Source organism: Aquarana catesbeiana, linkage group LG11 (genome assembly GCF_042186555.1).
Source record: "Aquarana catesbeiana isolate 2022-GZ linkage group LG11, ASM4218655v1, whole genome shotgun sequence".
Classification (NCBI taxonomy): Eukaryota; Metazoa; Chordata; class Amphibia; order Anura; family Ranidae; genus Aquarana; species Aquarana catesbeiana.
Window position 1 is genome coordinate 253,706,768 of NC_133334.1, and position 144,179 is coordinate 253,850,946.

General features: G+C 45.5%; 4 protein-coding genes across 5 annotated transcripts in view; 2 read left to right on the plus strand and 2 right to left on the minus strand.

The window, feature by feature from the left end:
* Window positions 1–9,034: 9,034 nt before the first annotated feature.
* SF3B3 (splicing factor 3b subunit 3) lies at window positions 9,035–42,658 on the minus strand. Its single transcript, XM_073605656.1, has 26 exons — window positions 42,523–42,658; window positions 40,941–41,064; window positions 40,278–40,604; window positions 37,791–37,963; window positions 37,383–37,524; window positions 37,188–37,300; window positions 35,071–35,208; window positions 34,873–34,976; window positions 32,747–32,912; window positions 32,563–32,658; window positions 32,367–32,439; window positions 28,193–28,344; window positions 26,435–26,590; window positions 26,073–26,228; window positions 25,813–25,956; window positions 22,364–22,486; window positions 21,049–21,203; window positions 17,546–17,720; window positions 17,174–17,379; window positions 16,926–17,082; window positions 16,720–16,845; window positions 16,413–16,625; window positions 15,349–15,447; window positions 15,122–15,265; window positions 13,977–14,081; window positions 9,035–9,534 (listed from the first exon to the last, which is right to left on the minus strand). The coding sequence occupies exons 2-26, from the start codon at window positions 41,008–41,010 to the stop codon at window positions 9,394–9,396; spliced, it is 3,654 nt and encodes a 1,217-aa protein (XP_073461757.1). The 5' UTR covers window positions 41,011–41,064; window positions 42,523–42,658; the 3' UTR covers window positions 9,035–9,393.
* A 181-nt stretch (window positions 42,659–42,839) lies between these two features.
* Window positions 42,840–70,514, plus strand: COG4 (component of oligomeric golgi complex 4). The gene is made up of 19 exons (XM_073605658.1): window positions 42,840–43,076; window positions 43,607–43,689; window positions 43,972–44,086; window positions 45,245–45,419; window positions 50,703–50,896; window positions 56,462–56,567; window positions 56,675–56,832; window positions 57,694–57,752; window positions 59,204–59,337; window positions 59,524–59,642; window positions 61,846–62,012; window positions 62,292–62,457; window positions 62,542–62,604; window positions 63,099–63,215; window positions 63,303–63,395; window positions 63,473–63,556; window positions 66,167–66,268; window positions 68,153–68,281; window positions 70,091–70,514. Exons 1-19 carry the CDS (start codon window positions 42,957–42,959, stop codon window positions 70,223–70,225), a joined length of 2,319 nt encoding a protein of 772 aa, XP_073461759.1. The 5' UTR covers window positions 42,840–42,956; the 3' UTR covers window positions 70,226–70,514.
* Window positions 70,364–91,432, minus strand: FCSK (fucose kinase). The gene is made up of 24 exons (XM_073605657.1): window positions 91,359–91,432; window positions 89,605–89,693; window positions 89,049–89,200; window positions 88,467–88,517; window positions 88,267–88,392; window positions 85,459–85,531; window positions 84,793–84,890; window positions 84,642–84,722; window positions 83,971–84,090; window positions 82,769–82,916; window positions 81,294–81,415; window positions 80,761–80,862; window positions 80,477–80,647; window positions 79,912–79,985; window positions 79,444–79,823; window positions 79,155–79,365; window positions 77,627–77,793; window positions 77,272–77,499; window positions 77,050–77,193; window positions 75,980–76,099; window positions 75,715–75,902; window positions 75,299–75,398; window positions 74,392–74,615; window positions 70,364–70,849 (listed from the first exon to the last, which is right to left on the minus strand). Exons 2-24 carry the CDS (start codon window positions 89,678–89,680, stop codon window positions 70,760–70,762), a joined length of 3,246 nt encoding a protein of 1,081 aa, XP_073461758.1. The 5' UTR covers window positions 89,681–89,693; window positions 91,359–91,432; the 3' UTR covers window positions 70,364–70,759.
* Window positions 91,433–103,880: 12,448 nt separating this feature from the next.
* ST3GAL2 (ST3 beta-galactoside alpha-2,3-sialyltransferase 2) overlaps window positions 103,881–144,179 on the plus strand; it is a 64,272-nt gene continuing 23,973 nt past the window's right edge. Inside the window, exons 1-3 of one of the 2 annotated variants that reach the window (XM_073605660.1) lie at window positions 103,881–103,999; window positions 131,271–131,918; window positions 137,615–137,808. In XM_073605660.1, coding sequence (XP_073461761.1) covers window positions 131,577–131,918; window positions 137,615–137,808 — 536 coding nt within the window. In that variant the 5' untranslated portion in view covers window positions 103,881–103,999; window positions 131,271–131,576. Of the gene's footprint in view, window positions 104,000–131,038; window positions 131,183–131,270; window positions 131,919–137,614; window positions 137,809–144,179 lie in introns of those variants that run through there. The other variant, XM_073605659.1, reaches the window with a different exon arrangement.

Consider the following 144,179-nt stretch of genomic DNA (forward strand, 5'->3'; position numbering starts at 1 on the left):
CTTAATGTGATCATTTTCCTGGCTTGGAACAGGCATCTCAGAATTGCTACTGTGGTGCTCTTCCTCTCCCCCCGTTCCCGCCTATACCCCAGTGTACATACTATGGCCTCCCTCTACAATGTGATTCCAAATATATCTCTCGTGGTATTAATCACCCCCTCCCAATATCGGAACAGCTTGGGGCATCTCCACACCATGTGTATGAGATCCCCAGTCCCCTGACATCTGGGGCATCTATCATCAGCTTTTCTACCAAACTTGAATAACCACTTGGGGGTATAGTAGGCTCTATTTAACAGCATCAGGTGAGATATCTTCTGTGGGGGGGGGGGAGACCCATCTCTAAGATTCTCTTCCCCTGCTCTTGTGTTATTGCCCCTATGTCCTCTTCCTATCTTACTTTTTCAGAGCAGAATTTCCTTATTTGCCCATATATTTTAGATATTAGACCCTTAGTGGGGCCCACCTGAAATATACTTTGGAAGAGGGATGTTTCTTTCCATTCTAAGGGATGACTTCTGAATAGGGCTTGAAGGGCGTGTCCTAGCTGTAGATAGGTGTAAAATGTACTCTGCGATATATTGAATTCTCGTTTCAACTCAGAGAATTTTTTAAGTGTATTACCCACATAAAGTTGTCTCAGCCTTTTAATACCTTGTTTTTCCCACTCTCTGGCTTTTCCTATCCGAAGGATTTCCTGCAGATTACTGTTGTTCCAAATGGGGGTATATTCAATGAACCCATTTTATCTCATCTGTTTTTTAACTGATTTCCACATTTTAATTTATCATTTTAATTGTTGGGCACTTATAGCGAAAAGAATCCGCCTCTAGCGCTTCAGTTATTGTGTTATGTAATGCGCCTGTTAATATTATTCTTCCATTGGGAGTACCTCCATTCGGAACAGCGCATCTCATTAACTGCTGCAGCTGTGATGATAAATAGTAGCGCTCAGGGTGGGGCAACGCAAAACCACCTTCCCCCACCGGGAGCTGAAATGTACGGAGTCGAATCCTGGCTTGCCCCCCTTTCCATATTAGCTCCCTGAAAATGCTCTTGATTTTATTGAACCAATTCTTGCATATCCACACTGGGGAATTGTGCAAAATATACAGCAATTGTGGCATCCAGATCATTTTTAATAAACTGCATCTTCATGCCACCGATAATGGAAACAGTTTCCAGATGCCGATTTTTTTGTTTAAATTTGGTCAAAAGCGCTATAAGATTTTTACTTATGAATTGGTTAGGGTCTTTCGTCATGGCAACCCCCAGATATTTCAATGTATCCACTACTGCCAACGGAGGCATTCCTGGTATTGTTAAATGAAATGGGGTCTATTGGTAAAAGCTCAGATTTCTCCCAGTTTATCTCCAACCCTGTAAAGCTACCAAATTGCTCCACTATGCACATTGCTTTTGTCAATGATTGACCCATATCTCCCAGGAAGAGCAAAATATCGTCCGCGTACAAGGCGATTCTTTCTTCTCCCGTCTTCCTCTGAAAGCCTGTTATCTCAGAGATCATTCTTATAGAGATAGCCAGAGGCTCCATTGCTAAAGCAAAGAGCAAGGGAGACAAAGGACACCCCTGTCTTGTCCCCCTCTCCAGTTCTATCCTATCCGAAAATTCATTATTAATTTTAAGTCTTGCATTGGGCCTGTCAAAGATGGACCAAATCCAAATTTCCCCAGCACCCGCCAAATATAACCCAATTCCACGCTATCAAAAGCTTTGGTCACATCTAATGACAATACGGCTCTTGATCCCTCGTTCTCCGTTGGGGCCTGTAAGTTTAAAAATGCCCTTCTGATATTCATACTTGTGGATTTATTAGCTATGAAACCCACCTGATCTGAATGGATCAGTTTGGGGATAAGTCTATTTAACCTAGCTGCCAGAACCTTGGCCAGGATTTTGGCGTCGGTGCATAGGAGAGAGATTGGCCTATATGCAGCTACGTCTAAAGGATCCTTCCCTTCTTTCTGTAGAACTATGATAGTTGCTTCTAACATTGAAGCAGGTAGGTGTCCCTCCCTGGCTGCCCCCTCCAATGCTTTTAGCAACTCCGGGATTAATATACCACCGTAATATTTGTACACCTCAGTTGGAAGCCCATCTGGGTCGGTGGATTTTTGGTTTGCCATACTAGCTACTGCCTGTTGGAGTTCTGCAAGGGTTATTGGAGTTTCTGGATCATCTCTTTCCAGGTTCCCCAGGAAATCTTCCATCATGCCCTTCCACTCCCCTTTTCTGAGCATTATAAAAGGCTTTTATAATAAGTCCTAAATATTTGCACTATCTTTGTAGTATTTGATATTATCTCTCCTCCTGTGGACCTAATGGCAAGGGTAGTAGACGGTGGGGAGTTGGACTGCACCAGCTTCGCCAGCTTCTTTCCTACGTTTTCGCCTTCTGCAAAGGAGGACTCATCTAGTCTCAACCTTCTGCATAATTGCTATCTTATACTCTAGTTGTTTATCTAACCATATTGTTTCCCTCCCGGATGTTGGATCTATTATATAATTATTTTCGGCCTCAAGCACGCCCCTTCAGATTTTTTCCTCCCAGACTCTAGCATCTTTATTATATTTGGCCACCTGTTGTATTAGGACACCTCTAAGAAATGCCTTTAGAGTGTCAAATAAAATCCCAGCCGACACCGTACCTTCATTAAATTCTACAAATTCTCTCAATTTAGGAAGGACTCTGTCCGTTTTTTTTAATTAATTCAAACCAGTGTTGGTTTATTTTCCACTCCTTCTGTGTTTTTTTCCCCCCTAGTTTCACTGTAATCACTATTGGGGAGTGGTCTGATATCCCTCTTGGTCAATCAATATACAATTTTTTTCCATAATCTGTAGCGCTCTATCATTTTCCAAGGCCATATCTATCCTGGAGAGCGTGGAGTATGAGGCTGAGTAGCAAGAATATTGCTGGACTCCCTCCACAAATCTATTAACCCCACTTCGTCCAGAAATTGGCTCAAGCAGCACTTCTCCTTGGGGTCTGAAAAAATCCATACGGGAAACCTATCCAACTTTCTGTCTAGGATCTCGTTAAAGTCTCCCACTACTATGATCGGCACTTCTTTGTCTAACAAGAATTAATTTAGTCTAAGCATAACATCTATTTTAAATGGTGGGGGAATATAAATATTTGCCACAATGTACATACTATTATTAATAGAAAAGTACAGAAAAATATATCAGCCTGTCTCATCTATACTGGACTGTCTGCAGGAAAAATTTACCCCGGTTCTCACCATAACACTTACCCCCCTGCTATAGGAAGAGTATACCGAGGTGGTACTGACATTGATATTTCTTAATCTGTAATTGCTGGCCTGTGTGTTTAGTTAGGTGTGTTTCCTGCAGGCAGACAAGCTCTACTCCATATCTCTACAGCATGGAGAATACAGCCACTTTTTTGGCCGATGTCCCCAGCCCCCTAATATTCCAGGATCCTAGATTAAGTGTTTTAGCTTGCATCTAAATTCGGGAGATATATACAGAGCTGTAGGGAGTATCTATTTAAAACTAAATTAATATCCAATTCATACTTTAACTCCAGTCTAATACCCATTATTTTGGGTTGTGATCCCTGTAACCCAGACTCTTTTCTGTTACCTTTAGTGATTTTTAAACAACATAACCAACATAACCAACTTAAGTAAATATACTCTCCAAAATAATTTCATGTGAATTTCAAACACCATTTTCCTGTTCCTATAATTATTACTTTGTGCGTTATCTTGCATCCAACAAATGCAATTTCCTATAATATTCCTTTGTGTTGTGACCTCATTTAATCCACACTTCCCCAGTGTTAATTCTTAAACAATTCCTGTCTCACCTCCCCCCACCACCTAACTAGGTGACCCCCAAGGGGCTTTTGAATGACCGTTCCCCACACCACCTGTACCTCATATTTACTCCCATATTCATTCCCATCCATCACTCCCCCATACAACTGTGTGTATCTACCCCCCCCCCCCCCCCCGAAAAATACTTCAAAGGAAAAAACAAAAAAAACAAAAAAAAAAAACAAAAACACATCAAACAATACATCCTGTACGTTTTTCACCCCTCTTCAGGGTATCTGAAGTTTCTCCTTATTTTCTTCCAACCACTTCTCCACCCCGGCCGGAGATTTAAAAAATCTGGGTTCCCCCCAGTGCAGTTACACATAGCCTTGCTGGGTAAAGAAGAGCATAAGACAACTTAAATTTTTGTAAAGTACGCTTGGACTGTATAAACTCTGCTCTACGTCTCTGAAGATCCGGCGAAAAGTCAGAGTAAAATGATATTTTGGTACCATTAAAAAAAATGTTTCCCGCCTCCCTTGTTTTCCGCAGCAACGACACTTTGTCCTTATAATTAAGAAACTTTATCAATAGTGGCCTAGGGAATCCTCCTGCTGGGGGGGCCCTAAAGGGCACTCTATGTGCTCTTTCAATAGAGAACATTGTTGAAAATTACTCTTTTCCAAAAAGTTCAACCAACCACCTTTCTAGGAACTCTATAGGGTTGGAGCCTCACTCTTTTCGGGCAGGCCCACCAGCCTCACATTATCCCTTCAGAGCCTATTCTCCATCTCCTCCATTTTGGACGCATGCCTGGATATCTGTTCCTTCATACTTGTCACCTCTTTTATTAGTGGGGATATATCATCTTCTAACTGGCTGACCTTCCAAGGCTGTTGTTCTCTCCACTGTATTTGTAAGTCCTGTCTGACCAGTATCTGATCCTCTTTTACTCCCTTCATTTGGTCACAAAGATCTTTAAGTGATCCATTACATGCGCTTACTGCCATAAATACATCCGTCAAAGTTGGTTCTTTCTCTAAGGGTAAGCAAGACACGGCTATCACATCTGTATTTATATTTTGTTCACTCGACCCCGAGCTTTTATTACTCTGTGTTTTTGTTGACTGAGCCGGCGGTGCTGTGGCAGTTAACTGACTCTGACCCTGTCTTTTTCTATCTATCTGACAAACCCCCCTGTTGTGTTTTGGGTTGTGACCCCTTCTTTGGTGGGGTCTGAACGGGGGTATGAGCATATTGTTCCAATTTCGCTGCTGCTGCAACTGCTGCCATTTGCTGAGAGCTTTTCTCCTTGGAGGAGTGTAGGTGCTGCATTCTGTATTTAATTAGCACAGTGGTTCTCAACTCCTGTCTTTAGGACCCACTAACAGGCCAGGTTTGCAGGATAACTGAAATACATCACAGGTGATATCATTTGCTGCTCAGTGATTGCAGTATTCTAGTCTGCATCTTCCCAAAGTAATACTTAAAATCTGGGCTGTTAGTGGGTCCTGAGGACGGGAGGTGAGAACCACTGAAGTAGCAGGCGACCGCCTGGGCCCTAAGCCAATATTCCAGTATAAAACAAAAATACAACTGCAATTTTTCCCAGCCATAGGATGCACACAATCACCGTGCCACTCGCTTGACTTCGCACTATACACAGTCTCTGGGTCAATAATTAGCATCCTATAGCTGTGTGCACAGCCTCTGGGTCAGCCTTTAGCAGTATTTAACCATATATACCTTTACTGATACATCTATTAGCAGTACTTGTCCACAGTATGTCTCTGTATACAGATTCTGGGTGAGTGTTTAGTAATATGACCTTATCCATACACAGATACTGGAATAGCATTTAACAGCGTATGACACATTACATCTCTCCTTTACTCACGTGTCCTTTTTATCTGTTAGAGCAGTGGTCATCAACCCTGTCCTCAGGACCCACTAACAGGCCAGGTTTTATGTATTACCTTGGGGAGATGCAGACTAGAATACTGCAATCAGTGAGCAGCAAATGATATCACCTGTATTGTATTTCAGTTATCTTGCAAACCTGGCCTGTTAGTGGGCCCTGAGGACAGAGCTGATGACCACTGTGTTAGGCTGGATTCACACCTATGCAGTTTTAGTGCTTTTTGCATTTTGCACTACAGAACGTGTTCCAGCCTTACAGGATATTAGAAAATTCAGTAGCCAGGGCTCTTGAAGACTTTCTCTGGTCCTTTCACAAGGAGGATTCCGCTGGTCTACTCACTCCCCCAGTAGCTCAGTGCTCACACCATGTGATGAAGACAGCACCCGCACTCACTGCCCCTTTGGGAGACCTCCGCTGCCTTCCCTTGTAACGAACGGGCCGCACATGAGATTCCTCTCCGCTCAGAATGGCTCGGGATAGTTCGGGATCTCTCGCGTGTCTCCGGGATGAGACCGGTGCAAGCGCCCGTCACTTTCCCTCTGCTCTGCTCAGAAGGATAGCTTGTTCAGCATCCGGATCCTCAGCTCTCTCTGCCACAGAAAGTAGCGCCAGACATGGTCATGCCTTTCAGGGGAGGCAGAGGGAGATCACACAGCGTCCTCTCACTCCATACCGCTGCACATCACACTCCTCACTCCTCACATGCGGTCACACCCGAGCTTCACAGTACAAAACCAGGAACAGACTTTTATAATAGATTAAAATATTCTTCAGGGATTTCAGCTTTAAAAGTATGAAAATCGCAAAAAAAAAAAAAAAAAAAATTTCATACCTAGATGGCTGCAGCACATATCCCAGCTACCGCTGTCCTCTGTTGGCTCTACCCTGAGAACTGAGTGATCAAACACAGATGATCGCTCAGTTCTCCCCCTCCACTCCAAGCAGACTGTCAGTTGCCGGCTCTCTGCTCTGCCCCTCTAGCATACACTGGAGCGTTGGGCTGTGGCGGGGGGCGGGAAAGGCAGGCTCAGGCATCTGAGTGGATGCGGACTGTAAAGTTGGGATCTTTCCAGAGCCTACAACAGCTGAGTGAAATCACAGGAGTGCAAAACTAACTGCACTCTGGTGATCCATAGAAATATTGCCAAAATGGCTTTGGCTATACTTCTTGAAATCCAGTATTGATCTGGACTGTCAGGTGACAGCTCTCCCTCCCCACTTTGTAGCACTGTACTGAGTGCCCAGGCCAACATGACAACATGAGACCCCGAGTCCACAGGAAGCAAGTTGAATGATACTGGCAGTTACTCAAGTGTAACTGGAGAACAACTTTAAATCTTCGATTGTTCAGATCTGCGTGGAATAAAAAGGCACCAATTCAGAACAACCATACTCCTGCTAAAAATGTACTATAATGAGACCCGGCTCCGACAAAAGAGTATCGCCACTTAACAGCAATAGAAATTTCAAAAGCACCACCATTAAAAACACAGATTTTTGCTCCACTATAATGGGGATTGAGAGTAAAGAAACATACAAGACAGAATTTTTTTTTTTTTACTTACCTTTTTATGCCCGTTGCTATGTGGTTCCTCGAAATCTGCCTGCTTCAGCGCCTGGGCTTCTGACGTCACTTCCCTCGGCGCAGGAAGGGAAATCACCTCTCCCAGCTCCCTCTAGGCAATCATCTGGGACACGCAACAGGTCCCAGATGATTGCGCGGCCAATCATGGCTCGCGCATGCGCAGTGGGTGCCTGGCTGTGAAGCCACAGCGGGTGACCAGTTAAAATACCAGCGCCGCCCAGCAGAGGGGGAGACAAGAGGGACTTCGATCCCCCGCATCGCAGGCACCTGGGACAGGCAAGTGTCTGATTATTAAAAGTCAGCAGCTGCAGTATTTGTAGCTTCTGACTTTTAATTTTTTTTTTTTTTTAAGCGGAACTCCGCTTTAAAGTAGAATTCCAGGATAAACCCAAGTAGTCTTAAAAATGCTACCTCCCCCCTTTCCAACACCTATGCTGGCTAAGCTGTATAAGAAAGATGCATATACTTATCTATATTCAGCCCACTCTAGTCACATGATCCAGACCCCTGTGTCAGCCAGCAGCAGATATGGGGGAGAGGAGGGAGCAATGACTACATATGTGCCATAGGAGTTTAACATCAGCGCTCCAGGATTACTAACCATTGTCATGTGCCCTCTCCCCTGCAGCTGCTGCCGACTGACACAGAGGAGATTACGTCATGGACTGGAGCGAGTTGAGTATATATACACATCTTTCTTACACAGGACCTAGTATAAAACTTGTGGCACTCCCATCTTTCATACAGGCATACCCCACTTTTAAAGTGATACTAAAAGGTTAATTTTTTTATTTGTTTAAAATAACAAAAACATGTCATACTTGCCTCCACTGTGCAGCTCATTTTGCACAGAGTGGCCCCGAACATCCTCTTCTGAGGTCCCCCGGTGGCTCTCACGGCTCTTCCCCACATCAGCTAACCCCCTAGGAGAGGGGGGGGGGGGGCCTTACCTTGTGGGCGCGCTCCCGAGTCCAGCATTTGCGTCCATAGACACTAATGCCGGACTCAGCCCTGCCCCCCCGCGTCATTGGATTTGATTGACAGCAGCGGGAGCCAATGGCTGCGCTGCCATCAATCCATTAAATCAGGACCTGAGACAGCGGCTTTTGCTGGTGTGCTCGTCCCCGGGCCAAGATAGAGGGGGTACAGGCAAGTAAAACGGGGGCTCGGGGGGGGGGGGCTGCAGAATTCAAAATAGAATGCATTGGGGTGAAAAACCTTCAAGTTTTACAACCCCTTTAAGTACACAATGGGACCAGAGCCTCTACGTAAAACTAAATTGTACTTAAAGTGAAGCAATACCTTTTTTCCACTTCTCAATGCATGTAAATACACTAGCTCAGCTCTATGGTAAATCTTGGTCAAATTGACATGGCACTGCTCCTGAACCATAAGTGACAGGGACACCAAACTTGGGGACCCAGGACTACATGGTAGATTACCTGGGCAAGCTGGCCGACCCCAAAATCAGATATGCAGTAGTCCTGGGTCCCCTCTTGGTGCTCCCCAAGCTTGGTGTCCCTGTCGGTTCAGGAGCAGTGCCATGTCAAGCTGACCAAGATTTCCCATAAACACCAATGTGTCAGTACTCGCAAGTGTACGTAAAGTGAGGGTACGTAAAGCGGGGTAATGCCTGTATACGGTTTCATCATCAAGTGGTGGTTGTGACCATTTGTTATTTAACAAAGCTGTTTCATTCCTGCCAATAAAATACAAAAGGGGTAGAAAAACATCTTTTATTTGCTTTCAGTCGGACAAGATAGCCAGAAGGTGCCATTCCAAAGTGTTCTGCAAATCGACTGAACATCAAATTAAAAAAAAAAAAAAAAAAACAAAAAACAAAATATAATTTTACAAAAAACGCTATTTACAAGATGCACCCGATGGGAAGGATAGATGGCTCCACTACACACTGTACACATATCGTAATCCCGACCCAGCAGCGCCATTACATGCTGACAGAATTCAGCCCACAAGTCCCTGCATGGCAGTTGTCCACACATTGAGATCGGCGGACCCATCGTTGAAAAATAAAAATTAACAGGGGGGAGGTGAAGAGCCCTGCTAACGTTAGTCTCACATTAAAAAGCGTAACGGGTTCGAATATCTTCAAGTTTCTTGGAGACTTCAGGAGGCGTCCTGTCCAGTTCTTCTGCTACACTCTTCTGTTTAATCGGCTCCATGGAGTTGAACTGTTCACACAGATCTCCATCAATCACATTCTGAGGGAAAAAAAAAAAAATTGTACAATGTAAAGGGAAAGAAAATCCACTCCATTCCATTTATAACCTACATTACCCACTTGCCGCCAGTATAACAGTTATATCGTGGCAAGGTGGCACTGCTGCTTCAGATCACGTACTAGGTACATGATCTGACACTTCCAGGGCGCACAGGAGGGGGTCACATTTGGTGGCGAAACCTGCTGCTGAAACAGTGATGCTGTGTAATTTTTGGGACGCTCTGAAGCAAAGCCGCCACGGCTGCATTCCCTAGTTTAGGTGGGTGCTAAAACTCTGGCTCAAGTGCCTGCTTTTACCATCCACCCAAATGAATGAGCCCTTGCTGCAGCATTTCTCAACTCTGGCCCTCTTGTACCCTAAAAAGTGTATGACATTCTGACTCAAAAACAGACATCTTCTTAAAGTGTTTGTTACCCCAAAAACGTAATATTCCTGATATGTGCCTACTGCACCATGCACTTGTATGAGGAAGTATCCTGTTCTCTTTGTATTGCTTCCCTTGTGTGAAATCCTTGGTGCTCCTGTCAGTCCCTCTGCTTTCCTATTAAAAAATGACCACACTAAGCAGGAGAACACACCATGGCCAGAGAAACACAGACACAAGATGACAGGCAGGAAGGAGGGGGGGCCCTGATTTTCATGGTCTGTTTAGAGAAGCCATACAGGAAGTGGCAGATTCAGGTTTTTTTTTTTTACAGTTGAGAGGGGGGCAGATTACACGGCACAAGTGCTGTGTAATCTGCTTTAACCACTTGGCGTCCACGCTATAGCCGAATGACGGCCACAGCGTGGACCTTAATTTCCTAAAGGGCGTCATAAGATGGCCTCCCCTTTGCGCGCGCCCTACTGGGCGCACGCTGTGATCACCGAGTCACTGAGACTTGGGTGATCACAGATCCTGGTAAGGGGCCGGTCCCGGCCCTTACCACGTGATCAGCTGTCAGCCAATGACAGCTGATCACATGATGTAAACAAAAGCTCGGTAATTGTTGTGCAAGGGACATCGGTCCCAAAGAGGAAGAGGCAATTCTGCCTCATCTGTGCCCACCTGTACCCCCTGCCAGTGCCACCTATCAATGCCCACGAGTGGTGCCAACTAGCAGTGCTGCCTATCAGTGCCCATTATTGCCACCTATCAGCGTACATCAATGAAGGAGAAAAATTACCTGTTTGCAAAATTTTATAACAAAATAAATAATATATATATATATATATATATATATATATATATATATATATATATATATTATATATATATATATTATATATATATATCACATTTTTTTTTTTTAATTCAGTCTTAAATTTTTTTTAACAAAAAATAAAAACTGCAGAGGTGATCAAATACCACCAAAAGAAAGCTCTATTTGTGGGGAAAAAAAATGATAAAATTTTCGTTTGGGTACAGTGTTGTATGACCGCACAATTGTCATTCAAAGTGCATCAGCGCTGAAAGCAGAAAATTGGTCTGAACAGGAAGGGGGGGGGGGGGGGTTTAAGTGCCCAGTATGCAAGTGGTTAACGAACCAGGAAATCAATTTTTTCTTTTTATGGGTTAACAAACACTTCAAGCCTGTGTTGGCTTTGGTTTGTGTGACTGGATGCCACTATTATCTTCCCATACAGAGAACGCTCCCAGTCCTGTTTCCTGCTCTCTGTAGTATAGAGAGGATAGCAATGACTTTTCCTTCTGGAAGCTGGCATATGATCTGCCCAGCACTCCATCATAACCCGCCTACATTAACTGGCAGCTGTGCTCTCAGTTGCACAACTTTGTTTGCTCGGAAGCAAGAAACACCCATCAGCACTGCCCATAATGACGATGAAGTCCCACCGATTCCTGAGAAATGTAGTTAAAAAGAAGAGCTCAGCAAGAAGATGGATACACTGAGCAGGTGTGAGGGGTCATAACCTCAAGGGGCATGCTTTCCGATGCCTTTGTGCCTAGTGTCCATTTCTCCTGTAGGGAGCAATATACCCTGGAGGTTGCCTAACCATTAAAAAAGGAGAAGTGCAGCCAAAGCTAGTTTGGCTGGGACTTCTATGGATCACAGGAGTGCAATTTGTTTTGCACTTCTGTGACTCGTTTTCAGCAGAGAGTGAGCTGAAGTCAGCTCTCTGCTGACGTCACAGAAATCAGTCCAGGCACTGCTTCATCCCGACAATGGGAGTATGGATCCACCAGGTGCCTGGACTGACACCCATCTCAGCAAGGAGATGAGAGCCTGAGACAACCGCTCCCTGCCCCTCCACAGCTCAGCGCTCCAGTGAGCGTGGAGGAGCAGAGCAGAGAGCTGCTGATTGACAGTCAGCAGCTCTTTGCTCAGGGAGCTGTGAGAAGCGAGCCATCGGCGATGTCTGTTGGTTCGGTTCTCAGTCTAGAGGTGACGTGGGACAGATGCAGCACCCACCAAGGTAAGTATGAAACTAGGATGTCCCTAAATGGAAAATAGAGAAAAAAATAATTGGCTTTAAATGCACTTTAACTGCTTGCTGACCGCCGGCCATCAATTGACGGGCCAGGCGGCGCAGCTCTCGTGGCGGGTGTCATATGACGGCCTCGCTTTCCCAGCCCACCAGGGGGCGCGCGCCCGCCGTGTCACTGGGCACCCGGTGCACGTGCCCGGCGGACGCGATGTCCGCCGGGCACCCGCGATTACCGGTAACACAGCAGGACCGTGGATCTGTGTGTAAACACACAGATCCACGGTCCTGTCAGAGGAGAGAAGACCGATGGTGTGTTCCCAGTACAGAGGAACACCGATCGGTCTCCTCCCCTAGTGAGTCCCCACCCCCTACAGTTAGAATCACTCCCTAGCAACACAGTGAACCCCTCGATCACCACTTAGTGTTAACCCCTTCCCTGCCTGTCACATTTATACAGTAATCAATGCATTTTTATAGCACGGATCGCTGTATAAATGTGAATGGTCCCAAATATGTGTCAAAAGTGTCCGATATGTCCGCCGCAATATCGCAGTCACAATAAAAATCGCAGATCGCCGCCATTACTAGTAAAAAAAATATAAAAAAATTAAAAGGTTATAAATCTATCCCCTATTTTGTAGATGCTATAACTTTTGCGCAAACCAATCTATATACGCTTATTGCGATTTTTTTTACCAAACATATGTACAAGAATACATATCGGCCTAAACTGAGAAAAAATTTGTTTTAAAGAAAAAAAAAAAAAAAAATGGATATTTATTATCGCAAAAGGTAAAAATTGTGTTTTTTGTAAACTTGTCACTCTTCTTTTGTTTATAGCGCAAAAAATAAAAACCGCAGAGGTGATCAAATACCACTAAAAGAAAGCTCTATTTGTGGGGAAAAAATGGTAACAATTTTATTTGGGTACAGTGTTGTATGACCGCGCAATTGTCATTCAAAATGTGACAGCGCTGAAAGCTGAAAAATGGCCTGGGCAGGAAGGGGGCGAAAATGCACTGTATTGAGGTGGTTAACCACTTGACCTCCGGAAGATTTGCCCCCTCCTTCATGACCAGGTAACTTTTTACAATAAAGGCTGTTACTGTAACTGGCAATTGTGCAGTCATGCAAAACTGTACCCAAATAAAAAGTATGTAATTTTCCCCCCAATAGAGCTTTCTTTTGGTGCCATTTGATCACCTCTGCGTTTATTGTGCTACAAACAAAAAAAGACAATTTTGAAAAAAAAAAAAAAAATATTTTTTGACTTTAAACATATCCAATAACAAAAAAAAAAAAAAAAAAAAAAACAAACAAACAAAATCTCTTCATAAATTTAGGCCAATATGCATTCTGCTTCAGGTTTTTGGTAAAAAAAAAAAAAAAAAAAAAAAAAAAAAAAATCAATAAGCGTATATTGATTGGTTTAAGTGAACGTTATAGCGTCTACAAACTATGGGATATATTTACCGAATTATTTTTTTTTTTTTTCATACTAGTAAACGGTGGCAATCAGCAACTGCGACGGACTATTGGACACTAATTGACAATTTCCGGGAACGTGCTAAAAATATGCAGTCACTGTACTAATGACACTGGCTAAGGAGGGGTTAAACGTCTAGGGCAATCAAAGGGTTAACTGTGCACCCAGCCAGTATTTTTGTGAGGTGCTTTCACTAGGGGAAGAGACTGATTCTAATCTCTGCTTTGCAGAGAAATAGGATTGTCCCTTCCCCCCTATCAGAACCGAGATATGCCTTGTTTAACCTATCTCAGTTCTCCATGTTTTACCAACGATCGGCGAGTGCAAGAGGACATCAAGTTCCCAGGACTCGCAGATCAGCTTCTGCTGTAAATTAAAATCACAGCAGAAGCGGCGTACCCCCTGCAGGCGGAGTTTCAGAATCACCCCACAGCTGCCGCCCTGTAGCAGTAAAAGTGCTATGGGGCAGAAGGAAAGCATTTAATCCCCAGATACACAAAAGTCTCACCTTGACAGGGAAGTAATAAGAGCGATAGCTGAGGTGATCACGGCCACAGATTGGGGGGTGCTCCGAACGCAGGTGCATCTCTACATGCTGGAAGAAGTCATGATCCTGTTGATGAGACACAAGAGATGAAAACAAATCTCAGATTATGCCATTAAAGTTCACCTGTATTAACACTTGGGCTGCCATTGCTCACAGAGCTGTATGAAAATGCTTTCTGGATGTTCAAGGTTTCAATACTTTGGGTCACTGAAATGGAACAAGCATGCCTCAAGTCATGTCAAAGCAAATGCAGACTCTGGATCTACATACTTGTTCTGTGCTATTGACACAGGAAAAAGCCAGGCAGCTATTTTTTTTTTTTAGGTAAAATTTGCAAATGATTCCAAATGTTATTTCAGTACAGATTTCCTAAAGTAGAAATACAGGCAAAACTTTTTTTCAAATTCTGGACAGAGCAAGGTATTCTTTACTGTCAGAGCAGTAAAGATGTAGAACGCTCTTCCATAAGCAGTGGTACCAGTGGGGGGGGGGCTGCTGCATTACAGGTTTTTCACCTCAATGCATGGAATGCATTGAGGTGAAAAACTGGGGGTTTACAACCACTTTAATGATCACAACATACAGGGATACGGGAATATTGACACACACACACACCACAGGTTGAACTGGATAGACTGGTGTCTTTTTTCAGCCTTACCTTCTATGCAACTATATAAAAAGGAGGGTTATAATCCATCAGGTTTTTTTTTTGCCATCTATGTCCAATTGGGGAGATTTCCCTTCACTTCCTGTTCCATAGCCAAACAGGAAGGGAGAAGAAATTCCTGCAGATGAAGAGAATATCCTCCCCCCCCTGGACAGCAGAACTAGTATCTCCAATGGAAAATTTCTCCTCTATTACTTTTCTGGGGACAACCCAAAATTTGGGATTTTCTTTTACTTTTCACGGCAGAAGATAAACAGGACAGGTAGAGAGGGTGAATCTCCCTAACGGGGGCACAGACCGCAATAAAAACTGACAGGTGTTCTAATCCCTCTTCACTCTATCCAAAACTAAAATAAGACAAAGTTTTACCTTTATTTATACTTTAAGCTAAAGAGAAAATTAAAAAGATATGTGCCCATGAAAACTAGGCCATCTGTACCTCATGAGATGTAAACGGGACAAGGATTCCAATTCCTCCTGACAGAGTAGTGTAGACCAGGGACTCGGATCCTCCAGGAATCAGGGTGGTCTTTTGCAGCGATAGCACAGTCTCTCCTACATGATAGTTCATGATCACCTCGGCCTGAAAAGACAGGAACAGTCAGGGCACGGTTCTGACAAATAAAACAATCCCCAGCTAGTGAACCATAGAACAGAAAAAATTACCTTCTGAGAAGCTCCATTAAGAAGTCCCCTGTCCCACAGTGCCTTGTTACCAGTAGGATCTTCATCCACATCGTCATTTGTGTTGGTAGGTAGACGAACCTTTGAAGAACCATAAGGGGCATCATCAGATAATTTAACTCACAACTTAAAACACTCAAAAGACGCAAAGCTCCTTTATTAGTTACAGAAGAGATAGATTCCCCCCCCCCCCTCCCAGATTTCCTGCTACAGGGAACTGGCTAATGTGATCATATATGAAAGATTCAGGTCTTTTGACCAGGATCTCCAGTATATGGGGCTCCTGCATACATTACAGCATCAAAGCTCTTCAAGCTGCTTCTACTGTGTAGAAAAGTTTTTTTTTTTTTTTTTTTGTTTAAGACCAGCACCTAGGTGTCTGCAATCTGTACATTGACATTCCATAGGACAGTTTACCGTGCCAATAAAACATTGGCTTACATTAAAAAGTTTGTTGCCCAAACATTTCATATCCCTGATATGTGCCTGCTGTATCATGTACTCGTAGGGAAAGAGTATCCTGTTCTCTTTGTACTACTTCCTTTGTGTGAAATCCCTGTGTTCCTGCCAGTCCCTCAGCTTTCCTGTTAAAAACTGACCACACTAAGCAGAACAGTGTGGTCATTTCTCTATCTGTGCTGACAACTCCATAAGCTCTCCTCCAATTATCAGGCTTGTCCTATCACAGTTCCCCTGCTCAGCCTTTCACTGGGAAGCTCAGAGTGATTCTTTTTTTTTTTTTTTTTTTAATATCTATACACAAATGTTTAGCCTTTCACTTCTATTTTAAAAACTTAATGGAATGCTTTAAAAGCTGATTGTTTACAATCAGTTTAACTTTTTGAACTAGGAGCAGCACAGCTGTAGTTGGCAAATTAGTCCTTGGCCCAGACCAAGCTTAGCACTGTCAGCATGTGTTTGGCCATGAGCTTTGGTCAAGAAAGTGTTAGGATGGCATTGTATTTGTGCCATCTCAAAGCTCCACCCTATCCCTCCAAAGCCCACCACTTTTCCATGTTGGGATGACACTGGCAGCTTTAACTCACCACGCAGATATTCCCAAACTTGTCTGCCCCAGCAACCGTTTCGTAGTCCAGCAGAGAAGAGGTGGTCACCCAGCGGGGGTGTGTGTCATCAGCAAATATGATCAGTTGGTTCTCATTTCGCTTATACCGCACCCAGAACAAGCTCTCTTGGACATCTGACACGATCACCCTGTGTCCAATAGTTTGGATCCCCACAATGAAGTTTGGAACATGCTTAAAAAATAAAAAAAATTTGTAAAAAGTTAAATTAGATATAGTCTTTGAGCACAGCTGGAAAGTTGATCATGGTGGGAGCGCTCACACTCACCTTGTTTTCGCACTTCCTCAGAAGCTTCTTCTTTCCCAGGTCATAGATCCTCAGCAATTTGCCCACCCCTATCAGGACTCGCCCCTGGTAGGGTGCAATAGCAGCTGGAACTTCCTCTACTGGGGTCTGAATGGAGAAGAGAAAGTTCAGTCAGATGACCCTCCCACAAGGCAGATGCTCCCCCGCTCATATTCATCTGTACATACCTTGTGTACGAATTCCAGTTTCTCCCCATTATTTATCAACTTGTAGGTATACACCAATCCTCCAGCAACCGAACGCGGGTTCAGTATAAGATCTTTCGCCACGCCTACCAAGACATACCAATCATCCCCGGAGTTACTGAACCGACACACAGTCACGCTGCAGATGAGAAGACCGATTTTTAAAAAGCTACCAGCCAGAACAGACAGTTCGCAAATGAACGACAACACACTGAACTGATCAACCCCACCTGAATGCCGCCTCATTCTGCTCCAGCTGTACCAGGTCCAGTGTGTTTCCCTGGATGGGATTCAAAACCCTGATGACCGACGCCCACTGCCCATTGCCTGCTTTGGGAGCTCCAAAGATCGATTCGGGCAAGTTCTCGTTAAGGAATGCTGCCGCCATTTCTGCTGCCAGTTCTCGTTCATCCTCTCCTGCAGCTTCGACCATTTCCTACAAAACAAAAATAAAGCCAAAAAAAAAAAATCTATTTTATCAAAGCATAGTGAAAAGTGCCTTGGGGAGCATCTCAGATGGCGAAAGCACAATGGTCCGGGGTCCTTATTACACAGATTTGTAGCAGTAGGAAATCTTTCATGCATCCCTCCCACACACTCACCTCTGCCATCTGCTGCTTGCGCTGAGCCTTGGTGGCTTCCGTGTAAGCATTGTGATCAGTTTCTATAATGATCAAATTGCTACTTTCGGGGTGGATGACAAACTTGCGTGGGGTGTACTGAAGAGGGAAGGCCACCTGATTAAACACTGCACCCAACTTCTCCAACGCCAAAATTCTGCACAGAGAAAGAAACATAGTTCAACAAAAAGCACTGACCTCAAAACAAGAAGAGCTGCCTCAGGTTTTTCCTCACAGCTGCTAGGGTATTCCTAGACACTGGAAACTAGGAAAGCAAAGATATCAGTGGAGATATTGCGTATTCATACTTGTGAAAATGCTTCCCATACTTTGAGGTGCAATTTGTTTCCATACAAAATAAATGGGCGCAAATCGCACCGCAAAGAATTGCAAGCGATTTGAACTGCAATGCAGTGCGATTTCTGTCCAAATCACATGCGGTTTCTCACACTACTCCTGTGTGAACCCAGGCTGAAATCACTATGACAAGCCTTGGTTCAACACAGGCGCAGTGGGGAAACGGCATGCGATTCTGAAACGAATAGCATTGCTGTTCAAATTGCATGTAATCCTTTTCAGTGCGATTTGCGCCCATTCACTTATGGACGCAAAGCGTCCTGCAAAGTATCGGCGAGTACTTGACTGAAAGTATCGGTACTCGTACTTCCGGATAAAAACCTGGTGTCTGAGCATCTCTACTGGGAATCCACCACCCCTGTCACTAAGAAAATGGGTGAAAGATGCACAACGGCAACTCTATATGAATGCTACATACGAGTCCTTAATAGAATTGGCCTGCCTATGTTACGCCCCTTGTTATCATAAAAGTACAATTGCAATATTAATGTGATACCCAAGTAATCATGTGTATAAAAAAACAAAAAAAAAACAAAAAACTATTTAAATTGCGTTAAATAAACAGACCAGTTATTTGGCAAGAATCTGAGTATTTTGTGTGTCTTTTCCCTACTGCAGTAGTTATTTTTTAATTTGGAATCAATAAAGATAGGAGTTGCCCATCTATAAAATCCCAGAACAGTTGGTGAGCCAGCCAGTAGGGGGATTTACAGGAGACCCTGAGAATCCAAAACGAGGAGCTTGAGACAGACAGTCTGGGAGTTTCTGATAATCAGCTGGTGGAGGTAAAACCTTTGCTTACATTTGAGTTATCAGACTTCCTTGATCATTAAGGCATTTCGCGGGACAAAGGAACTGTATTGATTGGTGGTTATATATGTTATGTCGTCACTGTCTACAGTAGAAGTGTTATAGATAAGGGAAGGATAGTGTTGTTAACATGTTATATGAAGCACACATCCGCTGTAATAGTAGATTAGAAGCAGGGAGGGTATAGGCACAAGTAGAAAGAGAAAAAGGACTGGTCAGTCATGATAGGCATTAAATTAACCACTTCAAGATCAAGCCTATTTCTGACACTTGTTTACAAATTCAGTATTTCTTGATAGAAAATTATTTGGAACCCCCAAACATTATATACAATTTTTTAGCAGAGACCCTAGACGGACGGACGGCTGGTCGCTCGGGTCTCCCAGTGGGACAGGCTTGTGATAACGGTTGAGTGGCTAATTAGGATTACAATACATGAGATGCAAGGTATATCAGAGAACAAAATAAGGAGAGCAGAATTAAGAGATGTAAAATGAATTTAAAGGAGAAGTATGGGTTTGGGGTTTTTTCCCTAATCATACTTACCTAGGTGGATGCAGTATTGGTCCGATGCTACATCTGTCCCCCAGCATCTCTTCACCGAGAACCAAACCATCGAACACCGCTGATGGCTCGGTTCTCAGTGCTCCCCGAGAGGAGAGCTGCTGACTATCAATCAGCAGCTCTGCTCCTCCACACATTGGCGCGCTGAGCTGTGGAGGGGTGGGGAGCGGCTGTCTCAGAGGCTCGCTGAGAGGCTGAGACTGCCAACAGTCCAGGCACCTGAAGACTTACGAAGTTGGGATGACTCGGTGCCTGGACTGAACTTGACGCCAGCAGAGAGCGGATTTTAGACCGCTCTCTGCTGAAAACGGGTCACAGGAGTGCAAAACGGATTGCACTCCTGTGACCTTTAAGAGAAGCCCAGCCAAAACAAGCTCAGGCTGGACTTCTGCTTTAAGCAGGGAAATTTTGAAGAGAGCTAAAAGAAAGTGAATGATATGCATGAGTTGTGTAAAAATGGGAAAAATGTAAGCGATTTTAGAGAGATACTCGTGTTTGTGTGAGAATGGTTGTGCTGGCACTTCGTTCCACTTCTTTTGTGTGTCCCGTTAGCTCTGTGGAGACATGACCCCCCTCCCTTTCTCATGAAAAAGAATGTGCTGGATGAGACAAGGTCATAATAGGACTACAAATAACAAAATGTGCCAGGTTAATTAATCTGATAGACAATATGATCACAGTCATTTTGAATCTCTTCTTCAAACATGGCAATATGAAGGATGAGGACTCGTTCACACCATACCTGCATGAAAACCGAGCAGATTTCCCTTGCAGACATCAGTTTGCTTACACGTTGCAGATTCCTGCACAGAAAAAAATCCGCACATTGTGATGTGATCAGGGCACAGAGAACCAATTGATTTTTTTTTTTAACGCGTGCAGAAAAACTGATGTCTCTGCACCATGGTGTGAACGAGGCCTAAATCTACAAGAACACAAAATTAAAACATCCTTTGATAGTGTAAACAGTGCATAAAAAAAATAGGGAAATTAGTTTAAATGTCTTCCCACTTGCTGATCAGGCCTTTTCTGGAAGGTGCACCCTCCTCGATGTCCGCCAGCCACCCGCGATCGCTCCACAAAGAGGCAGAATGGGGATCTGCCTATGTAAACAAGGTGGATCCCCGCTCTGATGGGACAACACTGAGACCAGCTGTTCCTAGTGATCAGGAACAGCGATCTGTGTTGTCCCAGTGAGCCCATCCCCCACACCGTTAAAAAACACACTGAGGGAACACAGTTAACCATTTGATCGCCCATAGTGTTAACCCCTTCCCTGCCAGTGTCATTTATACAGTGTATTTCAAGTAAAAATTTGCACTGGATTGCAAACTGCAGCCAGACATGTGTGAACCTAGCCTTAAAACTGTGCAGCGTTGACTAAAGTTGAATGCCCTTGCTGGGGTGGTGGTGGTGGGGGGGTTGGGTGTGTGTGTGTGCCTCCTGAAGCCTGAATTGAGAGACTCCCATAGATGGAACCGGACCCTTTTCAGAAACGGACCACGGCCGCCCCAGACATGTGTGAACTTGTTCTATTGAAAGCCAGTCCGATTCACATATATGCGAACCGAGCCTTAATAAAACAGGTGGCCCTTACTTGCGCAGGCAGTTTTGTTTTTTGGTAAAAGGTGAACCAACCCTTTACCTGTACACTACATCAAAAATGTAAATAAATATAATCTTTAAAAAGGCAAAATCACAAGTAATGTTCTGCTATGTAAATAAATATGAATTTATTTTGTAAGCTCCCTTACCTTAGTGTGTTAGTTGAGATTGCTACAATACCCTCCGGACATTGTTCAGACGCAAAGCCAGACGCATATTCCAGAGTCTCGTAGGACAGCGGTGTCAGGTGAAAGCGGGACTGGTAAGAATAGCTGAGCCAGGAGCGACTGGACATAGCAAGCACCTGCCATAAAAAGAGAGGAACTGGGGTAAAGATTCAACCCTGAAAATGAAAGACCTGTAAAAGGAGGAGGAGATGACCAACGGCCAGCTAGGAGCGAGAAGGAACAGCTTGATTCAAGCCAGTGGGGAGAAAAACTGAAGAGGATGTTGCCAGTTTACATTGGCAGGCAGTGATGTGGGGTGCACAATACAGAGATTTGTATGTCTGTAGCACTTTTCTTCCTGGGGACTCAAAGCGCTTAAAGTGATTGTAAAGTTTTTTTTTTTTTTTTTTTTTTTTAGTTAAAAATACCAAAACTTGTCATACTTACCTGCTCTGTTGCAATGGATTTGCACAGAGCAGCCTGGATTCTGCTATCCGGGTCCCTCTTTTGGGTGCTCCTGGCCCCTCCCTCCTGTTGAGTGCCCCTACAGCAAGCTTGCTATGGGGGCACCCCAGCAGAGTCACCGCTCACTGTGTCTATTCAGACACGGAGCCACGGCCCGGCCCCCTTTCTATTCTCATTGGCTGACTGACAAACAGGAGCCATTGGCTCTGGCCAATGAGGGGAGTCTTGGACAGCCGAATCACTGCTGCAACATCGCTGGATCTAGGGGGCTCAGGTAAGTTTTAGGAGGGGGGGGGGGGGGGGGGGCAGGCACGCTGCTGCACACAGAAGGATTTTTATCTTAATGCATAGATAAAAAAAAAAAACTTCTGCCCTTACAACCACTTTAAGGAGGCAAGGCAGCCATCTTAGGTGTGCTCAGCTGAGCCAATTAACCCTTTGGCCCTTTAAAGGGTTTCAGATGCTAGGAGGCGGGGCCGGGTTTATGGTCATGTGACCGCCGTGACTGGCTTTCACAGCAGCCACATGATTGGAAAGCTCCCGATCGCAAGAAGAAACTGGGAGCTTTCCGTTAGCTGACAGTAACTGTGCCGGGAGCGTAGGGTGTGCGCTCTCGGCACAGCTGTGTCTGCAAACATGCGTCCGCTCTGCGCCAAGGCCCAGCCTGCCAAGAGGTCGCATATTTGTGTACCATCAGCGTCCAGGGGTTAAATTACAAACATGAGTGTGGAAGGAAACCGGAGGAAACTAATGCCAATACAGGGAGAGCATGCAAACATAATGCACAGGAAACCTGCATAAAAAATAGAGACCCAAGTGCTCAGATACTCACCGCCTCCTGACCTTGCATCCGGACTCGGAAAAGTTTGACAGGCCGTGAACCCAAGTACCGGGTTCTGGTATCAGACAAGTCTCCTGTTACCGGGTCTAACACGGTTCTTAGCAGTACTCCGTTCTACGGAGAGAGGAAGCAATTTTCCATTATTTTGTAAACATAACACTAATAACATAAGGGATGTGATGAGCATATGGTTTGGGTGCACAGCTATTGCATAGTGCATAATGCATAGTAAAAAGTGATAAAGCTAAATTCACACAACATTTTCTCAAGGTAATAGTATATTTTCACCTTAAAAGGAGAAGTGTACTTTAAAAAGTGTTACTAAACCCAGGACCCTGCATTCACTATATCTGGTCTCCCACAGTACATGGAAATGCAATTCTTTTAGTAAACATACTGCTTAAAATCTTTTCTCATCAGCATTATATAGCAATCTTGTGACTTATATCTGTTCCTGGTGAAGCTTGTAGGAGGAATTTTTATACTGCACTGAGCTGTCCTATGAGGCTGCAGGGCTCAAGACCCTGTCTGACATGTCTGGAAAGTGCAGATTGGCCCTGTGCTGATTACATGCACTCTCCCAAGAAAAAAAAAAACTAGCAATACACAACTGAGCATGTGCAGCCCGACTCCAAAGGCTCTGTCCCATCAGGACATGTTTTGGAGTCAGTGAAAGAAGGGGAGGATCAGGAGACAGGATCAAACAGCCTTTTTACACAATGCAGAGGATTAACCCCTTAGGTTCCACAGTGAGTACAACAACCATGCGTTACTGTATATGCAGACGGATTTTACGGTTGTGCGTTTTGTAACACTTTAAAGGTGCATTTTCCCTTCCCCAAATCATCCGCTTTCCTCTACAAATACACACTTACATAAAAACAGCCAGTCTTTTTTTTTTTTTTTTTTTTAAATCCAGCAGCGCAAATCTTCAGCTGGCCATGCCTGTGCATTACAACCCCATAAACTTCTGTAACGCACAGGCACAGCCAAGACCGTGAAGATTTGCACTGCTGAATGTAAACAAACAGGAAAAACAGCATCAGATGGAGGCAAGTATGCATCTGTGAAAGTAGAAAGGTGGGTTACGGAACAAAAAAAAAAAAAAAAAAAATAATAATATTAGAGCTAGATTCAGGTTAACCTTAAAGGGATTGTAAACCCTCATGTTTTTTCACCTTAATGCATCCTATGAGCCCTTCGATCCCGTGGCGGAGAAACGCTCTTCCTCTCTGCCCGGGGTTCTCGGCTCTTGATTGAATAGATTGACAGCAGTGAGAGCCAATGGCTGCACTGCAATCAATCAAATCCAATGACGCGGGCCACAGGGCCGAGTCCAGCATTCTGTGTCTATAGTCGCAAATGCTGGACTCAGGAGTGGGCCTGCAAGATAACCACCCCCGGGACAGCGCTTCTCCTAGGGGGTTTACCGTTGTGAGGAGGAGCCGCGAGCGCCACTGGGGGACCCCAGAAGACGATGATCGGGGCCACACTGTGCAAAACGAACTGCACAGGAGGCAAGTATGAAATGTTATATATATATATATATATATATATATATATATATATATATATATATATATATATATATATATATATATATATATATATATATATATATATATATATAAAAAAAAAAAAAAAAAAAAAGACAAAAGGTTTAGCGTCACTTTAAGGTTACAGCTCTATTTGAGGTTAAAGTTTACTTTCAGCACTTATCTGAGATTCTCGCTCATTTCTGAATTGCTAGGGAGAATGGCTTTGCTGATGAAAACTAAAATATCCGACCTTTACAGTCAGATAGCTGTTTACATCTCATGTGAAGGGAAGGCTAGAGACAGACTTTATCCAGATCAATGAGCTTTTTGACTCTGGTTGTCCATTGGGCTCCCTCTAGTGGAGGCCAGGAGGAGCTACTGCTCCACAGATCCACAGTAAACCGCCAATACTGCAGTTCCAGTGCTTGAAGTTTCAGTTTAAAAAGCAAAGCGTTTTCCCTTTGCAAAATGACATTTATGAGCAGGGACAAGCAGCAGTATAAATATATAAAAAAACAAACATGAAACCTGTGAAAAGTAAAAAAAGACACTCTGAAAAGCGAGCTCAACAGTGAATAACTAATATTCCTCTTTAATAATAGCCTCCCTTTAACCACTTGCCGCCTGCCCACCGTCAAATGACGGTGGGGAGTTGTGGCTTATTCTGGGTGGATGTCATATGATGTCTTGACAGAATGGGCACACAGCGCGGCGACTGTGCCGCTAGGACAGTGCGACCCCGGCTCTATAACCCTGTGATTGGCTGTGTTCAATCACAGCCGATCACATTGTAAACAGGGAAGTGTCTGTAATCGGCTCTCATCGCCTCACAATGACAGAGTGTGAAGGAGAAAAATTACTTATTTACAAGAAAACAAAAACTTTAGAAAAAAAAAAAAAAAGCAGCGATTAAATACCACCAAAAGAGAGCTCTATTTGTGTGAAGAAAATGATAAAAACGTCATATGGGTACACAGTGTAGCACGACCACGCAATTGTCATAGAAAATTGTGACAGCGCTGAAAAATGGCATGGGGCAGGAAGGGGGTGAAAGTGCCCGGTATTGAGGTGGTTAAACAAGCTTACCTTTGAACTGCGGAAGAAACCTACTTTTTTTGATAAGCTTTGGGGTAAATCGGTGTCTAGTTCACTTACAATGATATCACTTGATTCAGGATATTAGTATCCACTTTAAGAGGTTTGGTGTATCTTGTAATGCTATTTCTTAGCCGTATTGTTACTTGCTTCTCTATTATGTACCTGCTGTATTGGTGAGACTTGGGAGGCATTTGGTGTTGTTGAGGGTTTATTTTTTGATTGTATTGTAAAATTGTACAAATTCAAATTAGAGTGTCATTTCACTTTTGGTTTTTTTTTTCGCGTTTTATAATTTTTATTGAATATTGCATTTGTATTCACAATGGTTAGCGCCAAGTGTTGGGTCACCCTTCCGAGTACGAGTCATATTTACCATTGAGCTTGCTCTTCTAAGTGCCATTTCACTTTTTAGAGTTTTTTTTCCCCACTTTAGTTTTGGTATATAAATCCTGTATAATACTAATAGTGCACTTAATAAAAAAATGGTGAATTGTAAATCCTATACTTTAGTGCTGGCTGCTTTAATGAATTTAGTTATATTTTTTGCACAGCAGATTACACTTTCTTCATTAAAAGTACACAACCGAAGAATGAGAAAGTTACTGTGAGGCATATAAAAACATAAAAAAAAATAAAATAATGTTATGTTATTAGAGTGGAAACCTTTGGCACCTGAATTCTTATTACAAAATTAACAATTAGAAAGGCTAAAACCAAGGTATCCGCGCTGGACGGTAATTCCATCTGTTCTGATCTTTTCATTTGCACCACCACATGCAGTTTGTGATCCTGCCCACCTCTCACCTGAAGTCCTATGTTAAGGTAGAGAAAGCCAATGGAGCCTCGTTCTCCCAGCTCATCTTGTCTTTCTGCCCCTCCCATCTCCACTATACAGAGGGCCTCGGGCTGAGCAGGGAGGGCCTGCATACTGAGAGGCTGTAGACAGTCCTAGAGGAAAAGAAGGACAAAGCACTCAGGAGGAGGGACAAGAGCATGGCAGCTGCCTACCGCGGCAAGAAGTCCACATAACAGCCGCAATACATCAAACAGCAACCAGGACTCACCGAAGGGTCCAGAGAAATTATCCTGACTGTGTTATCTATAAGACCAACAGCCAAGAAGCGTGATCGCTGCTCCCCTTGTGGTACATTGGCCAGACTCATACACACTACGTCGGCAGACATTTCCTTCCTCTCTGTGTACTCATTTAGCTGCCCTGACTGGAGGAAGAAAAAATAAATAAAATAAAAGTGAGGAGGGAAATCTGGAGTCTCAAAACATGCAATACAGTTAAAAGCGAGGTGCAGGATGGGGGTTTCAGAAGCAGGTAATACAGTGCATGTGTGGTGGAGGTAAGAGAAGCAGGTAATATGGGTGGAGTAAGGTGAAGCAGATAACACGGTTTATATAAGATGGGTGTACATACAGGGTCCATCTCAAAGTAGACGAGTTCCCCTCCAGTCAGAGCAATCACCACCTGACGCTGGTTGACCGCACACTTCACAATGATCTTTTTCCCCGGAGTCTTCCACTCATTGACTCTCTTGTCTGCACGAATGTGACGGATTCCATCAGGATACACCTAAGATAAAAACACACAGTTGCTGCAGATCACCTTTACCAAGAGCTATTGACATTAGGGACAGGAAACAAAAAGCACCATCATGTCCCAAACCCCCCCCCAAAAAAAAATAAACAAACAAACACGACCCATTCCCCGAAATAAATCAAAAACATTTTATGCAGTTCCTTTGACTCAACAGTCAGGCCCGTGTAGAAGAATTATGAGCTGTGTGGCCACTTCTCAGCTGGAACGGTGGTGGAAATTTACTGTATGTCTCCCAGCAGTGATCTGCATTAGTATTGGTTTGGTACAAGTTGTTTTTAAAAAGGCATGTCCCAAGTCAGGCCAATACTTCCCTCTGTCCCTGTATAGAGCCGCACAGCATTTCTTCTAAAAGCATCACCACAGGTGTCCCCTTCATCCTGCACCATAAAAAAATTCCATTCTTATGGAGGGAGCTGTGCATCACAAGACTGTTGAAGGTCACCAAGAGTACGGCTTCCTACAAAAATTAATGGGACTATGGCGCTCATGTGTAGGATGAAGAGGATCCCAAGGGGCCACTTTCAAAAGGAAGACTATACAGCTTTAAGCAGGGACCCACTGTAAAGGAATGTAATGTACATAGGGCTGGACGATTTTCTCAAAAATCTGCGATAAAAAAAAAAAAAAATTAAAAGTAAATAAAATCGATTTGACCTCTCAACTCGATTCAAGATTTAAATTGATTTTTCCCCCAGCCCTAAATGTACATAATGATAATCATAAAAATGCCAATTTTCTTATGCGTATACATGTTTCTATGCAACTCCTTGACCATTATATAGTATACAGATTAGCCTTGCTTTGGAACCAAGAAAGATGGTGCCTATCCCCTACTACCCCCACATTGAAAGTATGAGGAAGTGACGATAGAGCCAGCAACAACCAAACCTCAGCATAAAGATTCTGCATTCTTCCTGTATTTTAGCCAATAAGATGCTCCTTTTAGACTGACCACATATACATAGCAATGACGTATAATCTTTGTGTATAAAACATTAGCACCGCCCTGCAATAAACAGTGATAAGGAAGTGATCGTACTGAACAGACGTGTCAGTGTTCGCTTCCAGCGTCCATGCACATTCACACTTTCTAATTAGGAACAGCAGCAGATAACCATTACACCACTACTTAACCAGAAGAACTGCACTCGGGGGTGGGGGGATCAAAAAGGAAAGATGTGCTTTAGGTAGGGCACACACAATCTTTAACTAATCCCAGGTGTTTGGACAAGCAGTCACGCAATTGTCCTTCTCCCCCCCCCCCCCTTTGTTTTATCTGGTGTATTTCTTATGTTTTCTTTGTAAAGCACTTTAAAAAGGTAGCTTCTCAAAGGCACTATAGAAAATAACCTATTATTATTTAGGGCACCAGCTGCATTGTGTATGAAAGGCTTCTACAGTTTCAGAAAAGTAAATTCAGCCTAAAATTAGATCTCTAAACAGGCCAGCAAACAAACTGAAGAAGTCCTACTTAGGCTGGCACCCTTTAGCAAAGTAAACATAGATAACCCCCCCCAGCCAAGAAACAGGATCATATGTTAACCGGCCAATCCTTCATCACCTCTAGGATCTCACCTGCACTAGGGCATCTTCTCCTAGCAGAGAGCAAGACAGAGTTGGGGTTGTCCCAAGAAATCCAGAGTCTGTCACTTCCTCTACAGTCTCACCAATAGAGAGTACCAGGGTGGCGTTCACGAAGGATACTATGATGTATGCATCGTACTCATCTGTAAAGAGGAGTACAAGAATAACCCAAATTAGACTGACCTTAGAAGAGCCATACACTGGTCACATGCATTGCAGTATCAGTTACTATGCATTATACAACATATCCGGGTCAAACAGAAAAACTGCACCTTGACTGGCAAAGGTTTAATTTTTAATCAGTACTTTGAAAATAAAGAAGACCAGTCAGTTTTTTGATTAAAAGGCATTGCCTGTGTTACTTGGAATGCCCCATAATGCAACACCCAGAGATCTTGCCGAACAAGTATATGGTACATGATGATATATGTATATAATATGGAATAAATATGCAACCTGGCAGGACCTCCAAAGTATCAAAAAGGTGCCACGTTATAAGTATCAATCATCAGAGAACACAGTGTGGGCTGTACAAAATTTTCTCTGATGAAATTGGCAATGGCTGAAAGGCCTCTGTACTCTCTTCACATTTATAAACTTTGGCTGTTCATTTCAATGTATTGTGTGGTATGTGAAGTATGGAGCCATTTATGAATTTGTCAGCAGACTGAAGCATCAGGATGTATCATTTTACAAACCCAGCCTCTATTCAGAGCTTCAGCAGCCAATACACTGGGCTTCCAAAAACATGGCAAAGCCTGGTAACAAGCAACATGAGAAGAGATCTATACACACCTGTATGTGTGGAGGGGGGTTATACCATCACCTCCTCCACCAGCACACACCTGTGGAAGAAACAGAAAGGCTTGGTATTGGGAGGGTGTCATCACCAAGTACCAGCCAGAGTTAGTATGTGCTGAAGAAGATGGAGGACAACAAATCACAAGATGTAACATCTTTCTGCTCCAGACACAACACAGAGCTTAGGAAGTAACCAGCAACTTCACCCAACATTGTTATGTGGTCAGCGAGTCCTGATCTGTGAACTGGGAAGGAAAGCGTGCAATGTCAATGCCCTTTGTACCGCCAATATACACGTGTGCCCCTGATGCATGCAGGTATACATATTCCCCACAATGCACACACATCCGCTCCTCTGTACCTTCAATACACGCACATCTCCCCCTCTGTATCCCCAACACACACACGTCTGAAGGATGAAGAGGCAGGCCTGTTCGGGCAGCATTTAAGGCCCCCCATTCTCCCCTCTCTCCAATCACAGATCAGATCTTGCTGGAAATCTTCCTTAAAAGAAACCTGATCTAGGAGAAATATGAATGATGCCAATGTGGATGTATTTCTAGGAATGCCAATTGGCTGCCTCTAGCTCCAGCACCTTTACAAACAGGCATGCAGAACTGATGTGAATACTCGTTTTAGGGCAGTGCCTGAAAAAAGTACAAAAACCTCTGGATTAGCATAAAGTTCAGGGAACCTGACATTTTAATTAAGATTGGTAATCAATGGCAGCTTTTATATTCACTCAATACATATTTTCTTTACAGTGTCTAGCCAAACATTTTAGTTCTGGATGGAGTGGGAATGACTGAGGCTTTGTTCACGCCATGGTGCAGAGACATACGTTTTTCTGCATGCATTCTGCAAGGGCTGAAAGAAAATGGTTCTCAGAGTGCCCTGTTCACACCACGACGTGCGTTTTTTTTTCCACGCAGGAATCTGCAACGTGAATGCAGTTTTCTGCATGGACAAAAACTGACACGAAATAATCACTGGTAATAATCATTGGTATATACAGAGCACATTACTAACGCACATGAAAACTGATGTCAATGTGCATAAAAATTAACTAAAATGTGCATGAAAACTGATGTAAACTCATGTCTCTAAGTGAAATCTGCGGTTTTCCCACCAGTTTTCACGCACATATGGTGTGAACGAGCCCTAAAACCCGTCAGATATTTACTGCTATCCGAGTCTCTGTTAAGAGATTTCCCCTCATTTCCTCTCCCAGTAACAACGAATCTGCCAGACAGAAAGTGAGGGGAAATATTCAACAGAAATACAGGATATTTATTCCCGTCTGTGTGTCTGCTTCAGATTTCCCTTCACTTCCTGTCTGGTGTAATTGTTGTCACCAGGAGGGTAAGTGAGGCGAAATCTAACAGAGCTCCAAATAACAGTAGGAACCCGACATTGATTTTCATTTTCCATAGTCAATCTCAAACGAGTAAATGTTTTGGATGGACATACACTTTAAAAGGACAAACTGATATGCTGACCACTGACAGACCTCTCAAAAAAATAAAAGGCCAAATACACAGGGAACTCTAACCAAAATGTAATCTCACTAGGTGTACAACACATTTATTTTATCAGGTAAAAAAAGTGAAATGGCTCGAAGATTGAACTACAAACTCCGCAGACAGCATCCAATCGCTTCGCTGCAACATGGGATTATACTTATTGTTGTGGGAATTTTATTTCTGAAAACATGTCTCATTTATCATTGCTAGCATGAAGTGTCATCCACATAAAGGAGCAATTACTGAGCCCATCAAATGACTGGTGTCATAACTGATCACATGTGCAGCGCTATGACAACTGTAGATCAAACAGAGGCCAAGCTGCCATCTCAAGGTGCTGCACATGTGATCAGTCATGACACCAGTCGTCATTTGATGGCTTGACAATTTAGTTGAGAGCACAAAGCAGCCGTGACAGGTATAACTCACAGCATGCCTTCAAAGCAACCGTTTTGGGAAACTTAATTTAAAAGAGTTTAGTTCTGCTTTAAAGCTGAACTTTAGTATATTTTTTTTAGTGGTGTGCAATGCAAGGGTTAAAGTGGAGTTCCACCCAAAAGTGGAACTTCCACTCATTAGATTCCTCCCCCCCTCCGGTGACACAGTTGGCACCTTTCAGGGGGGTACAGATACCTGTATATTACAGGTATCTGTACCCACTTCCGGCGTAGATAGCCGCAGAATCTGCGGGTATTTACGCCACATCCTGTTCCCCCCCCCCGCTGCCTGCTGGGAAACACACGGGTCCCAGAGGCAGCAGGGACCATTCGTATTGCGCTGCGCGACTCGCGCATGCGCAGTAGGGAACCGGGAAGTGAAGCCGCACGGCTTCACTTCCTGATTCTCTTACCGAAGATGGAGGCGGCAGCACCCGAGGACGGAGAGACGCTTCGGCCTCGGGTGCCGACATCGCGGGCGCCCTGGACAGGTAAGTGTCCATGTTTTAAAAGTCAGCAGCTGCAGTATTTGTAGCTGCTGACTTTTAAAATTTTTTTTTCGGTGCCGCTCCGCTTTAAATGCTTGTTAAGTCTAGGGTTAGAGAAATAAGCTATAACACTTTAGGTTCCAATCACACTTGTGTGACTTGTCATTCAACTTCGGCACATCAAAGTTGCATGACAAGTCATTACCCTTGTTTTCCAATGATAACCATTCATACATGTGCAACTTCAAAGCACTACTTTAGTTTGACTTTCATGCAACTTGAGGGCCATAGAAATGTTAACCCTAAAAAGATGCATGAAAGTCGTACCTGAATGTTATACAGTGCAACAGTTGTCCATTATCCCTGGTCAAAGTCGTATCCAAGTCGCACCCAGTGTGACTCAGTCACAAGTGTAAATGTGGCCTTATTCCTCCATCTGTGCATTAGCTCCCCCTCAGCCTCTTCTCTTTGGTGCTCCAGCCAGCAGTAACACTCTAATGTCATCACATACAATGCAGGAACAACAGTCCTACAATGTAGGGAAGGATGGAGAGGGACTTCCTACAACCCGGAGCACAGAGAAGAGAGGAGCACCAACTGCTGGGGAGAGTGGAAGACCAGGCAATTACAGTTAATTTCTCTATCAATAGCAGACATATGTGTACTGAAGAGCACCCGTCCGTCACACAACATTAAAAGGTGACACTGCACAGAAACCAAAAGCAATATAATATGTGACAGGTGTAATTCAATCTCACATAGAATTAGTATAAACCAAATTAATTGAACAGGACCGATAAAGATTATAAATGCTTAGATTTGTTCATGACTAGCTACTGGTTTATTTGAAAATGGTAATTCTTATGAAGGCCCCCTCCTTCCCCCTCTTTGACCCATCAAGCTTCACCCTACATACCTTCAATGTGTCGTCTAACTGTCCACACAGCATTGGGGTTACCGGGCAGCTCAGAGACGGCCATTTCAGACACCTAAAAAGAAAATTGTTATTAGAGAGAAGCATGATCCCTCCCCTAAAAGGACAATAACATAGATCGGAGTGCAATTTCCTCTTCAGGGACACTCATGGCATCACACAGCTACCCAATGCTCACCTCAAGACCGTGTCTCAAGACCCTGAGAGAGGAGCGGGGACCTCGGCCACAGGCCACGTACAGCTGGGGAGTGTCTTCGTTGGCCAAGTCAGCAATCTATAAATTAAAGACATGATATCCAAGTCAATGGGAAGCTCAGTTGTGTCATTACTGCCCGGTGTATGTCACCTCTACAGCCAAATACCTGGCATGTCATGATGGGGGAGAGACTGTCCTGCTCATCTACCAGCACCAGGTTCTTCAGTGGGCGGGGCTGGAAGAAAAAGGTGTCTCCCTCTTCTAAAGGCATCGCTGAGGAGAACTCCGGTTCCTCGTCATCGTCACCCAGATGGGCAATCTGGTAGAGATAACTAAGAAGGAGATGTACTATCAAAACACAATATCTGTCTGCATGCACATTATCTTATTTAATACAGCCATGCAAATCTGCAAATGTCATATTTTTCCCCCTCTCTCCCTGTCACTTTCTTCCAGTTTGTTTCCTGATTAACCTATTGTATGGATCCAGGACTCTGTATAAAGCAATACATGAACTATGGTATCATTATTGTCCTCTTACATATATATATTTATGCTTCTAGTTGTCCCCAACGCTGGAAAACACGCTTCCTATCCCTCTTCCTTTTAGTACTTTTACTTAGTATTTATTTCCAGACATTTAACTTAAGGCAATGCACTTCCCACACACTTAAGGCAATGCACGGAAATTAGGATAGGGGCTACATGAGGAGCAACATAAAGCAGAACTTTATCCATCACAACTTGATAAAAAAAAAAAAAAAATTATTTACTTTAGCAAGGAACATACATTCCACATTAAAGTGGAGTTCCACCCACTTTTACAACTCTTCAGCATCCCTCACTAAACTGTGCACTGTAAACAAATTGGATATTTTTTTTCTCAGCACCTACTGTATATCTGCTCTATTCATTTTTCACTTCCTCCTCCCTGGCCGCGGCCCATCGCATCATTTCCTGTTTGCAATGCCTTCTGGGAAGGGGCGGCAACTTCCTCTAAAACTGCCGTTGCTATGGAAACCTGACCTGAAACCTATTACACTGCTTGTGCTGCACTGAGCATGTGTGAGATCTGCAAGGATGAGATCAAGGAAGAAATACAGTCTGGCTTCAGATGCCCAGACTTAAGATGGCCACGGCCTGCTATAAGTTTATAAAATAACAAACTACTGCTATAAACTAACAAAACAGACCTTAGTTTACAGACTAACTTTACTAGATTACATTAAGCTTGTGAACTATAGGGGTATTTTTATTTAAAAAGTATAATTTCGGCCGGAACACCACTTTAAGAATTATGCTACCAAAATTGCCTCCAGCATTGTTAGTTTCTTCTTGCTGGAGGCTGCCATTTTGCTGAAGCCCAGAGCAGCAGTAAATCAAAGTGGAACTAAACCCATCGATTTATTGGTTTAAAAAAAAAAAAACAGTTAGATTCCTGGCATTCCAGAAATCTAACTGTCACATTTGCTTGTGTCCTCAACCAAAAAACTGTCAACTGGCTGGTGTCCTAACTGATCACATGTGCAGCACTGTGGCAGTTTTAGATCAAATAGAAGCAGCTTCCGTGGCTGTAAAGGATAGGAGAGTTACATTCCACTTAAGGCTGTCAGCAGATTGGCTCTACAAAATTCTTCAGTGCCTAAAAATGGAGGGTAACTGAGCATGTGCAGAGCAGTGCGAGACAGTGTATTAGGGGATTTGAAACTGTATAGACACTTTTTTTATGTTTTACATAGCTAGACCTGCAAAAGGAGCCAGCATGAAGTGATCTAGCAGGACTTCAATTTCTGACTAAAGTGCCAGTTGCCTTAAAGTGGAAGTAAACCCATCGACAGTTACGATAACTGTTAAAAAAACATTACATTAACAGCATTTGCCGGGAATGTAACTGTCACATTGGTTGTGCTCTCAACCAAACTGCGGCTTCACCCCCACTAGATTAGCACTGGATTGGGTACATCAAGCTGTGGAAGCTGAAAGAGGGGCAAAAGGACTAAGCGGCTGATCGCTTCATCCCTCTGCCACATTCAGCATTCCATTGGGAGTTTGAGATTGCTTTTATGTGCCTGCCGATCTTTTAGTCTAAGTGAGTAACCAACCAGCCACAGTACTTGTACGGAGGTTGGGTGGCACCTTACAGGCAAAAATCACTATACCTCAGACTGCCTACTTTCCAAAAAGGGGTCTTTGGGGATAGAAACTGTCTGAAAATACGACACACAGAGTAACTTTTATATCATTTTGAAACTTCCCATCCCATTCATAAATGGTAAGGTGCCAATCACTTACTGGTTCCCAAATTCTGAAGCTACAAAGAGAAAACCGGTCTTCAAGACACACATTGCCGAAGCCACTGGAACGGTATCAAAGTATTTCAGACGGATTTCTGTGACCTGAAGAAGCACAACAGACAGGACAATGAGAAAGAGAACAAAAACGAAAAAACACCAGTACAAATACCAATCCTCCTAGCGTGCAACTCCTTACCATGTCTTCATCAGTCTCAAGTGTGATTTTAAAGATGTCCCCCTGTTCTGTCTGAGCCAGGAAGAAAAACATGGATTTGGTTTTGTGTGTAGCCGAGCAGACAAAGATCATTCCCCGCTCTGGATCGTCAAGATCATTCTTTTAAAAAGAGAACAAACAGTCAATCTGGATTCACATTAAAGTCTATGAATACAATAAACACATTCTGTACATCTCTGGATGACATGCACCTTTCCCTATGCTTTATCTCTGTAACCACTTGCCCTCTGGAAGATTTACCTCATTTCATGACCAGGCCATTTTTTTGCAATACAGCACTGCAGTACTTTAACTGACAATTGCGCCGTGATGCCAAATTAAATTTTTAATTTTTCCCCACAAATAAAAACTTTTTGGTGGCATTTGATTGCCACTGGGTTTATTTTTTGCACTATAAAGAAAAAAAAATTATATAATAGAATATATATATTTTTAAGAAATTCAATTTTTTGAAATTTAGGCCAATATGTATTTTGATACAAATTTTTTGGTAAAAAAATCCCAATAAGCGCATATTGATTGATTTGCGCAAAAGTTATAGCATCTACAAAGTAGACATATACTGGAATTTTTATTTATATTAGTAATGGCAGCGATCAGCGGCTTATAGCAGGACTGCGATATTGCAGCAGACAAGCTGACACTTTGTGGGAACAAGTGACAATACAGTGCTAAAAATATGCACGGTCACTGTACTAATGGCACTGACTGGGAAGGGGTCAATCATCTAGGGTGATCAAAGGGTTAAATGTGTGCCTGACCAGTGTTTGTGTACAGTGTGCTGTTTTTACTAAAAGATGGGATGGATTTTCATTCACTGCAATGCAGGGAAATAAAATCTATCACATCCCGGCTGACAGATTAGAGCTCTCCCTTTTTTACATAGGCAGAGCTATGTTCTGTGTCTCTCCTCGCTGATGAGCGGCTTGCCGATCGATTTCCCGGCACCCGCTGATCAGCTTGTGCAGTGTCTAACCCAAGCACAACTGCTGCACAAGCGTCTCCTACTCGAAAGTGCTGAATCACATACTAGGTACGTGATCTGGTGCAGGAGAGCCGCTCTGCCACTGTATAACTAAGTTATGCGGTCGGCAAGCGGTTAAAGTAGTATTAAATCCTTATTTTCTAAACTAGCTAATGAAAGTGTATTATTGTCAATAATTACATTACATTATTATTATGTACCCATCCAAAGTTTGTCCCCTTAATCTCCTTTTGCAACACTTATGCTTTATTTTCCCGTCAGGGAGCATACACAAAATCCCTGACAGGAGCACTACATGCCCCATGAGTACTTGTGTTCAAAATCTGTGATTTGCATGCTTCCATGTTCCAACTGTCAAAGTCAGATAGTAGGACTGGTGGAAAAGATTACACTGTTCCGCCTGTGCAGATCTGCGCACAGGAGGGACTTGACATTTATTTGTAGTCCCAGGCGAAGGAGGGCCTACCTACATGGTGTGGTGGATATGATGGAGTTCCATAGTGGTCCTACTGGTGAATGAGCCACCACAGTTTAATCATGATGCAAGGACAGAAAAATACCTGCTGATCAGTCAAAACTCCAGCCAGCTGCCAACTTCCTGTAGTGAGAAAAAAAAAAACCCACACCCTCTGCTGTATTAAAATCCCACGCAACGCTGACAGCACAGATTGAGGTTTCCCCTGCTGGACTACAGAACACGTACTCCCTCTTTGGTTACCAAAGTGAAAAGTTTCCATAGTCCAGCACGGAATAACTGGGCAGGGCTGCCAACACTTCTTGGGATTTCAGTGCAGCAGAGGCAGGGTTGTCCACCCACCACAGGTAGTTAGGAGCTCACTGGATTTGCGGTATTTTTCCCACACTTGCACATTTCCCAATGTTTCGTGTCCTTAAACATTACGTGTATTGCAGAGATGTACTGCATCTGACGTACATTAATTCTGGGTTAGTGCATGACCTTGGATGCGTCCTGGCTACAGCTCATCAGAATCTTTACATCCTCTTCATTAGTTTCAGAGAAGAGACATGAAAAATCATCACAAAAGCTGCACCATCTAATTCAATCTAAAATGCAATGTATAGGGCGACTCACCCGCCTTCTTGGGATGGGACAGCGAATATCTGGCTGGTCTCCAAAGTTCTTGTAGGTAATGTAGTTTTCAGAGCAGATGAGCACTCCACTGGGACCATCTGAGCCTCCAGGAACTGTACAAAAAAATTGTATAAGACAAATGGAACTCCAATAGTGATATCAAATAATGCAGGAGAGAGCCGACTATCTACTCACCTGTGATCAAGAAGTTGCCATGCTCCTCCAAAGGCTCACTGTATTTGCGCACTACGTGGTTCAGGCCCAGATCCAGCTCATAGAAGGTTAGCGTCTGCTGAGTGTTAGCAGCTGCCTCTCCAGTTGGGTCATTATCCGCTTCCTAGAAACAAAAAACGGACTGCATCGAGGCCATACGAATACAAAACAGGTCATACTGCAGCTTAGCGTCACCCTGCTGTACACGGCTCATAAGAACATACAGCAGCAAGGCTTAACCCTGTTATACATGGCTCATCAGTGTAACAATGTCTCCAGTAGAATAGTCAGAGAAGAGACATGAGAATTCATCATGCTGAGCGCCAACATTCAGTCTTACTGTGTCTAACGGGGGGGGGGGGGGGGGGGGGGGGATGGGGTCAGTCTTACCTCATAGTCCATCTCCAGACAGGCAAACATGGGATTTTCAAAGCCCACATCTACTCCCACCACATGGTACACCAGAGTGTTCGCCTTATGAGCCTCGAGTGGGGAGGAGATGGTCAGACGGGCAGCTGCGTCTCTGTTCAGGATGTAGACCAGTTTCTGCTTCTCAATGGCACCTGTGAGCAACCAGAAGACATATTTAACACCCGGGATACAAAGTACTGTGAGCATGGTTTATTATCAAAAACTTATTTCATCAGAGAACCATAACAATCTAATCTTCTTTCTCAAAAGCAACAATATGTGAGAATAACAAGTCTTCTGTGCTACAGTATTGTCTGCTCACACAGGACTGGTTTTAGAGATCTACAGTCCTCTTGATCTACAGTCCCCTTAATCAGGCTTACCTTTATGTAAAAATGAACATCTCCCAAATGTGCACCGTTTAGGAGAGGTTACTGGCTGCATGTAGGGTGAATATCACTGGTGCATGTGCCAGGATACCTTCAGAGCTTTGTGCTGGAACTGAGGGCTCCCAGCGAGTGACGTCATCGTGGCTCCAGCCAATCACATAGCCGGAGCACACAAACCGGGACCAACCGGGGGACCAACCGGAGACCAACCGGGGGGACGACAACATGTCAGCCCTCTCAGCGGTGACTTTACAGCGCTGGAGGGCTTCGTTCCAAGGTCATTATTTTATAATAAGCTAGTATGTGATGCATACTAGCACATTATGCCATGGATGGCGAAGCTGATGCTGGTGGCCCTCTGCAGCGTTATATTGTTTAAGAACATGGCGGTGGAGAACCAACATCAGCAACTGGTGGAATCACGTGAGGAGCGCGATACCTGAAATAGATAAATCAGATTATTCCCATACATTCCGCTATATGGCGGAGGGAGGGGGGCAGGGGAGGTGGAGCTCTTCTCAGAGGTAGGATGTCTCCAGTGATTGTCAGAGAAGAGACATGAAAACTCATCATTGAGAGCAGAAAGAGTGAAATACCGGGAAGAACCGGGACTACCAGCTGTGACAGAGGTAATCTAACTGCTACACACACATGGCAAAGTACAACATAGCATACAGCCCAGACCCCCCCCCCCCCCCCCCCCCCCAGAGATAGAGTACCCCCCAGACACAGGGGAACCCCAGAGATCAATCTGGCACAGGGGCCCCCCACATATGACTTCCAGGTACAGTCCCCCCCCCCCCCCCCCGGCCCCCAAAAATCACTGCCAGGCATAGGGTACCCCTGAAGTAATTGCCAGAAACAGGGGACCCCCAGGATGCCTCTGAGATTCTGAGATCACTGCCAGGCACCTCCAGAGATGACTCCCAGAAACAGGGGATACCCTACAGACCCCAAATATATGACTCCCACACACAGGGGACCCCCAGAACCACTAGGCACCCCTAGAGGCCTCAGATCGCTGCCACACACGGGGGGGGACAGCCCCCCCTGGACTATGGAGCAGATCCGATCCCTGATCAACCTTCAGGAGCTGGAGGAGGCCTACAAGCGGCCGTGTTCGCTTCTGCACGCGAGCTCGGCGGGACGGGGCATTTTTTTTTTTTTTTTTTTTTTATTAATTTTACCTTTTATTTTTACACTTTAAAATAAAATTGTGTCACTTTTATTCCTATTACAAGGAATGTAAACATCCCTTGTAATAGAAAAAAAGCATGACAGGACCTCTTAAATTTGAGATCTGGGGTCAAAAAGACCTCGAGATTAAAATAGGAGTGTACCCTCTTGAGCATTTTGGTTTATACCAAATTAGTACTGAAATTGTTAGAAGGTTTTACTAGAAATAAGTTACCGCAATGCACAATGTTTATCCTCTTATGTCACTCTGTACTAAACATGTTATTAATGTGATGATGTGTACTTTGTGGGTCCATTTGGACCGGATTCTACTTATAAATAAACAAACAATTAAAAAAAAAAAAAAAAAAGACCTCAGATCTATCATATTTACACTAAAGTGCAAAAAATAAATAAAATGAAAAATTTGTAAAATGCCCCTTTAAGACCTATAGGTGGAAGTGACATTTTGACGTCACTTCCACCCTGCAATGTCATGGAGACAGGTGGGGGCCATCTTCCCCTCACTCGTCTCCATGTCTAGCCAGGACAAGGATCGGCCAACAAAAGTGATTTTGCGGCGAATCCGCCTCAGAGACCACTTTTATCTTGTAGCTGATCACGAAGGTACCGGGGTTATGGCAGCTAGCTGCTGCCATAACAACGATAACCGTCCTCAAAGTAAGGACGTATATCGGCGTTCGGCGAATGGTTAAGAGGACTTCTGCTACTTTGGTCTGTAGGATACATCATCTACCTTTACAAAAGCTGTACTACACTGGCCCAGGGGTGCACACCAGGCTCCCTTCCTGTATTGCTGGGAAGTCACAACACAGGAGATGAAGACGTGTACAGCTGGCCTTCTCACTCCCAATATATGCCAGCGCCTCCCCACACTCACTGATCATGACAGCTCGGCCCTTGGGGTCCACAGCCAGGAACTGCCCGGGGACGATCCTACGACAGCCGCTCTTCCCGAAGGTTTCTTGGTGGATCTTCTCGAACATGTTCTTGGAGGGGTGATACTCCAGAATGATGATACGACCCGAGTCACTGCCCACCACAATGTAATCCTTCGTGCCTCCGGTCAGGCGGAAGGCCATGAGAGAGCGAATCACCCCGAACACTTCCACCGTCAGCAAGGTGTGGACTTTTCCTGTGTTGGCATCGGGTCGGAGTAACTCCACAATCTTCCCCCGGGAAACCACAATCTCTTGTAGTTTGGTTCCTAATCAGCAAAGAAAATAGAGGGTAAAAAAAAAAATTTATACGTTTAGAATGGAAGCCCAGGGAGGAAGGCAAAAATGTAAAGTTCAACTTTAAAAAAGGACCTGTCAGTAAATTCACAAGTCTACATGAATACAGTCCTGGCATGTCACAATATACAGCAATAGTATCAGTCCACAGCTAACAAGACTCTGCATCCTGGCATGTGGGGATTTATCTCCGGGCTCCTCTATTAGTAGTCCACAACCAACACATCACCGGTAATGGAGAGGAGTAGTGAGGGGGGGGGGGGGGAGAGAAACGAAGTATCAGAGGTGAGCAGCCTGATGTTGGATACCTGAGAAATTCCCATGGATGGCGAAGCTGATGCCGGTGGCCCTCTGCAGCGTAATATTGTACAGGAACATGGCGGCGGAGATCCAATATCAGCAGCTGGTGGAATCAGGTGAGGAGCGCAATACCTGAAATATATAAATCTGATTATTCCCGTACATTCCGCTATATGGGGGGGGGGGTCAGGGGAGGCGGAGCTCTTCTCAGAAGTAGGATGTCTCCAGTGATTGTCAGAGAAGAGACATGAAAACTCATCATTGAGAGCAGAAAGAGTGAAAATACCGGGAAGAACCGAGACTACCGACTGTAACAGAGGTCATTAAACTGCTACATCCCCCTCCCCTCCACACCACAGCATACAGACCCCCCCCCTCCCCCCCACCAGAGACAGAGTACCCCCCAGACATAGGGGAACCCCAGAGATCAGTCTGGTACAGGGGACCCCCACATATGACTCCCAGACAGAGGCCCCAAAAATCACCACCAGGCATCCCTGAAGTCACCGCCACACACAGGGGGACCCCCCCAGGAGGTCACCGCCACACACAGGGGGACCCCCCCCCAGAGGTCACCGCCACACACAGGGGGACCCCCCCCCCAGAGGTCACCGCCACACACAGGGGGACCCCCCCCCCCAGAGGTCACCGCCACACACAGGGGGACCCCCCCCCCCAGAGGTCACCGCCACACACAGGGGGACCCCCCCCCCAGAGGTCACCGCCACACACAGGGGGACCCCCCCCAGAGGTCACCGCCACACACAGGGGGACCCCCCCCCAGAGGTCACCGCCACACACAGGGGGACCCCCCCCCCAGAGGTCACCGCCACACACAGGGGGACCCCCCCCCAGAGGTCACCGCCACACACAGGGGGACCCCCCCCCCAGAGGTCACCGCCACACACAGGGGGACCCCCCCCCCAGAGGTCACCGCCACACACAGGGGGACCCCCCCCCCCCAGAGGTCACCGCCACACACAGGGGGACCCCCCCCCCCCAGAGGTCACCGCCACACACAGGGGGACCCCCCCCAAGAGGTCACCGCCACACACAGGGGGACCCCCCCCCCCCAGAGGTCACCGCCACACACAGGGGGACCCCCCCCCAGGAGGTCACCGCCACACACAGGGGGGGGACCCCCCCAGGAGGTCACCGCCACACACAGGGGGACCCCCCCCAGAGGTCACCGCCACACACAGGGGGACCCCCCCCCCCCAGGAGGTCACCGCCACACACAGGGGGACCCCCAGGAGGCCTCTGAGATCACAGGCAGACACAGAGCCCCTCCAGAGATGACTCCCAGAAACAGGGGATGACCCAAATATGACTCCCACACACAGGGGACCCCCCAGAGATCTGAGATTTTCCAGGCAAAAATCACAGGAGAACCCCCCTAATATAATGGGCTGCTCCCCTTTCTCCTCATTATCGGTGGAAAGCGCTCCCCCTCCCCCCATTATCACGCACAGCCCCCCCTTATCCCCAGTCAGGGTCCCCCACCTCCTGCTGGTGCGGCCTCCATAAAGGAAATAAATGTGGTCCGCAAACAAGGCCTGACCCGGGACATACACCCCGGTCCCTCCTCACCTTCCCCCGGTACACACACGGCGTGGCTCCTGTGGCGGATGGCGGGGATTCACACCGGATTCTTCTCCGGGTCACTCGGCCGCCATTTCGCGCTTCTCCTGCCACAAAGCCGTGCGGGGTCCTCAGAGAGCTGCCCAACTTCCGCCTGCCCTCATACACCCTACTATGACCTGATCCCCGGAATAATACCACCGCCCCACCTCGAGCCTGTGCCTCACCCCGACACACTCCGGAGACACCGAGCGCCGCTCCTCTTCCCTCACCGGCACAGTATGGACAGCCCTCGCCACACTGAAGGACCCCGGAAGTGAGGAGAATACGTAGCGTAAGTCCTCTAGAACCGGAAGTGACGAGTTGTAGGGTACCTGAGGCAGGATGTGACGAAGAATGAAGGGTCCTGACTCCTGGGGGCGGAAGTGACGCGGCCTGTCAACATGGCCAGCTCAGCTAGTTACCAGGGAGACCGGAGCCCCTCGCTGACTATGGAGCAGATCCGATCCCTGACCGACCTGCAGGAGCTGGAGGAGGCCTACGAGCGGCTGTGTGCTGAGGAGGTGGGGGGAACTACCGGGAGGACCTGTGCTGTACCAATCATTGGGGGAGGGGGTACTGGGAGGACCTGTCATATATAAATTATTGGGGGAGGGGGTACTGGGAGGACCTGTCATGTACCATTTAATGGGGGAGGGGGCACTGGGAGGACCTGTCATATATAAATTATTGGGGTGGGGGGGGGTACTGGGAGGACCTCTCGTATATAAATTATTGGGGGAGGGGGTACTGGGAGGACCTGTCATATATAAATTATTGGGGGAGGGGGTACTGGGAGGACCTGTCATACATAAATTATTGGGGGAGGGGGTACTGGGAGGACCTGCCATATATAAATTATGGGGGGAGGGGGTACTGGGAGGACCTGTTATATATCAATTATTGGGGTGGGGGGGTACTGGGAGGACCTGTCATATATAAATTATTGGGGGGGGGTTACTGGGAGGACCTGTCATGTACCAATCATTGGGGGAGGGGGTACTGGGAGGACCGGTCATGTGTCTCTACTGACTTGTACATGTGTCTCTTGCAGAAAGAGGTGGAAGCAGAGCTGCAGGCTTTGCTCGGACAGCAGGGGGCGGTGGAGAACAAGATGCTGGCTCTGCAGAGGATGGGGTAAGTACCAATGGGTGTGGCCAATGTGAAGAAAGACACCATAAAAGGGGCCCTATGCTATATCCCACTCTCCTTATATTGCAGAAAGCTGTAATCTGATTGGCTATCATAGGTGACACTGCAGCCTTTTTTCCATGCTGGTGTCTCTCTAATGGAAATCAGATCCAGCCACCTGCAGGGTGTCATGTGGTTTATCACATGGGTGACCACAGGGATATACAGAGCATTGGGGACATCCCCGTGTATGACGGATGATATGATAATCACTGTGTCTCCTGCCAGGCCCAACCTGCAGCTCATAGAGGGAGATGCCCAGCAGGTGTCCGGGATGATCACATTTACTTGTAATCTGGCCGAAAATGTCAGCAGCAAAGTCAGACAGCTGGACCTTGCCAAGGTACGTCCGGGGGGAAGGATATCCACATCAGGGGATGAGTGGGTGTGGAGCACTGGAAGTATTGGCAAATCTTCATAGTAACACCATGGAGTTCACTGATAACAAGAAGAAATAGAAGCAATGCTTTTCAGGGGTTTGTAGCACCCCCTTCCTCAGGGATTTATAATGCTTGTATGCTTATTTTTAGTGCACACAAACATAAGATTTTGATAAAATAAAAAAGATGATGCTGCATCGAGTAAATGGATACTAAACCTGTCAAGATTTAAAATTGTTCATGTCTGTTAAATTGCAACAAAGGATGGTACCTAAAATTGTCAATAGTCAATGTTTTAAAAGCCTTTACAGGTTATGAGTTTAGAGTTAAACATGATCTATGGCCCTAGAATTATTGCTCTTACTCAGACATTCACGGTGATGCCTCGCATGTGTGGTTCAATTACTCTTTACATATGTGTGCTGGACCTATGTGCATGTTTGCTTTTGAACATAAGAAAAGAGGGACAGAGATGCTTACATTTTTATTTTATTTTTTTTCAATTTATATTTATTTTATTTGAGTTTATTTTCTAATAATTATTATTATTATTATTATTATTATTATTATTATTAAATTTAATTTAAGTTTGTTATTACAAGGGGTGAACAATACTCTTTTTGTGATAGTTTTGGGCAATGACAGGTACTTTTTTTTTAATGGCGACATCAGGGTTTCTTAGACCCCCAATGTCTCCACTGCCTTCCAAGGCATCTGATCAAACAGAAATCTGTTTGGTAAGCTGCTTCCGTGGCTCGATAGGCCAGGTATAGACAGCTCATGAAACAGGAAGTGACAAAATCCTCATTGCTTGTGGCAGCAAGAGGATCAGGTGGCTGTAATTAATTTTACATGAAAGATGATCGCCGGCTCTTCAGATGCAGTCATGATCCTGATAATAATCACTATATGTACGCTGGACAGCAGGTGGTTACCTTCGTTTTTGGCATGACTGAGGTTCTGTTTGTGACTTGGGTGATCTTCTAATGATAAAATAGTAGCTGTGATGCAGTATATTCCTGTTAGAGGAGTAGCAGGCTGGCCAATAATCTGGGTGCATCCTTGGAGTGAATTATACGGGTCACTATATAAATGATCTCCCCATGTGTCCTCCTCTACAGAGTCGCCTCTATCAAGCCATACAGCGAGCAGATGACATCCTGGACCTGAAGTTCTGCATGGATGGGGTGCAGACTGCTCTGAAGAATGAGGACTATGAGCAGGCCGCGGCACACATACACCGATACCTGTGCCTGGATAAATCTGTTATTGAGCTGAGCCGGCAGGGAAATGAAGGTGATGGCCATGCTTCTTGTTCCTCTGTAGTCCTAGCACAGTACTGCCTCTTCTATGTGTCACACCATGAGAGTGTATGAAACCTGATGCAGTGTAATTGCTGAGCCAGCTGTGTGTGGATGGATCTTGTAAGGTTTTTCATTAGTGATTAGACAATTTTTATAGGATGATACATTTTTGGAATGTGCATTCTCATCCCTTCCCACAGTGTGCAGTCAGTGAGCACTCACTCCACCTATCGCTGTGCAGTGATCGTTGACTCCACCTATCGCTGCGCGGCGATCGCTGACTCTGCCTGTGGCTGCGCGGCGATCGCTGACTCTGCCTGTGGCTGCGCGGCGATCGCTGACTCTGCCTGTGGCTGCGCGGCGATCGCTGACTCTGCCTGTGGCTGCGCGGCGATCGCTGACTCTGCCTGTGGCTGCGCGGCGATCGCTGACTCATCCTATTTTTAGCTTTTATCAAACTGAAAACTATACCAATTCTAATGCAGAAATAACATTTTAAGCCCAACTCCAGGATTAAGTTACTTGCTCATAAAATAATACCCCTTACTATTCGCACTGAACTGGCAAATACTGTATAATTTCCCAAATCTTTGCGTCTGCTTTAAAAAAAATCATCATAAATTACCTGTGATGTGATCAGCTGGCTAGCAATAGTCTGGCTATCAAAGGGCACCAGGAGGAAGCCCAGGTCTGCAGCTGCATATCATTACTTGAAACTGCATGTCCCATGATTCCATGGAAAAATAGTCTAATTTGTGGGAGGTGGCTAAGCGTAGTTTTGTTATTTGGTCACCGTCCATAGCTGCAGGAGTATACACGTGTGTATACTTATTCGGTATTGCCCAGCTGCATGGCTAACATAATGTCAGCTCTGTGGGCTCGGGAACCACAGAGGGAGTACAAATTACAAGAAGGGCAGGAAGTAGCTGTGGGATGCTGACTGTTGCACAGCTAAGAATAAGGATTACATGAGTATCCCTGTTCAGAAGGAAGTTGGAGTTCCACTTTTTATACTGGCATCACCCATAGATAGTGCAGCCCTCTCCCTGTTTCCTATAGGAATTTGTATATGCAAAAGAAACTGTTCACATTATGAGTGTAGTTCAAAAGCTAGTGCATTGAGACTCTCAATCGGAGTGTCTGCAAGATAACATGCTTGTAGTGCCAGCTTCAACCAGACAAGACTGCACACAGTGTTCTTCTAGTTTCCCTGATTCTCTCAGACACTTTGACAAATGGGGCCTTGTGTATGCAGCATACAATAAGGGTAGATTGTTAAATTTCTCTTTCCTTCGAAGCCCAATCTGCGTTCGAATTGTGCTTCAGAAGCTACCGACAGGAGGTGAGGAAGCGATATGATGCCTCATCACTGCCTGTTTTTTAAAGTGATATTAAAGTCTTGTTTTTTTTTGGTTTAAAAATAACAAACATGTTATACTTACCTGCTCTGTGCAGTGATTTTGCACAGAGCATCCCAGATCCTCCTCTTCTCGGGTCCCTCGCCGATGCTCCTGGCCACTCCCTCCCGCCGAGTGCCCTCAGAGTAAGCAGATTGCTTTGAGGGAACCCGAGCCGAATCACTGCTGTGTGTGTCCATTCAGACATGGAGCCACGGCTTTGGCCCCGCCCCCTCTCTCTCCTCACTGGCTCACTGACTTTGACAGCAGCAGGAGCCAAGCATTTAGCTGCATTTAAAAGCGTTTAGCACTTGAAATGCCTCTAAACTCAGCGTCTGAACTAATTTTTTTGCTTTCCAAAAAAGGCCTCTAAACTCAACTGCCTAAAAATGACATTAAACGAACCTGTGTACATGTACACATAAGATAACATTGGATGAGTTCAGGGGCAGCTGAAAAAAGCATAACTGCCTCTGAATGTCCGTTTACCAGCAGCAGTTTACATGAGGCCTTAGAGCTTTGTGTTCACAAAAAAAGGTAAAACCTGCAGCGCTATAACCTAAATTAAATGTTATAAATGCAAAGTTAAGTGTTACAATCATAACAAAAATAATACTTTATTCAAAACAAGACACCAAGTTTTACAATCGGGTGTTTGGATTAGTTTATTTTCTTTTTAGTTTTTTTAACTTCCGATTTGAGGTGTGCCCGCTTAGGTTTTTTTTTACCAGAGGCCCCTGTCTGTGTAAGCAACCCCTGATGACATCCTGTTGGATTAAACATGTTGGGCGGAACTCGTTGCACTGTCTGATGTTACAGTCTGCTGCCGGTATACGTGTGAGTGAATTTATGCCGTCTTTTTATATTGGTTTTACTTTGTAAACTTCTTTTTATATGATCGATGTAACACTGAGGCTGCCTCCCTATTTTATGTTCATGTGATGGAGCCTTGAGTATTGGGACATGGAGAAAAATCAGGAAACTTCCTAATTCTCAGGCAGATGAAACCAATCTTGAAACTGTTAGGGTGGAGTGCTTGGCTGTTGTAATCACAATAGTGATTATACTTTGGCGCATACAGGTGCAGTATTTGGTAAGCGCACAATTTACCTATTTCGGTGATGGGATTTGCACTGCGTAGATCTCATACAGGATGGACTTTCTTCATATCTAAATTATTCTGGAGTATTCACAATCTCTTTGGTACTTTTGAATAATCGGGACACGGAAGATATTTTGTCTATGTATGTTTATATGCGTTTGTGATGTGTCATTTTGTAAAGCACACATAGGATTTCACATTATATGCTTTAATTATAATGCCCCGTACAATGTGTGATAGGACCTTGTTGTCGGAAATTCCGACCGTGTGTAGGCTCCATCACACATTTTCCATCGGATTTTCCGACACACAAAGTTTGAGAGCAGGCTATAAAATTTTCCGACAACAAAATCCGTTGTCGGAAATTCCGATCGTGTGTACACAAATCCGACGGACAAAGTGCCACGCATGCTCAGAATAAATAAAGAGATGAAAGCTATTGGAAAGCTATAGCTATAGTCCCGACGTACGTGTTTTACGTCACCGCGTTCAGAATGATCGGATTTTCCGACAACTTTGTGTGACCGTGTGTATGCAAGACAAGTTTGAGCCAACATCCGTCGGAAAAAATCCTAGGATTTTGTTGTCGGAATGTCCGAACAAAGTCCGACTGTGTGTACGGGGCATTACAGTGGGTGTTATATATATATATTTTTTTTTTAACACAGGACTTTCATTTCATAATATGTTTTGATTGCAACATTGGATTGTAACACGAGGGGGTAGGGATTTGCTAAAACTGGAGAGTGCAAAATCTGTGTCAGTTTTGCATAGAAACCAATCAGCTTCCAGGTTTTATTATCAAAGCTTAATTGAACAAACTGAAAGTGATTGTAAAGTCTCGCTTTAAAAAAAAATTAAAATAAATAATAAACATGTTATTCTTGCCTGCCCTGTTGCAGTGGATATGCACAGAGCAGCCCAGATCCTCCTCTTTTCGCTACGCCTGGCCCCTCCCTCCTGACGAGTGCCCCCATAGATCAGCAGCTTGCTATGGGGGCACCCGAGCTGAGTCAGAGATCCGTGTGTCCATTTAGACACGGAGCCCTGACCTGGCCCCGCCCCCTCTCTCCCCTGATTGGATAACTGACTTTGATTGACAGCCGCCGGAGCCTGTGCCCCAGCCAATCAGGAGGAGAGTCCCAGACGGCTGAGGAAATCGTGGGCATCGCTGGATAGAGAAGGGGCTCAGGGTAAGTATTAGGGGGTGCTAGGGGGCCTGCTACACAAGTAAGGTTTTCTATCTTAATGCAAAGAATTCATTACAGCGGTTGTAAACCCTTATAACACACTTTTTGCTACAGGTAAGCCTATAATAAGGCTTTCCGGTAGCTACCCTGGATATCTCCTAAACCTGAACGGTTTAGGAGATATCCCCTGTATTTGCACGTGCCGACGTCACCGGGACATGCGCACTGAAGCAATGGCATGTGCGTGCCGTTGCTTCAGTTAGATTGTGCCGTTACCGGGGGCTCCCACGCGCGGGAGTGACGCATGTGCGGGAGTGACGTCATTGCGGCTCCGGCCAATTACAGTGCCGGAGCCCGCGATACCCGGAAGTAACTCCAGGAGCGATGTCGCGGGCCGGAGCGGTGAACGAGGACCGCTGCAGGGGCTTCAATCTAAGGTAAGTAATACATACCTTGCAGTTTTTTGGGATTACAACCACTTTAACATAGAAAAACTTGAAGCTGATTGGTTACCATGCACACCTGCACCAGATTCTGAGTGCTCCAGTTTTGGTAAAGCAACCCCAGAGTGTCTTGTCTTAAACACAGAAGTTAAATGTTTGTTTTTGTTTTGAATTGTTTCATTCATAACATTTATAACATTTTAGTTTATGTTGTAGCACTGCAAGCTTTATCTTTTAGGCTAGTTTCACGCTGTTGCGATCAGATTTTGATCTGGCTTTCAGTGCAATTTATCTAGTGCAACTTGGTTGCTACTTTGATGGTACTTAGAATTGGTTTGCGGCTAAAATCGTGCTGAAATTTCACCAAAGTAGTACAGGAGCCCTTTTCAAAATCTGACCGTCCTGAGTTCCATTGATGTGAACGGACACCATTGAAAACAATATGATTTTGTCATGCGATTCTGTACAACTCAAGTTGCATCTGAAATCGCACCAGTGTGAACGGAGCCTTAAAGTGGTTGTAAACCATTACATATACCCAGTGAAGTGACTGGCCTCAGGTGATACACAGAGGAGAAACAAATCCTCCTACATAAGCTACACCTGTTTACCTGCAGCCATCTCTACAGCGGTTCAAAGTGCAGGATTTATACAGCTTGTCTGAGCTTGTAGAAAGCAGGGGGCGGGGAGCTGAAGGTAATCTTTGCAGAGTTCAGTGAGAGCCCATTGGAGGGAAGTGACAGCCCCCCCTTCACACAGCACACATAAACAAAGCTGGGGCTGTCAATTACAGGCTGTGTGCTGGATCTCCCTCCCTGTCACCTTTTTTTCTTTTGGTGTCATGAAAACTTGTCAGAAGTGACTTATGCAGATAGCAGAGGAATGAAGCAGCAGAGAGAAATGACACTTGGTGCTCTAGGTGGAGACAAGTACACACTATAGAGGGCGTGCTTTGTTCAGATTTCATGTCTGAAGTTTACAATCACTTTAGGTCATAAAGGAATCATATACAGTATATCAGCCCCTTTTGCAAGCAGCCTAGAAATAGTACTAAACTGGTACAGACATAATTTTATATGATAACTGTGTTCACGTTACTCCCAGTGTGTAGTAAGCTGTAACTTGCAGCTCATCTGATTTTAGGCAGCACAATCGATGCCAGTCTTCAGCACCTACAGGAGGCCGAGCAGCAGCTAAAGATTCTGGTCGCAGAGAAGTTTGATGCCGCAACCAAAGCCGGTGACCTGCCACAGGTGGAGAGGTTCTTTAAGATATTTCCACTGCTGGGACTGCATGAGGAGGGAATCAGCAAGTTCTCTGCATATCTGTGCCGCCAGGTAACACACCGCTATCTCGTATTGGTATAAGTTTAGTAGTTTGTATAGTTTTTCCATATCTGAATAGAAAGTCCAGAGATGTGATTGGAGGAGTGTGAGGAAAACCCAATGAATGAATTGGTATTATGGGTGGGCTCGGTCCAGCCAGTAATACGGTCTCTGGGTTGTGAGACATCCTGCTCCTCCCCTGGGCATGTTCCATAAGGGTGGCTCCTTCTGCATGTACTGCTGTAATAAAGGGTTGGTTCACCTTTACCAAAAAATCTGCATATGTAGGTAAGGGGTGCCTGTTGATAAAAATGGAACTTTACCCATAACAACTTGAATAAAAATGATGTTCTTCTACTGCATCTTATGTTGTATTATCAAGATAGCTCAGCTATCGGTAGTATATTCCCAGGGTGAAAAAACCTGAATGGTTGGCTATGGTGAGGACAGCGACTAATAAAATTCCAATAGATCACCTCAAATTGCAACCCAGAAGGGATAGGTTCCCCATTCTTTCCTTTTACGTTATCAAATTCCCTGGCTGTTTGGGATAGAGTCCGGTACAACCCTAATCTGGTGTCTTCCTTTTCCCCTCTGGCACATCTTTTCAATAACCCAGCCTTTCCCCCTGGTTGAGACCCTGAAGCTTTCCGTTGGCTCAACAAAGGTTTGTACTGCATTGGTCATTTCCTTACCCCCCGAGGACCTTTCATGCTAACACATTGTAAGTCACGGCTGAAGATGCCGGTGTCACCCCCAGACTTTTTTCTAGGGAACTGGCAATGTCAAGAATCTTTCTATGCCCTACAAGCTAATTTGGCGTAGTGTTTTGTAGAGCTGCAAAATTAATCGTCAAGAATCGTTATCGCGATCTTGACTAAAGTGTTTCACAATTCTTTCTATGCAAAGAATTCTCTCTGCTCTTCTGAAGTCACAGCCCTCAAAAGAAAGGAAGAGAAAAACCAGGCAGTCTGCCAAGAAACAAAATGTTCTTTATCAGTTGAACTTAAGGGTCGGTTCACACTGGGGCGACTTGGGATCCGACTTGTACGCCCTCAAGTCGCCCCAAGTCGCCCCAAGTCGCTTTGCATTTAGGTTAACATGGTAGGCAATGGGAGCGTCTTAATTGACACTACTGAAGTCGCTCCGACTTCAGAAAAGACTCCTGTACTACTTCTATCCGACTTGTAGGCGACTTGTACCCATTCAACTCAATGTAAGTCGCCTGCAAGTCGGATCTCTCTGTAAAGTCAAGCGACTTTGCAGAGAAAACCCCTCCCTCCCCCCCTCCCTCCCAGAGAGGTGATTGGCCACAGGCGAAGTCGCCTGTCATGGAGGCGACTTCAAGTCGCCTCGTAATTTGCCGAAGTCGCGCTGAAGTCGCGCTAAAGTCGCGCTGAAGCCGCGTTGAAGTCGCGGTACAAAGTCGCGCTAAAGTCGTGTTGCCCATGTGTGAACCGACCCTAAGTATAAACATTGCAACAATTTGTCAATGGAATAGACTTCCTGTGTAAGTGAAATAAGTTTAACCACTTAAACACTAAACCCTTTTCTGACATTTGTTGGTTTCAAGTTAAAATCTTTTTTTTTTGCTAGAAAATTACTTAGAACCCCCAAACATATATATTTTTTTAATAGACACCCTAGAGAATAAAATGGTGGTTATTGCAATATTTTATGTCACACTGTATTTGCACAGCGGTCTTTCAAATGCAATTTTTTGGGAAAAAAATACTTTAATGAATTAAAAAAAAAAAAATCTAACCAGTAAAATTAGCCCTTTTTTTTTTTTTTTTTTTTTTTTTTGTATAATGTGAAAGATTTTACGTCGCGAGAATCATGAGAGAATCGTGATCTTTTTATTCTAAGCAAAAAAATCGTAATTCTCATTTTGGCCAGAATCGTGCAGCTCTAGTGTGTTGTATGTTGGAAGTAATGATGGGGGGAGGAGGGATACGGTTATTCTGACACATGTTGTGTAACGTTCACCTGTTCAATGCAGTATGTATGTTTACTTTTGTATCTGTATACATATTTTTTTGAAGTATACACTGGAAACTGTTATGCCCTGTACACACGGTCGGATTTTCAGATGGAAAAAGTGCGATCGGATTGTTTTGTCGGAAATTCTGATGGTGTGTGGGCTCCATCTGACTTTTTCCATCGGAATTTCTGACACACAAAGTTTGAGAGCAGGCTATAAAATTTTCCGATAACAAAATCCGATCGGTTAAATTCCGATCGTGTGAACACAAATCCGACGCACAAAGTGCCACGCATGCTCAGAATAAATTAACAGACGAAAGCTATTGGCTACTGCCCCGTTTATAGTCCCGACGTATGTGTTTTACGTCACCACGTTCAGAACGATCGGATTTTCCGACAACTTTGTGCGACCGTGTGTATGCAAGACACGTTTGAACCAACATCCGTCGGAAAAAAATCCATGGATTTTGTTGTCGGAATGTCCGATCGTGTGTACAGGGCATAATACTTTCAATAAAAAATCTTTTCTGATTAAAGAAAGGAGATGCCGGTGTCAGAAACGTTTAGATTTTTTCAAATTTTTAATTTCCTTCGGTCATTAGGTCCTAAGGTATGTCAGGACGCCAAAGTAACCCCTATGATAGTTGATGTGAGCAGGTTGATGGACAGAGGAGAGGGATTCCCATTATCTACCCGCTCTTGCTTGACTGTCATTTCCTTATTGAACACTCTACCCCTTTTCTTTGCCTTAAAAAATATATATATATATATATATATATATATATATATATATATATATATATATATATATATATATATATATATATATATATATATATTATATTATACAGTGGATATAAAAAGTCTACACACCCCTGTTAAAATGTCAGGTTTCTGTGATGTTAAAAAAAAAAAAAAAAAGGCAAAGATAAATAATTTCAGAACTTTTTCCACCTTTTAATGTGACCTATAAACTGTACAACTAAATTGAAAAACAAACTGAAATCTTTTAGGGGGGGAGTAAAAATATAAAAAAAAATAAAATAATGTGGTTGCATAAGTGTGCGCACCCTTTATAACTGGGGATGTAGCTGTGTTCAGAATTAAGCAATAACATTCAAACTCGTGTTAACCACTTGCCGACCAGCCGCCATCATTATACTGCAGCAGGTCGGCACAATCCTACGAACCGTCGTAGCTGTATGTCGGCTTCTTTAAGCAGGATAGCAGGCACGCACGCCCACTGCATTGCAGAGTTGCCGATGCTCGTGGCCGGCAGTCGCGCGCATGAGAGGCAGAACAGGGAGGTGTGTGTGCGTGTGTTTTTGTAAACACACAAATCCCTGTTCTGTGAGGGGAGGAGAGGCAGATTGTGAGTTCCTAATAGCTAGGAATCACAGTCTCTCATCTCCTATAGTCAGTCCCCTCCCCCCACAGTTAGAACACAGTTAACCCCTTGATCGCCCCCTTAGTGTTAACCCCTTCCCTGCCAGTGACATTTACACAGTAATCAGTGCATTTTTATAGCACTGATCGCTGTATAATTGTCAATGGTTTCAAAAATGTGTCAAAAGTACCCAATGTGCCCGCCACAATATCGTAGTCCCGATAAAAATCGCAAATCGGTGCCATTACTTGTAAAAAAATAATAATAACACTGCCATAGATCTATCCCCTATTTTGTAGACGCTATAACTTTTGCGCAAACCAATCAATATACGTTTATTGCAATTTTTATTACCACAAATTTGTAGAAGAATACACATCAGCCTAAACTGAGGAAAAAATTTGCTTTTTTAAAAGAAAAAAATGGGGATATTTATTATAGCAAAAAGTACAAAATATTGTGTTGGTTTTTTTTTCAAAATTGTCGCTCTTTTTTTGTTTATTGCGCAAAGAATAAAAACCGCAGAGATGATCAAATACCACCAAAAGAAAGCTCTATTTGTGAGGAAAAAAAGGACATCAATTTTGTTTGGGTACAACGTCGCTGACAATTGTCAGTTAAGGCGACGCAATGCCGAATCGCAAAAAAATTGCCTGGTCATTCAGCAGCCAAATCTTCGGGGCTGAAGTGGTTAAGTAGGAGACAATACACACCTGCCATCATTTAAAGTACCTCTGATTAACCCCAAATAAAGTTCAGCTGTTCCAGTAGGTCTTTCCTGACATTTTCTTAGTCACATCCTACAGCAAAAGCCATGGTCAGCAGAGAGCTTCCAAAGCATCAGAGGGATTTCATTTTTAAGAGGTATCCAGTCAGGAGAAGGGTACAAAAGAATTTCCAAGGCATTAGATATACCATAGAACACAATGAAGACGGTCATCATCAAGTGGGAAAAATATGGCACAACAATGACATTACCCATATCTGGATGTCCCTCCAAAATTGATGAAAAGACAAGAAAACTGGTCAGGGAGGCTGCCAAGAGGCCTACAGCAATATTAAAGGAGCTGCAGGAATATCTGGCAAGTACTGGCTGTGTGGTACAACAATCTCCTGTATTCTTCATATGTCTGTGCTACAGGGTAGAGTGGCAAGATGGAAGCCTTTGCTTATGAAGAAAAACATCCAAGCCCAGGCTAAATTTTGCAAAAACATATCTGAAGTCTCCGAAAAGCATGCTGGAAAATGTTATGGTCTGATAAAACCAAGGTTGAACTTTTTGGCCAGAAATCCAAAATCTGTTTGGCGAAAAACAACACTGCACATCACCAGAAGAACACCATACCCACCGTAAAGCATGGTGGTGGCAGCATCATGCTTTGGCGTTGTTTTTCTTTAGCTGGAACAGGGGCCTTAGTCAAGGTAGATGGAATTATGAACAGTTCCAAATACCAGTCAATATTGGCACAAAACCTTCAGGCTTCTGCCAGAAAGCTAAACGTAAAGAGGAACTTCATCTTTAGCATGACAATAGCCCAAAGCATACATCCAAAGCAACAAAGGAATGGCTTCATCAGAAGAAGATTAAAGTTTTGGAATGACCCAGCCAGAGCCCAGACCTGAATCCCATTGCAAATCTGTGGGGTGATCTGAAGAGGGCTGTACACAGGAGATGCCCTCGTAAAATGACAGATTTGGAGTGTTTTTGCAAAGTAGAGTGGGCAAATATTGTCAAGTCAACATGTGCCATGCTGATAGACTCATACCCAAAAAGACTGAGTGCTGTAATAAAATCAAAAGGTACTTCTACAAAGTATTAGTGTAAGAGTGGGCACACTTATGCAACCATATTGTTTTAGTTTTTTTTATTTTCACTTCCCTCCACCTAAAAGATTTCAGTTTGTTGTACAACTGAGTTGTACAGTTTTTAAGTCACATTAAAGGTGGAAAATGTTCTGAAATTTATTTATCTTTTGTCTTTTTTTTTTTTTTACATTACAGAAACCTAACATTTTAACAGGTGTGTGTAGACTTTTTATATCCACTGTATATATCTATCTGCATAGGCAGTTATTTGGTAAAGGTGAAGTATCCCTTTAAGGGTTCCAACTCAAATCGTCTGACCCAGCAGTGAATGGATTATTCTTGTTATTGATGTGGATTGTCAATGCGTTACCCCTGAGCCTGGACTCTTCACTCTGTAGGTGGCTAAGAAAGCTGAAGAGAATCTGTCCCTGGCCCTGAGCTCTGAAAGCAACGAGAGGAGAGCAGCACTTTTATTTGCAGACACGCTCACACTGCTTTTTGAAGGTTAGTCTCCAGGACAAAATAATTTTTCAACATGACATCTGGTGGAAAAGAGAACCTGAAGTCTGCCATGACAAAGGTTCTGCTACATTTGTTGTCCTGTCTTGCAGGTATTGCACGAATTGTGGAAACTCACCAACCTATACTGGAAACTTACTATGGCCCAGGGAGGCTGTACATGCTCATCAAACATCTGCAGGCAGAGTGTGATCGCCAGGTGGAGAGAATCGTGGACAAGTTCATGCAACAGAGAGATTATCAAAGAAAGGTGAGGAAAGATGGGAATGGAAAAGAGCCCAATTAGAGAAAGGAGACGAGAAAAAGGAATGGCGAGGGGAGATATGAATGGTGAGGTACCCAATCAGAGGAAGGTTTGGAGGAATGAGAATGGCAAGGAGCCTAATCAGAGAAATGTTAGAGAGATGGGACAATGAGGAATTCAATCAGTGAAGAGAGCTGAGAATGGTGAGGTACTGGAACCAAGAAAGGTAAGAAGAGATGGGAATGGTGAGGAGCCCAATCAGAGGAAGGTGAGGAGAGATGGGAATGCTGAGGTACCCAATCAGAGGAAATTGAAGAGAGATGGGAATGGTGAGGAACCCAAACAGAGAAAGCTAAGAGATGGGATGGTGAGGAGCCCAACCAGATGAGGGTAAGGCAAGATGAGGGATGTTTAGGAGACCAATCAGAGGAATTTGAGAAGAGTTGGGTATGTTGTATAGCCTAATCAGAGCAAGGTAATGGGAGATGGGGAGAAGTCCAGTTAGAGGAAGGTGAGGAGAGATGGGAATGGTGAGGAGCCCAGCCATAGAAAGGTGATGGGACAGTGAGTAGCCCAACCAGAGGAAAGTTAGGAGAGATTGGAAAGGTGAGGTATCCAATCAGAGGAAGGTGAAGAGAGATGGGAATGGCGAGGGACCCAAACAGAGAGATGGGGGGCAGTAATGAGTCTCAAAATAGTGTGTAAAGTTGTGAGTGGTTGAGAAGCATTATATGTGATAGCAGGTTTTTCACAAGCTGCCATTGTCAGGGCAAATCTCCCCATCCATAGGCCTTCTTATTCATGTTGTCATTGTGGGGTTGTACAGAGAAAAGAGTCAAGGTCATTCTCTCATGTTTTGTCCCCCAGTTCCAGCAGGTGCAGAACAGTATGATGAGATCTTTCTCCGGTGACAAGATTGAGCCCAGGTCAGTGCATCTCACTGTTGGTACTTAGTGGGGAACAATAACAGGTACACATACTTTTTGCCAAATTTTTATAGTATTTGTAGCGTTGTCACTTGCCAGACTCTACCATCACCATTTGTTCTCTGCAGCAGGCAACAAAATAAACAAAACTCTGTTCTTCCTGCCACTGAGTACTGCCTAGACAGACAGAATGAAGCTTTTTGAGACTATGTTTGCTCCCAGAGTTTGTGAATGTTCAGATTATAAGGAATGTGTGCTGGACATCCCTTTGATGCCATTTGTTTGGGGATTTTATCAAGTATAGAAGGTGCTACAGCTGTTATTTTAGCAGAGGATCAAAGCAGCACTATGCTTAGATCTGCCACCCCTTCTGGGTCTGTCCTTGACGCCTTTTTGACTTTCAGGTGTATGGTCATCAGAAAAGGATGCTCCATTTCTTATAACCTATACCAGAGGGGGTGCAGGTTTGGCGGTGGACTCTGATGGTGTGTTATAGCAGATGAGTGGACAAGTCTCAAAGTGTATTCTGATTGTATATTATAGCAGACTGAGGACAGATCTCTGGGTGTATTGTGAGGTTGTATTATAGCAGACAGGACCAGTGTTGGGGTGTCTCTAAGCGTGTATTGTAACAGACAGATGACTGGTATTGGGGTGTTTCTGAGCATGTATTATAGCAGAGAGAAGACAGATCTTGGGGTGGATTCTGAGGTTGTATTGTAGCACATGGGGACAGGTCTCAGGTGTATTCTGAGGGTGTATTACAGTAGACAGAGAATAAGTCTCTGGGTATATTCGGAGAGGTGTCTTATAGGAGACAGAGGGGACCAGCGTCGAGCGTATTCTGAGCATTTATTATAGCAGAAAGAAAAAGGATCTCTGAGTGTTTCTGAGCATGTGTTTTAGAAGACAGGGAACAGGTTTGGGGCTGTATTCTGGGGGTGTATTAGAGTAGATGGGGAAATATCTCGGGGTGTACTATAGCAGATAGGGGACCAGTGTCATGGTGTATTCTGGTTGTGTATTATAACAGACGGAGGACAGGTTTGGGGGTGTTTTCTGAGTGTGTATTATAGAAGATGGGGGTACAGGTCTTGGGATGTATTTTGAGGGTGTATTATAGAAGCTCGGGGATCGGTCTCCAGTTGCATTCTGAGGGTTTACTACAGCAGATGGGGAACAGGTCTCAGGGTGTATTCTAAGGGGTTATTATAGCAGATGGTGACCAGTGGCTGGGTGTATTCTGAATGTGTATTATAACATTGAGAGGACAGGTTTGGGGGTGTTTTCTCAGTGTGCATTATAGAGGAGTGTGCATTATAGATGGGAGACAAGCCTTGGGGTGTATTCTGAGGGATATAGCAGACAAGCAACCGGTCTTGGGGTTGATTTTGAAGGTGAATTATTGGAGTTTCTTATGTTGAATTCCATTAATGTTTTCTGTAATCCAGAGATTTGGACCCCATCCTTGGCGAGGTGACCCTGATGAACGCCCGCACAGAGCTCTACCTCCGTTTTATCAAGCGCCGGGTGATTTCAGACTTTGAAGTGGGGGATTCAGTTGCAGCTGAAGAGGTTAAACAAGGTACTTCCTCTGCCCGAGTATCACCAGATATTACAACACTCTCAGTGTCTGTAAAACTTATGCAGATTTACACAGCAGAGTGTTCAGCATTTAAACATTTAGTCTGCAAACATATTGGACATTATTACAGATTAGACAGGATAATTGGGCTCCATCCCACCTGACGCTTACTCTCTGTCATTTCAGAACATCAACAGAGTCTTGAGAAGCTACTGAAGCATTGTTTACTGAGCCGAACTATGCAGGAAGTGATTGGATACTACATCACCATGGAGGAGTATTACATGAGAGAGTCTGTCAATAAGGTAACCGTGGTCTCCACGGTTGGTGGGGGATTCACAATAGAAAAGAGGAAGATAAAGGTGCACAATCAGAATGGCACATGTGGGCAGTATTGTCCATCCAAAAAACTTCTGCAAATGTATTGTAACAGTGATGTTTTCTCCATGAGCCATTGTACAATCGACCAGTCTGGTTCCATCACAGAGGCCAGAGGTGGGGAACAGTATAGGCAGGTGTCAAAAAATAAGATGGGGTATGAAAATGGACTATTGAGGTTTTGGCTAGCCACAGCACTAATGTCATGGGATGATAAAAACACAAGACAATGGCCCTGTACTCAAAAAAAAAAAAAAAAAAAAAAAAAATTGTCTTTCAACCACCTTTGTACTTTTGCGTTACAGTAATTCGTTTGTGTTTACCTTTTGTACTGTACTAAACCTCCATTGTTTTGTTAATATTTCCTTGCCAGCACTTTCAAAAAAAAATATTGAAATAGAAAAAAATGGCTGTTTAACTGTTTAATTCATTTGTGCAGTATAATCAAACTAAACAGTCTTTAGGCTCGGTTTACATACAGTATATTCGAATCGGATGTGTTGTGAACCAGACCGGCTTTCAATGAAGTCGGTTCACATCTATGCTGGTTGTCGTGCAAATTAAAAAAGGGTCCTGTGCAATTTTCAGTCTGCTTCAGGTTGATTTATGTGTCAAATTCGCCTCTGAACCGCTAAATGGAAACTGCACCAGACTCTGCACAGAAACTGGCCCTGCATATATGTGAACCCAGCCTTAAAGTGGAATTCCAGCTTACACAAAACTGATTCCTCCCTCCTCTTAACACCTAGGTTCATAAACCTGTAAGAAAGATGTACTGTATATACTTACCCATTTTCAGGTTGCTCCGGTCTGGTCACAAGATCTCCCATGTCAGCCAGCAGCGGCTGCGGGGATAGGAGAGCATGTTTTCCGAAAACAACCAGTAAAGCCTGGAGCGGTGGGGTCACCCCTAGGCTTTAATAGCCCTTCAGTTGTTGGCACTCACTCCTCTCTTCTGCAGTAACACTGGCTGACACGGGGGAGTGGGATCACATGACTAGCCTGAAAATAGGTATGTATATACATCTTTCTTACACCAGTTAGTTAGCATAGGGGTTAAGATGGGGAAGGGGATAATTTGGTGACTAGTTGGCTGTAACAGTAGGGTGGTCGTTGCACAAGCAGTTGGTGTAGTTACTTGGTTAGATGTAAGCTGGAATTCCACTTTAATAAATATACCTTCAGCTAGCCTTTCCCAATGCCTTTATCGTGGATAAACCCTCAAAATGATTTTCAGGTTTCGGGGAACCCCAGTTAAAAATGTAATATGTACAGCTCACAGTACATTAGCTACACCACATTTGTGGTTAGTGGAATCCATGCCATGTTACACCAGTGGTCAGTGCAGTTTCCCCATACTTTGGTGGTCACTGGGAAGAATGCTCCCTCTATTGGTGGTCAGTGAGATGAATGCTCCTCTTACACACAGCTAACTTGATCATTGGTGCCAGTGGTTACTTACCTGAGAAGCCAGAGAAGTTCCACTGGTTCCATGCCACTGGTTCTGTGGAATGGCCACAATGCCAGGCACCATCAGGCGGGAGACCAATTCACATATGTTTACTATTAAAGGAACTCCTAGCAACCTCTGGAGGGACCCTGGTTGAGAAAGGCTGCTTAAGCATATTGCCAGTTAGAAGCAGCAGAACACTTGTGACAGCACATTCTTCATTCTTTTAGCATTGCAGGAAACTGTCAGGAATTTAATAGGCATATCCTGTCTACTCCTGCTTCTGATGATTGAATTACATTGATGATGTCATCAGGGGGCAGGGTATAGGAACAAGAAAAATTATTGATCATTTATACCTCCACTAATATGGTGACCAGCTTACTGTGAATGGACAAATTGGGCTTTGGCAAAACGCAGCCGCATAATATTTCCTGCACATACTATATGCTAGGCACTATGAGAAACCCAATCAACAGTTTTAGAGCACCATACTGGGATTACTGTTATGGAGGGTTGCCAAAAATGTCTATGCTAAGGAACTGATCTCAGGGTAGCCTGGAAAAAGAGAAGGGGGTGGAGGATGGGGGCGGATGTCACTGCATATACCAGGCCCTGCTCATTAACAACAAAGAATAAAGTCACATAATTCTGCTTATATGCCTCTCCATCCTTTGCAGGCCGTGGACATGGATTCCTATGAGAGGGGGCAGCTGACTTCCAGTATGGTGGACGATGGCTTCTACATAGTGAAGAAATGTATTGGACGTGCTCTGTCCAGCTCCAGCATAGACTGCCTGTGTGCCATGATTAACCTCTCCACCACCATGTTGGAGGGAGATTTCCGGTAACTCTGGGCTATACCCCCGTAATGTATGGAGGGGCTGACAGGTTTGCTGTTTGTGTCATACTCATAATGGCAAAAAAATGAGAAATGTATGTGCTGTATCAAACACTTTTTGTTGTTTGGCTAAAAAAATAGCAAAAAATGTTTATCTTGCCTTTTTGGAAAGGGGGTCTAACCTATCATCTCTGTATCCCTCCCCCTGCTGCCATTACTGTGTGTTTCAATGCAATCCCTTTCTCATGAAAACACTTCTGACCCCATCTCTCTCCATCACCCCAGGGAGGTTCTGTGTAACAAGTTAAGGATGGGTTTCCCAGCCACCACCTTCCAGGACATCCAGCGTGGTGTCACCAGTGCGGTCAACCTCATGCAGAGCAGTCTCCAGCAGGGAAAGTTCGATACTAAGGGCATAGAGAGCAACGATGAGGCCAAAATGTCTTTCCTGGTGAGAGCGGGGAACTGTGTAATGGGGAAGGTGGAGGGGAACCAACCTGTCACCGCTTACCTGATTGTAACTTCTCTCTTCCAGGTCTGTCTTAATAACGTGGAGGTTTGCAGTGAGAACATCATGACTCTGAAGAAGAATCTGGAGGTAGGCCGGGGTTTATAACAAGGGGCATAGTTAACAGCTGAGCTGCCCAAGTCTCTTCACGCTACATGCCAGATGTAGAATATGTTCTGAGATATCTTAACCTACAGATTTACAAGGACTGTCTGCAATGCCCTTACCATGAGAACTTTGTTTATTCTTGCATTTGAGAAATAGGAGTGCGCAGCTATGTGCTCTTCCAGTTCTTGATTCGGCTGTCACTGACAGTATCATACCACCTTCAGGATCCATTACTGGCACTTCTGGGTTTCACCTGGAGCTCCAACTCCGCAACCAATCAGGAGATAGCTCTCCTGATTGGTGCCAGAATTGCAAAGGGTCTTGTGGTTCCTCTATATAATACTAATTGTTCCCCCCCCCCCCCTCATCATCCTCTCTATAATAATAATTGTCACCCCCACCCCCATTCGTCATCCTCTATATAATACTAATTGTTCCCCCACTCTTCATCCTCTAACTCTATGGTTTCCTTCTAGAATGACTGCAGGAAGCTCTTTAACACAGAATCTGGAAGTGACCAAGCCAAGGCCAAGATTGACAGCTGTCTTTGTGACATGGCGTCTGTTTCTAACAAGTTCCGAGACCTACTGCAGGTAAATCTGAGCCCCTTGCCCTCTCCTCTAGCCCTATGTTGGTGCTCCGTGTTCTTTTCTGACGCACCTATGTTATTCACCATACAGGAGGGTCTGGGAGAGTTGAACAACACAGCCATCAAGCCACAAGTGAAGCCCTGGATTAACCTTTTCCTGTCTGTATCACACAATATTGAGGAGGTAAGTGAATGTTGATGGTAGGTGAGTGTCATCATGTTGGGATGTTTATCTGCTTCTCATTCTGATATCTGCTTTAGGAGGAATTTAATGACTATGAAGCTAATGACCCTTGGGTGCAGCAATTCATAGTGAACCTGGAGCAGCTTATGTCTGAGTTCAAGGTAAGTACAAGGCTGCTCTGACCGGCCTGTTGTTGGGCTTGTGATCATCCCTGGGTACATGTTGTGGTGATGGTTATGACCTTTGCTGGGTACATGCTGTGTTGCCAGGGTTATGACCGTCCTTGGGTACATGCTGAGTTTCCATTCCCAGGTACGAACTGTGTTGATGGCTTTATGACCATAGTTGGGTTCATGCTGTGTTGCTGGGGTTATGACCATTGCTGGGTACATGCTGTGTTATGACAGTAGTTCGGTACATGCTGTGTTTATGACCGTTGCTGGGTACATGCTGTGTTGCTGGGGTTATGACAGTAGTTGGGTACATGCTGTGTTGCTGGGGTTATGACTGTTGCTGGGTACATGCTGTGTTGCTGGGGTTATGACAGTAGCTGGGTACATGCTGTGTTGCTGGGGTTATGACCATTGCTGGGTACATGCTGTGTTATGACAGTAGTTCGGTACATGCTGTGTTTATGACCGTTGCTGGGTACATGCTGTGTTGCTGGGGTTATGACAGTAGCTGGGTACATGCTGTGTTGCTGGGGTTATGACAGTAGTTGGGTACATGCTGTGTTGCTGGGGTTATGACCGTTGCTGGGTACATGCTGTGTTGCTGGGGTTATGACAGTAGCTGGGTACATGCTGTGTTGCTGGGGTTATGACAGTAGTTGGGTACATGCTGTGTTGCTGGGGTTATGACAGTAGTTGGGTACATGCTGTGTTGCTGGGGTTATGACCGTTGCTGGGTACATGCTGTGTTGCTGGGGTTATGACAGTAGCTGGGTACATGCTGTGTTGCTGGGGTTATGACAGTAGTTGGGTACATGCTGTGTTGCTGGGGTTATGACCGTTGCTGGGTACATGCTGTGTTGCTGGGGTTATGACAGTAGCTGGGTACATGCTGTGTTGCTGGGGTTATGACAGTAGCTGGGTACATGCTGTGTTGCTGGGGTTATGACAGTAGTTGGGTACATGCTGTGTTGCTGGGGTTATGACCGTTGCTGGGTACATGCTGTGTTGCTGGGGTTATGACAGTAGCTGGGTACATGCTGTGTTGCTGGGGTTATGACAGTAGTTGGGTACATGCTGTGTTGCTGGGGTTATGACCATTGCTGGGTACATGCTGTGTTATGACAGTAGTTCGGTACATGCTGTGTTTATGACCGTTGCTGGGTACATGCTGTGTTGCTGGGGTTATGACAGTAGCTGGGTACATGCTGTGTTGCTGGGGTTATGACAGTAGTTGGGTACATGCTGTGTTGCTGGGGTTATGACAGTAGTTGGGTACATGCTGTGTTGCTGGGGTTATGACCGTTGCTGGGTACATGCTGTGTTGCTGGGGTTATGACAGTAGCTGGGTACATGCTGTGTTGCTGGGGTTATGACCGTAGTTGGGTACATGCTGTGTTGCTGGGGTTATGACCGTTGCTGGGTACATGCTGTGTTGCTGGGGTTATGACAGTAGCTGGGTACATGCTGTGTTGCTGGGGTTATGACAGTAGTTGGGTACATGCTGTGTTGCTGGGGTTATGACAGTAGTTGGGTACATGCTGTGTTGCTGGGGTTATGACCGTTGCTGGGTACATGCTGTGTTGCTGGGGTTATGACAGTAGCTGGGTACATGCTGTGTTGCTGGGGTTATGACAGTAGTTGGGTACATGCTGTGTTGCTGGGGTTATGACCGTTGCTGGGTACATGCTGTGTTGCTGGGGTTATGACAGTAGCTGGGTACATGCTGTGTTGCTGGGGTTATGACAGTAGCTGGGTACATGCTGTGTTGCTGGGGTTATGACAGTAGTTGGGTACATGCTGTGTTGCTGGGGTTATGACCGTTGCTGGGTACATGCTGTGTTGCTGGGGTTATGACAGTAGCTGGGTACATGCTGTGTTGCTGGGGTTATGACAGTAGTTGGGTACATGCTGTGTTGCTGGGGTTATGACCGTTGCTGGGTACATGCTGTGTTGCTGGGGTTATGACAGTAGCTGGGTACATGCTGTGTTGCTGGGGTTATGACAGTAGCTGGGTACATGCTGTGTTGCTGGGGTTATGACAGTAGTTGGGTACATGCTGTGTTGCTGGGGTTATGACAGTAGCTGGGTACATGCTGTGTTGCTGGGGTTATGACAGTAGTTGGGTACATGCTGTGTTGCTGGGGTTATGACCATTGCTGGGTACATGCTGTGTTATGACAGTAGTTCGGTACATGCTGTGTTTATGACCGTTGCTGGGTACATGCTGTGTTGCTGGGGTTATGACAGTAGCTGGGTACATGCTGTGTTGCTGGGGTTATGACAGTAGCTGGGTACATGCTGTGTTGCTGGGGTTATGACAGTAGTTGGGTACATGCTGTGTTTATAACCGTTGCTGGGTACATGCTGTGTTGCTGGGTACATGCTGTGTTGCTGGGGTTATGACAGCAGCTGGGTACATGCTGTGTTGCTGGGGTTATGACAGTAGTTGGGTACATGCTGTGTTTATAACCGTTGCTGGGTACATGCTGTGTTGCTGGGTACATGCTGTGTTGCTGGGGTTATGACAGCAGCTGGGTACATGCTGGGTTTACAAATGTATCTGGAGAGAATTTACAGCTGATATTTCTGTCTCTGCAGGCTGGACTCTCCGCCATCATTTATGAGAATCTCACCAGTCTGCTGACCAGTCTCATTGCCATGGTGCTGGAGAAGGTCATCCTGAAATCCACATTTAGCCGGGTGAGGCTAAACATTGACCATCGGGGGCATTCTTTAAGTCCTATTTTATTTTTTAAGCTTTTGTGATTTTTGTAAAAAAAAAAAAAAAAAAAGAGCAAGGCCATTTTTAATAGACATTACCAGATAAATTTATGTATGTATGTATTAAAGCTGAACTCCAGCCTAAATTGTTTTTTTTTTTTTAATCCTCACATTTGTAGAAAGTCCTCTTCTGTGCATCTCCTCAAAGGAGTTGTAAAGTCAAAAGTTTTTTTTTATATGCATTAAGATAAAAAGCCTTCTGTGTGCAGCAGCCGCCCCAACACCTCCTGATAACTTACCTGAGCCCCCTCTCTATCCAGCGATGTCCACGCCATTTAAGACTCTTTATCTTGATTGGCTGAGACTCAGCAGCGGTGCCATTGGCTTCCGCTGCTGTCAGTCAGCCAATCAGGAGAGAGAGGGGGCCAGGCCACAGCTCCATGTCTGAATGGACACCAGGAGCTGTGACTGCTGTGGGGGGAATCGACAGGAGGGAGGGGCCAGGAGCACAGAAGAGGGACCCAGGAAGAGGAGGATCCGAGTTGCTCTGTGCAAATCCATTGCACAGAGCAGGTAAGTATAACATGTTTGTTATTTTTATTGATAAAAAAACAAAACCTTACAATAACTTTTAATGTAACCTCTAGAAGCTGCAGCAGCTATCTTGAGCCTGTCTTCCTATCCTGTCTGAATAACTTTAATCATCATTAATCCCCTCTCCTCCTTATCCATACTGTCCTTGGTCTCCTCTTACAGATATTCGCTTTCTCTAACATCAGCCACTGTTGCTCTTCAACATGTGTGAGTGTAATCGCTAGGGCTGGATCTGGTCACTGTACTACTGTTTCTGAGCATTATATGAAAGAGCACGTCCTCGGTATCCCTTTAGACATGCATGCTCCCCCCTGCTGGCCACTTAATGCTGCAGACTTTACCTGTCCAATATGTTCAGCTGCTTGATTACACTCTACAACCCCTGGTAAAAGTATGGAATCGCCACTCTTGGAAAATGTTCATTTAATGACTAATTACAGACATGCTTAAAAACTATTTTCATTTAGCATTCCAGCCTTCTGGCTTTCAGAAACACTTAAAAAAAAGAAAATTGTAGTCAGTTGCAACTGTTTTTACAGATCAGAGGAAAAAAATTGGAATCACTCAATTCTGAAGAAAATATTATGGAATCACCATGTACTTTGCAGAGCTCTGCTTCAGATTACATCCTGAAAAAATGATGTCATCATCACCAAACATCCTTTAAATTGATGGAATAAGAAAAGTGTCCAAAATCTCAATATAAACTTGTGCATGATTCTATTTTTTTTTCCTCTGCTTGATCTGCAAAGTTACAACTGACTACAGTTTTCTTTCTTTTTTTTGTTAACTGTTTCTTAAAGCCAGAAGGTTGGCATGTTAAATGAAAGTCATTTTGAGGCATGTCTGTGATTAATTGTGTAGAAAAAAAAAAAAACTAAACAATTGAATGAACATTTTCCAAGAGTGGTGATTCCATACTTTTTGCCAGGGGTTGTATTAGCACATCTAAAGGTATGCTGGGGATGTGTCCTTTCAAATAACGTTTGAGGCAGGGCGATGTGACATTTTCAGGGGCCTACCAGCCCCTCATACAAAATTCAATCTTACGACTGAGCTAAGATGAGCAGAAAGACCCAATGATGTCACCGGGTCCCAAAGGAGGTATTTCTTGCAAATGAAAAATATTAATTGCATGTTGATTGTGGGGGGGAAGGGGACGCAAGGCTGAAGTTCAGCTTTAAGATAACAAAAAAATATTATATCTGATCTAATCTGTGATTGGGATTGTGACGGTTTATCCTTGTTTGTGTCTCTGCATGAGTGTAGCTCGGTGGTCTTCAGTTTGACAAAGAACTGCGCTCCCTTATTGCTTATCTCACCACGGTGACAACGTGGACCATTCGTGACAAGTTTGCTCGACTTTCCCAGATGGCGACAATTCTGAATTTGGAGAGGGTGAGGAGTGCTTAGTGCTGGTCTGTCTTGGTCATTATTTGGTGGATTATTCCCTATAGCTGTACACAGGGCTTTTTTTCAGGGGGAACTTGGTGGAACTCAGTTCCACCACCTCTGGCTCAGACCCTTTGGTGTCTGCTCACCACAATCACTTGGAAACACAGAAGTCTGGTTTCTGTGTTTTACAAGTGACAGCTCTGAACCCTGTATGTAATGCAATCCTGTATTTAATGCCCCTTTAAGACCCTCCTACTGTTTTTCGTGAAATTTGACTGAACACACCCACTATTTGATGTCATGTGTAGGGGGGGGGGGGGTTGTGTTGCCGTGGTTAAGTTCCAGCACCTATTGTTTGAGAAAAAAAGCCCTGGCTGTACATGAGGGGTTTGATGGAGAGGAGCCAGGGTGGATTTGATTTTAAATCACTAGTAAAAGGCTTGATTTAAATCTACTCAATTTAAATCAGAATTTTTAAAGAGCAGCTGTCATCTCTGTCCCCCACCGGCTCCTCCACTGACCCGCTGTTGACTCACCAACAGTCCCATTCACTTTAATGGGACGGCTGGTAATGCGGCAGTGACACAACAAAGTGAGGGACGTGGTGGCAGCAGGTGAGTGGATGCCCACTAACAGGTGCTGCTATGATGTATCTGAAATGACAGGTGCTCTTAAACTGTAAGCACTTATTCTTGCTGGTAGTTAGAATCTTTAATATTTGCAAACAAAATTAAGGTTTCCTATTTTTAGAATAATAAGTTATCAGGTAAGTAAAACAGCGATATCAGAAACTATTTTAGGTTAATCACACATAGTTGGAAAACTACTCTTTTTTATTTAATTAAAACAACGTTGCCAGTGCATGTTTTCTTAGCTTGCAGAATATACAGTCTCGTGCTACATAACTGCTGAATAAACTAAATTATTAATGTATCCCAAACAGAAAACTATCTTTAGATAGATTTTTACTCTAAATCATTTTATTAAAATAAATTTGATAAAAATCTTTTTTTCTTTTTTATTAAAAAAATAAATAAATCGTCAATTTTATCCACCCTGGGTCACATGATTTCAATGTAAGGCCATAGGGCTACATGGACTGTGAGATTGAGCAGTTCAGGGAAATGTATGTGATGATAAAGAGATAACCATCTCTCAGTAGCAGAGAGATTTAAGAGAAGTATGTTTTTTTTTTTTTACTAATCATACTTATCTAGGTGGATGCAGCATCAGACCAATGCTGCAGCTGTCCCCTGGCGTCTCTGCACTGAGAACCGAGTCACCGAACATCACCGATGGCTCGGTTCTCACTCCTCCCCGAGCGGAGAGATGCTGCCTGTCAGTCAGCATCTCTCCTGCTCTGATCCTCCACACTCATTGGAGCGATGAGCTGTGGAGGGGTGGGGAGTGGCCGTCTCAGCAGGTCCCTGAGGCTGTCATCAGTTAAGGTAGCTGGCGGATCCAGACGTCGGGATGATGCGGTGCCTCGACTGATAGCAGTGATGACAGCGGACTTATGACCGCTCTCTGCTGAAAGTGGGTCACAGGAGTGCAAAATGAATTGCACTCCTGTGACCCTTAGGAGAAGCCCAGCCTAAAAAGCCTCAGGCTCGACTTCTCCTTTTAATCACCAGTATGGCCAGAGGCTGTTTAAAGGTGATGAACCTGAATGGCTGAAGAGACCTGACACTAGTTGGCCCATTCTAGTGATTTATCATTATATTTATTTCAGCTGGGGATTTCCTGTTCTTTCTTCTATATATCCTTTTCACGTTCGATATTTGCTTGTTGCTGATGCTATTTTCTCTCCAGGTGACTGAAATCCTGGATTACTGGGGACCCAATTCCGGGCCTTTGACCTGGAGACTCACCCCTGCAGAGGTACGACAAGTTCTGGCTTTACGTATAGACTTTCGCAGTGAAGACATCAAACGTTTGCGGCTGTAAATGGTTACAACCTTACTGAATGGACAAACTCCTATAGGATGGAGATGGCTCCGGCCCCAACCAGAAGAGGATACAAACTGAGCTGATAGCCGGCTCTTTACAGACACGGGACTAAGAGACTTCAATGGGGACACAATGTAACCAGTGATCAATCTTTATTCTCTATATTTTGGGGTCACTCCTTGATTAAGGCACTTTTACTTACAAAATGATTACTGTCCTGAGCATATATTATATACCGTATAATAAAGTAACAGTTTTTTTTAATAAAAAGATTATAAAACCAAAATCACAGAACCCTACTATGCACCTGGAACATAGCGAGGAGCCATCCCTATCTTAGATATTTTTATTGACAGCTGCTTGGTGTATGGTGGCAAAAAGGATTAGCGGCTTCCATTATTAATTCCCATAGATTATATTCATGTTCGCACACAACCCCTCCACTAGTACAGAGTATGTCCCTGATCATCATAGATTCCAAGCTCCAGCTGTAAAAAGTATGTAATCCGCTCCTATGTCTTCCGCCATATGTCACCGATCATCAGGGATCCCCGTCTCCCACTGTACAGAAAACATCTTGGTATCCAGCTGTACAGAGTGCACACTGCAGCGTTCCAGGCCCTAAAACACATTGGACTGGTCACCAGGATGAAAACAATTTCTGTAGTACACTACAGATATTTAAAGTGGGTCTGGATTCAGACAACCTTATCCTTCAACTGTAATAATAAAAAAAAAAATTGTAATTGTGAACAGGCAGGCTTTTTTAAGCAGAAACAATGCTACGTCTCTTCTGCATTAAAGCTTCTTAACTGCCTATTCACACAGTACACTGAGCTGCGCACATGCAGCTTAGTGTACACTTTCGGCATCTGTTGAGATGAATAAACTCTCGCGCAGGCGAGGGAGTGACATTATCTTGGCCTTGCCAATAAAAGCAGCAAATAAGGGAGGTACAGAACACCACAATGCTGGAATTAAACTCCTTCCTGCTGGCAGGAGCTGGTCCTTTTTAACAGATCATACATGGGCTTCCCGATTACGTGATCCAGAGTCCATCCTACCAGCTCTCAAGCAACACTAGAGGGAGGATTTATTAAAACTGGAGCACACAATCTGCTGCAGCTGTGCAAACAGCTTCCAAACTTTGGCTGTTCAATTAAGCTTTGAGACTAAGGGCTCTTTCACACGGGGCGGATCAGTGATGATCCGCCCTGTGAACACCCGCTTGCTCAGCGGGGATCGCTCCGCCGATCCCCGCTGAGCAAGAAAATGACAGGTCCATCGCTGCACACTGTGCAGCGATGGACCTGTCAGAGTGCCGCTCTCCCCTATGGGGGATCGGATGATGACGGACCGTAGAGTCTGTCGTCACCCGATCCGAAAACGGATGGAAAAGTAGGGTTTTCCTCCGTTACACTTTTCGGATCGGAGCGGGTCAGATGTCAGCGGACATGTCACCGCTGACATCCGACGCTCCATAGGGATACATGTATGTCCGTTTTTCATCCGAAAACAGAAGGATGAAAAACAGGCATACGGATCCCCCGTGTGAAAGAGGCCTTTAACCTAGAAGCTGATTGGTCACTATGCAGAGCTGCACCAGATTCTTTGTGCTCCAGTTTTAGTAAATCCCTCTATGGGTGACTGGGAGCTATCAGTCAAAGTGTTGGGGGGTGTCAACTGCGCACTCTCCCAGCACATCACAGAGATGTCTGTTGAACCTCCATGCTATCCCATATGTGTATGGCTGGTGTTAAAGCAGAGCTCCACCTAAAAGGGGAAGCTCAGCTTGTTTGCCTGCCTCCCCCCCGGCTGCCACAATTGGCACCTTTCGAGGGGGAGCATGTACCTGGTTTTGACAGGTACCTACTTCCACTTCCGGGTGACTTTGCCGCAAACTCAGCAGGAAGTTTGGCCCTCTCCTCCTTCCCCCCACCACTAGGCCATTCACAAAGCGCAGCAGGCAACCGGCTGTGAAGCCGCAAAGCTTTAATGCTGGTTTCCCTTAGCTGACGTGTAGCTGCTGACTTTTATTTTTTTTATGCTGGAGCTCTGCTTTAAGGAGTAAAACTGTCTGGGACAAGCCAGTTGTAAATGATATCACACTGACAGTGAACATTCTGCTATTGCTCCTTTGCTCAGGTTCACTTAGTCTTCCACTGCACAGTACCATGTTGCTGAAAGGGGCTATATTTGTATATAAAATATAAACATGTTAGTAAAACGGGGTAATACTTCCTGTTCCCTTGACTCTGCCTCATGATACCACCATCAATGTAATCCCGTGACCATGGGAGGGAGCTGCTCTCCTGCCAGGCTCCAAGAACAGAGGAGGTGCAGGCCCTGTCGGTGCGTGGAAGGGACTGACATTTACTCTTTTCCAGCAGCCTCTTGGCATATCCATGTCAGATATCCCAGGAGGCATCCACTTACAGACATTCACTGAAGGAAGGCAGACCCAGCTACACATTGGCGGAGGCAGGCTCCAACAAAGATGGTCGGCTCCCAATGACATAAGGGAAGAAGATAGCAGTACCAGACCTATCATGCGGTAGTGGAGTGAAGGATCACTAGCAGGACAGCACTAGATTCACTGGGCGGATATGTTATTTGAGGGGCTAAAAAAGCAAAATGAACCCCCAGGTTGGAAGTTTCTCTCTCAACAACAGGGTTTCCTGTCATTCTCTTGAACCCCCCCACACACACACACACACACACACACACACCTCCCCCCAAAAAATTACATGCCAAATGTGGCATGTACGGGGTCGAGGAGCGCCAAAACGGAAGTTCTTGGGTGGGTGGAACTCCGTTTTAAGGTAAAAAACCTTCAGATTTCCCAGCCCCCCCCTTATACTTACCTGAGCCCAATCTTAAACCAGTTCTGTGCACAAGAGCAATGGCTCTCCTCACTGGAGATTGAGGCAGCAGCACGAGCCATTGCCAAGCTGCATTTTGTGTGTCTATGGTGGCACTCAGAGGTGGGAGGAGTGCTGGCAGGGGATCCCAGAAAAGGAGGATCAGAGATGCTCTGTGCAAAACCATTGCATAGAGCAGGCACGACATTTATTATTTAAAAAAAAAAAAAAAAAATCCTGTTAATTTGCAGTTCAGTGAGTAAAATAAATATTTGATTCTACATGAGCCACTCCTTTATTGCCTTGGCTGTATGTTTAGGGTCATTGTCATGCTGGAAGACCCATCCACGACCCATCTTCAGTGTTCTGGCTGAGTTAAGAAGGTTCTCATCCAAGAGAAACAGCCCCAAAGCATCGTGTTTCCACCTCCGTGCTTGACTGTAGGGATGGTTTTCTTTGGAGGCAGAATAATACTGACTGTGACCCTAACACAGAGAGTCGAGTTAATGCCAAAGAGCTCAATTTTGGTCTCATCTGGCCACAGCACTTTCTCCCAATCCTTCTCTGAATTATTTAGACGTTCATTGGCATGCCTGTACATGTGCCTTCTTGAGGAGGGGGACTCGCTGTGTTTGGGGGAAGAAAAAATGCTGACTATGACCATAAGAACACCATTCCTACAGTCAAGTACGGAGGTGGAAACATTATGCTTTGGAGCTGTTTCTCTGTTAAAGGTACATACTGACTTTGCCACATTGAGGGGCCAATGAATAGGGCCATGCATTGTAAAATCTTGGATGAGAACCTTCTTCCCTCAGCCAGAACACTGAAGATGGGTCTTCCAGCATGACGATGACCCAAAACGTACCGCCAAGGCAACAAAGGAGTGGCTCAAGAAGAAGCACATGAAACTTCGAGTTGCCAAGCGACAGCCAAGAAACCTTAAGGATTTTGAGATCTGTAAAGAAGAGTGGGCCAAAATCCCTCCTGAGATGTGTGCAAACCTGGCCACCAACTACAAGAAACGTCTTACCTCTGTGATTGCCAACAAGGGTTTCTCCACCAAGTACTAAGTCATATTTTGCTTGGGGATCAAATACTTATTTTACTCATTGAACTGCAACTCAAGTTATAAAATTTGTATCGTGTTTTTTCTGGATTTTTGGTTGATATTCTGTCTCTGTCATTTAAAATACATGTATGATACAAATTATAGACCCTTCATTTCTTTGTAAGTGGGCAAACTTACAAAATCTGCAGGGGATCAAATAATTATGTCCATCTGTTACCTACTGTCCTTACCTGTGTGTTCTCCAGTAGTCTCTGTATGGTGTTTTTCTGCTCTGGCTCCTTTGTTAGTACATAGAGGAAGCCGCCCCCTCCAGCCCCGGCCAGGCTCTGCCCATACACGTGTGGCTCTAACGTGTCCATTATCCTGCGTACAGCCTGTGGCTCACAGCCCGGTGCCATGCACTTCTTCTGCCGCCAGTACGTGGACAGACAGTGACCCAGCTGTTCCATGGCCCCTGTGGGAGAATATCACACATCAGATCTGTGAGCATATTTTCTATAAACCCATTGCCCTCTGGTGTCTCATCATCTCCTGTAGAATGTCTGCAGTTTGTGGCCATCTCCAATGGTATGTCTGCAGTCTCTGAACGGTTCCTGTGGTATGACTGCAGTCTCTGACCATCTTCTGTAGTATGTCTGCAGTCTCTGACCGTCTTCTGTAGCATGTCCGCAGTCTCTGACCGTCTCCTGTAGCATGTCCGCAGTCTCTGACCGTCTCCTGTAGCATGTCCGCAGTCTCTGACCGTCTCCTGTAGCATGTCCGCAGTCTCTGACCGTCTCCTGTAGCATGTCCGCAGTCTCTGACCGTCTCCTGTAGCATGTCCGCAGTCTCTGACCGTCTCCTGTAGCATGTCCGCAGTCTCTGACCGTCTCCTGTAGCATGTCCGCAGTCTCTGACCATCTCCTGTAGCATGTCTGCAGTCTCTGTCAGCAGCATTACATTCTCTGAATATTATGTGCAGCCCTTTAGTGATGTCATTGGTCACACTTGAGGAAGGAAGTTGACCACTACTGCTCTAACCTATCTGCATACAAACGTGAATTTTCTGTCCAGGTGAATTAATTATAAACAACAAGAACATTTCTAAAAACGGTTGAACTGGAAATTGATACTATGTATGAACCAAACATAACTCACCAGTACGGAAAGCTCTGGCACACAGCTCAGCGTTGCTCACTAGTGCGTCCACGTTCAGCATGATATCTGGAAGCCGAGCATACCAATTTCGCAAAACATCCTGAATGGAGAAAACAGAGGTTGTCCTGGAGACAGGTTGGGGGAGTTCACCAAGTGAAACAAAGCTGTAATGCTGCCATGGCACATGGAAACGGACCCTACAGTGCCTCACAGTGATACAACAAGGGATGGCTAACTGGGAAGTTTAGACCCAAGAGGCAAAATGATGTTGATCAGCTGCTACAGAAAGCACAAAATACATTTCTTATTGTATTAATGAATATAAGTTCTACTCGTTGATTCATATGTCTAGATATTTTAGAAAAACAGAGATTGTTTTTTTTCACTGTGGTGAATGTGTGATGAGGAGCACGTACCTGCAGAAGATTGCGGGCCAGTCTTGTCTTCCCAGTATAAACCAGCAGCAGGTGTTTGTTTATCATTTCCATAAACCCCTCTGGCAGTTCCATCCGTTCCACAGTCACCTGAAGGGGCAGTGCAGGAGCAGAGCGTCCAATCTTCACCCCTGGAATAAGCCCCCCGACTTGGTCCTGCCAGCCTCCACCTGAGAGGAGACAGCGATCACTAAATGGAGAGCACTTCTTCCACTAAGTAGAGGGACAACATCCCACTATTACTCACCTGTAGTAAGGACTTGTTCCAGATGCAGCACTGCATGAATTAGAGATTCGGCATCTGATGAGCGTCCTGACACCTCGTAAAGAACCGCCATCACTGCTCCAGCCAGGATACTGCTGGTACCTTTAGGAAAAGGTTCATATGATTGATGTACCAGAGACGGAAGTCTACAGTCTCCAGCACAGAGGATGCCAGTTGCACAGAATTCTGATTGGAAGGGCTTGAAGAACTGGCTGAGGACCTTACTCCACCATTCATTTTTTAGGATATTATGAAAGAAGTGGTGTGAAACTCTGCACATGCCACAAAGACTTACAGCACCCGGCTGCTCCAGGCACATAACAAATTACTCATTCATGGTGTACAGACCTCAGCGGTCGTGTAAATGAGGTCTAAAGCATTGTCTATGTTGATGTCATCAGAAAGTGGCTGGTCTTTTGTGCGAGTGGATCAGTATTGTCCACACACAGAGTTAATCCTGTACTATCCTGCAGATGATGGACGGGTTTTCTTCTACTATTATAACTGCACATTCCCCCCACAGACCTGACAGGCAGCCCAATGATCAAGTGAAGGAGTGTGCATTAGGTCCTGTGTGGATGGACATTGGACTTCTGTCAACCACATCAGTTTGCAACACTCATGAGATCATTCAGAGTTCATTGACAGATGCACATGGAATGCAAATGACCCCATTCAAACTTGCAGCTGACCTCCTGAATTGCATTTGACCCCTTCTGACCCGCACTTGACTCCCTTCTGACTGGCAGCTGACCTGCTCCAAGTGCTGTCAGCCTGCAGCAGGAAGTGCTGTTACTGGCAGGACCCCTCCCCCCCCCCCCCCCACAGCTCCCAACTTATACTAACCTGAGCTTGATCCTGGTCCAGCGCTGTGCGCGAGAGCAGTGCCTCTCTCTGCCCTTTCCCTCCTTATAGGCTTTGAGACAGCAGTGGTAGTGGTACTGCTGTAGAGCATGTGAGTTTGACATTTGTTAATTTTTTTTAAAAAAATGATGGGTTTACAATCACTTTAGGCTGAACTGGGGGGGGCAGCAACCCAATTTGTCACTCACCCAAACCAGACCCATGCGGCAGATAGGACCACGTCTGCAACTCGATACCTCCACCATACTTCCCAGAGAGCTGCTCGGACAAGGCTTTCTCTGATGTCAGCTCCACAGTCCCCGAACAGATGAAGGCAGCTTTAAGCAATGCCCCTGAGGAGGTGAAGACAATACGAGGTTAGCAACACCCACATGACACCATCCCCTGAGCAGCCTCATTGTGACCATCACCTGGAGCCTGCGGCTGGCAGTAATCCTGCATATCCGAGAGACTGTGACAGGTCAACTGCGTCTGAAGAGCCAGTCCACGGGGACCACTGGTACTGCAGAGACGCAGATGTGGCTCTGGAATCCTCCTCGCCCGAGCACCTATAGGCCGCTGACCATCGACCAGAACAGCAATATTTACAACGGCCCCTCCATGTTCATATGTGATGGGAGGGGTGTCACTCCATCCTCCTAACAACGTAAGAAAAAAATAATGAACAGGTGGAACTATGAACCAACATCAGAAACATTGTACCATTGCAGGCCAGTCACCATATGGAGTGGCAGTACTCTGCCCAAACTTGGTCAGCTCACTTACCAGACATATCAATGCGCGCCGGACACTCTGCGGTCACCCACTGTCCCTGGGGCGGGAGCTTCTTCTCGCCGATAGACACAAATTGGAAGGATGACATCACCGCTCGGCGGATTAAGATTTGCTCCGCCCCTTCATAATGACGAGCTGCGCGCAGAAGAAGAGCAGGTCTGTGAAAGGAAGGTGATTATTTAGGCAAGGTACATCTTTCAATGTGTCATAAAGCCAAAGAACTGGAGCAGAATTTATGCACATGAACCACTCTGCTAGACAAAGTCCAGATACTTCTTTGTAGTAAAAAACACTTGCTGCGAAGTCCCACCCCGACACATTCCTATTGGCCCATTATTATGATGAGTAGCCTCACTGGACAAAAAGAATGTGCACTATGAGGCCATTGGAAGTTCTTCTGGAATGTGCTCCTCTAGGGGCCTGCACCATCCCTATTTTCAGTTTTACATACCAGTCACTGCATGTCTCTCTACTTGTGCAGGGTGACTGGAATTGTCTCTGTCCCCTCCTGTAGTTTTCTACAGGCAACCTGTGATGGGGGGCACCCCCTAAAGCTCTGCTTCCGGCACAGGTTATGTACAGCACAGTGATGTCACTGCTACTTTTTACAAGGTAATATCTGGGTTTTTAGCAATTTGGTGCACACAAAGTGAATATACACAGATCGACTATACCATTATGACCACCCACCATAACCCGTCAAGGCATGGACTCCGCTAGACCTCTAAAGGTATGCTGTGGTATCTGGCACCAAGCCATCAGTAGCAGATCCTTTAAGTCCCGTAAGTTGCGAAGCATGGGCCTCCATAGACTGGACTTGTTTTTCCAGCACATCCTACAGATGCTCAATTGGACTGAGATCTGGAGAATTTGGAGTCCAAATCAACACCTCAAACTTATTATTGTGTTCTTCAAACCACCTTCTTTCACTGCTCTGTGGTCCAGTTGTGATGCTGATGTGTCCATTGTAGGCACTTTTGGCAGTGGACACAGGTCAGCGTGGGCACCCCAACTGGTCTGTGGCTACACAGCCCCATACTCAACAAACTGCAATGCACTGTGTGTTCTGACACCTTTATATCGAAAACCAGCATTACATTTTGACCACTGCAGACTGGAAACATCCCACAAGAGCTACAGTTTTGGAGTTGCTCTGACCCAGTCATCTAGCCATTACAACTTCGCCCTTGTCAAAGTCGCTTAAATCCTCAAATCTTGCCCTCACATCTTGCCCATTTTTTCTGCTTTCAACACATCAACTTCAGGGACAACATGTTCACTTGCTGCCTAATATATCCCACCCACTTACAGATGCCATTGAACTAAGATAATCAGTGTTATTCATTTTACCTGTCAGTGGTGATAAAGTTATGACTGATAGGTGTAGATCTTTGTGGCTATTGAGGAGTATAAGTAAATAAAAGGTTTTGTGCCCAGAGTTTTGCTTTAAAGCCTGTGTGTTCAGTACCTGCAGATATCCCTCCTCCTGTAAATTATCTCTGCTTGCAATTCCACCTACCTGCTAAGCCATTTCTGTCGCTCCACAGCCATCAGTCTCACACCCTGTGCGATGTCTCCCTTCTCCAGCAGTAGATATCCAGGAGCCCAAGCTTTGTTAGCTGCCGGTCCACTCCTGAGACCCCCCTCTCCATCGGCCATGCAGCCTAGGAGGTCAGCAACACAGGCCAGGGCTCGTGCAGCGACTCCGGCATCTTCAGTCTTTGAGGCCACTATGACAAGGGAAACTGGTCACTACCTCTCAAATTCAGACCACATGCAGTGTGGGGTCAATGTATATCAGGCCTCACCATTGTCCAGTGTGTCCAGCAGCCTCTGGTGGGCGCCCTCCTGCACGGCTGCCCGTATAATGGGCATCAGACTTCTCTCCTCCCTGGCCAGTAGAATTCTGTTTACCTTTTCCAGGGCCTGGCTGAAAAACACTTCCCTGCGGGCCTGCAGTGACCTCTCCTGGTCCCGATATTGCCAGATCTGTTGCCAGGACATACGCCAAGAACTTCGCCAACGCTGCCTCCAGCTTTCACTATCTGTGCCACCAGTCCCTGAACGAAGGAACCAGAGGACATCCTCAATACCCAGAGACTCGCTGGGGTGAAGGACGGGAAAGAGGGGGGCAGTCAATATGCTGCACTCGCTACTGCAATGTTCTGAACCCCAAAGGTCCCTCTCACTGCAAGACATAAGAAGAGAGGGGGGGAAGTAAGGATATCTGAAACCTGTACACCAGGGAATGAATATCATCTATCTATTCCACTTACCTTATTCCCGTCCTGAGGAAAAATTCATCCCAAGGGAGGTTGAGGTAAGTGGGTGATCCACCTTCTGCAGGACACTGGGAAGACAGCAGTCTTATGAGATTATTCTAATAAAGACACATTCAGGGCCATTGAGGAAGAGGGAGGGTCAGTGAGGATGCATGAGGTTCACAGAGGAAGAGTGAAGGCCACCGAGGAAGAGTGAAGGCCACCGAGGAAGAGTGAGGTTCACCTGAAGAAGACTCAGAGTCACTGAGCAAGAGTGAGTGATGATGTGTGAGGGTAAGTGATAATAAGGAGGAGTGAAAGTTAGTGAGAATGAATGAGGGTCATTGAGAAGTCAGTGAAGTTGAATGAGGTTAACTAAAGACGAGCGAGGGTCACTAAGAATGAGGGAGGGCTACTGAGAATGAGTGAGGGTCACCGAAGATGAGTGAGAATTCTTAAGAGGTCAGTGAGAATGAATGAAGATCAGCGAGGGTCATCAAGAGGTCATTGAAGATGAGTGAGGGTCATTGAGAGGTCAATGAGGATGAGTGAGGGCCATTGAGGAAGTAATGAATGATACCTGGAGTTGGTCGTTGGTCCCCAGAAGGCTGTACACGGTGAGGGAAAGGTTCTGGATACGGATAGGATGTGCCTGGAGGATGACATCATTTAGATGGTACCCACATAGCCTTGCTCCTCCCTCGGGGGCAATACCAGACAGTAGACACCCGCTGCCCACATGAAGAGGACCCTATGAAAAGAGTTCAGTGTACAGTAGAAAAGCACGGCATGGCTCTAAACGTCATTATTAGTAATGGAGTCATAGATGGTAATAGGAAGGGACTTATCACTAATACAACTTACCTGCAGATGGCAGTTCTGTACTGCACTACCCCTACACAGAGTCACCTCTCCATTCAGAAGACTGTTCATCACACAGCTCCCATCTTCTATCAGATCTGGATTCTAAATGGAAAGAGAACAATACACTGACCACACATCTAAACCAATGTCCCCATCCATGGGTAACCCAACTCCATCCCTGGGTCTCTTAGCTCCCTATCTCACATCCACAGGTATCTCACCCCCATCCCTGGGTATCCCAACTCTATCCTTGGGTCCCCCAGCCCCGTCTAACCCACCCCTTGGACCACAATCCACATCCCTGGGTACCTTATGCTTAAGCCCCCCTTCACCACATACCCCATTCCCATCTCTGGATACCCTGCCTTGGGTATCCCACCCCAATCCCCAGATTACACCTATCCTTGGGTTCCCTTCCCCCATCCCCAGGTACCCCACCCCAATTCCTGGGTCCACTATCCCCACCCATAACTTTGGATCCACTGACCCCATCCCTTGGTCCCCCATACCCATGTTCTCCATCCTTTACATACTGTGACAAATGATTGTGCCATCTTCCTCCCTCGGGATCCTTGTGAAGCGGCTTTTATCAGACTGGTGATATGATGGTGAGCGCAGAGGGACAGGTACTCATAGCTGCCATCCGGGATGTACACTGCACACACAATTAACACAACATACATCATTACACACTATATATTACACACACACACACACCACCCACTTTATTAGGTACACCTTGCTAGTACCGGGTTCGACCCCCTGTTGCCTTCAGGACTGCCTTCATTCTTCGTGGCATAGATTCAACAAGGTCCCATCACATCCCAAAGGTGCTCTATTGGATTGAGATCCGGTGACTGTGGAGGCCATTGGAGTACAGTGACCTCATTGTCATGTTCAAGAAACCAGTGGTGAGATGATTTGAGCTTTGTGACATGGTGCATTATTCTGCTGGAAGGAGCCATCAGAAGATGGGGACACTGTAGTCATAAAGGGATGGACATGGTCAGCAACAATACTCGGGTAGGCCGTGGGGTTTAAATGATATTCAATTGGTACTAAGGGGCCCAAAGTGTGCCAAAAAAATATCCCCCCCACCATTACATCACCAGCCTGAACTGCTGATACAAGGCAGGATGGATCCATGCTTTCATGTTGTTTATGCCAAATTCTGACCCGACCATCTGAATGTTGCAGTTGAAATCGAGACTCATCAGTCCAGGCAACGCTTTTCCAATCTTCTATTGTCTAATTTTGGTGAGCCTGTGTGAATTGTAGTCTCAGTTTCCTGTTCTTAGCTGACAGGAGTGGCACCCGGTGTGGTCTTCTGCTGCTGTAGCCCATCTGGTTCAACGTTTGATGTGTTGTGCATTCAGAGATGATATTCTGCATACCTTGGTTGTAACGAGTGGTTATTTGAGTTACTGTTGCCTTTCTATCATCTCCAACCAGTCTGCCCATTCTCCTCCGACTTCAACAAGACATTTTCCTCTACACAAATTCCGCTCACTGGATATTTTCTCTTTTTCGAACCATTTTCTGTAAACCCGAGAGATGGTTGTGCCTGAAAATCCCAGTAAATCAGCAGTTTTTGACATACAAAGACCAGCCCTTCTGGCACCAACAACCATGCCACATTCAAAGTCACTTAAATCCCCTTTCTTCCCCATTCTGATGCTCGGTTTGAACTTTAGCAAGTCATCTTCACCACATCTAGATGCCTAAATGCATTGAGTTGCTGCCATGCGATTGGCTGATTGTTTTACCAAGCAATTGAACAGGTGTACTTAATAAAGTGGCCGGTGAGTGTATATTATATATAATTATTAGATTGACGAAGCTCCACCCTGCACTGTCTCCTCCCTCAGACTGGTCACACTGTACAGTATGGAGGATCCTCAGGATATATATGACAGGAGGGGCAATAACTTCCTCCCATTTCTTATTATAACAAAAGAACAGATAATTAGAGCGTCAGCTCTTCAGACAATGCAGAGAGGCCCCTCACCCATGTTCAGGGGGAGCTCATGCAGCTCCTTCCATAGCACCATCCGGGAACTTTTAGAGCGATCACTAAGCCCCGATGCTTCGCCCAGAAACCTATCCTCGGTGACATCCTCACACATACTCATTAAAACATCCAGGAACAGGGAAATCTGCGAGACACAACAAATTAGACATGTGCAATTCGTTTAGTTCCAAATTCGTTTTTTTTTAACGAATTTTGACAAATTCGTTAATTTCCGAATTTCTGAAATTTCGGAAATTCGAAATTAGGAAATTAAAAAAAAAAAAATTCAAAAGTTTGGACATTTGAAAATCTAAAAATAAGAATGAAAAACTGAACATTCAAAAGAATGAAAATCTGAAAATTCGAAAACCCCAAAAAATCTAAAATAATAATTAATAATAAATATTAAATTATAGGTATTGGAATTTCCTTTCAAATTTGGCTGTTAGTGAACGTATTTGAATGAATTATTTGAAATAAGGAATGCCGTATCTAAAACGAATGGAACGTAACGATCTAATAATAATAAATAACAATAATAATAATAAAACCTTTTTATTATTATTATTATTTATTATTCATTTGTTCCATTCCTTTTGTTTAGATGCGGCATTCGTTATTTTGGATAATTCGTAACTTCAGATAAATTTATATTCGTTACGTTCACAAACAGCCAAATTTGAAAGGAAATTCCAATACTTATAATTTAATAGTTATTATTTCAAATTTTACTGATTTTCTCTTTCTTTTTTCAGATTTTCGAATTTCCGCATTTTCAAATTTCAGAATTTCCACATTTTCTAATTTCTGAATTTTTTAATTCCGAATTTGAAAATTCAGAAATTTGAAAATTCAAAAATCTGAAAAAAAGAAAGAAAAATCAGTAAAATTTGAAATAATAACTTTCTTTTTTTCAGATTTTTTAATTTTCGAATTCCAAAAATTCAGAATTCAAAAAATGCGGAAATTCGAAAATTTGAAAATGCGGAAATTCGAAAATTAGAATTTTCGGATTTCCGAATTTCCTAAAAAGCAAAAAAACAAATGAAGCGAAAATGAACACATTTTTGGTCAGTGTACATGTCTACAACAAATCACATTCCTGACTATCAGTACAAGAGCAGGGGGACAGCGCCACCCATTCCTGACCATGGAGCTCTCTACAATTCACAAGCAGAGGGACAGAACCGCTCACACACCTCCAAGGGTTCTGCTCCAGAGTCCAGTCCTTGGTAGGTACATCCGTCCAGAGGAGAGGAGGCCAAAGTGCCAAGGAAACGTTCCGCTGTCTCCGAGGAGAGGAAGACGATTCCAGACACCTGATGGAGACACAGAGACAGATTATTCATAAAGGAAAAGCAATAATTGGAGTTTTCACACAGTGAGATCAGTCAAAGGGTCAGTAACATTTCAGATAAGATGGAGTGTGGTGAGCAAAGCCACCCCTGTATCTCATCTCTAGCAAGCTAACAGATCTTCCTGCTATAGCTCTCAGGGACCAGAGACACTCACAGATGGACATCCTGGGGACCACAAACAGAAATCCACTGGACTGGACACACCCACAGGCAGATATCCCAGGGACCAGAGACACCGACAGACTGACATCCCGGGGACCAAAGACACCCAAAAACAGACATCCTGACTCAAATCCAATTCAATGTTACTGGTGTAACAATAGAGACCTAAATGGGTGCTGATCACACCTTCACCATCCGACCACCCACCGAAGCTCTGGGGTCACAAAACACTATATGACAATGTAGTTCTGGCTAATATGCTGGATGGGGTGATGTTATCTCCATCCTCCGTCATCTATAGATATAGAAGGAGACAGGAGGGGTCTCATCTCCGGGGACAGGAGTATTACCAGGGGGACATGTTGATCCTCCAGCAGACAGGCGCGGATCCTCTCCTCACACCCTCGGTATACGATGTCTCTCACTGTCCCCTGGAATACAGAAGAGGAATTCTCACCTCCAGCTCATTGTCCGCACTCCCTCCTCCCACCACCAACCTACCTTTCCGTCTGTCAAATAGACCCCATGATTCCGAGCGTATTCTGGAGATCCTGGGAGAGCAATGACCCGTGCACCCCAAAACTGGTTCCACTCTATTCCTGAACATAACAAGATTGGAGATGACCAGAGTACAGAGAGAACAGATGGAATGCAGCAAGGATGAAGATGACAGGATGGCATCAAGGATGTAGATGAAAGGATGGCAGCAAGGACAGAGATGACATGAGCACAACAGGGAAAAAGAGAGGACAGGAGAACAGAGGGGATCGAGAGGACAGGAGCTTAAAGAAGATGAAGAGGATAGAAGCAGAGAGAGGATGGATATGACAGGAGCTTAAAGAGAATGGAGAGGACAGGAGGAGCACAGCATGGATTTTGATTATGGTAGTACATCAACGATAGGAGCACAGCAGGGGTGGAGGTGACTGGAGCACAGAGAGGATGGAGATGACAGAAGCACATAGAGGATGGAGAGGACAAGCGCACAGAGAGGACGGATATGAAGGGACTCCAGAGAGGATAGAGAGGAGAATGGCATATCTGGCAAGACTTAAAGTTCTTAATTCAGACACATTGATACATCAGACCTGCAGCTACGGCAGGAACTGTCTGATCTGCAAAGGATGATGGGATAAGGCCACAATGAGGGTTATCCTCAGGACTCACTTGGGACAGAGCGCAGAGTCAGCGTCATATCCGTGCTGCAGATCCAGACACCAGGGGGAGATCCAGGACACAGCTGGAAGGAATCAGAGAGATCAGATTACACACCATGTTACCATAAATTATGTGCGCACAATAATTTAACTCACCACCAGAGCTGACCATCTACAATAAATATCACAAATGCACACACAGACCTGCCCACCCGATATCTCAACTATGCCCTTCGCTCAAGGCCCCATTTGTGCACACAGACCCGTTCGGTCCACCTGGTAGAGCAGCACAATTAATCGTTAAAAAAATCGTGATCTCGATTCAACCCCCCCCCCGACGATCTCTATTGCAGAGTTTGCCGATTCTTTCATATAACAAGTGAAGAGACTTATCTGCTCACTCAGCTGTCAAAAGAAAACATCCAGGCAGTCTGCCAAGTTTTAGGCCCGGTTCACACTGATGCGAGTTCATGACGAATGCGATACGTCAAAAACACTTTAAATTCGCATGTCATCCCTAAAGTCATTGTTTTCAATGACGGTCGTTCACATACATGCGTTGCAATTCCTCTAAGAATGCGATGCGATTAAAAAAAAAGGGTCTTGTGCCAGTTTACTGCGTTGCAAATTTAGTCTCCATAGACATCAATGTAAATCGTTCTTGAATCGCATTGATGGTTCACATATGTGCGAATTCCACCACACTACTCTCCACAAAAACCAGGAAGTACACAGAAAGTTAAAGTGGGGTTCCATCCAAAAAAACAAAAATACCTGAAAAATTCTAAAAAAAAACCCCAAAAAAATGTGGATATTTTTTTTTGCTTACCTCTAAATGCCTGTTGCTAGGTGGTCCCTCGTAGTCTGCCTCTTACTTTGCCTGGGCTGGTGACATCACTTCCCCCTCGGCACAGGAAGGGCTCGGCTCTGCTCCCTCCCTCCTGTCAATCATCTGGGACACATTACAGGTCCCAGGTGATTGAGCGGCCAATCACGGCGCGTGGCGCCGCTCGCGCATGCGCAGTGGGTGCCAGGCTGTGAAGCCACAGCCCGGCGCCCACAGTTGAAATGCCGGCGCCGACGAGCGGAGGGGGGGGACGAGTGGGGCTTCGATCCCCCCGCATCGCTGGACCCAGGGAAAGGTAAGTGTCCAATTAAAAGTCAGCAGCTGCAGTATTTGTAGCTGCTGACTTTAATTTTTTTTTTTTTTTTTTTAATGGACCCCCTGGGTAGAACTCCTCTTTAACACCTTTTTTTTTTTTTTACATTATGATTCCATTGGCTAGAATATCAATTGCAGCTATGTCCAACTCCTGAAATTCGTGGTAAATTCGCACCTCACAAAGGACAAAAAAACGGAACAAAATCACATTGCATCAGTGTGAACCGGGCCTTAAACATGAAACATTGTAACTAACTCTTCTTTCTTAGATCAAAGGGATAAACTTCTGTGTGTAAAGAAAAAATCCAGGCAGTCTGCCTTTTTTTTTAACCTCCCTGGCGGTTTTCCCGAGTGTGGCTCGGGGTTAAAATTCAGTACCATTAGCGGTAACCCCGAGCCACACTCGGGATCGCATTGCAGGATCCTGGGGCGGCGTTACTTACCTTGTCCCCGGGATCCTGCGATGTCACCCGCAGTGTCCGAGGACTCCGTCCTCCTCCGAAGCCTCTCCGTGCCAGGCTCCGTTCCCTGCGAGCGGCGCGACGCACGGGGGCGGAGCCTGGCGGCAAATTCAAAAAAATGTCAAAATCATAACACATACAGTACTGTAATCTTACAGATTACAGTACTGTATGAAATGATTTCACATCCCTTTTGTCCCCAGTGCTCTGGCCCATGCCCTGCATGCAGTTTTACATGATATACACTGTTCTTTCTGCCTGGAAACTGGAGATTGTCCATAGCAACCAAAAAGTGTCCCTTTATGTCAAAAGTGGCTTTAGACCAGCTAGAAAACAGCGATAGTAAATTAGAACACTTGCAGAATTGAGCGATAGTGAATTGTGGGAAAATTTATTTTATTACTATTTTTTTTTATTTTTTTTAATTATTTATTTTTATTTATTATATTATAATTTATGTTTTTGTGTTTCAAACTTTATCATACCCGGGATATCTACTAGACTCTGGTTTGGACAGATTTAAGTGTGTTATTGTTAAGATTTACAGACCTACAATATAAAACGCCAAATTTCCATGCAAAATAATTGTACCGCTTTCAGCACCTAAAATCCGAAATAATCATACCGCCAGGGAGGTTAACAAGGTGTAAATGCAGGAAGTTTAACTACTTAAAGTCTAAATCTTTTTCTGACACTTGTTTCTTAAGTTAAAATCAATATTTTTTTGCTAGAAAATTACTTGGAACCCCCAAACATTATATATATTTTAGCAGAGACCCTAGGGAATAAAATGTCAATTGCTGCAATATTTTATGTCACACTGTATTTGCCCAGCGGTCTTTCAAACACAATTTTTTGGGAAAAAATACACTTCAATAAATAAAAATAAAAACAGTAAAGTTAGCCCAATTTTTTTTTGTTTTAATGTGAAAGATGATGTTACGCCATGAGAATCGTGATCTATCTTCTAAGGCCCAGGCTCAGCTTGCACACACAAACCCATTCTGCCCACCTCGTTTTCGAGTTATCCCCTCCATACCCACTTTGCATACACAGACCAGTTCCACTCACCTGGTATCTCAACTATGCCCCCCCTTCTGCCTAATTTGTGCACACAGAGACATTGCGCCCACCTGGTATCTCAGCTATCCCCCTCTCCTGGCCCACTTTGTGCATACAGACCCATTCTACATACCTGATATCTCAGTACATTCAATAGACTGTCCAAGTTGCAGGTGACAGATTCTACTGGTGCTTGTGGATCCTCCAGGGGCAAAACGGTAAACCCGCGGCCACAGTCATCAAACAGGAAGTCCCGCCCCTTTCAGAGCAAGACATGGGAAGGTTAGTGATTAGTCTTACTTGGCTCATCATCGCTGCTGTGCAATCACTCACCGTGTGCAGGATGAGAAGTCGTGCCCCCTGCAGGACGTCTGAGGACACAACCTGGCAGGAAGACAGAAGGGAGACTGTGAGGACCTCTTCATTTTGGAAATGACTACACAAGCACAGATTTAGAATTCACTGTACTATGAGGCCTGGATGTGATGTCCAGGAAATAACAGGAGGAGAAGCCACCCTGCACTACAGAGCTTAGATATGATACCCAGGGGACAATAGGAAGAGGAGCTACCCTGCACTACGGGGCCCGGAATGTGACACCCAGGGGACAAAACGAAGAGGAAGCAAACTCTACACTACAGGGCCCAGACATGACACCCAGGGGACAACAGGAAAAAGGACCACCCTGCACTATGAGGTTTGAACATGACACCTGGGGGACAACAGGAAAAGAAACCACCCTGCATTATGGGGTTTGAACATGACACCCAGGAAACAACAGGAAGAGGAGCTATGCTACACTACGTGGTTGGAACATGACATCAAGGGAATAATAGGAAGAAAAGCCATCCTGCACTATGGGGCCCAGACATGACACCCAGGGGACAACAAGCAATGCACAATCATACCACTCACCGTGTACCCGGCACGAGCACTCAGGTGTTCCGCAGCAACCAGCAGAGCATTCAGAGTGGCTCCTCCGCTGCCCACATGAGCCTGGGGGTCTTCCACTGTCAGCAGCAGTGTATCTGGGGGCAGGATGCCGCGCCGCTGTCTGATCTCTAGTTCTGGGTGGAGAAGTCATTCATTAAAGACCATTTCTATTGAACATGTCACCTAAAACTGTGAATTCTATCCAGAAAACACAGTGACTGTGCAAACGTAACAAAGTGGCTCTAAAGCCCAACTCCATTTTTAGGTTGAGTCTTTATTTGGGATATTTCTTCTCATTTCCTGTCTAGGTGACAAGTGTCAGAGAGAAGTGAAGGGAAAACACCGACAGCCTTCCCCATTGTAATGTGTTGCATGGTGCATTGTACTCCACCAATAGAGTAGAGGAGTATGGTAGAGGGGGAGAGAATGAAAGGGAGGGTAGGAAATAGACGGAAGAAGAGGAAGAGGAAAGAAGAAAGAAGAGGAAGGAAGAAGAGAGCAGAGGTGATGAGGGAAGGGAAGTCAATACTGCTCTCACCTCTCTGAAAGGCCTGGACACTGTCCTTATGCTGACAGGTGAGGACCAGCACTGTCCAGTCTGTGTGTGACGCCATTCTGGCCACTAATCTGTAGACAGCGAGAGAAACAGGTACAAGCCTGAAACACTGCACACATATTAACTGACCGATGCAAGTAATCTCCTCCTTCTCTTGACCTGCAGATGATTTTCCTCCTGACCTGCAGTTGACATCTTCCTCCTTACTTACCAGTGATTTCCTCCTTACCTGCAGTTGACATTTTACACCTGACCAGCAATTGACATCTTCCTCCATATTTACCAGCGACTTCCTTCTGACCTGCAGTTGACATCTTCCTCCTGACCTGCAGTTGACATCTTCCTCCTGACCTGCTAGTGACCTCCTCCTGACCTGCAGTTGACATCTTCCTCCTGACCTGCAGTTGACATCTTCCTCCTGACCTGCTAGTGACCTCCTCCTGATCTGCAGTTGACATCTTCCTTCTTACTTATCAGTGGCTTCCTCCTGAGCTGCAGTTGACATCTTCCTCCTTACCTGCAATTGACATATTCCTCCATACTTACCAGTGACTTCCTACTGACCTGCAGATGACATCTTCCTCCTGACTCTGCTAGTGACCTCTTCCAGACCTGCAGTGGACATCTTATTCCTTATTTACCAGTGACTACCTCCTGACCTGCAATTGACATCTTCCTCCATACCTACCAGTGACTTCCAACTGACCTGCAGATGACATCTTCCTCCATACTTACCAGTGACTTCCTCCTGACCTGCAGATGACATCTTCCTCCTAACTCTGCTAGTGACCTCCTCCAGACCTGCAGTGGACATTTTCCTCCTTACCAGTGATTCTCCTGGCCTGCAGTTGACATTTTCCTCCTGACTTGCCAGTGACCTCCTCCTGACCCACAGGTGACCTCCTCCTAACCTGTCAGTGACCTCCTCCCCATCGTTTGGCTTGCTTTGTCTGCAATTCATACACATCTCAGTAGGCCATGTCACTTCCATAGAAATGCAGCGCAACACCACACAGGTCCTATACAGCCGTGCACCACCCTGTGTTAGGGTTGCCACCTCATCCCTTTAAACCCAAGCAGATATGAATTACACAGGTTCTTATGCTAATTTAATGCAGGTAAGGCACCAAGTGAGTTTAAGTACCACCTTAATCACCCACAGAACCTGTCTAATTAATATGTGTTCAGGTTTAAAGGGATGAGGTGGCAACTTCACCCTGTGTACGTCTCCAGTACAGTCAGTTGGATTTTACAGAAGTGAGATTGAATGGGGTCTGCTCACAGAATTACTCCACCCAGAACCGATGTTTATCGCTCTGCTCCCACTTCCTTCCATCTGTCAGGTCATCTGATGGTGGAGTTCCCGGGTCTGCCCACCACCCATCAGGAGTTATCAGAACACCCCAAAATGGAAGAAAACACAGTTATGGGGGGCTCACAGCTGGAACCCATAAGATCAATCACAGGTTCCACCTATAACAAAACTAGAACTATAGGGGGGGACTGGAGCGCTTGAAAGATATAAGAAGGCAGACTCCACCTCCACCTAATAGTATGGGATTATCTGATCAGGGAGAGGTGACACTATACTGTAAGTGATCTGTAATGTGACAGATCACCCCCAGGACAGCCTGGGAGAGGTAAGTACCCCCTGTCTGTACATCTATAGGTAGGTGCTTCTTGCAGGATCCCTCTCCCCCCCGGGACTCAACTATTAATACCACAGGTGCACTCACCAACCACCCAGAGCTGAGCTGGAGCAGGAACTCAGATCACATGACAGCGCACTGCATTCTGGGAGCTGTAGTCTGCAGTAATCGGCCAGCGCAGTGTGAGCGATCTCCACCGGGGGGCGACATAACCCCGAGAAGAGGAGGAGAAACATTGTTACTATTATCATCAATAATGAGAAGAAATAGAATAAATATAATAATTATGCTATTGAGAATAAATACAACTATAGTGAGAATAATAACTAATATAATAATAACAGTAATAAACATAAGAATACATAGAATAGTCATAATAACAAATATAGTAATGCAAATAAATAGAACAAAAACATTAACAATACATATAATAAAAACATAAAAAATGATAATTATGACAGTAATAATAATACCAAATATAATAAGAATGATAATCAATATAACATTAATAAAAAATAATAATAACAACATTATATTTGTGATATTTACACCTATAATAAAGGGGCTTTTTTATTTTTTTAGCTCTGCAATGTGCTGCGCACAATCTAAACTAACACCAGGTGGAAAAAAAAAAAAGTGAGCACACAAAAGTAAAGTAGACAAAAAAGTACACAGGGCGTACACATGGTCCTCCTCCATAGAGAAAGGACCCAGGTCCTTTTCCTTGGGGGTATAAGGCTCCTGACGGGGACTGTGGTACTGGTACCTAGTTAAAACTAGGTGGACCCCATTCTTCAGGACAGGGTCCACCCAAGTAATGGGTGAGGCTCACCCAAAGGGAGACCCCATGGGATGGGGAGAACCTGATCATAAGGCCACGTGCCCTCCCCTTTTAGGGGACACTGGGGGATCTACACCCTACAAATGGGGGGGGGGGGGGGGCATGTGTTTGCCAAAAAGTACAAGACATACAAACATAATAAAAAGAGATGGGGGATAAAGGATAAGTGCTGCTATGGTGCTATACAATGCACAGTATAGAAAATTGCTCCAGTCCCAGCCAAAAAACCCAATCCAAGAGGGAAAAAAAGGTGTAAAGACAAAAAGCATGCAATGAGTGCTGTGATCAAGGGGCCATAATAAAAACAAGTGAGTCTCCCCACTGTGAATTTTTCCAGCACCCCTGGACTGCCATTCCAAGGGAATGAGCACCACAGGCATCTCTCAGCCCAGCCCCTGGACAAATGCTATTTTGTATATTTGTATAATGCATATTGTATCACTATTACATTTGTTTTTATTTTATTTTATAGCAGAATTCGGGGGAGATCAGTCATAGTAGTTTTATGTCTAGATGTGAAGGGAGATAAACAACGAGAAAGTTATCCCAGCTTTATTGGCGAGGTATGCAAATAAAGTGAAGTTGTCATTTTATGCAAATACACTTTTGTGCAAAAGTTTCAAGCAGGTGTGAAAAATGCTGTAAATGAAGAATGCTTTCAGAAATAACAGAAAATTTATTATCAAATCCTTACCGTTATTTTCCTTTCCTGATGGACTCCATGGCAGCCTACGTGTGGGTTAACCCCGCCTCCTCTCCAATGCTATAGGACCCCATATCCATAAATTTGAACGTGTAGAAAGATCTGGACAGCTGCACACTGGGATAGACAGATAAAATTCTTCTTTATTAAATGAATATAAGGTGCATATGACACAGCTGGAACGATACAGCTTATGAGTAAGCGCTCTGTATGAGTGTGAAACGCGTTAGCGGCTAAGCTGTATCGTTCCAGCGGTGTCATATGTACCTTATATTCATTTAATAAAGAAGAATTTTATCTGCCTATCCCGGTGTGCGGCTGTCCAGATCCTTCTACACGATCATATCTGCACCAGCAATTGCCAGCACCTGGGGCTCTCCTCTCCCCTTTTTGTCTTGGAGGAAAGGAGACTTCAGTTTGGTTTGTCCGGAGCAGTGGTAACTATCCTATCCATAAACTTGAGCTCACCACTAGGGACTGCGTTCCGTAACTAGCCAATTCTTTGACCAATGGGTGGGAACTCCGTCTGCCATGGAGTCCATCAGGAAAGGAAAATTACAGTAAGTACAGTATTTGATAATACATTTTCCGTTTTCCTGACAGGCTCCATGGCAGACTACGTGTGGGAAATAACTAGCCAGACCACACGGGGTGGGTATGCTTAACAAAAAAGATTTAATTTGCCCCATCAACTGATACGATTCTTAAACCAAAGTCCACAGAAGATAGAGAAGCAGGCTCTATGCAGTAATGTGACATAAAAGTATTAATGGAGGACCAAGCGGCCGCTTTGCAGATGACATCTGGAGCCACATGTCGGGCTGCTGCCCATGAAGCCGCTATAACCCTGGTGGAATGTGCCGTCACCGCCTATGGAGGAGCCAAGCCCTTAGCTTTATAAGCGTGCTGAATGGACTGGACGATCCAGGCTGCAATTGTTCTGGTTGAAGCTTCCCTCTGTTACTGCCGGAGTACAGAATGAACAGGTATTCGGAGCGTCTAAAGGAGAAAGTAGCTTGCAGGTATTCCTTCAGTATTTCGCCAATATCTAGAGGATGAGCCTTGGTAGACCCTGGAGACCTGAATGTAGGCAGAACGATATTTTGGTTCTCATGGAACACTGAAGAGACTTTCAGATTTGAGCCGAGCATAGGGATGAGGACCACCTGGCCCAGAAGAAAGGTCAGGAATGGTTCTTCATGACCCAAGGAACCGATCTCAGAAACCCTCTTGGCCGAAGTGATAGCGACCAAGAAGGCAACTTTTGCAGAAAGGTCTTTGAAATAAAGCGGGGTAGATCCCGTGATACTGAGGCCAGACAATAAGTCAAGAACGAGGGGGAGATTTAATTTGGGGAGTCTTGACGCCCCACGAAAGAACTGCCGGATTAGTGGGTGAATAGCCCATGATGTTCCTGAGAAGGCCGATAAGACTGAGACTTGGACTCTAATGCCGCGTACACACGGTCGGACTTTTCGTCTACAAAAGTCCAACGGATGCTGACGGACTAAAGCTGGCTGGTAATCCGATCGTGTGTGGGCTTCTCCGGACTTTCAACGGACTTTTTCAGCCTCAAATCCGACGGACTTTAGATTTGAAACATGCTTCAAATCTTTCCGACGGACTCGAGTCCGGTCGAAAAATCCGCTCGTCTGTATGCTAGTCTGACGGACAAAAACCCACGCTAGGGCAGCTATTGGCTACTGGCTATCAACTTCCTTATTTTAGTCCGGTGTACGTCATCACGTAAGAATTCGACGGACTTTTGTGTGATCGTGTGTAGGCAAGTCTGTTCGTTAGAAAGTCCGCCGCAAGTCCGTCGAAAGTCCGTCGAAAGTCTGTCGGACAGGCTGTCGGACTTTTGTAGCTGAAAAGTCCGACCGTGTGTACGCCCCATAAGAGAGCTGATGGACTGAGACAGATCTAGGCCGGATTGAAGGAAGCTGAAGATATCCTGGATCTTTGGATCCCTAAATAATCTGCCTGTAGAGGATGAGAATTCGACAAACTAGGCCCATATTCTCATATATATTTTATTCGTGCTCGCCTTTCTTGAGCTCATGAAGGTAGAAATCACTCTTGAAGTGCACCCAAAAGATTCCAGCCTCTCCCTCTCAAGAACCAGACCATCAGACCTCCTGAGAAAAAAGGTCCGGCCTGAGAGGAAGAGGTCCCAGAAGCTGAGCTGGGTCAGGAGGGGAAACCAAGGCCTGTTCAGCCAGTAAGGTGCAATCACCACCACCTTGACTGCTTCCGCTTGAAGTCTCCGTAAGAACTTGAGGATGATCGGGAGTGGGGGAAAAGCATATGCCCTGTTGAAACTCCACTGATCTGTCAAGGCATCCATCCCGAAGGCCTGGCTGCAACGGACTCAAGTATAGTACTTCTTGACCTTGAAGTTGCAGGGGGATGCAAATAGATCCACTTCAGGATCGACTCCCAGGGACAGGATCCAATCGAACATCTGCACATGAAGAGACCACTCGTTGTTGTCCAGCTGTGTGCGGGACAGGAAGTCCGCCTGGACATTCTAGGCTCCAGGGATGAAGACTGCCAAAATATTGGCCAGGTTTTTCTGGGCCCAAGACATGATGGGTTCAACCTCTTGGAGTAGGATGGAGCTCCGAGTGCCCCCTCACATAGGAGACCGCTATGATGTTGTCCATCCTCAGTACCACTGAATCCCCTTTCAGGAAATGAGAGAAGGGCACACCAGGCCGCCCAAAGTTTCAGGACGTTTGAGCCCGGATTGTGAAGACTAGCATCCCACTTGCCTTTTGCAAGTTCTGACCTGCAGAGGGCTCCCCATCAAGCACTGCTAGCATCGGTCGTGACCGTGACCCATGAGACGTGGACAATGGAGTGGCAAGTAAGCAGATTTCTGAGCTGAAGCCACCAGAAGAGGCTGTTCCTCATCACTGATGTTATGCGAATGGACTGACTGATGTCCCCCGAATTCCATTGCCGAAGGAACCCTGTCTGAAAGGGGCGTAACCTCCACAGAGACCACTTGACCATGGGGGTCGTAGAGACCACTGTGCCGATAATTCTTAGGTACTGTGAGCATGGGCGTCCGCAGAACTTTTTTCAGGGGGGGCACTTCAGCAGCGGCGATACACAGTCGCATTTAACCCTTTCTTCGACCACTAGCGAGGGTTAAAAGCACCCCGCTAGCGTCCGAATGGCGCCGCTAAAACGATGGTAAAGCATCGCTAAAACTAGTGGCGCTTTACCAATAACACGGCCAGATGGCAGTGTGAAATAGCTCTTGAGATAATTCAGCTTCACTCCATGCCTATATAAATATAGCCTAGAGAATGTACAGCTTTCTATTTGCAATGTATTGCACTATATATGTTGTGGCCATATTTAGAAATCGGGGCGGCCGATGGCCGATATATGATTCCGTTATTTTAGGCCGATTTTTTTTTGGCAGGTGGCACTGGCAGGCACTGACAGGTGGCACTGGTTGGCACTCGCAGGTGGCACTGACAGGTGACACTGGCAGGTGGCATTGGTATGCACTGATTGGCAGGTGACACTAATTGGCACTGGCAGGTGGCACTAATTGGCACTGGCAGGTGGCACTGGATGGCACTGGTTGGCACTGGAAGATGGCACTGGCAGATGGCAATGATTGGCACTGGCAGGTGGCACTGGCAGGCACTGACTGGCACTGGCAGGTGGTACTGGTTGGCAGGTGACACTGGTTGGCACTAGCAGGCACTGGTTGGCATTGGCAGATGGCACTGGCAGGTGGCACTGGATGGCACTGGCAGATGGCACGTGGCACTGGCAGATGGCACTGATTGGCACTGGCAGGTGGCACTGGTTGGCAGGTGGCCCTGGTTGGCATTGGCAGATGGCACTGGCAGGTGGCACTGGATGGCAATGGCAGGTTTCACAGCCAATAGTGTATTTGTGTGAAACTGTATGGAGAGAGAGAGGGGAACTGACAAATTCAGCGTGATGTCGGAGGTGGACGGGACCTGGGGTGGGCGGGACCCGGGTGGGCGGGACCCAGCAGCTATACAGCCAATGATTGGACTGTTTAAGAAAGGGGCGGGGCCACATACAAGTAGCGGCCCGCCCAGATCCCATCCCATTGGCTGGTGTTGGATAGCTGGGTCCTGCCCCCCGGGTACTGCCCACCCCCGATATCCAACCTCAATTTTGACAGCTCCTCTCTCTCTCCATACAGTTTCACACACCGCGGCACTGCTCTGCCAACAGCGTGTTCCTCCTCCCTTCTCCGATATATCGGTTGACCTCTACCTTCTTACGATTCCAGTGGGGGCAATTGCCCCCCCTTGCCCTATGCTGCGGACGCCCATGACTGTGAGGCCCTCAGGCGTGAGGAGTTCAGAGCCCTGAAATTCTCTCTTGGACTGGGATTTTCTCCAAAGGAAGAGAGATGGTGCTTTCCACTGCGTTGAACTGGGCCCCCAAGTATATCAGGCGCTGGACTGGTACTAGATGGCTTTTCTTCAGGTTTAGGAGCCACCCGAAGTGGATCAGTGTGGAGATAACCTGCTCCTTGTGGATCAACAATTGCTCCTTGTCCTGGGACAGCAACAGGAGGTCGTCGAGGTAATGGTACAAGCGTATCCCTCTTGTTCTGATGAGGGCCACCACAGCCAGTAGAACCTTCAAAAAGACTCGGGGTGAGGTTGTCAGCCCAAAAGGGAGGCAGGTAAACTGCAGATGTTCTTGCCCGACTTGGAACCGAAGGTATTTGCAGAATTCCTCTGCCACAGGAAGGAATTCCTGCCCAATTTGAGCTACAAAAAAAGCTCCAGAACTTTTTTGAGCTTCAGACGTTTGGCTTCAGGTGACTTGGAAAATCATTGATTTTTTTTTCTCCTTCAGCGTTTTGGAGCTTCAAGGTTCAAGCTGCAAAACGCTGAGGTGTGAATGGGGCATAATTGATGAAGAAAGTTGATTTTTAAAAATTTTTTAGATTTGTTTTATAGCAGAAAGTTGTTAGTTTTTATTTTTTCAACATTTTTGGTCTTTTTTTGTTTATAGCGCAAAAAAAAAAAAAATACCACCAAAAGAATGCACTATTTGTGGGGAAAAAAGGCCATAAAATTTAATTTTAGGTACAGTGTCACACAACTGCGCAAAAGTAACGCAGTGCCGTATCACAAGCAATGGCCTGGTCAGGAAGGGGGGTAAATCTTCTGGAGGGCAAATTGTTAAAGGCATGGTTGACCTTAACCAAAAAAACTGCCTGTGCTGGTAGAGGCCGCTTTTAGATAAAAACAAGCTGTACAGCTTTGACCAAAGTTGAATAAAGGAAATGGCAGAGGGCTCCAACTAGGTGCAGAATATGGAAATAGACTTTATTGAAAATCACAAGTGGTAACTCACAAGATACTCAAAGCGGAAATCTTGAAGCCTCCCTGGAATGCATGGACTGCACAAGACTGGAACTAATGTCATTGTTTTGGAGCTAACTGCCCCTTTATCAAGCCTAATGCCGCGTACACACGGTCGGACTTTTCGTCTACAAAAGTCCGACAGCCTGTCCGACAGACTTCCGGCGGACTTTCGGCGGACTTGCAGCAGACTTTCTAACGAACGGACTTGCCTACACACGACCACACAAAAGTCTGACGGATTCGTACGTGATGACGTACACCGGACTAAAATAAGGAAGTTCATAGCCAGTAGCCAATAGCTGCCCTAGCATGGGTTTTTGTCCGTCGGACTAGCACACAGACGAGCGGATTTCGGGGTCCGTCGTAGTTACGACGTAAAGATTTGAAGCATGTTTCAAATCTAAAGTCCGTCGGATTTGAGGCTGAAAAAGTCTGCTGAAAGTCCGGAGAAGCCCACACACGATCGGATTACCAGCCAGCTTTAGTCCGTCGGCGTCCGTTGGACTTTTGTAGACGAAAAGTCCGACCGTGTGTACGCGGCATAAGGACATAACGCAAGTACCTCTTGAAGCCTGACTGAAAAACTCCCAGAGTTGGCATCATCCTGTCCTGCCTTGTTGCTAGGATGTTGCTAAGAGACTCCTGGCATTTACTGTTCACCTCCACCATCACAGAACAGAAGCAAGCTCTTTCTCTGATTTAAACCCCCTCACATGTCCTCCCCTTTGACGTGGTAGCTCTGAGTTCAATATTTGAGAGCTCGCACCTAGGATAGTGGAGGTGAACTGAAAAACCTGGACATATTTTAGGGGGGGCACTTTTCCTCCCACTGACACCAGTGATGGGGCACTATTCCTCCCACTGACACCAATGATGGGGCACTATTCCTCCCACTGACACCAATGATGGGGCACTATTCCTCCCACTGATAACAATGATGGGGCACTATTCCTCCCACTGACACCAATGATGGGGTACTATTGATGGGGTACTATTCCTCCCACTGACACCAATGATGGCGCACTATTCCTCCCACTGACACCAATGATGGGGCACTATTCCTTCCACTGACACCAATGATGGGGCACCATTTCTCTCACTGACATCAATGATGGGGCACCATTCCTCCCATTGACACCAATGATGGGGCACCATTTCTCCTGCTGACATCAATGCTGGGGCACCATTCCTCCCACTGACACCAATGATGGGGCACTATTTCCCTCACTGACACCAATGATGGGGCACTACTCCTCCCACTGACACCAATGATGGGGCACTATTCCTCCCACTGACACCAATGATGGGGCACTATTCCTCCCACTGACACCAATGATGGGGCACTATTCCTCCCACTGACACCAATGATGGGGCACTATTCCTCCCACTGACTCCAATGATGGGGTACTATTGATGGGGTACTATTCCTCCCACTGACACCAATGATGGGGCACCATTCCTCACACTGATACCAATGATGGGGCACCATTCCTCCCACTGATACCAATGATGGGGCACTTTTTCTCCCACTGAAACCAAGGATGGGGCCAAGGCCATCTTTAATTTTGATTGGACCCTGGGCAAAAATGTTCTTGCCCCCCATGCAGTTTTGCTCTCCATCTGCTCTGAGACATACAATAAATAGCAGCTAGATTCAAAATCCGTTTACTGAATCAGAACAGGCAGTGATTGCAATTCGTTGCCAGATGTTACAGTGTATTATTACCGCTCACTGATTGGTTGCTAGAGGTTACAGCACACATTACGGCTCACTGATTAGTTGCTAGAGGTTACAGCATATGACTTCTGCTTGTTGATTGGATGCTAGAGATTACTGCACATCATTACTGCTTACTGATTGGTTGCTAGAGGTTACAGCACATCATCTCCTCACTGCCTACACACCATGGACTGGGGAGGTGAGGGATCCATCAATAGACAGAAAACTCCTGGGGATCCTGGGACTCCTGGGATCAGTGGCAGTGCTGGGGGGAGGGGAGGGTGTGATCAATAGCAATGCTGATTTTTTTTAACGACTACCAATATAAAGAGGAGTTTCAACACTGGCCACCAATGTAATAGGGGTTTACACTGACCACTAATGTAATAGGGGTTTACACGGACCACTAATGTAATAGGGGATATACACTGACCACTAATGTAATAGAAGCATTCACAGTAATCACTAATACAAGGAGGGATTTACACTGACCACCAATGTAAGGGGGACATTCACACTGGCCACTAGTGTGATATGAAAGGATTCTACACCAAGCACCAATGTAATGAGAAGATTTACACTGACCACCAATGTAACTGAGACATTTAGCCTGCGTTCACATTTGTGTGTGTCGGGAACGCATGCAAAATTGATTTCCTGACACCGCAGAAAGGTGCTGCCCGTTAGCAGATACACCGCCGTGCCATTAATGACACCCTCACGCAGCTGCTGACATGTGCCTTGGCACCGTGTGATCTTGAAAAAGGCTTTGGGACTTTCTTCCGCATTTGTAGCGCATAGAGAATCCCATTGAAATGAATGGGCTGCCACACACATGACCTGCATCTTTATCCACCCTGTCAGTACACCTTTGCATCCTAAAACCCTGCTAATCTCTGCACCCCAAACCTCCCCCATCCTCTTCACTCCATCCCCCTCCTCTTTAACTCTACCTGCCTCCTCTGCTCATCTTTGCACCCACCTTCCTTACCTCCATACATCCCCTCCTTGTAGGGTTGCCACCTTTTCTTTAAGCCAAACCCGAACACTTTAGCGGCCTGGGACACGTTTGGGTGCCCCCAAGGAGAGTAGTAATGCTGTGCGCATAGTGTGCTGCAGCGAACAGCGGGCGTGGCCAAATTGCTCTTGCTGACATCATCGGCCTGCCCCCCCAGTGATGCCGAGCCTGCCCCCAAACAGCTGCCTACAGCTCCCGGATGCCAACAGATTTGTGTGTGACTATCTTCGTTACTTGGGGAGCCACAGCCTGGTCTGAATCATGTGTCCGGGGTTCAGTCTGACTGAAACCCGGACACATGATTCAAAACCCGGACTATCCGGGTGAATCCCTGACAGGTGGCAATCCTACCTCCTTGCTCACCTGTGCACCCCAAACTGTAATTCCTTCTCTGCCTACCTCTGCACACCCCACAATTCCCTCCCCCCCACTAATTTGCTTACCTTTGCAGAACAGGCTGATGTTTGGCTTAATGACCACAGTTGTAGGCAGGACTTTCAAGCATGTCCCTTTACCTCCCCAGTGGGCAGCATTTAGTATAGGTGATGGTGGATATGACCTCAGGGGGGCATTATATACATATAAATGCCGCCTCTCTTTACATATGAATGCCACCGCTATTTACACTTCAATGCCGGTATTTACACGTAAACACAGGGTCTGCAGATGAGTCATCTATACACAACAATAAGGCAGAGCTGGGCAGCATTAGTGACAGCACTTCACACTGCGATATCAGGACACAGCACGGGACTAAAACCTCAAGGGACGAGGGAATTTAAATTTGGATAGTTGGCAAGTATGAGGCAGCTGCTTTGGGCCCCGCAACAATGACAGGGCCCAGGGCAGCTGCCCCTTTTGCCCCAAATTAAAGACGGCCCTGGATGGGGCACTATTTCTCCCACTGACACCAATGATGGGGCACCATTCCTCCCACTGACACCAATGATGGGGCACCATTCCTCCCACTGACACCAATGATGGGGCACCATTCCTCCCACTGACACAAATGATGGGGCACCATTCCGCCCAATGACGGGGCACCATTTTTCCCACTTACACCAATAATGGGGCACTATTTGTCCCACTGACACCAATGATGGGATACTATTCCTCCCGCTGATGGGGCATTGTTTACTCCCACTGGCCACACTCCGGCCCTATAAAGTCTGAAGAACAGTAAACTGGCCCTTTGTTTTGAATGTTTGGAGACCTCTGTCCTATAGCAACAAGGCAAAACAGGATGATGCCATCTCTGGGAGTTTTTCAGCCAGGCCTCAGGAGGTATGTAAATAACCTACACTTATAAGGAAGGCATTATCTTTGGTCAGAGCTGCACAGTTTGCTTTTATCTATGCAGGTTTTTACCTGCATCAGCAGTTATTTTTAGTAAAGAATAACTATGTCCTATCAGTCTCATTCACATGGGCAGCCAGGGGCATCCGAGTGGCTAGATGCTGACCAATCTTGTATGCAGACAATAGGTGTCCAGGGACTGCGTTTCTGTAGAGTTACTGGCCGCAGCTGATCAGCCACAGAACAATGTGCACCCGCATCCATAGGCGGTGTTCAGCCAATACTGAATACAGGAAAATACTTGTCCCCGGCCTCTGGTGCAAAATGTGCCCAGCTGCTTCTTTTTTGGGTCATTTAGTTGCCCCCCTCTCTGCGTTCTCACCATTTCCACACTATTCTAGGTGGGACTGGAGATCAGAACTGAACGGCACATTCCAGATGAGGTCCTATAATACTTTGTAGTGGGCAGAGAGATGAGCGATCCACCAATCAGATACATTGTATACAGAGGAGGATGAACATTGTACCATTGTCAGTGGGATGATCCTCATTGATTGGCTACACATCCTTCGGCCTGTCATCTTGTAGGGATACCAGATCTATGGGGGAGGTGTCAGACATTCAACCAATCACATACAGTACATGATCCTTATTCAGCAAACTGATACCCTGGAGATTAGGGGCCCTTTTACACCTTTGTGGTGTGAGCTGTACTACTGCATGTAATGAATGGGCCGCCAGACCCACCCCCACCCCCACCCAGCACCAAACAATGGGTCCTGCAGAGGAGGATAACCAATCAGGGATGAGGATGACAGGGACTTGACAGATCAGGGATGAGGATGATGGGGATCTCATGGATCAGGGATGACGATGACTGGGATACTGGAGATTAAGATGGAGGATGACAGGTAATCCCACAAATAAGAGATGAAGATGACAGGGATCCTACAGATCAGGCATGAGGATGACAGGGATTTTATAGATCAGGGATGAAGATGACCGGGATCCCACAGTTCTGGGATGAATATTACAGGGATCCCACACATTAGGGATGGGGATGACAGGGATCCCACAGATCATGGATGACAGGGATCTCACAGATTAGGGATGATGACAGGAATCCCAAAGATTAGGGATGGGGATGACAGGGATTGCACAGATCAGGGATGGGGATGACAGGGATCCCACAGATAAAAGATGAAGATGACAGGGATCTTAGAGATCAGGGATGAGAATGTTAGGGATCTTTATAGATCAGAGATGAAGATGAAAGGGTTCCCACAGATTAGGGATGAAGATGACAGGGATCCCACAGATTAGGGATGAAGATGACAGGGATCCCACAATTAGGGATAAGAATGACAGGAACCCCAAAGATCAGGGATGAGGATGACAGGGATCTCATAGAAGAGGATAACAATGTTTCCACAGATCAGGGATGGGGATGACGGTGATCCAGCCCAGTTGATGAATGAATGGATTCCGTTATCCCGGGTGTGGGAGGGTTATCATGGGAGTTGTAGTTCTCTCTCCTTCTACCACAATAGACGGAATCTCCAGGAGGACTACAACTCCCAGCATGCAACCGGCTGACGCTCTCCGCTCTCTACCGCGGATTGTGATGGGAGTTGTTGTCCGTGCTGGTGCGGCAGACGCTGCAGGCGAGCGGGGGAGGGGAGATTAGGGACTTCATTTCCCAGCAGGCAGCGGGGCGGGAGATCGGTTAGAGGTCCGGAGAGCCAGAGGAGGACGGAGGGCTACAGGTACCGGGGAGACCGGGGGGCACCGACTGACTGAGACATCCCCTCCCCCATAATGTCTGAGTGAGCCTTCTACTTCAACACCCTCCATGTACTCCCTACTCCACCTATAATACCCCCAGCAGACCCCTATCCCCCCCTCCCCCCATACACTGATATATCCCTCCCCCCATACACTGATATATCCCTCCCCCCCCCTCCCCCCATACACTGATATATCCCTACCCCCCCCTCCCCCCATACACTGATATATCCCTACCCCCCCCTCCCCCCATACACTGATATATCCCTCCCCCCCCTCCCCCCATACACTGATATATCCCTATCCCCCCCTCCCCCCATACACTGATATATCCCTATCCCCCCCTCCCCCCATACACTGATATATCCCTATCCCCCCCCCTCCCCCCATACACTGATATATCCCTATCCCCCCCCTCCCCCCATACACTGATATATCCCTATCCCCCCCCCTCCCCCCATACACTGATATATCCCTATCCCCCCCCTCCCCCCATACACTGATATATCCCTATCCCCCCCCTCCCCCCATACACTGATATATCCCTATCCCCCCCTCCCCCCATACACTGATATATCCCTATCCCCCCCTCCCCCCATACACTGATATATCCCTATCCCCCCCTCCCCCCATACACTGATATATCCCTATACCCCCCCCTCCCCCCATACACTGATATATCCCTATCCCCCCCTCCCCCCATACACTGATATATCCCCCCCCCCATACACTGATATATCCCTATCCCCCCCCCTCCCCCCATACACTGATATATCCCTATCCCCCCCCTCCCCTCATACACTGATATATCCCCCCCCCATACATTGATGTACCCCTATACCTCCCATACACTGAGCTATCCCTATTCCCCCCCCCCTTTTATCGCCCCATACACTGATATATCCCTATCATCCCCATACACTGATACAGTATATCCCCCCCCCCCCCCCTTTTCCCCATACACTAATATAACCCTATCACATCCCATGCACTGATATATCCATAACCCCCCTTCTCCCCATGCACTAATATAACCCTATCCCCCCCCCCCATACACTGAAATATCCCTATTATCCTCCCCCGCTGGTTGATGTCATCGGGAGGCTGGGCTGTGATGTAGTTCAGCAGATTCCCATTTGATGAGGTGACAGTTGTGAGCCGCGTCTCCCCCGCTCAGTCTGGACACAACAGGTCCTGTTTGATTTGCACAAGAATCTGGTCAGATGTTCTATACCATCACAGCCAATCATCACCGCCACCAAACCGCCAATCATCACCGCCACCAAACCGCCAATCATCACCGCCACCAAACCATCATCACCGCCACCAAACCGCCAATCATCACCGCCACCAAACCATCATCACCGCCAATCATCACCGCCACCAAACCGCCAATCATCACCGCCACCAAACCATCATCACCGCCAATCATCACCGCCACCAAACCGTCATCACCGACACCAAACCATCATCACCGCCACCAAACCGCCAATCATCACCGCCAATCATCACCGCCAATCATCACCGCCAATCATCACCGCCACCAAACCGCCATCACCGCCAATCATCACCGCCACCAAACCGCCAATCATCACCGCCACCAAACCATCATCACCGCCAATCATCACCGCCACCAAACCGCCAATCATCACCGCCACCAAACCATCATCACCGCCAATCATCACTGCCACCAAACCGTCATCACCGACACCAAACCATCATCACCGCCACCAAACCGCCAATCATCACCGCCAATCATCACCGCCACCAAACCGCCATCACCGCCAATCATCACTGACACCAAATCTGTTATTCGGAGAAGTGTTTTAAACATGTCCATCTGTGATCCAATAAGATGATGGCTGGATGATCCTTCACTTATAATTGGTTCTTAGTTTGCTGTTTCTCTTTATAGAAGAACGTTTAGTTTTATTTATCTCTGAACCAATCCCATCACAGATCAGAGATTTCCTGTCTGTTCCCGTACGTCTATAGGCCCTATGTATTCCTCGGGGCCCCACAGTGTATATAGAGTGTATTACTCAGGGAGTGCAGTGATCAGCCGCTGTGTGTCACCCCGGAGGAGGAAGTGGTTTATTTCAGTGAGTGTTGTGGTTAGACGGTTACACCAGATACACCACAGGGCGGTGAGTGGGAAGTGCGGACGATAATGCACTGATATCTGTGAGGCGTCATTAGCCCTCTCCTGTGTATTCTCCCTAAGAGGAGCATTCCCAGACCTCCAGCACTGCGCTAATTATACTGTATATAGTAACAAAATGTTTTACTAAGCACATCAGAGGCCAGCTAATGTTACATATTCTAATCTGGGTCGGGGTCAGTGAACATTATATGCTATAATAAATCTGGAGTCAGAGGCTGGCTAATGTTACATATTATAACAAATCTGGGGTCAGAGGCTGGCTAATGTTACATATTATAACAAACCTGGGGTCAGAGGCTGGCTAATGTTACATATAAGAAATCTGGGGTCAGAGGCTGGCTAATGTTACATATTATAACAAATCTGGGGTCAGAGGCTGGCTAATGTTACATATTATAACAAACCTGGGGTCAGAGGCTGGCTAATGTTACATATTATAAGAAATCTGGGGTCAGAGGCTGGCTAATGTTACATATAACAAATCTGGGGTCAGAGGCTAGCTAATGTTACATATTATAACAAATCTGGGATCAGAGGCTGGCTAATGTTACATATTATAACAAATCTGGGGTCAGAGGCTAGCTAATGTTACATATTATAACAAATCTGGGATCAGAGGCTGGCTAATGTTACATATTATAATACATCTGGGGTCAGAGGCTGGCTAATGTTACATATTATAACAAATCTGGGGTCAGGGGCGGATAATGTGACACATAATAAATCTGGGGTCAGAGGCTGGCTAATGTTACATATAATAAATCTGGAGTCAGAGGCTGGCTAATGTTACATATTATAATAAAGCTGGGGTCAGAGGCTGGCTAATGTTACATATTATAAGAAATCTGGGGTCAGAGGCTGGCTAATGTTACATATTATAACAAATCTGGGGTCAGGGGCGGCTAATGTTACATATTATAATAAATCTGGGGTCAGAGGCCGGCTAATGTGACACATAAATCTGGGGTCAGAGGCGGCTAATGTTACATATTATAAGAAATCTGGGGTCAGAGGCTGGCTAATGTTACATATTATAAGAAATCTGGGGTCAGAGGCTGGCTAATGTGACACATAAATCTGGGGTCAGAGGCGGCTAATGTTACATATTATAAGAAATCTGGGGTCAGAGGCTGGCTAATGTTACATATTATAAGAAATCTGGGGTCAGAGGCTGGCTAATGTTACATATTATAACAAATCTGGGGTCAGGGGCGGCTAATGTTACATATTATAATAAATCTGGGGTCAGAGGCGGCTAATGTTACATATTATAAGAAGTCTGGGGTCAGAGGCTGGCTAATGTTACATATTATAAGAAATCTGGGGTCAGAGGCTGGCTAATGTTACATATTATAAGAAATCTGGGGTCAGAGGCTGGCTAATGTGACACATAAATCTGGGGTCAGAGGCGGCTAATGTTACATATTATAAGAAATCTGGGGTCAGAGGCTGGCTAATGTTACATATTATAAGAAATCTGGGGTCAGAGGCTGGCTAATGTTACATATTATAACAAATCTGGGGTCAGGGGCGGCTAATGTTACATATTATAATAAGTCTGGGGTCAGAGGCGGCTAATGTTACATATAATAAATCTGGAGTCAGAGGCGGCTAATGTTACATATTATAAGAAATCTGGGGTCAGAGGCTGGCTAATGTTACATATTATAAGAAATCTGGGGTCAGAGGCTGGCTAATGTTACATATTATAACAAATCTGGGGTCAGGGGCGGCTAATGTTACATATTATAATAAGTCTGGGGTCAGAGGCGGCTAATGTTACATATTATAAGAAGTCTGGGGTCAGAGGCTGGCTAATGTTACATATTATAATAAATCTGGGGTCAGAGGCTGGCTAATGTTACATATTATAACAAATCTGGGGTCAGAGGCTAGCTAATGTTACATATTATAATACGTCTGGGGTCAGAGGCTGGCTAATGTTACATATTATAACAAATCTGGGGTCAGGGGCGGATAATGTGACACATAATAAATCTGGGGTCAGAGGCTGGCTAATGTTACATATAATAAATCTGGAGTCAGAGGCTGGCTAATGTTACATATTATAAGAAATCTGGGGTCAGAGGCTGGCTAATGTTACATATTATAAGAAATCTGGGGTCAGAGGCTGGCTAATGTGACACATAACAAATCTGGGGTCAGGGTGGCAAGCTAATGTTACATATTATTGTATAATGCGGGGTCAGAGGCTGGCTATTGTTACATATTATAATAGTCTGAGGTCAGTGCGGACAGCTAATATTACATATTGCTATAAATCTTGTCAGGGGCTGGCTAATGTCACATATTCTAATAAAGCTGCAATGTTGCATATTATAATAAATTCGGGGTGATTACAGCTGGCTAATGTTGCATATAAATGTGGGGTCAGGGGGCAGCTAATGTCACATATTATAATAAAAGTGGGATCAGGGTTAATTAATGTCACATATTTATAATAAATCTGGGGTCAGGGGCCAGCTTATGTCACATATAATAAATTCGGGGTTAGTACAGCTGGCTAATGTCACATATAATAAATTTGGGGTCCGCTAATGTCACATATTCTAATAAGGCCTCATCATGTACACTGCTGCTGATAAACCTTTAAGAGCAGTTGGGTGTCTTTTTCAGCAGCCCCTGAACTCTCCTCTGTTATCTTATTCTGTACACTGATTAGTTTACAGTCATTTAGAGGCAGTTAAGTTTTTAGTGGCATTTTTTTGAACGCAAAAAATTGCATTGAGGACGGAAGTTTACTGGCATTTCAAGCGCCAAATGCTTGTAACTGCCTGTAAACTCATGTAAAAGCTGTAACCTGAGTTTTTAGGCCTCATGCACACGAGACGCCGGTGCAAACTCTGCTGAACACGTGTTTTTAAAAGCTGAAAACGGCGTTTAGAAATGCCCGTTTTGCCGCGTTTTAATGCGTTTGCGTCTAGAAGCGTCTGCAGAGAATGACATTTTGCGACCTGAATTTGGGGCCCCATATCTCGGGGCCACTTGGTGCTAGGAACCCCAAATTTGGATATGTTCTAGTGTTAGTACAACTGTGTTAGCACACCAAATTTGGGGTTCCTAGCACCAAATGGCCCCGAGATATGGGGCCCCAAATTCAGGTCACAAAATGTCAAGCGCTTCTGCAGCAGAGAATGACATTTTGTGACCCGACTTTGGGGCCCCGTATCTCAGGGCCACTTGGTGCTAAGAACCTCAAATTTGGATATGTTATAGTGTTAGTATAACTGTGTTGGGATTCCTAGCACCAAGTGGCCCCGAGATATGGGGCCCCAAAATCCGGTCGTAAAATGTTCCTTTAAAAACACTTCTAAACACAAACGCGGCTTTAGCTGCGTTTAGCCGCGTTTAGCCGCGTTTGGCGTCTGAAACGTGGAAAACTTTTGTGTCTGAACCCATTTTTTTTGCTTCTGGAAAAACGAGGTTAAACGCAACTGCCTAAAAACGCCAAAAAACGAGACTGTGTACATGGACACATAGGAAAACATTGAATGAGTTCAGGGGCAGTTGAAAAAAGTGTCCAACTGCCTCTGAACGCGAGTTTAACAGCGTCTCGTGTGCATGAGGCCTTAGGCACGTTTTTCGTTTATAAGCATTTTAAAGAGGAATATGCGAGAGAGGCAGGCAGAGAGAGAGACTGGCAGAAAGAGAGGCAGAAGAGAGAGAGACTGGCAGAAAGAGAGGCAGAGAGAGAATCCATAGTTAACCACTTGCCCATATATACGTCGGCACAATGGCAGCGGTAGGCAAATGGGCGTACCTGTACATTCCCTTTAATCAGCGGGGCTAGCAAGCGCGCCGGCCGCATACATCGTGACCCGCGAACTCGATGTCCACCGGTCTCCCGGTGATCGTGCCGCATGTAAACAAGGCATTTCCCCGTTCTGCCTTGTGACATGAAAGAGATCACTGCTCCCTGTCATTGAGAGCAGTGATCTCTGTCATGTGAGTTGTAGCCCACCCACCCCCCCACACACACAGTTAGAATCACTCCCTAGGACACACTTAACCCCTTCATCACCCCTTGGTGTTTAACCCCTTCCCTGCCAGTGTCATTTACACAGTAATCAGTGCATTTTTATAGCACTAATCGCTGTATAAATGACAATGTGTCCGCCATAATGTCACAGTCAAGATAAAAATCGCAGATCACCGCCATTTCTAATTTAAAAAAAAAAAAAAAAATTAATAATAAAAATGCCATAAAACTATCCTCTATTTTGTAGACACTATAAATTTTGGGCGAACCAATCAATATACGCTAATTGCGTTTTTTGTTTTTTTTTGTGTTTTTTTTACCAAAAAATATGTAGAAGAATACATATCAGCCTAAACTGAGGATAAAAATTGTTTTTTATACATATCTTTTTGGGGGATATTTATTATAGTAAAAAGTAAAAAATATTGCGTTTTTTTTTTTTTTTTTTTTTTTCAAAATTGTCCTTTTTCTGTTTATAGCACAAAAAATAAAAAGGGCAGAGGAGATCAAATACCACCAAAAGAAATCTCTGTAGGGAAAAAAAAAAGGACGTTGATTTTGTTTGGGTCGCACAACCTCGCAATTGTCAGTTAAATCTGCGCAGTGCCGAATCGCAAAAAGTGCTCTGGTCAGGAAGGGGGTAAAAATCTTCTGGGGCTGAAGCGGTTAAAGCACACTGCTCTCTCTTCTCTCAAAGAATGGCTGATATAGTTAATAATTTACATGTTTTTCCTGCATTGTGGACATTTGGGAGGGTCTCCTGAGGTTATCTTTAAAAAAACACTTCTAACTTTAACTGCTGCCAAACTCAGTATGTAAAAGCTGTTAAATGGAAGTCGTTCATCCAAAAAAAAAAAAAAAAATCACATGTACATAAGTATCACAGCCTTTGCCATGACACTCAACACTGAGCTCAGGTCCATCCTGTTCCCACTGATCATTCTTGAGATGGAGTCCACCTGTGGTAAATTCAGCTGATTGGACATGATTTGGAAAGGCGCACATCTGTCTATATAAGCTTTCACAGTTAACAGTACATGTCAGAGCACAAACCAAGCCATGAAGTCCAAGGAATTGTCTGTAGACCTCCAAGACAGGATTGTATGGAGATCACAGATCTGGGGAAGGGTACAGAATAATTTCTGCAGTATTGAAGACCCCAATGAGCACAGTGGCCTCCATCATCCGTAAATGAAAGAAGTTTGGAACCACCAGGACTCTTCCTAGAGCGGGCCACCTGGCCAAACTGAGTGACCGGGGGAGAAGGGCCTTAGTCATGGAGGTGACCGAGAACCCCGATGGTCACTCTGACAGAGCTCCAGTGTTTCTCTGTGGAGAACATTCCAGAAGAACAACCATCTCTGCAGCACTCCACTAATCAGGCCTGTATGGTAGAGTGGCCAGACAGAAGTCACTCCTCAGTAAAAGGCACATGGCAGCCCACCTGGAGTTTGCCAAAAGGCATCTGAAGGATTCTTAACATGAGAAACAAAATTCTCTGGTCTGATGAAAAAAAGATTGAACTCTATGGCCTGAATGGCAAACGTCATGTCTGGAGGAAACCAGGCACCGCTCATCACCTGACCAATACCATCCCTACAGTGAAGCATGGTGGTGGCAGTAGCATGCTGTGGGGATGTTTTTCAGCAGCAGGAACTGGGAGACTAGTCAGGATCCAGGAAAAGATGAATGCAGCAATGTACAGAGACATCCTTTTTTTTTTTTTTTTTTTTTTTTTTTTAATTCCACTTTATTTTAGATTTCTTTCCAATATACAAACATTATTTTTTTATTTTATTTATTTTTTTTGCAAAAAAAAAAAACGGAAAAATACATTCCACAAATTGACATTCATCCCCTTAATTACCCATCTCCCCCCCCCCCATATTTCCCATCACAATTAGGAATAAAACATTTCCGAAAAAAGAAAAATCCTTACTGAGGATATATTCTCTCTGGTATCAGACCTGAAATTTCTAACCATTTGTTCCATATTTTTCAAGTCTACCTCTATTGCCCTTTCTTGTGTAAGCCAATCTCTCTCTCGTTATTAACCAGCCTCTGCCTGCCCATTGATTGATGGGGGTTTAGGGTCCAGCCATTTCCAGGTGATCGCTTTTCTAGCTTGATACTGACATCTTAAGACTGCTATTTTTGTGAGTCCAGATTCCACACCTTGTCCCAAATATCCCAATATTCATGTTATTGGCTCCAGCCCTACATTTATACTAAAGATTGAATTTATTTTATCCACCACCTCCTACCAATATGTATATAGTTTGGGGCACCTCCAGAGCATCTAAATCAGGTCTCCCGTTGCCCTTCTACATCTTGGGGCAAAGTGCATCTGGCCGTCCTCCAAACCGGAATAATCTTTTCGGGGTATAATCTGCTCTATGTATAATATATAACTGGGTAAGCTTCTGGGCTGCGGAGAGGGACAACTGGTCTACTGAGGACACAATGCCACTCCATTGCTTGTCTGTGAGTTTTCCCACGTCCTCCTCCCATGTTACTCTACTTGCCAGGTGGGAGTCCTTTTCTAGTACCTTCGAGTGTATATTTGAATGTAGATTTGAGATCAACCCCTTAAGGGAGGTAGCGTTCACTAAAGTTACTAATAAGGTCATGTTCCTCCATTCCATTCTCTCTTCCCTGAAATGTGTCATCAGTGCTTGTCTCAGCTGCAGGTATTGGTCGAAAATACTATTTAGGAAACCAAATTTCTCCTTCTAGTTCTTGGAAGGTCTTCAATACCCTTGTTGTGTATAACTGTGCCAGTCTGACCACTCCCTTCTGTTTCCAGTTTGAGAAGCTATCCAGACCCGCAAGCCCCGACAGCTTCGCATTATCCCGAATTGGTGTAAACTCACTATACTCCGAGTACTTGAAAATTGATTTTATTGTGTTCCATACCCCCATTTGCTGTAGCGGAGCATCCAAGAAGTAGCTCCAGGGATGTGGTACAGCCAGCCCTCCTTTTTCCTTCGGAAGCTGCAACACCCTCAAACGGATTCCAGGTTTCCCCTTCCTTCAGATTAAGTCCCTGAAGAGACCCTCCACCTTTTTGTACCATACTCCAGGGATTCATATTGGGGAGTTCAGAAGGATGTACAGGAGTTGAGACAACCATATCATTTTTATGAGGCTACTTCATCCTACTACTTACAAAGGGAGACCTCTCCATGTACCACATTTTACACTGAATACATTTAACAGAGGCTCCAACTTCTCTATCTACCGCCTGGGATTTACTGTTACCTTTACACCCAAGTATCTAAAACTCTCCACCACCTGTAGGCATCTAACGTTCTCTGGTATTCCCTGCGTTACTCCATTAACCGGGAGAAGAGCAGATTTCCCCCAGTTGATGGAGAACCCAGAGAACAGGCCAAATCTCTCTATAACAAAATTCTCTGGTCTGATGAAAAAAGAACTCTTTTGCCTGAATGGCAAGCATCATGTCTGGAGGAAACAAGGCACCGCTCATCACCTGGCCAAAACCATCCCTACAGTGAAGCATGGTGGTGGCAGCATCATGCTGCGGGGATGTTTTTCAGCAGCAGAAACTGGAAGACTAGTCAGGGTTGAGGGAAAGATGAATGCAGCAATGTACAGAGACATCCTTGATGAAAACCTGCTGTAGAGAGCTCTGGACCTCCACACTGGTTTAAAGATTTATCTTCCAACAGGACAAACGACTCCAAGCACACAGCCAAGATAACAAAGGAGTGGCTACGGGACAACTCTGCGAATGTCCTTTAGTGGCCCAGCCTGAGCCCAGACTTGAACCCAATTGAACATCTCTGGAGAGATCTGAAAATGGCTGTGCACTGACGCACCCCATCCAACCTGATGGAGCTTAAGAGGTCCTTCAAAGAAGAACGGGAGAAACTGCCCAGAATTAGGTGTGCCAAGCTTGTAGCATCATACTCAAAAAAGACTTGAGGCTGTAATTGGTGCCAAAGGTGCTTCAACAAAGTATTGAGCAAAGGCTGTGAATACTTATGTACATGGGATTTTTGTCCTTTTTTTTTTTTTAATAAATTTGCGAAGATTTCATACAAACTTCTTTCATGTTGTCATTATGGGGTAATGTTTGTAGAATTTTGAGAATTGAGAAATTTGAGAAAATAATTTATTCCATTTTGGGAATAGACTGTAACATAACAAACTGTGGAAAAAGTGAAGCGCTGTAAATACTTTCCGGATGCACTGTACAACTAAAGGCAAACTTTCTTTCCTTTTTCAACAGTATGGGAGGGTTAGAACCCCTGGCAGTGTTCTATTGGGGAGATTTCCCTTCACTTCCTGTCCCACAGCCACAACAGCAAGTGAGAGGAAATCCCAGGTTGTTACCATAATTAATGCCCCCCCCCCCTCGATTTCTCCCCTATTTCTGGCAACAATCTGTTAATTAGGATCTGCTTTCACTCTCTGTGATAAGAGGGCACATAAAGAGGTGAATCTCCCTAATATGGACACAGACAACAATAATTGTACATGTGCATTGAACATGCGTTATCCTGTGTACATTGCATTAAGAAGTCCATTCATTTCGAATGGGAACGGGATGCGTCCAGTGGACAGGTTCAGCCAATGCACAGGGCAAGGTTGAATTCCCCCCACCCGCGTGCTCTGACGCATGATGTAGTTAGCTGTACTACTTTGCGCCCACCCCAAACGTGGACCTGTGCCCGGGGCAACTGACCCTGCTGCCCCCCCCCCCCCCCTTTCCACACTCCAAAGAGGATGCATGCGGCGCTATCTTAACCACTTGCCGACCGCTGCATGCCGATGCAAATGGGTGTACCTGTACGTCCCCTTTAATTGGCGGGGCTAGCAGGCGAGCGTGCGCCCGCTGTGTACAACGTGACTGCGGGACCGGCGATCGTGTCACGGAGCCGCAGAACAGGGCATTTCCCCGTTCTGCCTTGTGACATGACAGAGATCACCGCTCCCTGTCATCAAGAGCAGTGATTGTTGTCATGCGAGTTGAAGCCCATCTCCCCCCCCCCCCCCCCCCCCACAGTTAGAATCACTCCCTAGGACAAACGTAACCCCTTGATCGCCCCCTAGTGGTTAACCCCTTCCCTGCCAGTGTCATTTACACAGTAATAAGTGCGTTTTTATAACACTGATCGCTGTATGAATGACAATGGTCCCAAAATAGTGTCAAATGTGTCCGATGTGTCCGCCATAATGTCGCAGTCACGATTAAAAATCGCAGATCGCTGCCATTACTAATAAAAAACAAAAACAAAAAATGTAATAATAAAAATACCATAAAACTAGACGCTATTTGCGATTTTGGACTGTGGGCGTCCTGTCGCCACCTGGAGCCCCTCTACATTCCCACTCCCCTATTCCTGAGGCTCACTCCATGAAAGATCTGATGCTCCATTTCCTGTTCTCTGATCAGACGGCGCATTGAACGCATTATCGGTATTTTATTTCCAATCGTGTTCTGCTCAGAGATATATAGATATGAACTGGATTGACGAAATCGATATTTTACTGCAGCCAATGAACATTCAGCGGTTAAACGTTTATAAACTGGTGACGTCTTCTGTCGTCGAAATTTTTAGCACCGCATCCCACCGCTCCTTTTCCTGCTTTACTGAGGCTGCAGTGACGCTTGTGTGCATGTATGTGCGTGGGATTTCACGTGCGCTTTACAATGCGTTGCCTTTTTACTGCCACCACAGCGTTCATACATGGACAGACTGCATCTCATGGGAAGATGGATGAACAGATCTGGAGTGCTCCTGTGTTTTTATATTTATGGCGCGGGATAAAGGAGGCGAATGTAAAAATCAGGCCGGCAGCTTCTATACATGAAAGGCTTTCCACCATCCCCTTGGGATGCGGTAGGGATGAGTAAACCGAGATCTGAAATCCAAGTTAATTCTAATGACGAACTGTTTATAGAGCCAACATGTTTCAGGTGCTGTAACCCCTCTCCCTTTATCAGGGCTTTAGAAACTGAAATGCTGTATAAGGCTCGATTCACATCTATGCATGTTGCTTTTGAGCGTTTTTGGAGTTTTTTTTGTCATGCCTGCCACGTTTTTGAGCAGCGTTTTTGTAGCGTTTTTACAGCGTTTTTGCCGCATTTTGCGTCTTGCTTTTTTTTTTTTTTTTTTTTTTTTTTTTTTTTTTTTTTAGACTGTATACAAAAAAAAAAAAATGCATCAAAAACCGTGCACTTGCGTTTTTGATGCTGGTCCATTGAATTCTATTACATGTAAAACGCTGCATTTTGCATGAAAAAAAGTCCCTGACCCTTTCCAAAAATGCAGAGGTACAAAAATGCATTGATGTGAACATGTTCCATAGGAACCCATGTTAAAAAAATTCCCATGCATTTCTGCAAAATGCATCAAAAAACGCGCTAGTGTGAATGGAGCCTAAGAAAGCGGTAATCTGTATATAGATTCCTTATTAGGCTCTAGACATGTGCACTGCCAAAAAATTAGTTTGTTTTCGTTTTTTTGGGGGGTTTTTTTTGTTGTTTTTTTCGTTTTTCGGGTCTTTCGTTATGATTGCAATTCGAAAAAAAGGAAGAAAATTCAAAAAAGAATAGCTAATAACTATTAAATTATAGTTATTGGAAATTTCTTTCAAATGTGGCTGTTAGCGAACGTAACGAATATGAATTTATCTGAAGTTACGAATTATCTGAAATAACGAATGCCGCGTCTAAACAAATGGAACGGAACGAATTATTAATAAAAAGTTTTTATTGTTGTTTATTATTATTCATTTATTACGTTCCATTCGTTTTAGATGCGGCATTCGTTATTTCGGATAATTCGTAACGTCGGATAAATTCGTATTTGTTACATTCACTAACAGCCAAATTTTGAAAGCAAATTCCAATACCTATAATTTAATAGTAATAGTTTAAGTTATTATTAGTTCTGATTTTTGGGTTTTTCGAATTTACGAATATTTGGAAAAATTTTGTTAAACGGGGTTTTCGTTCATTCGGATATTTCCGAATGAACGTATTTGTCAAAATTCGTTAAACTAATTCGGAACGAAACAGATTTCACATCTCAATTAGGCTCCATGCACACTGCACAGCGTGGTTTTGTTTTTTGTTTTTTTTCTGCTTCTAGGAGCTAAGGCCTCATGCACACGAGACGCTGGTGCAAACTCTGCTGAACACATGTTTTTAAAAGCTGAAACCAGCATTTAGAAACGCCCGTTTTTGCCACATTTGCATGCCGCGTTTAGCCGCGTTTTACCGCATTTGCGTCTAGAAGCGTCTGCAGAGCAGAGAATGACCTTTTGCGACCCAACTTTGGGGCCCCGTATCTCAGGGCTACTTAGTGCTAGGAACTCCAAATTTGGCGTGCTAACACAGAGGAACTAACACTACAACATATCCAAAGCTGGGGTTCCTAGCACCAGGTGGCCCCGAGATACAGGGCCCCAAATTTGGGTCGCAAAATGTCATTCTCTGCTGCAGAAAAGTGCTTGACATGTTGTGACCTGAATTTGGGGCCCCGTATCTTGGGGCCACTTGGTGCTAGGAACCCCAAATGTAGATATGTTGTAGGGCTAGTTCCACTGTGTTTGCACACCAAATTTGGGGTTCCTAGCACCAAGTGACCCCGAGATACGGGGCCCCAAAATCAGAGAATGACATTTTGAGACCCAAATTTGGGGCCCCGTATCTCAGGGCCACTTGGTGCTAGGAACCCCAAATTTGGTGTGCTAACACAGTGGAACTAATACTACAACTTATCAAAAGCTGGAGTTCCTAGCACCAAGTGACCTCGAGATACGGGGCCCCAAAATCAGAGAATGACATTTTGCGACCTAACTTTGGGGCCCCGTATCTCCTGTTTCTGGCGCTGCCTGGGGCTGCGTACCTGTGTTGCCGGCGCTGCCCGGGGCCGTGCACCTGTGTCATTTACCGCTTTCACTAATGTATATAAAATAGAAATTGTCTGGACTGGTCCAGCACTGAACAAGTATTCTATGGCAATAAATGGGATTTAAAGCTCTCGCTCTGTGTTTTGCCGTATTAACATTCTGCGGAATCAGCGCTTTTTTTTTTTTTCCCCACTGACACAGATTCCGAATGAACTCAGATAAGGAAGTATAATGAGGAAGTGCTGATAACACAAAATCTAAGCGAAATTATTCTTTTCTTAGCTCCTCAATGTGCAGCTGCAGAGCAGGAATATGACTGACGGGACTCTATTATAGATATGTATGTGCTCACTTCTCGTCATTGAGAGCATGCCTCATGCAGGAGCAGGGCAGGGAAAGCACATGGTGCTATGGTGGGGGGTGCTCCTTTTTCCTTACTAGACCATTCTAACACATCTGGGTGGGCTCCAAGCGCAATGCTCTGCGTCCAAAGCCCACCCTATTTTGAAGCCTATTAGAGCCTCTGACTCTAATCAGGTGCTTCAAAAAAAAAAAAAAAACCCACCACTGAAATTTATGTGCCCCGGAATCCTGACAGGGGCCGTACGCATGAATAGGGGGTGGGGACGGAAAGGGGAGGCGGCACCCGTGCGCCGTTCATGCACAGACCGCCCCTGCTCAAAAGCCTATAGGAGCCGCTCCTTTTTGAGCTGCAGTGTGCATGAGCCCCAACATTCAATTTTGGAATGAATGGACTACCAAACAATAACACCATACACCGATAAAAATGTATACATTATAAAAAAAATTCTTTCCATCCTTCTCCTTCCAATTTTCTCATCAACGCCGTCCAAAGCAAATGTCGATTTGAACCGACTTATGATTAGAAAAATGAACAAATGTTCTTCCAATGAAAACATTTTGTTAAAATGCATTAATACATTTTAGTTTATTCAGCATGAAATGGAGCTTAGTTATGTAGCATGAGGCTGTATATTCTGCAATATTTTACATTTTTGGTAAACTCATTCAATGAATGCTTCACCTCATTCACTAAGCTCTGGGGAAATTTCCCTTACAAATTTGAACCGTTTTGCCTTTAGTAAATCTCCCTCCAGTGTTCAAGGAGGGCAGCCATATATGCCTGTTATGCTTGCAGTCCTTTTATTTTTTGTTATCATTATTGTTTTTATAGAGATTGCCTGTTGGTGATTCTTATAACTCATTACAGGCCTACCAGATAGGGGCTGTCTGATTGAAAACAGGCTCTGTGCAGGCTCTAATGATGTGAAATGTCCACAATGCCTCCTTGTTGTTTCACATTTTACATTGTTTGGGATGGGGCACACTTTGGCAGACAGAATCCTTGTAGATAGTCCATGTGCTTTGTGTTTAAAAAAATAAAAAATAAAAAAAAATCCTATATCTAAAACAAATTGTGGGGGTTAGCTCCAATGAGCATCACCTTCCCTGGGGTAATAGGGTAGTTCAAATGGCAGGTTTTCTTAAACTCTGACTTATAGCCAGTTTTATTTTTAACCCTTTCATGACTAAGCCTATTTTTGACATTTGGTGCTTACAAGTTAAAATCCGTATTTTTTGCTAGAAAATTACTTGGAGCATATATATATATATATATATATATATATATATATATATATATATATATATATATATATATATATATATATATATATATATATATATTTTTAGTAGAGAATATAATGGCGATTGTTTTATGTCACACGGTATTTGTGCAGCGGTGTTTTAAACGCAACTTTTTGGGAAAAGGGACACTTTCATGAATTTAAAATAAACAAAATGGTGAAGTTAGCCTAATTTTTTTGTTTAATGCGAAAGATGATGTTACGCCGAGTAAATAGATACCAAACATGTTGCGCTTTATAATTGCACGCACTCGTGGAATGGCGACAAACTACGGTACCTAAAAATCTCCCTAGGCGACGCTTTAAATTTTTTTTTACGGTTACCAGGTTTGAGTTACAGAGGAGGTCTAGTGCTAGAATTATTGCTCTGACGATCGCGGCGATACCTCACATGTGTGATTTGAACACAGTTTACATATGCGGGCGCGACTTCTGTATGCGTTTTCTTTGCTGCGCAAGCTTGCGGCGATTCTCAATACTGTATATTTTTTTTTTTAAACTAGTGCCATTGGCAGCCGAGTAAACGGGAAGTGACGTCATGACGTCGCTTCCTTGTTTACAATTAGGAGGCTGGAATGAAGCCGCTCACTGTCACTAGCTGCTGGAGGCGGTGGATTGTTGATCGGGCCTCCCGGTAAGAACGGCGGAGGGAGGGGGGGGGGGCGTGGGCGTCCCCTCCTGCTCCTCCAGTATAACAGCCGAGCGACTTTTAGCCGCATCGGTTGTTATCGCTGGAAAGCTGATCGCCGGCTCTAAAAAATAGTACTGGGATGATGCCTGCAGCTGCGAGATGGAATCTGCCTAATGCACCGGATCCCTCCTAAAATAAAATGTACCTATTAATCCTAATACGACGTACTCTGCCCTATCCCATATGGAGATGGGCTTCCCCAAAGCCCCCTCCTTAATGCCCTACAGTTTGCCTCTGTAAAAAACGATGGAACGGTATCAAGCAAAGACTAGGAATAAATGGCTTCCTTTCCAGCGCACCGATCTGGCAGAACAGATTTTACACCGAGATGGCCAAACTTAGTGGTCATGCACGGTGGGAGGCTGCAGGGGTTAAATATCTGTACCAAATTTTTGAGGAGACACGCCTGAAATCTTATGTTAAACTGAGAGAGGAATTTCCATTATTAGGGAATATTCACTACCAGTATATCCAGCTGAGCCACGCAGTTGGATGTCAGAGCAATTATTCGTCCCTACGTCTGGTAGAATCGTCTTTTTTTTTAATCTGTATACGAGGAAACTGGGGGAAAAAAAGGGTATTATCTCTAGAACCTATACACAACTGTTGACTCCTATACAGGCGCCTGATCTTCTGCCTTGCAGTTAGAAGTGGGAAAGAGGCATTGGTCCTATTGATGGAGAACAATGGCAGCAAATACTAAAAGCTGGACCCCTAGTGTCACCTGTTTATTTGAGTGTATAGGACCCCAGTACAATTGCACCAATGGCGAAGAAGAGACTCACCCATATGCCCTAAGTGTCAGGCTCACCCTGGAGACCCCATACATATGCTGTGGAAATGCCCCAAATTCGTTAGATATTGGAATAATGTTGTCATGACCATTAACACTATCTATCACAGGGATCTTCAAACTACGGCTCTCCAGCTGTTGCAAAACTACACATCCCATGAGGCATTGTAAAACTCTGACATTCACAGACACGACTAGACATGATGGGAATTGTAGTCCCTGAACAACTGGAGGGCCGTAGTTTGAAGACCCCTGATCTATCAGGTTCAGCTGTTTGTGGATCCCTTGGTGTGCTTGCTGGGAGGTCTGGACGAGGACTTGTGCTCCCCTTCTTGTATACATTGCTCTTATTAGACCACTTTTTTTTGGCCAGAAAGCTTATAGCGAGGTATTGGTTGTCTACCCAGATTCCGGCGAGCCAGCAATGGATCCAAGCAGTTAACAACATTCTTATTCGTGAAAATACCTATTTATCAGAGAAAATCACCTAAGAAGTTTGAAAAAAATATGGCCATGTTGGTTGGGTGCCCCAGAAGTAGCTCCTCCACAACTGGTCCTCACCAGGCTACTGCAATGTTGATGGCCCAGTGAAGATGTGCTTACAGTATAAAGAGGCATGCAATGGTTGACACACATTATGGCGAGATGCAGTGGACAAGCTGCTTTCGTGGTAGAAGGTATATAGCTATAGGGTCATATATCGGGAGAAGAGTACACTGTTTTAGGTTGAAATGTTTTTTCTTTTTTCCTTTTTTGAAGTTTCTGCAAAAGGCAATATGGAAGATGTACTGTGAATTTATATAAGATACTCCCTGTATATGTAAAGCTGTTTCTGTTTTTTGTTTGGACTGTATATTTACATATTTATATTGGAAGTGCCTTTTTTTTTTTTTGCTTTTGTCACAATAAAAGCCTTTTGATTTAAAACGAAAAATTAGTGGACCACCGAAATGAAAATTCTGGACTGAAATCAAAAATTTAGGATGCACTTGGCCTAAATAGAATTGTTTTGTATTCGACTTTTGAATTAACCTCATGAATTTTAAATGAACATGAATTTATTTTCTGCCGATAGGCTGCCTTCAGTGAGCAGATTTTGAAGCACTTTTGGGTTTAAAAAAAAAAAAAGAGACATTGGTCCTATTGATGGAGAACAATGGGAGCAAATACTGTAAGCTGGACCCCTAGTGTCACCTGTTTATTTGAGTGTATAGGACCCCAGTACAATTGCACCAATGGGGAAGAAGAGACTCACCCATACGCCCTAAGTGTCAGGCTCACCCAAAAAAAAAGCGCAAGAAAAGCTCAACAATAAAAGAATCCCTTTTTAAATTCTTCACGCTGGTCCGTTGTACATCCGTTGCGGTGTTAAAAATCCTGCTTGTTGCATTTTTGGTGCACCAAAACGCACCTCCCCATTGAAATGCATTGAAAACGCAGCCCGTTCTTCGTACGGTTTTTGAGGCACATGACATCTGAAAATCTCTGTACAATTGCGCACGATTTTCGGTGGCAATTATCTGCACTTTTTTTTTTCCTATAGGCAAATCACCAATAACCCTTTCAGCTGATCATTTTCGGCCGCTGATATATCGGTGCATCCCTAATTATTAAGAATAATAATAGTGTCTGACACTGGGAGGACATTAGAGTGTAAGCTCCTATGGTGCAGAGACTGATGTGACTGTCTCGGTGTTCTCTGTATTACGCTGCGTTATGTTGTAGTTTTTTCATTTAAATGTCCTCCCAATGAATTCCATATGAATTTGGGGTATGAGATCTATTCTCGGAGGAGAACCTGCTGGCCTGGCAGGGCTGTATGCAGTAATATTGCTGCGCAGACGGTTCTGTACAGCAGGTGATAAATCACCACCATTGGCCTCCTCTATTATCTGTGTCTCTGGGGCTGAGATCGTGCTGACTGCTGTGTAGAACAAAGGAGACTATCTGATCGACCTTCCCTTTGTATCTGTCTGTGTGGCAGATTGATGATCACCTGTGACATCACAGTCACCGCTAACATGCCCCCTGCTCCTCTTCTTCATGTTCTCAGCTTGTTACATTTACTTTTCCTCTATTATCTATTAGATCCGTGAATGGTAGTCAGAGCAATGCAGCGTGGGCAATATTCCGCCAACTGTACCCTTCATTACTGATCAGCCGGGGAGGGGGGAAGCTTGTGTTACATGCTCAGTGCAGCCTCCTCTACATCTTACATGGTGACTGCAGCTGTGTCATGTCTGTCTGCACCCCCACCCGCCCACCCCTACTATCCACTGTTCATCTGGAGCAGCTGGAAAGTGCAGTGATAGGAGAGGAATGGCAACTGTCCTAGTAAATCAGATTACTGTATTCATATATAATGAGCCAGACACATCAGTCTGTGTACCAGAGGAACTTACACTCTAATGTCACCCCCCCACCCCAAATCATACACTATTATACACTTATATAGATCTGACATATACTGCAGTGCTGTACAGAGAAAACTGAGCCAGTCACACCAAAGGAGCTTACACTCTAATGTCCCCCCCCCAACAGTCACACACATTATTATTATTATTATAATTATTATTATTATTATTATTATTATAATACATTTATACAGCTCTGACATATACTGCAGTGTTGAACAGAGACCACTGAGCCAGTCACGTGTCTCTCCACCAGAGGAGCTTACACTCTAATGCCCTCCGCAGTCGCACGCTATTATTATGCATTTTTATATAGCTCTGACATATACTGCAGTGTTGTACAGAGAATACTGAGCCAGTCACATCAGTCTCTGCACCAGAGAAGCTTACACTCTAATGTGCCCCCCCCCCAAATCATACACTATTATTCCTTTATATAGCGCTGACATATACTGCAGTGCTGTACAGAGAACACTGAGACAGTCACACCAAAGGAGCTTACACTCTAATGTCCCCCCCCCCCCAACAGTCACACACTATTATTATTATTATTATTATTATTATTATTATTATTATTATTATACATTTATATAGCTCTGACATATACTGCAGTGCTGTACAGAGAACAGAGAGACAGTCACATGTCTCTCTACCAGAGGAGCTTACACTCTAATGCCCCCTGCAGTCGCACACTATTATTATTATTCATTTATAAAGCGCTGACATATACTGCAGTGCTGTACAGAGAACACTGAGACAGTCACATCAAAGGAGCTTACACTCTAATGTCCCCCCCCCCCCCACCCCCAACAGTCACACATTATTTATTATTATTATTATTTATACATTTATATAGCTCTGACATATACTGCAGTGCTGTACAGAGAACACAGAGACAGTCACGTGTTTCTCCACCAGAGGAGCTTACACTCTAATGCCCCCTGCAGTCACACGCTATTATTATTATGCATTTATATAGCTCTGACACATACTGTAGTGCTGTACAGAGAACACTGAGCCAGTCACATCAGTCTCTGCACCAGAGAAGCTTGCACTCTTATGCCCCGTACACACGGTCGGATTTTCCGATGGAAAATGTGTGATAGGACCTTGTTGTCGGAAATTCCGACCGTGTGTGGGCTCCATCACACATTTTCAATGGGATTTCCGACACAAAGTTTGAGAGCAGGATATAAAATTTTCTGACAACAAAATCCGTTGTCGGAAATTCCGATCGTGTGTACACAAATCCGACGGACAAAGTGCCACGCATGCTCAGAATAAATAAAGAGATGAAAGCTATTGGCCACTGCCCCGTTTTATAGTCCCGACGTACGTGTTTTACGTCACCGCGTTCAGAACGATCGGATTTTCCGACAACTTTGTGTGACCGTGTGTATGCAAGACAAGTTTGAGCCAACATCCGTCGGAAAAAATCCATGGATTTTGTTGTCGGAATGTCCGATCAATGTCCGACCGTGTGTACGGGGCATAATGTGTCCATCCCCCCCCCTTCAGTCTCACAGTTTTATTACAGGCCTCACGGTGGCTCTAACAGTATTTGTGGCGATGGGGGTGGAATCTTGATATCTTTAATGTTTAAAGCAGATATAATAACAATCAGTACATTTTTATAGAAAGTTGAACATGTTATTTCAAAAGTTGTCTTCAATATTTATAAATCTGTAGCTTTCATTAAAATATTTCCTGACGATCCTGCCACAAAGGTTCTTGTTCAGGCAGTTCCTGTTAGGTGACAACACTCCTTGCCTGTTTCCCAATTGTGTTCCTTGTGTTGTCACCTCTTCTTGGTAGAAGTTATGAGCTGCTATGCACACATCGAGCAGGCATGGCCCACCATTGTCACAGTCAGGAAGCCGGTCCAGAGCCATGCGTAGCAAATGCAGGAGAAAGTGTATGTAGACATGAAGTGGCAGGCAGCAGTTGCAGGAGATCAGCAGTACTGGGATGGTAAAAGGGTGAAAAATCGTGTTTATGGGGAAAACAATGTAAATTGTATAGGGTGCAATGTGCAAGCTGTGGTTGAGCTCGAGATTAGAGGAAGCTGCTAAAATGTTATGTTGTGGCATCTGGTGGAGCCTTATCTCCAACCCTGGGCCTCAGGAAGTGGAAGGGCCCCAGGCGTTCTCATCAGGGCTGGCCAGGGGGGGGGGGGGGGGGGCTTGGGACATTTTTTAATTTTTTTTTCTCCCTCTTTCTATGCAATGTTGGTGCACAGAGAGCTGCTTGATGAGTGTCAGCCGTTGTGACCCGTTCCCATACACAGGTAAATCTTTCTCTGTGGTTTGAATGTGAAGGAATCCTGTGCAGTTTGCATATCTTCCTCTCATTCCAACAAAAGTGTAGAATGTTAAAGTTTATCGTTTTGTGCAGTCTGTTACCATGAGCGGTTATTTTAGTCGGGACTTTGTTGGTGATGATTTTGAATTAACTCTCTGCACTCCGCTATACACCCGCACATAGTTCTAGCAACCTTTACATAAAAATAGGGATTCTTGGTTCACATATAATATCATACATTCACGCTGGCCAACTGCCTCAAAGTGATCCCTCTCTGGCCAAGTGAGTCAAAGCAAGTTCCTTTCTGTGCCAAAAGAGGTGCCTCCCTGGTCGCCTGCCCCAAAGGCGATGTCTGGTCTCTGGTCGCCTGCCCCAAAGGCGATGTCTGGTCTCTGGTCGCCTGCCCCAAAGGCGATGTCTGGTCTCTGGTCGCCTGCCCCAAAGGCGATGTCTGGTCTCTGGTCGCCTGCCCCAAAGGCGATGTCTGGTCTCTGGTCGCTCGCCCCAAAGGCGATGTCTGGTCTCTGGTCGCCCGCCCCAAAGGCGATGTCTGGTCTCTGGTCGCCCGCCCCAAAGGCGATGTCTGGTCTCTGGTCGCCCGCCCCAAAGGCGATGTCTGGTCTCTGGTCGCCCGCCCCAAAGGCGATGTCTGGTCTCTGGTCGCCCGCCCCAAAGGCGATGTCTGGTCTCTGGTCGCCCGCCCCAAAGGCGATGTCTGGTCTCTGGTCGCCCGCCCCAAAGGCGATGTCTGGTCTCTGGTCGCCCGCCCCAAAGGCGATGTCTGGTCTCTGGTCGCCCGCCCCAAAGGCGATGTCTGGTCTCTGGTCGCCCGCCCCAAAGGCGATGTCTGGTCTCTGGTCGCCCGCCCCAAAGGCGATGTCTGGTCTCTGGTCGCCCGCCCCAAAGGCGATGTCTGGTCTCTGGTCGCCCGCCCCAAAGGCGATGTCTGGTCTCTGGTCGCCCGCCCCAAAGGCGATGTCTGGTCTCTGGTCGCCCGCCCCAAAGGCGATGTCTGGTCTCTGGTCGCCCGCCCCAAAGGCGATGTCTGGTCTCTGGTCGCCCGCCCCAAAGGCGATGTCTGGTCTCTGGTCGCCCGCCCCAAAGGCGAAGTCTGGTCTCTGGTCGCCCGCCCCAAAGGCGAAGTCTCGTCTCTGGTCGCCCGCCCCAAAGGCGAAGTCTCGTCTCTGGTCGCCCGCCCCAAAGGCGAAGTCTCGTCTCTGGTCGCCTGCCCCAAAGGCGAAGTCTCGTCTCTGGTCGCCTGCTTGTCCCTCTGCCAGTCCCAAATCTACTGTGCAAAATACTAAATCCTTCCTTGCTCAAACTTTAAGGCCCCTTTCACACTGGGGCGGTGGGGGCATCGGCGGTAAAACAGTGATATTTTTAGCGCTGCTTTACCGTCGTTTTTGCGGCGGTATTCGTCCGCTAGCGGTGCGGTTTTAACCCCCGCTGGCGGCCGAAAAAGGGTTAAAACCGCTCGCATAGCGCTGCTATAGCCGCGCTGCCCCATTGATTTCAATGGGCAGGAGCGGTGAATACACCGCTCCTTCACCGCTCCAAAGATGTGGCTTGCAGGAGTTTTTTTCTTCTCCTGCCAGCGCACCGCTTCAGTGTGAAAGCCCTCGGGCTTTCACACTGGAGAAACAGCAGCGGCTGTTTTGGGTCGGTTTGCAGGCGCTATTTTTAGCACAATAACGCCTGTAAACCGCCCCAGTGTGAAAGGGGTCTAATGGTAATCCAGTGCCAATACGTTGTAGACACAGTTGAAATGGAGCTAGACTCCAGCTTGGTCACTTTGACACAGTTACCAGGGAGGGATCACTTTGGCACAGTTGGCCAGTTGGAACATATTTTGCAAAATTTACGAGCCTGAAAACCCTGTTTGTTTGTGTAAAAAAAAAAAAAAAATCTACACATTTTAAAGTTGTATGGCAGCATGTGGAAGGTTTTAAAGGTGTTTGTTAAGACACAAGTAGAAATCACTGGCAGCCCCTCTATTATACTCAGGCTGTAGATGTCTTTTCTAAAATGGAGGCTTGTAAATACCTATTTAGAGCCATCTTCAGGCCGGTCACGTGACTCACGGCTGCTTTTCAGCTCCGATACATGGCTTCTGCTGGAGGGGCCAAAATCTCCCTCTGAGGTCAGCCGGGGAGATCACGTGGCCGCTCGGCCCCTCCTGCACTAGCCCTGTCTCAGAGCTGTACAGAGGGCGCGAGTCATGTGACCGACCGGAAGATGGCTCTAAATAGGTATTTACAATCCTCCATTTTAGAAAATACATATACAGTGTGGTATGCCTGAGTATCATAGAGGGGGCTGCCAGTGACAATTTAAAAGTTTTGAATTTCTACTAATAGCGGGGCAGGGGAATAGCGTGGGGTGTTGAGACAGAGACACACAACTGACAGGCAGGGAGGAGGGGGAGAGCTGAGAGCAGGCTGTGGATGACGGAGGAATGTACACTGACCACGGCGGTCAGGGCTCAGCAGCCCTGGTTATAGTGGTCAGTACAGAGAGGGGGATACAGGAAGTGGCAAGTTTTTTTTTTTTTTTTTTTTTTTTACAGTTTAGAGGGGGGCAGATTACACAGCACAAGCACTGTGCAGCTTAATCTGCTTTAAGGGACCAGGATATCGTTAATCCCAAAAAACACTTTAAGTTAAAAATGGAGCTTACAATCATCTAAGGTTCGTAACTAACATTCCTTCATACACACACATACTAGGGCCAATTTAAACAGGTGCCAATTAACCCACCAGCATGTCTTTGGAGTTATAGTATGCTGTACTATACGGCGCAGTTGGTCGGGGGGTGGGGGGTGGGATCACTATGGCGCAGTTGGTCGGGGGGTGGGGGGATCACTATGGCGCAGTTGGTCGGGGGGTGGGGGGATCACTATGGCGCAGTTGGTTGGGGGGGGATCACTATGGCGCAGTTGGTCGGGGGGTGGGGGGGTGGGATCACTATGGCGCAGTTGGTCGGGGGGGGTGGGATCACTATGGCGCAGTTGGTCGGAGGGGGTGGGATCACTATGGCGCAGTTGGCCAGAAGTTCTTGTAATGTGTTTGGGAGTCCAGAGAACAGAAAGCCCCCCCCCCCCACTTCATTCCCTAATGTAATGTTGACCTTTTCTTGGTGGACAAAGAATCGGCAGCCAATAGGTTATAATAATCACTGAGGGGCCCGGATCATCTTCTGTTTATAGTGCTGTGAACTCCGGGATGATTAGTGGTTTTATTATCCGTATTGTTCCAGAAAACAAATCCTGAGCAGTACAGAGTCATTTCCTTTAATCCAGCTTTAAGGCTTTAATGATAATGTGGTCATAGAGCGTGATAAATTAGAGCCGTGTGATCACTTATTACACAAGAACTTTCCTGGGAGGAAACTTGTAAGAATTCTGGAGAGATCGGAGCACAGCCCATCATTTCCTTAATTCTGAGAACATCATCGTTATATGTACACTGGAATCTTAAAGTGGACCTGTCATTGGTTATATCTTTCAAAGGTGCATAAGGCTGAGTAACGTTCTGTATAACACTTCCAAGTTTTTATTACCAATCACCGTACACCCACTGACCACGCCTTCATCTCCTTTTCTCCCCAGATAGACAGCGTCATCTTTGTTCAGGCATCATCCAGGGTCACCATATAGTCTGAAATGGTGGCTCAGGGATGACAGTTGTGTAAATCCTGCTGCCTGTTCAGTACTTGGCTGTGTTCACAAATATCTGGCACAGATCAGCCCTTACTGCCTCCTTTCACCTTTTTTGGCTTGCTACAAAATTACACTATGCCGTCTAGTCACTGAGGGGAGACTGAAAAATTGCAGCAGACTGATCAATGGCAGGAGAGGAGACTGAGCAAAATGCTTCCTCCTGCCTGCAGCAGAATGATCACAGGGGAGAGAGGAGACTGAGGAAAATGCTTCCTCCTGCCTGCAGCAGACTGATCACTGGGGGGGGGGGGGAACTAAGCAAAATGCTTCATTCCGCCTGCAGCAGACTGATCACAGGGGGGAGAGAAGACTGATCAAAATGCTTCCTCCTGCCTGCAGCAGACTGATCACAGGGGGGAGAGAAGACTGAGCAAAATGCTTCCTCCTTCCTGCAGCAGACTGATCACTGGTGGGAGAGGAGACTGAGCAAAATGCTTCCTCCTGCCTGCAGCAGACTGATCACTGGGGGAGGGGGGGGGAGACTGAGCAAAATGCTTCTTCCCGCCTGTAGCAGACTGATCGGGGGGGGGGGGGCAGAGGAGACTGAGCAAAATGCTTCCTCCTGCCTGCAGAAGAATTATCACTGGGGGAGAGGAGACTGAGCAAAATGCTTTCTCCTGCCTGCAGCAGACTGATCACAGGGGGGAGAGGAGACTGAGCAAAATGCTTCCTCCTGCCTGCAGCAGACTGATCACAGGGGGGAGAGGAGACTGAGCAAAATGCTTCCTCCTTCCTGCAGCAGACTGATCACTGGTGGGAGAGAAGACTGAGCAAAATGCTTCTTCCTGCCTGCAGCAGACTGATGACATTTTAGCCTAAGCAAAGTTAAGTGAAGGATGACTTTTAATAAGATGGGGAATGATTCTTTTTCTGTATATTGTGACATGTCAGGGATTTTTCATGCAGACTCGTGAAGTTACTGACAGGTCCTCTCTAATGAAATGACAGTTGTGTACAGCATTTTATTTTCTGTATTCTGATTCTCCTTTCCCATTGATCCTGTGCTGAGTGTGATGTGGTCTGTCTGTGGAATTGTCGGGGGGTTATTGGGGTGCGCAGAGGTTGAAGCGCAGTGGGTCATCGGTGAATACGATCGGTCCCCGCCTGTCTGCTGACACGCTCGGTCCAGGCTCACATTGTTGACTGTAGCTGCTGACAGCCAGCGAAGGCCAGGGACTGCGATGCATAGAAATCCCTTCATTGTGCTCTCTGCAGTTCAGCCTTTTTTTCATGCTTGGCGTATTTAACCCCCTGGTGCCTGCAGCGGTAGCATGCTGCGGTTTTTGCACCCCGGTTGCCTGTTGTGTGCGGCTCCCCTCCTCCCTGGACAGATGTTCAGGGGCATCCGGGGCACTGGCAGATCAGCGTATTATTGTAAGGCATGTGCTATGGGGGCGGATTAGGTGTCATGTGACCTCCTTATCACAGAGTCTCTCCCCCCCCCCCCCCCCCTTCTGGCTGGGGCTGTGCAGCCAGGGAGCAAGCCTGTCCTTAGTCTGTCCCTGCACCGTCTAGTCCTGAGAACACATGTACGGGGCGAAAGACGATCTATTACAGGTGCTCATCTTTAATTACAGCGAGCGCCACCTCTGACCACGTCTCTGCTTCTCGTTTCAGGTGATGTCCCTTTTAAGCTGTAAGATGAACCGCTGACGGCTCGGTGACCCACATAAAGGATTCAGGACTGCCGGAGACACATGAACAGAAGCCACGTGCGTCGGGCGGGCTGGACACCGAGATTAATGATAACCGCTGCGCCCGGTCACCTCCACATCCTCGCCGGAGGGCTCGCACCTCCTATGACCACTAGCCCCAAGCTGCCCAGCCATAGAAGAAAGAAGCCCTAGCAGGTCCAGGGTGGAGGCCCATGCTGTGGAGAGGAGGGACTCGCTGTCTGGGACCCCTTTTAAGGACCGCGTCAGGATGAGGTGCTCCTTACGGATATGGCTTCTGAGCACCACCGCCCTCCTGTTCGTCATGTCCCTCCTGTTCACCTTCTCCCACAACGGCACGGAAACCCCTGCGTACTCGGAGCTGGCGGGGTGGGCGTCCGCCGAGGGGCACCCCGTGCGCCTGGTGCCGGGTTACCCTGGGGTGAGGCATCACCCTCCGACGGCTCGCTTCGCCAAGAACTGCACCTGCCGCCAGTGTCTGAGGCAGCCCGGCTCTTCCTCCTGGTTTGACCGTCATTACAACGCCTCCATCCCGCCCGTGTGGACGCTGGAGAATCCGGAATTGTCGCCGGACGTCCAGCGCTGGTGGATGGTGAGTGAAATGTGTAAAAATATGTGTTCTGTTATTCTTTGTTTAACAAAAAAAAAAAAAAAAAAGTTCTGTTCAGATTTATAAAATTATAGTTTTTTTGTGTTTTGTCCTGTACGGGCCGACTCACCCCTGGACTCGGTGTAGACCCCTACTGGAAGGGAAGAGCACCAACAGGGAGGTGACGGAGCATGTGCAAAATGTTTTTCCTTCTGCATCATTTTACACTCACCGGTCACTTTATTAGGTACACCTGTTCAATTGCTTGGTAACACAAATTGCTAATCGGCCAATCACATGGCAGCAAGTCAATGCATTTAGGTTTGCTAAAGTTCAAAGGGAGCATCAGAAAGGGGATTTAAGTGACTTTGAATGTGGCATGGTTGTTGGTTGCCAGATGGGCTGGTCTGAGTATTTCAAAAACTGCTGATCTACTGGGGTTTTCACACACAACCATCTCTCGGGTTTACAGAGAATGGTCTGAAAAAGAGAAAATATCCAGTGAGCGGCAGATGTGTGGACGAAAACGCCTTGTTGATGTCATAGGAGAATGAACAGACTGGTTCAAGATGATAGATGGGCAGTAATAACTCAAATAACCACTCTTTACAACCAAGGTAAGCTGAATACCATCTCTGAACGCACAACACATTGAATCTTGAAGCAGATGGGCTACAGAAGCAGAAGACCACACCGGGTGCAACTCCTGTCACGTAAGAACAGGAAACTGAGGCTACAATTTGCACAGGATCATCGAAATTGGACAATAGAAGATTGGAAAAAAAATTGCCTGGTCTGATGATGTTCGATTTCAGATGGTCGGGTCAGAATTTGGCATGAACATGAAAGCATGGATCCATCCCGCCTTGTATGAATGGTTCAGGCTGGTGGTGTAATGGTGTGGGGGTGGGGGAGATATTTTCTTGGCACACTTTGGGCCCCTTAGTACCAATTGAGCATCCTTTAAATCCCACGGTCTACCTGAGTATTGTTCCTGACCATGTCCATCCCTTTATGACTACAGTGTCCCCATCTTCTGATGGCTCCTTCCAGCAGGATAATACACCATGTCACAAAGCTCAAATCATCTCACCACTGGACAATGAGCTCCACAGTCACCAGATCTCATCCAATAGAGCACCTTTGGGATGTGATGGAACGGGAGATTGGCATCATGGATGTGCAGCCAACAAATCTGCAGCAACTGCGTGATGCTATCATGTCACTATGGAGGAATGTTTCCAACACCTTGTTGAATCTACACCACGAAGAATGAAGGCAAAAGGGGGTCCAACCCGGGACTAGCGAGGTGTACCTAATAAAGTGGCCAGTGATTGTATATCTAGAACTCAATATGGAGGTCAGAAGCTTTTTGAACAGATGTATGTGATGTGGTATAGGGCCTCCCTTCCCATGTGGGTGGTATAAGACCCCCCCCCCCCTGTGAAGGGCTCCTGTCACCTCCTGGATGTAATCTGTCCAACCGGACGTCTGAGTGCCTCCTATACAGTCTGATGGATATCACTCTTTATATTAAACCTTTTTTAAAATAAAATTTACAGAGCCTTACTTCCTGTGAAAACTGAATGTTACTAGGCTATTTCCCCCCCCCCAGGTCGAATGTTATTCAATGATAAAATCATGCACCCGGAATATACCCCATGATGGCCACTAGATGGAGCTCATGATCATAGTATTTCCACTGATCGTCGCTTTCTTCAAGTGACCATAATGCGGTATTTTCATGTTTCACTGGATTGTGTATAAATGAGTGAAATTTGACCTGGACAGAAAATAGCCTAATAACATTCGATTTTGCTCTTATCTGAACAGAACGCACATATTTGCAGTTTCACATGAGGAACAGCCCTGTGATTTTTGTATAAATACCCTCTTTGTTTACTGTCGCTGCTAAGAGTCTCATGTGATGGCCTAAATATTGTATCCGCCTGTGGTGGAATGTGTAAGATAAGGAATGGTGTACAAATAGTAGAGCTGATAGTGTGAAAAATACCCGGCTCCCTATTGTACTGCTAGGTAGTTTAGGTATCTGTAACCATGGGGGGTTAGTAAATTGTAGATTACACTCTGGAAGAGAAATGGGAAGATGAGTGAGAGGAAAGTAAGATGGCAAGAGGGGAATGGAGGAGTAGGATAAGGAGGAGGAAGCATAGGGAAGAAGGGAATGGGGGGGGATAGGGAGGAAGAGTAGGGAAGGGGAGAATGGAGGGGTTGGATAGGGAAGAGGGGGGAATGGAGGGGTAGGATAGGAAGGAAGAGTAGGGAAGAGGGGGAATGGAAGGGGTAGGATGGGAATGAAGCGTAGGAAAGGGGGGAATGGGGGGGTAGGATAGAGAGCAATAGTAGGGAAGAGGAGAATGGAGGGGTAGGATGGGGAGGAAGCGTAGGGAAAGGGGGGAATGAAGGGGTAGGATAGAAAGGAAGAGTAGGGAAGAGGGGGAATGGAGGGGTAGGATGGGAAGGAAGCGTAGGGAAGGGGGCAATGGGAGGGGTAGGATAGGGAGGAAACATAGGGAAGAGGGGAATGGAGGAGTAGGATAAGAAAGGGGGAAGCATATGGAAGAAGGGAATGGGGGGGTAGGATAGGGAGGAAGAGTAGGGAAGGGGAGAATGGAGGGGTTGGATAGGGAAGAGGGGGGAATGGAGGGGTAGAATAGGAAGCAAGAGTAGGGAAGAGGGGGAATGGAAGGGTAGGATGGAAATGAAGCGTAGGAAAGGGGGGAATGGGGGGGGGGGGGTAGGATAGGGAAGGGGGGAATGGAGGGGTAGGATAGGGAGCAATAGTAGGGAAGAGGAGAATGGAGGGGTAGGATGGGGAGGAAGCGTAGGGAAGGGGGGAATGAAGGGGTAGGATAGAAAGGAAGAGTAGGGAAGAGGGGGAATGGAGGGGTAGGATGGGAAGGAAGCGTAGGGAAGGGGGCAATGGGAGGGGTAGGATAGGGAGGAAGAGTCGGGAAGGGGGGGAATGGAGGGGTAGGATGGGAAGGAAGCGTAGGGAAGGGGGCAATGGAGGGGTAGCATAGGGAAGAGGGGGAATAAAGGGGTAGGATAGGGAGAAAGAGTAGGGAAGAGGAGAATGGAGGAGTAGGATGGGGAGGGAGCGTAGGGAAGGGGGGCAATGGGGGGGGTAGGATAGGAAGGAAACATAGGGAAGAGGGGAATGGAGGGGTAGGATAAGGGAGGAAGAGTAGGGAAGGGGAAGAATGAAGGGGTAGCATAGGGAAGAGGGGGGGGGGGAAGGAGGGGTAGGATAGGGAGCAACAGTAGGGAAGGGGGGAATGAAGGGGTAGGATAGGAAGGAAGAGGGGGGAATGGAAGGGTAGGATGGGAAGAAAGTGGGGGTAATGGGGGGGGGGGTAGGATAGAGAGGAAACCTAGGGAAGAGGGGAATGGAGGGGTAGGATAAGGGAGTAAGAGTTGGGAAGGGGGGAATGGAGGGGTAGGATGGCGAGAAATCTTAAGGGGGAGGGGGGAGAGTAGGGAAAGGGGCAACTGGGGGTAGAGAGGGATTGGGCACAGACAATGCTTTTTAAATTGAGCATAGCTTTATGTACTGCTGGCGGATTCATTCCAGCTGAGAATCTTCTCTGTTAGGTCTGTCTGAGCACTTCTTGGACCTTCCATCTCCGGACTTCTGTCTCCTGGGTCTGTGAACCTTCCGTCTGGTCCTCCATGCACACCTATATTCTATTCTATTGGCTGCTTCGGCATATAGTTCATACAGGCAGCAGTGTAATATTACTACTTTAGAGAGCCCCCAAGGCATTTTGCCCCTCTTTTATTTTAGGAGGTTGTCCTTGTTTACCTCTGGGTAGCTGGACGCTATGCACATCAAGAGGCACATCTTCATAGAAGTTTGGTAATAGAAAAGCAGTAACTGGAGAGGTTCATTCCAGAATGTAGAGTACTTTCCAAACTGAGGCAACAGGCCAACAATATAGGAGTGCCAATAAAGGGAGGGAGCTGAGTCTTCCAGTGAAATTCTTGAGAAATTGAGTTTACATCAAGTGCAAAAAATCCTAAATCAATATGCGAGACCTCCAGAAGCAAAAATGAGGGGTGGACAAAAACACCAAAGCCGGGCATACCTGCCATTGTAACCCTGAAAAAGTAGTATGGTGAACTCTCTCTGCCACCTTTTGTGACCTTCTGTCCAAACCTAGCAATCTGCCAAGGCAGCCATATCCACCCTGTAGAATGGGGGTCCACAAACCTTCTAAATAAAGGGCCAGTTCACTTTCCTTTAGGGGAAGCCACACTGTGGTCAGTGGGAGTGGACAATCCCCCAGGTTCAGTAGTTATTGGGAGTAAAAAATGACTCCAGGTGGTGGTCAGTTGGATTAAAAATAATGACCCTAGCACCTTCTACGAGAGGAGGCAGAATAGTGCCTCATTGTTGGTGTCGCTAGAAGTAATAGTGCCCCATTGCTAGTTTCATTGGAAGGAATAGTGCCCCATTGTTGGTGTCAGTGGCTGGAATAGTGCCTCATCGTGTCAGTGGAAAGAATAGTATCCCATTGTTGGTTAAAGGAGTAGTGCCCCGTTGTTTTCAATGAGAGGAATAGTGCACTATTGTAAGTGGTTGAAGGAAATTTCCCTATCCGTCTCAGTGCCCTATTCTTGGTGTTGGTGAAAGGAATAGCACCACATCGTTGGTGTCGGAGGGAAGAATAGTGCCCCATTGTTGGTGTCAGTGGAGGGAATCGTGCTTCCTTGTTGGTGTCAGTGGGTGGAATATTATCCTGATGTTAGTGTCAGTCAGAGGATAGAGCCAATTAAAGATAAGCAAAGGGTCACATCCAGATGGTAGGTTGCAGTTTGAGGACCGCTGCTGTAAATTTAGTAAAAGTTGGGGACTGGGAACCAGGTAGTAGCATTGCAGACCTGGGAGACAGAAGGCTGGTGTTGGGAGGTCCCATGAAGTGCTCCCCCACCCAAGTGGAATGAGCCATGATGGCGAATGGAGGGGGACCTGTCCGCTCAGGGATTCTTATTTCCTCCAACAAAGCTCTGAAGAAAAGGAATAAACAGGAATTATGTTCCTATCACTCATTGGACAAGAACTGGATGGAAGCTGGCCCTTTCCCTGTACACTTTTCTGATTGGCTGTTTGGGTGCATGGCAGCCATTACATCCGGTACCATACTTTGGAGGGATATCATGGAGGGACCTCTTTGCTGGGAGGAACATATAGATGATCCCCACTAGAGATACGGGGGTTTTATGAAGTTATCAGGCAGGGAAGGGAAGTTTACTTGGAGCCCCCAATGTGACTTCATTCTTTTCCAAATAGCAGAACACATAAAACATGAGACATTCATTTCTGTTATTTTGGAATAGCTTGACCATGACCCATACTCCTGAAATGCTTTGCTGTAGAATAACATTTCTACAAAGTCATTCTAGCAAGCGAACGGGTTATTAAATAATTAAGAATATTCGCACCTAAGCACTTAATATTGTCATTTAAACTATTAATTAAACATATTCTTCTTCTCTTTCTTTATCAATGAAGTGCGGAATCTGGCAGTTTTCTGTCTATGCAGGATTTAGACTAGTTCTCTTATTTTCCGTTTAGCATGTTTTTAGTGCAGAACGGGAGAATCTGATTGGTCATCTAGTTGTTCCTTTTAGGTAATTTTGTGTCGATGACCTTTTTGACTTTTCTCCCTATATAGATGCTGCAGCCACAGTTCAGGTCTCCCACCACGCCGAAGATCTTGTCACAGCTCTTCCAGATCATCCCCGGAAAGAACCCGTACAAGCAGCGCAATCCGCTAGTGTGCCGCCGCTGCGCTGTGGTCGGTAATTCGGGCAACTTGCGAGGTTCCGGCTATGGAAAGGACATTGACGGCCACAACTTTATCATGAGGTAGGAAGTGTTGTGTGTGTCCTGGAGGGAGGGAGGCTGAACTGACCTCCAACAGGAACCAAGTGGCGTTCCAGACAATCGTTTTTATCTCTGGTCAGAAATGGGCTATAATGTGTACATGTCACAAAGTAACGTTATCATATCACCAGTGTAATAAATAGTCCTCAATATCTGCTGCGCCCCATCCCCTTAGTCACACGTGTGTTTCCTTGCAGCACATGCCTACTTCAAGGCTGCTGTAAAACAATGGGATCGCCCTTCTAGTTACATGATTGGTTTTGTATGGACCCAATACTCTGGTAGAGAAGATGAAATGGATTATTTCTGCTTTTTATTATTATTATTATTATTATTATTATTATTATTATTATTATTATTATTATAATACAGGATTTATATAGCGCCAACAGTTTACGCAGTGCTTTACAATATAAAAGGGAGACAATACAGTTATAATACAATAAAATACAAGAGGATTAAGAGGGCCCTGCTCAGAAGAGCTTACAATCTAATAGGGTGGGGCAGGTGGTACAGAAGGTTGTAACTGTAGGGAATGAGCTGATGGAAGTGGTAAAAGATTAGTTAGAGACGCGATAGGCTTTCCTGAAGAGATGAGTTTTCAGGGATCGCCTGAAGGTAGCAAGAGTAGGGGATAGCTGGACAGGTGGAGGTAGCGAGTTCCAGAGGATGGGAGAGGCTCTGAAGAAATCCTGGAGACGCGCATGAGAGGAGGAGACGAGAGAGCTTGAGAGTAGGAGGTCTTGAGAAGAGCGGAGAGGACGGTTTTGGTGATATTTGGAGACGAGATTGGTGATGTAGCTTGGGGCAGAGTTGTGAATGGCTTTGTATGTTGTGGTTAGTATTTTGAATTTAATTCACTGGGTGATTGGGAGCCAGTGTAGGGATTGAAGTAGAGGGTTGGCAGACACCGGTTGGTAAGGTGGATAAGTCTGGCAGCAGCATTCATGATAGACTGAAGAGGGGAGGAGCCTATGGAGAGGCAGGCCAATGAGAAGGGAGTTGCAATAGTCAAGGCGAGAGATAACAAGGGAGTGAATGAGGAGATTGGTGGTATCATTTGTTAAAAAAGGGCGAATTTTAGAGATGTTACGGAGGTGAATTCTACAAACTTTTGACAAGGATTGGATTTGAGGCTGAAATGACAAGTCAGAGTCTAGGATTACACCTAGTACCCTGTGAGCGAAAGCCAGACTGTAAAGGGTCAAGAAGGTTATTTTCACTGAGGTAGGAGCTAAGACGTTGTAGATTAAGCGTTCTAGAAGTTTAGAGGTGAATGGGAGCAATGAGATGGGTCTTAAGTTGTTTGGGTTGGTAGGGTCCAGCTTTTAACAAAGACCTCAAATAGCCACAATGGCTGTGCTAGAAAGTGAGACATTGCTGCAGTAATGGGGCTCAGTTCATCTCCAAATGGGACTGACAGGGTTGCCGTCATGAAAATAGATTTACTAAATCATTAAGGTGAAGCAGATGGATCAGAACTGCACTCTGACTCTCATGCTTCTCAGATGCAGCGTCCCTCGCTGTGAAAGCTTTAACTGTCATTCCAGGTGAGAACTAGGAATGCGCATCTGTGCATGTTGCTGCTCCTCAGACCCTCAGACTCCTCCAGGTCTCCCTTAGCAGTTGGGATCTAGTCAGTGGTGTTCTGAACATCTGATCAGTGATGACATTCTGATTGCATGGGGTTTGTTTACAAACAAACCCGCTGTCTCGTGCTGTTACTGTGCCTCAGTCACCACTCTCTTTAATGCCCCATACACACAATCCGAAAATCGAAAACACCCTCCTCCACCCCTACAATATAAAAAAGCGTTTTTTTTTGTTTTGTGCCTCTGCAACATACTCTTCCATGGCCTTATCTTCCATATCCTCATACGACCGGTGTGGAGGCAAACTAACTGCTTGACCTTTGTCAAAGACATCACTAAAATCGCACTACTCCTCTGGCAGGTCGCATTGTTGCGACCAGGAGAGAACCTCAGCACAAAGCCAATCAAAAGAGGGGTTGTGCCTCTGTAACCAAGGATAACCAATAACCAGCTGAAATTTAGGTGAGGAAATAACTTGGAATCGGATTATCTCATGGTGAAGAGACCCTACGGCCATGGACAACGGAACAGTCTCATGAGTCACGTGGGCAAGCTGTAGAGGCCTCCCGTCAAGTGCTTCAATGGCAAGTGGAGTATCACGCAGCTGCAGCGGAATCGAGTGCTTTGATACAAAGGCAGCATCAATGAACAGGCCTGCAGACCCAGAGTCGATTAGAGCCTGTATCTCGACGGATGACTCAACCCAAGAAAGGGTAACCAAAACCAGGGGCTTATCCTTCTGGATAACTGGGGACTAAACGCCACCTAAGGTCTGTCCGTGACAGGACCTTGAGGTTTGGGCGTTACCTGGACGGGTAGGACAAGACTTCAAAAAGTGACCTGCCTGGCCACAATAAAGGCACAATCTCTCCCTCCTCCTAAAGGTTCTCTCATCCGCAGAGACACGTGAAGCTTAAGTGCATGGGGTTCACCTTCACTGACCAACTCTGTACCAGGAGGCATAGGAGGTAAGGGTGGGACCGCAAAGCTCGGAGACAAATATACAAGAGGCTTCCGCAAGTTTTTCTGAGTCTGGAGTCATTGAGGATGGCAAACATGATCAACTTCTCCAGCTCAGTGGTTATATCTCAGGCTGCTATCTCACCCTTGATGGTATCCGAGAGACCATGAGAAAAAGCAGCCACAAGGGCCTCATTGTTCCAAGCAACCTCTGCTGCCAGAGTATGGAATTCAATGGCGTAATCGGCAACAGTTCTCGTACTCTGTTGGATGGACACGAGGCACTTGGCAGCGGAAGCGGAGCGTGCGGGAACGTCAAATACCCTTTTAAAGGAAGCCACAAAGTCAGGGTAACTCAAGACCACAGGTTTTTGCGTTTCCCATAGAGGGTTTGCCCAGGCCAAGGCTCTCTCAGAAAGCAAAGATATCACGAAACCTACTTTGCTTCTGTCAGTGGGAAACGCCTGGGGCAGCATCTCAAAGTATATCTCAACCTGGTTGAGAAACCCTCTGCATTGGACTGGATCGCCCCCAAATCGCTGGGGAAGCAGAGTGGAACCAGACATACCTCTTATAGAGGTAATACTCGAGGTGGGTGCCGGCACAGAGACTGAAGCAGCAGCAGGGACGGCCTGCAACACAGGTTGTACCGGAGCAACCACAGTGGAAGATGCCAGGTAAGCCGTGCGACTCGGGAGCGTTTGTAACGCCATGGCAAACTGATCCATGCGGTGATCCTGCTCATACAATCTGGAAAAAATATTACCAACAAGTGGATTGACTGCATCTTCTGAATTCATGGCCTTTGCCTACTGTCAGAAACCATGAATCAGACTGAGACAGAAGTACAGTTAAATCACACTACAGAAGTACAGTTAAATCACACTTGTTTTTAATAATAAAAAAAGGTAAACAGAGTAAACGTAGTCAAAACAAAGCCAGAGTTCAGGAACTGGAACGGATAGTCAGATAAGCCAAAACGTCAGGGAGCCAGAGATGAGCATAGTAGAACAGCAAGCAGGATCTGGAGCCAGAAGGAATGTCAGCCAAGCAAGTCTTTAACAGGAACACAGGAGATGTGACCAAGGCGAAGGCAGAGATTATCTGGGCTGGACGGCTTAACCGCTTGCCGACCGCTGCACGAACATTTACGTCGGCAGAATGGCATGGACAGGCAAATGTGCGTACAGGTATGTCCCTTTAAATTTGCCGCCGTATGGTCGCCCGTGCGACCCTGCCGCTGGCTCCGTGAGTGTGATTGTGGGTCCCGCGGACTCTATGTCCGCGGGGATACCCGCGATCATCTCACGGAGAGGAAGAATGGGGAAATGCTGATGTAAACAAGCATTTCCCCATTCTGCTTACTGACAGGACCCTGATTACCGCTCCCTGTGATCGGGAGCGGTGATCAGTGTCGTGTCACACGTAGCCCCTCCCCCCCACAGTTAGAATCACTCGCTAGGACACACTTAACCCCTGCAGCGCCCCCTCCTGGTTAACCCCTTCACTGCCAATCACATTTACACAGTAATCAATGCATTTTTAATCGCACTGTGTAAATGTGAATGGTCCCAAAATAGCGCCAAAAGTGTCCGATCTCTCCGCCAAAATGTCGGCAGTCACGATAAAAATCGCTGATCGCCGCCAGGTACTAGTAAAAAAACAAAAAAAATGATTACTAAAAATGCCATAAAACTATCTCCTATTTTGTAGACACTAACTTTTGCACAAACCAATCAAACGCTTATTGCGAGATTTATTTATTTTTTTCTACCAAAAATATGTAGAAGAATATGTATCGGCCTAAACTAAGGAAAATTTTTTTTTTTATATATTTTTGGGGGATATTTATTATAGGAAAAAGTACAAAATAAAAACCGCAGAGGTGATCAAATACCATCAAAAGAAAGCTCTATTTGTGGGGAAAAAAAGGACGTCAATTTTGTTTGGGAGCCACGTCGCACGACCACGTAATTGTTAGTTAAAGCGACCCAGTGCCGAATCTCAAAAATTGCTCTGGTCTTTTGGCCAGCCAAATGGTCCGGGGCTTAAGTGGTTAGGTAGGCAGGACTGACTAGCAGGATATCATCAACAGGTGAGTCACTGTGGAGAGATAGGAGCTGGCAATTAGCCGACAGCTGAGCGGCCAAACTCAGAAGGAAGGGCTGAGCCCATCCTTGACAGGCCTGAAACGTAAAGCTCCTCCCTTTAGGGTGAGGGCTCATTCCACCAGGGGTGTAGGAACCTCCTGGGCTTTTCACCATCTGGTATCTGTGGCTCAGATTTGTAAGGCTGCTACCCGGTCTTCAGTGCATACGTTCACAAAATGTTATCAAGTTGGATGTTCGAGCAGCCGAGGATTCGGCTTTCGGCCGCAGTGTACTGCGGGCTGCCATATATAAGGTCTGATGGCTGTTGTTTGGCAGGGTGTCTCCCTCCCCTCAAGGCTATTGCTCTGGGACGTCCCAGTAGGTAATGAATATTGGCCTAACTCTGTGTCCCATGATGTATAAAAAAGAAAGTAGGATTTTTTTCGTCATACTTACCTGTAAAATCCTTTTCTTTAACCACTTCCCCCGCCCGGCCCATAGCAGATGACGGCCGGGCGGTGGTTCAGTGATCCTGACTGGGCGTCATATGACGTCCAGCAGGATAACATGCTGCCGCGGGGGGCACGCATCACGGCGATCGGTGGAGCGGTGTGTCAGTCTGACACACCGCTCCACCGATCTTGGTAAAGCGCCTCCGGCGGAGGCTCTTTACCACGTAATCAGCCGTTTCCAATCACGGCTGATCACGATGTCAATAGGAAGAGCCGTTGATCGGCTTTTCCTCACTCGCGTCTTACAGACGTTGAGTAGAGGAGAGACGATCGGCGGCTCTCCTGACAGGGGAGGTTTGCGCTGATTGTTTATCAGCGCAGCCCCCCCCCCCTCAGATCACCACACTGGACCACCAGGGATCACCACTAGGACCACCAGGGAAGGGGGCAACATGTGGATGGCTAGGTATGTACCCCATGGCCATCCACATGTGCCCACAAATGGGCACTGATTGGCACCATTATATAGCAGTGATGCCCAGCAATGCCACCCTTAGGAGCATCAGTGCCATCAATCAGTGTCATTAGTGCCACCCATCAGTGCCCAACCGTGCCGCCCATAAGTACCCATCAATGCCACTTACGAATGCCCATCAGTGCCACCTATGAGTGCCGCATACCAGTGCCGCCTATTAGTGCCCAACATCAGTACCTGTCAGTGCCACCTCATTGGTGCCCATCATTGCCGCCGTATCAGTGCCCGTCAGTGCAGCCATATCAGTGCCCGTTATTGAAGAAGAAAAACGTACTTATTTCCAAAAAATTTTTACAGAAACAAAGAAAAACTTGTTTGTTTTCAAAATTTTTCGGTATTTTTTATATTTGTTGCGCACAGAATAAAAACCGCAGAGGTGATCAAATACCACCAAAAGAAAGCTCTATTTGTGGGAACAAAATGATAAAAAAAATTGTTTGAGTACAGTGTTGGATGAACCGCGCAATTGTCATTCAAATTGCGACAGCGCTGAAAGCTGAAAAATTGCCTGGGCGGGAAGGTTGTCTAAGTGCCTGGTATTGAAGTGGTTAAAGCGGGGTTCCCTACGACCATTCCCATTTTTTTTTTTTTTTTTTTAATCATTCTGACACATGTACAATCATAAAGTGACACTCACTGTTTCAGTTGTTTTAAGCTGCTGCTGTCAGTTTTCGTTTTAAATAAATATTTATAAATCTCGATCGTGGCCGTTCCCATCTTGCTT

Excerpts from the sequence above, each read along its gene's own strand:
- SF3B3 (XM_073605656.1), bottom strand. The coding sequence starts at position 41,010 with ATGTTCCTGTACAATATTACGCTGCAGAGGGCCACCGGCATCAGCTTC. Across the intron at positions 40,605-40,940 it reads CATCCATGGGAATTTCTCAG|GAACCAAACTACAAGAGATT; the intron begins GTATCCAACATC and ends TTTGCTGATTAG. Across the intron at positions 37,301-37,382 it reads TGGCAACTTCTTGATCACAG|TTCCTGGAGGCTCAGATGGT; the intron begins GTGAGTAGATAG and ends TTTTTTGTACAG.
- FCSK (XM_073605657.1), bottom strand. The coding sequence starts at position 89,680 with ATGGCGTCACACACAGACTGGACAGTGCTGGTCCTCACCTGTCAGCAT. Across the intron at positions 80,863-81,293 it reads TGGCACAATCATTTGTCACA|AATCCAGATCTGATAGAAGA; the intron begins GTATGTAAAGGA and ends CTTTCCATTTAG. Across the intron at positions 77,794-79,154 it reads CGACAGAAATGGCTTAGCAG|ACCTGCTCTTCTTCTGCGCG; the intron begins GTAGGTGGAATT and ends TTCCTTTCACAG.
- COG4 (XM_073605658.1), top strand. The coding sequence starts at position 42,957 with ATGGCCAGCTCAGCTAGTTACCAGGGAGACCGGAGCCCCTCGCTGACT. Across the intron at positions 56,833-57,693 it reads AGAGAGATTATCAAAGAAAG|TTCCAGCAGGTGCAGAACAG; the intron begins GTGAGGAAAGAT and ends TTTGTCCCCCAG. Across the intron at positions 63,216-63,302 it reads AGTTCCGAGACCTACTGCAG|GAGGGTCTGGGAGAGTTGAA; the intron begins GTAAATCTGAGC and ends TTCACCATACAG.